We start from the raw sequence: 144179 nt of genomic DNA, 5'->3' as shown, positions 1-144179 counted from the left end.
GGTGAGAAACAAGCCTGTCTTAACGGTACAAACACAGAACTCATTCTATTTTAATTAATGTAAGAAAGTTTGCCACACTGCCAGGATAGAGGGGTATAATAAAAATTTGTAATTTCATTGGCTGATGTAGTAAATAAGTGGTGCAGAAGGTGTAGTGATTACTTTGGGCCGTTCTTGTCCTGCTGATGGAAGGAGTGATGCGTTTCTTATCTTGCTCCAGATTCTCAGTAACATAGTGATGCAGGTCTTACGACCATGGCTGCAATCCGAGATCCTGCAGATTCGCAAATGAAAAAAAAAGAAGGGGTCCTGCTTCTCAGTAAGTTCTCACAGTACCACTGATCCTGCAGGGAGTGCACACACCCTCACCCCAGCATCTCTCTCACTTCCTGTGTTTCTTTTTCTCTCACTTCCTGAAGGGGGTGTATGCCCTTATCCCCTGCATTTCTTTTTCTCTCACTTATTGTGGGGAATGCACTGCTATCATCCCCTGCGTTTCTGTTTCTCTCAGTTCCTGCAGGGAGTGTACAGGTTGATTCTGGACCAGGTCTCTGCTGAGTTCCAGGCTTCTCAGGAGGAAGAAGTAGAACTACTTAGACAGCTGGAGAAGAAAATCCGCCCAGAGCTGGATCAGATGTTGACCCTGAAGGCTCAGATTTCAGGGAAAATGCAAAGTAAGGAAAGGGGAAACCTTCTGGTTAATGGTTGTGCTATGACTTTAAGAAATGGTTTGTGCTAGGCTTGAGTTTTTCACTGGTTCAGAGGGGAAGGTGTCCCCTAACCCTGTGCTAGGACACTTGCTTCAGAGGTGAGCCATCTGTCTCCTTCCTTAAATAAACCTCCATTTCTTGGTGGTTTGCCATCCTAGTGCTCAGCCTGTAGTAAAAATGTTATGGCCAAATTCCTCTATTTTCCCTCACCTAACCTTCAAACTTTAATAATTGTTCCCGTTATCATGAAGTGATTCTGTTGACCCTCCCTTACCTAATCTTCAAACACTAAGAACTATACCTGTTATCATGAAATGAAATGATTATGTCATTACCATACTCTGTAAGCCACATTGAGCCTGCAAATAGGTGGGAAAATGTGGGATACAAATGCAATAAATAATAATAACACCTCAGTATAAATCTCATGCCGAGGAGAATATATCCAGTCATAATATGAAATACCCTAATAAAAATCTTGAACACAGTAGAATTTGGGAAATCTCTTCACACTAATGACATTGGTTTTTATGTCTCACAGCTGTGGCTCCGGGGGGGGGGGGGGGGGGGCCTTAGTCTCTCTGTGAGAACAACGTGGAGGCAGCCCTAGATTGTATGATTGAGGAGCTGTTGGGGATCATCAGCTCAGGCTTCGAGATGGTGTGCTCAGTGCGCTCTCTGTTTGTCCGGTCTGCAGTACTGTAGGAGATAAGATTTTTCTTTTTCTGTACAAAGAGGTTTGATACTTAAATGATGGGGTAGGGTAGGAGGAAGAAGGGTGGGCTTACAGTATGGATAAAGATGGAGAGAAAGATGAAGGAACTGGAAGAGGAGAGAAATTGGAGGGAAGGATGGCTACATAATTGAATAAATGGGTACACAACATAATAGGTGGTTGGACAGCCAATAAGGGATGGAAGTTTAAATAGATTGATAACTTGGTAGAATGTATAGATGGATATGTTTGGTTGATACACAATGGATATATAAATGAACAGGTGAATATATAGATGCAGGACTATGTTGATAGATGGATAGATGATTAGATGATGGATGGGTAGAAGATGAATATATGGAGAGAAGCAGGTGTTGATGCAGGAATAAATGAAAGGATGGAGAACCATATAGGCTTCCTACTTCTCTTGTTTTTGTTTACTTTCCTCACAAAAAGATCAGTCACCATATTTATAGCAGCCTTGGACCACTGTTTTTCCACATATCCTACGCCTTCCCACACCAACAGCTCCTTCTTCAGGTATTCCCCCATTTTATCCAAATCAGTACATCTGAAATCCAGTACTTTGAGTTTTCTGCGTCCACACTCCGCCTTCACCCTTATATCTAGCCACATATGGTGTGATGATCACTATTACATAAGTGGGCACCCACCCGGATATTAGAAACACTTCCTCCATTCGTGAGCACCAGATCCAGCATCAACCCTTCCCTTGTGGGTTCGATCAGCATTTGTCTGAGCAAGGCACTTTGACAGGCATTGACAATCTCCCTACTTCTTTGATGCCACAGACCAGACGTTCCAATCCACATCAGACAAATTGAAATCTCCCAACAGTAGCACCTCCCCTTTCATACCAATTTTTTAAATATCTTCTGTCAGATCCTTGTCTAACTTCTCCGTTTGTGCAGGAGGTCTGTAGATAATCCCCTTGTGGATACAGGTTCCGTCTTCTCTTTCCAGAACGATCCATAAAGCTTCTTCCTTTCCCCAGGTTCCTCTCATTTCAGCTGCTCTGATATTGTCTCTCACATACAGAGCCGCCACTCCACCTCTTCTGCCCTCTCTGTCCTTCCTAAAAAGATTATAGCCCAGTATGGTCACATCCCCGTTCATGGGAATCGTTGAACCACGTCTCCATAATTTATTTATTTTATTTATTTATTTATTTATTTGTAATGCTTATACCCCGCACTTTCCCCACTCACTAACAGGTTCAGTGCAGCTTACATAGTATATCAGGTTAACACAGTAACATAGAGTGGATGCAGCAGTAATATAGTAAGTAAAGAGGTGGTCGTTTAGATGAGGATAGGTAAGATGGGCAAGAAAGGAGGATGGTAAAGGTAGGGGAGTGGGGGGAGGGTGTATATTGGGATTAGCATGTTGTTAAGTATGGGAGAATGTATAGGGAGGGGTAGGAAGAGGGATGTGTTAGGATTAAATAGGGAGCATATTTCAGGTTCAGTCTTCATAGTCTGATCCGGGTAGCACAGATGGACTCATAGTCTAAGTCAGGTCATTTGTGTAGGCTTGCTTGAAGAGGTAAGTTTTTGGCAGCTTCCGGAAATGTAGATAATAGCAACAATATCCAAGTTTTCTTCAAATGTTAGGACTTGCAAGTCTTGAACCTTTTTTGCTTAGACTACGAGCATTTGTGCTCACAGCTTTCCATGTGCTTAGTGAGTTTAGGCGGTTTTCTATATTTATATGACCTTTCCCTCTGCCATTATGTTTATTCTGGGGGTGACTTTTCTGAAATCCCTTGTTTCCTTTTATCACCCCACCCCTCTAGTTTAAATGTCTAGAAACATACTGTCTGAATTTCTTCCCAAGGATCTGTATTCCCATCACAGAAAGATGTACCATCATTACAGTACAGCCTGTTATTTTTCCATGTATTACCCCATGCTCCTATGTGTATCTAAAACCTTCTTCTTTACACCACGACTCAAACCACTTATTGAATTCCACTGTTTTGCGTAGTCTTTCCTCTCCCCTCCCCAATGTAGGAATTACTTCAGAAAAAGCTACAGTCCAAACCAAAGATTTCAGTCCCTCCCCAAGCTTCTAGAACGCTCTCTGTGCTGTATACTAGCTATTGTTGGCCAGGTCATTTGTCCCCAGGTGAATTACATCAGTGTTTGAAGCTTTGCTCTCTTCTCAGATCACTTTCAGTATCTGGTCTGTAGATCTTGTAGCTGAAGATCCTGGAAGACATTTCACCAGGTTGGAACCCCTGAACTGTGTTCCTAAGTTAATGCCTCTCTGATAATGGAGTCTCCGAGCAGTAAGAATTTTCTGCTTTTCACCATTCTGTAATTATTTCGGGGATGTTTCTTGGGTTGTGCTGCTTTCGTTGCCTCTGGTTCCTCCACGGTACTTCTTTTTTCGCCATCATAATAATGCAATGCTGCAAAAGAATTTGACAGGGGCAAAGCTTGGGAGGGCAAGTGTTTGTGTCGCAGATCGTAGTCTACCAGAGCCTACTGTGGCCCCTCTATTCCTCTGACGTTTCATTCTCTGAGGCAGTGGTGGTGGTAAATTAGCTGGGAAATGAGTAATCCTGGATGCTGCTTTAATTACAGCTAATTCCTTCTTGAGTTTGTTGATCTCATCTTTCAAAGCTGATATTTAGGTTCCAGATAGTTTGCCTTGGATTAAAGCAGAACATGTATTGCACTGAATGAAGGTCATAATGATGTGATTCACAAGTGTGAAAAAGTGAACTATGATAGGGAATAACAAGAGTTAGGATTGACCAATTAAGAGTAATGAAGGTACTTGTCCCCTGATTGCCCTAATAAAGTAACTGAAAAAATAAGAGCAAAACAGGCTTTCTTCAAGAAATACAAAAGAATGCAATGAGAGATCACGGAAAAGATTATTGGATTAAACTCTAAGAAGCGAAGAGGGAAATACGGCTACCGAAAGCATGAGCGGAAGAAAAAATGGCTAAAGATGTAAAGAGAGGTGACAAGACCTATTTCAGATGTGTTGGAGAAAGGAGAAGAGATAGGGATGGAATTATGAGACTGAAATATAATGAGAATGGCTATGTGGAGAGTGATAACGATAAAGCGAACATGCTAAACAATTATTTCTCTTCGGTGTTCATGGAGGAAAATCCTGAAGAAGGACCACAGGCGGCTGCTGAGGGAACATCTGACAATGGAGTGGATACTGCGCCATTTACGGAAGAACGTTTATAAACAGCTGGAGAATCTGAAGGTGGACAAATCTATGGGGCCGGATGGGATACAACCCAGGATACTGAGGGGGGCGGGACCTCTTAAAGATTTATTTAATAGATCTTTAGAGATGGGAGAGGTTCCACGAGATTGGAGACAAGCGGATGTAGTCCTTCTTCACAAAAGAGGAGACAGGGAAGAAGTGGGAAACTACAGACCGGTAAGTCTCACGTCGGTGGTAGGAAAATAATGGAGTCGCTGCTGAAAGAAAGGATAGTTAACTTTCTAGAAGGCAATGGGTTACAGGACTCGAGGCAACATGGCTTTACCAAAGGAAAATCCTGCCAAATGAATCTTATTGACTTCTTTGACTTGGTGACCAAAGAACTGGATGAAGGACGTGCGCTAGATGTAATCTACTTGGATTTCAGCAAAGCCTTTGATACGGTCCCCCACAGAAGACTTGTGAATAAGCTGAAAGGGTTGAACTTGGGACCGAAAGTGGTGAACTGGATAGGAAACTGGTTGACCTACAGGTGAGAAAGGGTGGTGGTAAATGGAATCCAGTCAGAGGAAAGGAAGGTGAGCAGTGGAATTCCTCAGGGGTCGATGCTGGGGCCTATTCTGTTTAATATACTTGTGGGAGATATTGCTGAAGGGTTGGAAGGAAAGGTATGCCTTTTTCCGGATGACACAAAAATAGCCAATAGAGTGGATACCCTGGAGGGAGTAGAAGCAATGAGAAAGGATCTCTGAACGTTAGAAGAATGGTCGAGGGTCTGGTAGTTCAAATTTAATGCCAAGAAGTGTAAAGTGATGCATTTGGGGTGCAGAAACCCCAAAGAGAGATACCAAATAAGAGAGGACAGATTTGTAAGCTCCACTCAGGAGAGAGACCTTGGGGTGTTGGATCTAAAGGTGAAGAAACAATGCGACAAGGTGACGGCCGTGGCCAGAAAGATGCTAGGCTGTATAGAGAGGGGCATAACCAGCAGAATAAAGGAGGTGTTGATGCCCCTCTACAACTCGTTGGTGAGGCCCCACTTGGAGTATTGTGTTCAGGTTTGGAGGCTGTATCTTGTTAAAGATGTAAAAAGACTGGAAGCAGTGCAAAGAAAAGCTACAAAGGATGGTAAGGAATTTGCGTTGCAAATCATACAAGGAGAAACTTGCTGACCTGAACATGTATACCTTGGAGGAAAGGAGAAACAGGGGTGACATGATGCAGACCTTCAAATATTTAAAAGGTATTAATCCGCAAATTAATCTTTTTCAGAGATGGGAAGAACTAGAGGACATGAATTGAGATTGAAGAGGGGCAGACTCAGGAGTAATGTTAGGAAGTATTTTTTCACAGAGAGGGTGCTGGATATGTGGAATGCTCTCCCGCAGGAGGTGGTAGAGATGAAAACGGTAATGGAATTCAAACATGCATGGGATAAACACAAAGGAATCCCATTTTGAAGGAATAGATTTGTGGAATCTTAGCGGAGATTAGGTGGTGACGCCGATAATTGGGAAACAAAATGGGAGCTGGGAGACGTCTACACCCTGATCGTGACTGAATAGATAGGGATGGGCTGCAGTGTAAATTTTAAGGGGCTTCACTGTTAGCTTCAGAACTTTAGTACAGGAAGAGTACTGGGCAGACTTCTATGGTCTGTGCCCTGAGAATGGCAAGGACAAATTAAATTCAGGTATACATATAAAGTATCACATACCATATAAAATGAGTATTTTGTTGGGCAGACTGGATGGACTGTACAGGTCTTTAGCTGCTGTCATTTACTATGTTACTATGATACAGAATGGATATATAAATGAGCAGGTAAATATATTGATGCAGGACGATGGAAGGGTAGAAGATCAATATATGGAGAGATGAATATATTGATGGAGGAATAAATGAAAGAATGGTGGTATGATAAACAATGGATATATAAGTCAGTTGATGAATATATTGATGCAGAGCTATGTCGATTGACTGATAAATGAGACGATGGATGGGTAGAAGATGAATATGTTAATGGACCGATAAATGAGATGATGGATGGGGTAGCAGATGAATCAATATATGGAGAGGTGAATATGTTGAAGGACGGATAAATGAGACAATGGTGATATGATAAACAATGGATATATATAAATGAAGAGGTGAATATATTGATACAGGGCTATGTTGATGGACACATAAATGAGACGATGGATGGGTAGATGAATTAGTTAATGGACGGATAAATGAGATGATGGATGGGGTAGCTGATGAATAGATGGAGAGATGAGTATGTTGATGGATGGATAAATGAGACTATGGTGTTATGATAAACAGTGAATATATAAATGAACAAGTGAATATATTGATGCAGGGCTATGTTGATGGTTAAATGAGGTGATGGATGATTATACAAATGAATGGGTAGAAGATGAATCAATATGAGGAATGAATATATTGATACAGGAATCAATGAAAGGATGGTGGTATGAAACAATGGATACATAAATGAACAGGTCAATAAATTGATGTAGGGCTATTTTGATAGATGGATGAATGATTATGTTGATTGGGTAGAAGACGAATCAATATACGATGAATATATTGATGGAGAAATAAATGAAAGGATGGTATAAAATAAAATGGATAATAAATGAACAGGTGAATACATTTAATGCAGGGCTATGTAGATGGACAAATAAATGAGAAGATGGATGGGTAGCAGATGAATCAAGATATGGAGCGATGCATGTGTTGATGGAGGAATAAATGAAAGGATGGCGGTATGATAGAAAATGAATCAATATATGGAGAGAGGAATATATTGATGAAGGAATAAAATAAAGGATGGTGGTATGATACACAATGGATATATAAATGAACCATTGAATATATTGATGCAAGGCTATGTTGATGGACGGTTGAATGAGACCATGACTCAAACTATGGAAAGATGAATATTGATGGAGGAATAAAAAAAAAGGATGGTGGTATTATAGATGAAGTTGTGGAGAGAAGAATATATTGATATAGGAATAAATGAAAGGATGGTGGTACGATAGAAGATGAATCAATAATATATGGAGATTTGAATTGCTGGAGGAATAAATGAAAGGATGGTGGCATGATACACAATGGATATATAAAGGAACAGGTGAATATATTGATGCAGGGCTATGTTGATTGACAGTTAAATGAGACTATGGATGGGTAGCAGATGAATCAATATATATGAACACATTGATGGAGGAATAAAAGAAAGGATGGTGGTATGAAACAGAATGGATATATAAATGAAAGATGAATATATTGATGCAGGGCTGTGTTGATTGATGGATAAATGAGATGATGGATGATTATACTGATGAATGGGTAGAAGATGAATTAATATATGGAGGGATGAATATATTGATAGAGGAATCAATGAAAGAATGGTATGAAACAATGGATACATAAATGAACAGGTCAGTATATTGATGTACAGCGATGATGGATGGATGGATGATTATACTGATGATTGAGTAGAAGACGAATCAATATACGATGACTATATTGAAAGATGGTAAGAAATAAAATGTATATATAAATGAACAGGTGAATCAATATATGGAGTGATGCATGTGTTGATAGAGGAATAAATGAAAGAATGTGTATCATTACACCAATAGATATATAAATGAAGAGGTGAATATATTGATGCAGGGCTATGTTGATAAACAGATTAAAGAGACGATGAATGGGTAGATAATGAATTAATATATGGAGAGATGAATATATTGATGAAGGAATAAATGAAAGGGTGGTGGTATGATACACAATAGATATTTAAATGAAGAGGTGAATATATTGATGCAGGGCTATATTGATGGATGGGTAGCAGATGAATCAATGTATGGAGAGATGAATATATTGATGGAGAAATAAATGAAAGGATGGAGCCATAATTCACAATGGATATTGTAATCCCGACTCCTGCCCCTTGGGAGGGGACTACACTTCAGCCTTAGAGAAGTTCTCTTTGCTTGGAGAAAAACTCCTTAGCTATGTTTAACCTTATATCTATGACTTCTTATCAGACAGGCTGCAAGATGCAAGGCTAACCTTTCAGACATTCATTCCCTGGATAAAATAATTTGTATTACTCAGGAAGGGATACACCATTAGCCAATCATAAATTTATCATAGAGGCTTATTTATTACAAATAGGAAAATAGACATCTAAATGCTGCTTTGGAAATTACAATTCATAAGGGAAGAGGGGGGAGGAGGGGAATAGAAACGAGATTGGAGACATCACGGAGTCGTTTGCATAGATTGGAGGAGGACAGGTTAGGGGGGCCTGGATTAGGATTAATGTCTCCCGCGGATAGCAGGAGGAGGAGCAAGAGAGTGCAGAGGAGGGTGGAGGAGGTCGGGCGACGAAGGCGACGAAGACGGGGTGCACTGAGGAGGAATGGTGATGGGTTAATGGTAGGAAGGAGGTGTTGAAGGTTAAGAGCGAGGAAGGAGGAGGGGGCCAAGAGAGATGGTGAGGTGGTGAGGGATGCCGTAGTGAGCAGGATGGGAGGGAACACGGGTGGGGAGTGAGTTCCAGTGGTAGACAGCGGTAAGGGGAGGGGAAAAAGATTAGGAAGGGACAGGGCAAGGAAGAGGATGTGGACAGGGTCCATAAGTAGTGATTGCGGTGTAACAGGTGTATGTGTAGTGATAGAGGTGAGAAGCAGATAGAGCAGATAGCTGGATTGGAGGCTTGGAATTGAAGGGATTGATGGAGAGCAGGTAAGTCAATGGCTGACAAGTTAGCAGCAGGCAACTTGCAGGCGGGCTGGAGCAAGCTGGTGCAGATGGACAGGAACGAAGTCAATGGCTGGCAAGTTAGCAGGTAGGCAAGTAAGTCAGTGGCTGAACAGCTAGCAGGCGGGCTGGAGTATGCTGGTGCAGATGGACAGGAACGAGCAGGGAGAAACTGGAGAGCAGGTAAGTCAGTGGCTGACAAGTTAGCAAGTTAGCAGGCAGGCAAGTAAGTCAACGGCTGACAAGCTAGCAGGTGGGCTGGAACAAGCTGGTGCAGATGGACAGGAACGAGCAGGGAGAAGCTGGAGCAAGCAGATGCAGATGGACAGGAACGAGCAGGGAGAAGCTGGAGCAAGCAGGCTGGAGCAGATGGACTGGAGCAAGCAGTGAGAAGCTGGTTAGGCGGACTGGAACATGCTGGAGCAGATGTACTGGAGCAAGCAGGCTGGGGCAGATGGACTGGAACAAGCAGGCTGAAGCAGATGGACTGGAACACTGGAGCAAGCGGGGGAAGCTGGATCGGCGGACTGGAACAGGCCAGGATCGGGCGGACTGGAGCAGGCAGTGAGAAGCTGGTTAGGCGGACTGGAACATGCTGGAGCAGATGTACTGGAGCAGGCAGGCTGGAGCAGGTGTACTGGAGCAAGCAGGCTGAAGCAGATGGACTGGAACACTGGAGCAGGCGGGGAAGCTGGATCGGTGGACTGGAACATGCCAGGATCGGGCGGACTGGAACAAGCAGGCTGGAGCAGGTGGGCTGGAGCAAGCAGGGGGAAGCTGGTTCAGGCAGACTGGAACACGCTCGAGCAGATGTACTGGAGCAAGCAGGCTGGAGCAGATGGACTGGAACAAGCAGGGAGAAGCTGGAGCAGGCGGAATGGAGCAGGCAGGGGAAGTTGGATCGGCGGACTGGAACAAGCAGGGAGAAGCTTCAGGCGGACTGGAACACGCTGGAGCAGATGTACTGGAGCAGGCAGGCTGGAGCAGGTGTACTGGAGCAAGCAGGCTGGAGCAGATGGACTGGAGCAAGAAGGGAGAAGCTGGAACAAGCGGACTGGAACACTGGAGCATGCAGGGCAAGCTGGATTGGCAGACTGGAACAGGCTGGGATCGTGCAGACTGGAACGAGTTTGAAGCAGGCGGAACAGGTGGACTGGAACACACTAGAGCATTAATATATTGATGGAGGAATAAATAAAAAGGGTGGTGGTATGATAGAAGTTGAATCAATATATGCTGAGATGAATAAATTGATGCAGATCTATGTTGATGGAGGAATAAATGAAATGATGGTGGTATGATACAGAATGGATACATAAATGAACAGGTGACTATATTGATACAGAGCTATATTGATAGACGGATAAATGAGACGATGGATGGGTAGAAGATGATTCAATCTATGGAGAGATGAATATATTGATGCAGGGCTATGTTGATTGACAGATAAATGAGATGATGGATGGGTAGAGGATGACTATATTGATGGAAAAATAAATGAAAGGATGGTGGTACGATAGATGAATCAATATATGGATAGATGAATATTGATGGAGGAATAAATTAAAGGATTGTGGTATAATATACAATGGATATATAAATGAACAGTTGAATATATTGATGTAGTGCTATGTTGATGGATGTACAAATGTGACGATGGGTGGTTATACTGATGGATTTGAATCAATTTGAATCAATATATGGAGATTAATGTATTGATGGAAAAATAAATGAAAGGATGGTGGTATAATACAGAATGGATATATAAATGAACAGATGAATATATTGATGCAGGGCTATATTGATGGACAGATAGATGACATGATGGATGGGTAGAAGATGAATAAATATATGGAGAGATGAATGTATTGATACAGGGCTACATTCATGGATGATACATGCGACAGTTGACGGGTAGAAGATGAATCAATACATGGAGATGAATATATTGATGGAATAAATGAAAAGGATGGTTGCATGATACACAATGGATATATAAATATACAGGTGAATACATTGATGCAGGGCTATGTTGATGGAATGATAAATGAGATGATGGATGGGTAGAAGATAAATATGTTGATGGACAGATAAAAGAGATGATGGTGGTATGATAAACAATGGATATATAAATGAACAGGTGAACATATTGATGCCAGGCTATGTTAATGGACGGATAAATGAGACGATGGATGATGAATACATGGAGGGATGAATATTGATGGAGGAATAAATGAAAGGATGATAGTATGAAGCACAGTGGATATATAAATGAACTGTTGAATATATTGATGCAGGGCTATTTTGATGAACAGATAAATGTGACAATGGATGGGTAGAAGATGAATCAATGTATGGAGAGATGAATATATTGATGGAGGAATAAATGAAAGGATGGTAGTATGATACACAATGGATATATAACTAAAAAGGTGTATATATTGAGGCCAGGGCTATGTAGATGGACAGACAAATGAGACAATGGACAGGCAGAAGATGAATCAATACATGGAGAGATGAATATTTTGACTTGGAATAAATGAAGGGATGATGGTATGAAGCACAATGGATATATAAATGAATAGGTGAATATATTGATGCAGGGCTATGTTGACAGGTGGATAAATAAGACGATGGATGGGTAGCAGATGAATCAATGTTTGGAGAGATGAATATATTGATTGCAGAATACATTAAATGATAGGGTTATGAAAGAAGAATCAATATATGGCGATATGAATATATTAATGGAGGAATACATTAGAGGATGGTGTTATGATACACAATGGATATACAAATGAACAGGTGAATATTTTGATGCAGGACTATGGAAGGGTTTCTAGATGAATGTATTGTTGATGGAGGAATAAATGAAAGGATGGTTGTATGATACAGAATGGATATATAAATCAACAAGTGAATATATTGATGAAGGGCTATGTTGATGGATGGATAATTGAGACGATCGCTCAATATATGGAGAGATGGATGTATTGATGGAGGAATAAATGAAAGGATGGTAGTATGATACACAATGGTTATATAAATCAACAGGTGAATATATTGATGCACGGCTATGTTGATGGATGGATAAATGAGACGATGGATGAGTAGAAAATGATGATTCTACTATGGAGAGAGGAATATATTGATGGAGGAATAAATGAAAGGATGGTGTTATGATAGAAGATGAATAAATATGTGGAGAGAGGAATATTGATGGAGGAATAAATGAAAGGCTAAATGAGACGATGGCTCAATATATGGAGAGATGAATGTATTGATGGAACAATTAATGAAAGAATGGTGGTATGATACACAGTGGCTATATAAATGTACAGATGACTATATTGATTCAGGGCTATGTTGGTGGATGGATAAATGAGATGATGGCTCAATATATGGAGAGATGAATGTATTGGAGGAACAAATGAATGGATGGTGGTATGATACACAATGGATATATAAATGAACAAGTGAATATATTGATTCAGGGCTATGTTGATGGACGGATAAATGAGATGATGGCTCAATATATGGAGCGATGAATGTATTGATGGAGGAACAATTGGAAGGATGGTGGTATGATACACAATGGATATATAAATGAACATGAATATATTGATTCAGTGATATGTTGATGGACGGATAAATGAGACGATGGATTGGTAGAAGATGAATCATTATGTGGAGAGATGAATATATTGATGGAGAAATAAATGAAAGGATGGTGGTATGATACACAACGGATATTGTAATCCTGACCCCTACCCCTTGGGAGGGGACTACACTTCAGCCTTAGAGAAGTTCTCCTTGCTTGGAGAAAAACTCCTTGGCTGTGTTTATTCTTATATCTATGAGGCTGTGTTTAACCTTATATCTATGACTTCTTATCAGACAGGCTGCAAGATGCAAGGCTAAAAACTTTCAGACATTTATTCCCTGGATATAATAATTTGTATTAAAGTACATAGGAAGAGATACACCATTAGCCAATCATCAATTTATCATAGAAGCTTATTTATTACATATAGGAAAATAGACATCATGAGTAGTACATACAAAAAGTCTTTCCTTTCTATATTCTTGTAGATAAATTCCTAGCCTGGAGCAAAAGTGCTATGCAGTGCTAGCAAGATTCCTGTTTCTGTAGTAATAAACCATTCCTTTTATACCTTCATTTAACTATGTATATGCGACCATATTACATAACTTACTGTATCACATGACTTTGTGGTATCATGTTAACATAACTTCCACAAACCAGACTCTTATTTATAGTTTTTTCTCCATTGTCATTGGTTGGCTTCACAGCATGATCACTGCATGAACCTTGCTTTTCCACTCATCTGCTCCACATCTGCTTCTCCTCCTTGCATAAAGATGTGTACGTTTCATTTTGCATACTCAGCTCATTCCGTTCTAACCACCTAGATTGCTCTATCTCCTTACACACAATACCCTAGAGATTTCTTCAGACCGTCCCTTTGTCTTGTATTAACCGCTTATCTCTCCATCACGATTGTCTGCAGCTGACCAGACTGCTAACACCAAGGAACTTACTTGGGAGATCTATTTTTATTCAGTACTTCAGGTCCTTAGACCTGGTCATGGTTGACCATACAGGGCATAAGTTACATTACATTTCTACAGTATATGGATGTACAGGTGAATATATTGATGCAGGGCTATGTTGATGGACGGATAAATGAGACGATGGATGATTATACCAATGGATGGGTAGAAGAGGAATTAATATATGAAGGGATGAATATATTGATGGAGGAATCAATGAAAGGATGGTGGTATGATACAGAATGGAGATATAAATGAATATATTGATTCAGAGCTATGTTGATGGACCGATAAAAGACGATGGCTAGGTAGAAGATGAACATTTAGAGAGATGAATGTATTGATGCAGGAATAAATGAAAGGATGTTGGTATGATACAGAATAGGTATGTAAATGAACAGGTGAATATATTGATGTAGGGCTATGTTGATGGATGTACAAATGATAAAATGGATGGTTATACTGATGGATGCGTAGAATTTGAATATATGGAGAGATGAATATATTGATGAAGTAATAAATTAAAGGATAGTGGTATGATACACAATGAATATATTGATCAGTGGATAAATGAGACCATGGACAGGTAGAAGATGAATCAATATATGCAGGTATGGATATTTTGATGGAGGAATAAATGGATGATGGTATGATAAAAGATGAATGAATATATGGAGAGATTACTGTATTGATGCAGGGCTATGTTGATGGACAGATAAGTGAGACGATGGATGGGTAGAATTCCATATATTCATCTTCTACCGTAGATGATGAATATATGGAGAGATGGATGTATTGATGGAGGAATAAATGAAAGGATGGTGGTATGAAACAAAATGGATATATAAATGAACGAATATATTGATGCAGTGCTATGTTGATGAACAGATAAATGAGACTGATGGGTAGAAGATGAATCAAAATATTGAAATATGACTATTTTGATGGAGGAATAAATGGTTGATGGTATGTTAGAAGATGAATCAATATATGGAGAGATCACTGTATTGATGCTGGGCTGTTGATGGACAGATAAATGAGACAATGGATGGGTAGAAGATGAATCAATATATGGAGAGATGATTATGAAGATGGTGGAATGATACACAATGGATATATAAATGAAGAGGTGAATATATTGATGCAGGGCTATGTTGATTGACAGATAAATGAGATGATGGATGGGTAGAAGATGAATATATTGATGGAAAAATAAATGAAAGGATGGTGGTATGGAATAAATGAAAGGATGGTGGTATGATAGAAGTTGAATCTTATGGAGAGATGAATATATTGATGTAGGGATAAATGAATGGATGTTGGTATGATACAGAATGGTTATGTATATGAACAGGTGAATATTGATTCAGAGCTATGTTGATGGACGGATAGAAGATAAATCAATATATGGAGAGATGAATATATTGATGGTGGTATGATACAGAATGGATATATAAATGAGATGATGGATGGGTTGAATATGAATCAGTATATGGAGAGATGAATGTATTGATGGAGGAATAAATTATACACAATCCTATATAATAAAAAGCACCTCCAACGTTCTGAAGCTGAGAAAGTGAAGCCTTGAAGCATTCGTGCTCCTGCTGTATCCATCTCCTGAAATGATGTCACGTACTTCCATGTTCGTAAAGACCAATCACTGGAAGGGAACGCTGCAGAGTTGCCAGGCAACGGAACACGACGTCACACGCATGAGGGTGTCGTCGTCCCTCCCTTCCAGCTCCAGGCCCTCTACCTCCAAATTTTAAAAGTCAACTTCACTTACGAAGTCGGGTTTACGGCGGCCGACAGCAGCAGCGGTAACAGGCGTGCAGGCTCGACCCTTCTCTCTCTCTCAGCTCTGGTCCCGCCCTCGCGGAAACAGGAAATGAGGGCAGGACCAGAGCTGAGAGAGAAGGACCGAGCCTGCATGCCTGTTACCGCTGCTGCTGTCGGCCGCCGTAAACCCGACTTCGTAAGTGAAGTTGACTTTAAATTTTGGAGGTAGGGGGCTTGGAACTGGAAGGGAGGGACGATGACTCCCTCATGCGTATGACATCGCGTTCTGAAGGGGGGGACCCTGAAACTCGGAGGGAGGGAGGGGGGACCCTGAAACACGGAGGGAGGGAGGGAGGGGGGAACCTGAAACTTGGAGGGAGGGGGAACCTGAAACTCGGAGGGAGGGGAGAACCTGAAATTTGGTCCTCTGGAACTTGGAGGGAGGGAGGGGATGACCCTGGAACTTGGAGGGAGTGGGGGATGACCCTGGAACTCGGAGGGAGGGGGGGAGGACAACCCTGGAACTCGGAGGGAGGGAGGGGATGACCCTGGAATTCGGAGGGAGGGAGAGGGTACGACCCTGGAACTCAGAGGGAGGGAGGGAGGGGACGGACGAATGACCGTGGAACTCGGAGTGAGGGAGGGGATGACCCTGGAACTCAGAGGGAGGGAGAGGGTACGACCCTGGAACTCGGAGGGAGGTAGGGGATGACCCTGGAACTCGGAGGCAGGGAGGGGACGGATGACCCTGGAACTCAGAGGGAGAGGATGATCCTGGAACTCGGAGGGAGGGAGGGGGGACACTGGGAGGGAGGGGGCCCATGGCACACACTCTCTCTCACACAGACACACTCACACCCAGTCTCACTCTCTCTCTGTCACACACACACACTCGCACATTCACTCTCTCTCTCTCACACAGTCACTCTCACGCACACTCTCTCAAACATACACACTCCGAGGAAAACCTTGCTAGCGCCCATTTTATTTGTGTCAGAAACGGGCCTTTTTTACTAGTGGATATATAAATCAACAGGTGAATATATTGATGCAAGGGTATGTTGCTGGATAAAAATGAATCAATGTATGGAGATATGAATTGTTGGAGGAATAAATTAAAGGATGGTATTATGATAGAGAATGGATATATAAATGAGCAGGTGGATATATTGATGCAGGAGAATGGAAGGGTAGAAGATGAATCAGTATATGGAAAGATGAATATATTGATGGAGGAATAAATGAAAGGATGGTGGTATAATACATAATGGATATATAAATTAACAGGTGAATATATTAATGCAGGGCTATGTTGATGGACAGATAAGTAAGACTGTGGATGATTATACTGATGGATGTGTAGATTAATCAATATTTGGAAATATGAATATATTGAGAAGGAATAAATGAAAGGAATGCATGAATGAATGAATCAATAGATAGTGACTGCTGAATTTTTTTATTCATAGAGACATGAATGGATGGATGGATTAATGAGATGACAGTTGATTAGGTTGATGGATGAAGGGATAATGATTTGATATATTGAATGGATAAATGAAAGGATTGTAGTTTGAATAAAATCAATAGATAGTATTGGTATCCAAATTGTTTAGTACATAGAGATTAATGGATAGATGAATAAATGAGAAGTCATTTGATTATTTTGATGGATGGGTGGACGATGACTCAGTATGTTGACCGATGGATATGTTGATGGAAATGACAGGTGAATGAATCTAAAGAATGGTAGTACGAATGAATGAATTGATGATATTGACAGCTGTTGATACATTGATGGATGGGTGGACGATGACTCAGTATATTGACTGATGGATATGTTGATGGAAATGACAGGAGAATGAATCTAAAGAATGGTAGTACGAATGAATGAATTGATGATATTGACAGCTGTTGATACATAGAGATGATGAATTGATGGATAAATGAGATGACAGATCAGGTTGATGGATGAAGGGATGAATTGATATATTGATGGAAATGGAGGAATAAATGAAAGGATGGCAGTATGAATTGATAGATGGTATTGACAGCTGAATGCTTTGATACATAGTGATGATGAATGGATGAATAAATGAGAACAATGATTATATTGATGGATGATCACTCAGTATATTGACTGATGGATAGGTTGATGTAGAAGATAGATGAATAAATCAATAAAAGGATGGTGGTATGAATGGATCGATAGATGATGGTGATAGTTGAATGTATTTATGCATAGAGCTGTTAATGGATAGATAAATGAAGAACAGTGATACAGATAGATTAGCAGATGATGATACTGACGAATAGTTAGGTGGATCACTGTGATAGTAATTTGTTTGAGATGTTCTAAAACATATTTGTCTGATTCAGGTATTTATCTCATAAAGATACCCAGGAACTCAGTGCTGATGCAGTAGTTTTATTTGATAAGACCATGCTGTTTCTTGAGGGGCTACAAGGGCTGGGAGATTGGTTTGGTTTTCAGAGTGTGGCTGGCTTGATGCTCAAAGCCCAGGAGGTACAGTTAGGTGACAAGCATTTCCAGGACTTGAAACCAGGAGGACGCTGCTTTCTGGAAGGGTATTAGAAAATTTACTTAGGGGGTAGGGTCCAGGAGAACAACATGGCAAGATTCTGGATCGCTGTTCAATAGTTTTAACTTTGATATCTCCCCTAGTGCTGGAGTTGTACAAGTCTTAACAGAACACAGATATCACTTGGGAAGGCTGGATGGGTTACATGATTAAAGCCTTCCAAAAATATTTACTTGATGTAGTTAAATGGACTGGCAAAGAGAAAAGAGAGAGACCAATCCAGTTCTCATTCCCAGCACTGACTGGACACTTCAGAAAGAGCAGGGGATGTAAAGGATGTGCTGATTTGGTTGAGTCCATCAGCTCCTGATCAAATTTTCTCACTGTGTTTTTTTTTAGTTAATGCAGAACCTGCTCTTCACATTCCAGCATCTATCGAATCTGCACCTAAAGCAGTTAAGTGGATAAGGAACACATCTGAGGTCATCCAGACTTTGGAAAATGTCAGAGGTTATGTGTTTAAGGTGAGAGGTCCCCCTATAAATAAAAGTATTTGTCTTTAAGATCAAAGCCAGCTCTTTGTACCATGTTGAATTGCCCCCATGCATCAACATTTCAGTTTCTCTGTTGGGTTTTCATCAGGCCTTGAGCCTCTGCTTCAAACATGCCCCCACTGTTTTAGCTTCCTCTTTATCTCTGTGGTCATATTGGGGAAAGTGCGGATTAGGGGAGGGTTCTGGAAATATTACAAATATACAATTTCTTTCCCTAGACCTTAATGAGGTTGATCAAGACAAGAAAACCACTGTAGAAACTGGTAGTGAAAGTTGACTTCTGAACAATTTGCAGAGTGAGCTGTAGAAGTTTTTTTTATCAACAGTCCAGGTGAGAGTAATTAGTGGTGGGACTTGGTTTAATGTACATCTTTCAGCTGGTCCATATTTCTCCACCCCTGTGTGGTAAATGTTATATAGTGATTTTTCCACTGGCCTAGGAGAATATGCAAAAACAGTTTTACTGTGGTGCATTCTCCCCCTTCTTTTTCTCCCAGGCCTGAAAGAAGCCTCAAAACAAAACAAGCACAATCTCTACAGCGACTGCTTTGCATCCGTTTTCAGCAGTATAGAGGACTGTCGGACAGCACCTGATGGGAACCTCAGCAGCTCAGGGCAGTGCTGGAATGCTAGAGAGAGAAAGTGGAAGGGACATGGTATTCTGAAATCCTCATGCTTCTAGAGATGTCTAAAGTAGGGAAGATGGAAACACTCTTAAAGGTAGCCAACTCTTTGGCAACTGGAAGCCAGTTGCCAGACTGGTTACTGCCTTGCTGATGGAGAAGGGACAGCCTTGCCTGGCAACAGGGAGCAAAGAGGGCAGTCAGCCATAGCCATAACTATGCCTAATGGAGAACTGACCCCTTTGTGCTACGCACAGCCTTCGGAAATCAGCCTGGCTGCCCTGTGAGATCTTAAACTGCCTCAGAGAAGCAGATGGGGTGAGTTTAGCAGCTGTGGAAATGGAGATGGCTCAAAGACAGTTGTTGCTCGATGGCCTCTCTCTAGCCATGGAGATGGCTGTATTTCAGATGGACAGAGACCTGCTGGAAATGGACTAAACAGAACAGAGAGGAGGCTACAGTTGAGAGCAAGACCTCCAAGAGTCACTTTCTAAAAGGACCTTAACTAGAGTTTCAGCTGTATGTTTTGGGACCCTCCGAGCAGGTGGGTTTTCAGAATATCCACAATGAAAATGTATGAGAAACTACAACTGTTGGACACACAGAAAAAGCTGATTTATCTGAAGTACATTCATTTTGAATGTCCTAAAAATCCGACTTGATTTAGGGGTCTTGAAGTAATGCTTGAGTATTACAGTCCTAAGTGATCTACCTCTCACCAGGCAGTTTCTAGAATTTACAGTATCAGCCAGAAAAGTGTGTCAAACTATCCATTACTGTCTCAAAGATGCTTATTAACCTTCTTGTACTGTACCAGGGTAAACGGCCCCATTCCCACCCCCAACATTAAATTACTTGCTGAAGGTCTCAGTGTATTTACTTGCCGCTGAGATCTGTTTGTGTCTCTGTACGTGTCAGATGCTGACCATCTATCCCAGGGTTTAACTTTGTTTTGGTTCCTGCACCCCTTTAACTATCAATGAAAGGCTCATGTCCCCTTCCTAACCTACATTCAAAGCATAGGCTAGGATTGCAGGTACTGTACATCTTGGGGGGGGGGGGGGGGGGAGGGAGTGGGTAGAAAAAGAGTTAATATTAATACAACTGATGCTAGTTGGGGGGGAGGGGAGGACAGCCTTAATGTTGAAAGCAATGTTACCATGGAATTATTTTCCATGCTTACCTCTTTATAACGGAATTATTTTCCACACTTGCCTCTTAACTGCCTATAAGGTGTCAGTTTTACGATGCCAGTGTTTAAATCTTGAAGAAGTGGAACCTATTACCAATTTCTGTTGTGTTACTCGACTTATGCAGTACACTGGGCATGGACCCTGCTCAGAGCTTACATTTTAATTAGGATATATAAACAGGACAAATAAGGGAATTTCTAAAGGTAGGAATAATAAAACATGGCTACTGAACAAGTGAGTAAGGTTTAGGAGTTAAAAGCAGCATCAGAAAGGTGGACCTAGATTTGAAAATAGCCAGAGATGAGCTTGACATACCAACTCAGGAAGTCTTTTCCAGACATATGATGCAGTTAAGACAAAAGGAAGGGAGTCTTGCGTTAGCAGTGGAGGAGAAGGGTGCAAATAAGAAAGATTTACCCATTGAATGGAGTTCCCAGGGAGGAGTGTAGGGAGAAGTAAGAGTGGAGAGGAACTGAGGAGCTGCAGAGTGAATGCACTTGTAAGTCAATAAGAAGAGTTTGAACTGTATGCGGAAACAGATAGGGAGCCAATGAAGTGACTTGAGGAGAGGGCTAATATGAGCATAGCCACACTGGCGGAATATAAGTCGTGCGGCAGAATTTTGAACAGATTGAAGGGGAGAGAGATGGCTTAGTGGGGAGACCGGTGAGCAGCAAGTTGCAATAGTCTAGGCAAGAGGTGATACGAGTGTGGATAAAGGTTCTGGTAGTATGTTCAGAAAGGATGAATTTTGGTGCTATTATAGAGAAAGAAAGGACAGGTTTTAGCAGTCTGTTGAATATGTGCAGAGAAGGAGAGAGGCGGCGAAGATGACCAAGGTTATGAGCTGATGCAACAGGGAGGATGTGAGTGTTATCCACAGAGAGAGAACGGGGGAAAGAGGAGAGGTTGGTTTAGGGGTAAAGCTAAGAAGCTCAGTCTTGGTCATGTTTACTTTCAGATGGCTGAGAGATATCCAGGCAGCAATGTCAGACGGGAAGCTAATACTTTGGCATGGATTCCTGCTGAGATTTCAGGTGTGGAAAGGTAGATCTGGGAGTCATCAGCCTAAAGGCAATACTGAAAACCATGGGATGGTATCAGAGCACTAAGGGAAGAAGTATAGATGGCGAAAAGAAGAGGTCCCAGGACAGATTCCTGAGGAACATCAACTGATAGTGGGATAGAAGTGGTGGAGGATCCACCGGAGTACACATGGAGAGATAAGGAACCTGCACAGAATACCAGGGACAACTCTGGCCACCTTGTTGGTAAGACTGGGTAGACCCTACAGGTCTTTATCTGCCTGTTAGCTACTAAGATTACCAATGTTTAACATATCACTAAAGTTGTAGTAATAGTAACTGCCTTCCCTCAATCTAGAAAGTTTTAATAAATTGCCTCAGATTTCAAGACCCTTGTCCCATTTGACCTCTTCCCACTCCCCTGGTTAAGAGCTCCTAATCTACACCATCTCACAGTAGTCTCTGCTCAGTACAAAAGGAGGCCATGTTAATGTCTCAATTTCTACCTTTGTAATAGAAGGTCTAGAATTGAAATCATTTCTGGTCCCAGGCTCAGAGCCAAAGGGATACTGCTGGATCAGAAGCCCAGATTCAAGCAGTAGCCCAGGTCCTGATCTGTTTAGTTTACAGAAAGGTCCATTGGTTATTGTAATGCAAAGCTTCTTTGACCCTATTTATTAAATTATTTGTAAGTAGCTTTGAATGACTTAAGTTTGCAATTTGTACATTTGAAGCACAAACTCAAGCAGAAATGTTGTTTATTAAAAAGTTTGTCATATGATCTGCTGTTCTCAGTGGCTTACAGTTTAAGATTAACAGGACATAATGCACAGAAAAAATAAAACAGGACAACAGGTCAGGTAACTGAGAACTTAGCAATCCAGTATGGGTATTAGATAAAGACATATATAGTACCTGAGAAAAGTTCATTAACAGCTAAGGATTGATGAGATTAAAACATTTAGTCAGTAACCAGATTGTGGCTTTGTTTCTCATGCAAATTTTCAACATCTTTTATTATTCTTTCTTCTCTACTGTTCCAAGACTGATGCTCACCTTCACCGAGATTTGCTGTTGGTGGCTGCCATAGTCATCAGTTCTGGGGAGGGGGGACTGAGGCTGTATGGCCACCCCCAATATTTGTATAAGTTTTGAATTTTTGTAATAAGAGTACAACAAAACATATCCAACACAATTTTTTGTTCCCCACTTAGAATGTTTCAGATGTAACCTGCTTCAGGACATAGTAGAAGTTGTGAAAGAGACTGTCCTAAACCTTCTGAGATTTGAGAATATAAGGGAGTCTGTCTTGATACAGGGTACAAGAGAGACGATCCTAAACCTTCTGAGATTACGATATAAAGGAGACAGTCCTAAACCTCCTGAGATTGGAGAGTATAAGGGAGACTGTCTTGATACAGGGTACAAAAGAGACAATCCTAAACCTTCTGAGATTACGATATAAAGGAGACAGTCCTAAACCTCCTGAGATTGGAGAGTATAAGGGAGACTGTCTTGATACAGGGTACAAGAGAGACGATCCTAAACCTTCTGAGATTATGATATAAAGGAGACAGTCCTAAACCTCCTGAGATTGGAGAGTATAAGGGAGACTGTCTTGATACAGGGTACAAGAGAGACGATCCTAAACCTTCTGAGATTACGATATAAAGGAGACAGTCCTAAACCTCCTGAGATTGGAGAGTATAAGGGAGACTGTCTTGATACAGGGTACAAGAGAGACAGTCCTAAATCTTCTGTGGTTAGAGAGACTGTCTTGTTAGAGGCTTTAAGGGAAGGTGTCTCTTACCTCCTGAGCTTATATTCCACTCCCTGGTAGTGTAGAAATTCTCCAGGAAGAGAGGGGTTTAACGAAAAAGTCTCTTTAATTTCCCCCCTCCCTCCTCCAACATGAAAACCTTCCCATTTTCCTGATCTTTGCTCCATTCCTGAACCCAATCCAAGTTTTCAGAGCTGTGCTGTCCAGTCAAATTCATTAGCTGGAGTCCCAGTCCCAGGTCCTGAACAGATGAGAGATTTCAACTGCAAGGCAGATGAAGGAGCTGGATCTTTAGCCTCAAGATAGAAAAGAGAGGAAATGAATTTCCCACTTCTTAGGACAGAGCTGTCAAGGCTTGTGGGATTTATAGCTCCTGAGCCTACCCATTGAAATCATTACTGCAGCTCCCATAATGCACCTGGATAGGGTCAGAAATCCAGGACCAGTCCAAAAGTTCCCTCCTGGAACTGGGTATCTCGGAAGCTCTGTTATGAGGAGTTTGGTTCCAGGGGTGTCAAACTGGAATACTGGAGGACCGCAAACCAGTCAGGTTTTTAGGATATCCTCAGTGAATATGCATGAATATATTTGCATACAAATAGATCTCCTGCATAATCATTACTAATCCTTAAAATGAGTTCCCCTTATTTCACTCTAGTTACAAGGCTAAATATTACCTCCCTTAAAGTAACTACACTTTATTTACTATCAATTCTTTATTCATATCCAAAAATTTTTTATATCAAAAATCTTATGGATAAAATCCACTACTAAGTTTTACCACATACACCCATCCATACATACTGCAACATACCTTTCCTCTTTTATACTATTGCTTACTCACAATCACTTTTCCCTTTAAGGAGATGTAATACAAATGTTTCAAAATTACATTTCTTATCACTGCGCAAACACATAACTCTTATTATTACAAATAGATGAATTCTATATTGAATCCAAATGTTATCAACAATCCATGTCATGCTGCAGCACTTTCCTTGTTGCTTTCTTTAAGAATAGTTGACGGTGGGGATCCAAGATGGTGCTGTAGTGAGTTCCTGCACCGGACGGCCAGATTCGCGCTCTGAGTTAGAGCTGTGAAAGATTCCTGGACCCCTTGCGAGATGGGGAAATGGAGAGGAAAAGTAAGGGAGTGTCCCTCAACTCCTGCTGGTACTCACCTTTCCCAGCAATCGACCTTGGAGCGCTTCAGGGTAACAAAGGGACCCAGACAAGTTTCTTCCCCCATTACCAGTACCGAACTGTCTGAGTTGGCCGGCAGTGTAGACGGGGTTTCTTTGAGCCCCGTCGAGCGTGGGGCTCCCCCACAGCTGGGAGAAGGAGGCAAGGAAGCACTGCCTGCAGTTCGGCTTCCAGAAGAGGAGCCGAATATTCAGGGAGGGAACCTGCCCATGCCAGATGAAGTGGTGGAGAGTGATCTGTTAGGAAAACAAACTTTAAATTTTTCCTCAAAGATAACTTCTACTTTAAACCAGATCCTTAAAACACCCCCCCTCCTGTTCTTTCATTGGGGTCTGTAAGTAAACCAGCCGTAGTGACTTTCAATTTGCATTCTTCCCTCCAAGCTTTGACTTTAAAAAATACTACAGATATCAAGGTTTTGTCTGAGGCAGTCCTAATTCAAGAGCAAATAAATACCCAACAGTTTTCTGGAGTAAAACAACTTTAAGGAAATTTGTATAAGCTGGAGAAATCGAATCAAGTCTCAATTAAGGAAAAACATTTTACCTTACGTAGAATAGAATATTTGGAAAATCAATGCAAGAAACTTAATTTGAGGCTAATCAACTTCCCATGGTCTCCATTGATATCAATTAAGGAAAGAAACTTTACCTTACGTAGAATAGTATATTTGGAAAATCAATGCAAGAAACTTGATTTGAGGCTAATCAACTTCCCAAGGTCTCCATTAATATCACCAGTAGAAATGGTTAAAAAATATTTGGATGAGGTTCTGGGGATGCCGAGGGAATCACTACCTCCCATAGTCCGTGTGTAATATATTCAGAATAAAGTTGGAGACGGTATGAACTTAACATCCTTTTTGGAATCGTCATTAGAAGTTATTACCCAAAGAACTACTGCGGTGGTGTCGTTTGCTTTTTCTTCAGACACTTGGATTCTTTGTTCTTAGGATCTAAAATAAGAATTTACCCAGATTTGTCTAGAGAGACACAGAAGAGGCGCAAGGCCTTTTTGGCTGTGCGTCAGAGAACTTTGGCTCTTGGGGCCAACTTCGTTCTTAAGTTTCCTTGTATATGCCGAATATTATTCCAGTCAAAAAATTTCCAATTTTTTGATCTTAAGCAATTAGAAGAATTTTTAGTTTCTAAGGAAGTAAAATGTGAAAGTTAACCAACAGATGCACACTGAGTGATAGCTAGGGGGAATGAATGGGGTCTGCAGAAACTCCCGTGTTAATTGTTTAAAAAATGTATTATTATTAATAACATTATTTTATTTCCTTTTTCTTGGATCTATAATTCTTGAATTTCTTACTTATTAAGGTCGAAGGTGTTAAGTAAATTTCAACACAATATTATTAGAGATTTCGGTGGAAGATATTATTATAAATTGCTATATTATCTCTGAGTTGTATTATAAAATAAGCTAGTAAAAAAGGCCCGTTTCTGGCACAAATGAAACGGGCGCTAGCAAGGTTTTCCTCGGAGTGTGTATGTTTGAGAGAGGCTGTGTGTGAGAGATGGAGTGTGTGTGTCATAGAGAGAATGAGAGAGAGACAGAGACAGCGTGTGTGTGTTTGTTTGTGTGAGAGAGAGTGTGTGAGAGACAGAGTGACTGTGTGTGTGTGACAGAGAGATAGAGTGTGATAGACAGGGAGTGTGTCAGAGAGAGTGTATGTGAGAGACAGTGAGTGAGTGTGAGCCACCACCCCCCTCTCACAGGGCCCCCCTCCCCACCCCCACCTCTCTGGTCTCAGGACCCCCTCCCCACCTCCCTCTCCCCTGCCCCGCCTCCAGCAATCCATGTCCAGTGACCCTCCCCTCCCCCCTCCAGCTACCCATGTCCAGCGACCCTCCCCTCCCCCCAGCACATCAACCCCCCTCCCCCCCCCCGAAGCACATCAACCCCCCCCCCCCCCCCGGCGCATCAAACCCCATCGCCACCCGCAGATGCCAGTAGTAATGTTGTCCGGCTGCTGCTGCTTCTCCTGTTGAGCAGCAGCGGCCGCTACAAAAAGAAAAGAAGCGATAAATGTTTTTAAACCCAGCCCAAATCATTTGCAAATGCCCGAGTCTTACAACGCAGTCTCTGAAGCCGCTCCTCCTCTCGCCTGTCACGTCACTGCGCTCCGGGGTCTTACTCCAGGGGCAGTGACGTGGAGGCGAGAGGAGGAGCGGCTACAGAGACTGCGTTGTAAGACTCAGGCATTTGTGATGATTTGGGCTGGGTTTAAAAACATTTATCGCTTCTTTTCTTTTTGTAGCGGCCGCTGCTGCTCAACAGGAGAAGCAGCAGTGGCCGGACAGCTTTACTACTAATATCTGCGGGTGGCGATGGGGTTTGATGCGCTGGGGGGGGTGTTGATATGCCAAGGGGATTGGGCGATGCGCCGATGGGGGGGGTTCTGTGGTGCCGCGCTTGTAGTTTTTTGATGCGCCACTCCCTGCCACTTACTCCGAAGTGGCAGGGAGTGGCGCACTGACAACTGATTCCCAGGCAGGGGGAGGAGTAGGAAAACATGCTCCACGTGTTTCCCTACTCCTCCCCCTGCCTGGGAATCAGCTGTTAGTGACGTAATCCTGCTACGGAGCAACTCCAGGAGACACGGACACAGGCAGTCCCACATTAGAACGTTGGTGGTGAGAATTATTATATAGGATAATTAAAATAACAAGAGGTGACAATCAAAGTTATTCTGTAAGAATTCTTTTAAAGGTGTTATAACTGTTCTCCTTTTGTCCACACTGCGCTGGCAACTCAATTCACTTTACCAAACTCCTCCTTGGGTACCTCAGTGATATGCTTCCGTTATCATGTCCACCTCACAAATCTCTTGAATACAAAACTGCATTCGTCAAACCCTACGCAACCGACGCATTTCACTTTTCCGCGTCTTCAGGGGTTTAACTAAATACAAACACATAAACCATAGCAGAAGCCTATTCAGTTTCCATCCTATATCCTACAACCTCTTATACTCTTATATTACATGTTATTTTTGTACCTTATCAAAAGAATCAGGCTGCTGAATTTAAAGGAAGGTTCTACACAGGGACTGTTTGTTTGGATATGCGCACAAGAGGTCTTTCTGCATTGTATGTGCCGTTATGGCCTTTATGAACACTGTGTACTCTGGAACTGTATTCCTCTCACTCTCCAAGCCTCCAGCACTTTCACTTGAGGGATTCTCTGGTCGCTGAGGATCCACATTGGCTACTGGGGCCTGAGAAACCAAGAACAGATGCAAAACCCCTGGGAGCCCATTCTCCAACCACTGCATTTGCCGGCAGATTTGCAGAGCAAGCGGTGGGATTCTGAGATTTCTTTTCTGTGCAACCTCAGAAATCCACTGGGAAAAGCCTCTTTGGTATTCAGGAGAGATGGAGGGGGGGGGGTGAGGGGGGAAGGGAGCATTTTGGTCAAGAATTGAAATTTTGTGTTAAGTTGCTCTAATCACAGACCCTGCTGCAAACCTAGAATTTGTTCTTGCTGAGAAAAGAGGCAGCAGCAGCAGCAGCCAAGGAGAGAGCCCCTGATTATCTTTCGTCTCGCCTGCCTGAGACTGCACAGCCCTGCCAGGTTTCTCAGCTGCTAACTCCTCCACTATTGATCTGGGGTTGTCAGGGTCAGAGTGCCCCCCCTTGCTGAGGATCTGCAACTCCTACGCTGTCCTGGACCTGCATATTTCAAGGCTGCTTGGCTTTGTTTAAAACATATATATATATCTCAATTTGCTGCTCCAGGCTTCTGAAATGCCTGAGACTGGAGGCGAGTTTTCCCTTTAATTGAGATCTTTAATTACCTGAATGTCAGAGGTGACCAAGTCACGCTGGTGACTTAATAACCAATTAAACCAGGATTCCAAAGCACTGCGGTTTCATAAATCTAAACAGAAAGTTGTAGCATCACTCCAAGCACCCAAAATCTAGCTGAGAGGGTTTGGAGACGGTGGTAAAAATGACCCATTTGAAAATCACCCTCTTGTTTTAGCTGAGTTAAATCTAAGAGGCATTCCTGACGGTGTCTTTGGATAGTGGGGGAGGAAGAGTGCTCTGGATGTAGATAGGTTTTCTAAAGTTAAGCAGACTTCTTTGCCCTGTCCCCCTCTGTCCAGTGAGGGGGAGGGGGTGCTTGGACCTACTGCCAAGTCACATGGAAATTCCCCTTCCCTCCCCTTTGAAGTCACTTCATGTAAGAAACCTTGACTGGAAACTGAAGTGAGTGGTCCTTAGCTAAGAGCTGCTTCCGGACTCACTGCATTCACCAGCTCTGACCACTAGGAGTTGCTCTTGAGCAATGAGTGTGTGTACCCCTCTTCCTCAAGGGACTGTGACGGTTACCTTTATATCACCTTCAACTTCAGCTGACCAGGGCTATAGAGGACCCAGTTCTGTGCTTGAGCTAGGGAACTGCCACATAGCAATGGACAGCATTGGACTGGCCCACACAAACACAGGCAGACCAGCTAACATTCAAAGAGACAAGACCTGAGTACTTTGTAACCTTGCAGGCTACTCAGGTTTGTTCCCTTTCCTCAACTGGAGGCCACAGGAGGAAGTGCAGACAGCTGGAAGAGCATGAATACAGCACCGACTTTCAGGGGAGCATCCCAAAGAATTATTTCAGATATGAAGATCTAACCACACTGATTTACTGGATAAAAGGCAGGTGGTGCTGGTGGCAATGGGGGCTGTTTTAAAATATAATTCTCACATAAACATCCATGGGCTCCCTTCTTATTCTTGAGCCTCTGAATCACCTATCAGGACTGGTCATTAATGGAAGATTAGATAGTGGGCTGCACCGGTTCTGGAATCCCTACGTCATGCTCCGTTTCTGGACCTATTCAAAATCTACATAGTAACATAGTAAATGACGGCAGATAAAGACCTGTATGGTCCATCCAGTCTGCCCAACAAGATAAAATCATTTTACATGTTATGCGATACTTTATATGTATACCCGAGTTTGATGTGTCCTTGCCATTCACAGGGCACAGACCGTAGAAATTTGCCCAGCACTCTTCTTGTACTAAAAGTTCTGAAGCTAATGTCGAAGCCCCTTAAAATTTACACTCAAGCCCATCCCTATGTATTCAGTTATGATCAGGGCACAGTCTGCCCAGCACTGGTTTTGTTTCCCAATTACTGGCGTCGTCACCTAATCTCTGCTAAGATTCCGTGGATCAATTCCTTCTAAACAGGATTCCTTTGTGTTTATCCCACGCATGTTTGAATTCCATTACCGTTTTCATCTCCACCACCTCCCGCAGGAGGACATTCCACATATCCACCACCCTCTCTGTGAAAAAAATACTTCCTGACATTACTCCCGAGTCTGCCCCCCTTCAACCTCAATTCATGTCCTCTAGTTCTACCGCCTTCCTGTGTCTGGAAAATGTCCACTGCTTTTAACTCTTGACCACCCTATTCCAGTGGTCTCCAAACTTCTCGGGCCACAGTTCCCCTAGGCTACACACCACAAGATTAAACACAGAGAGCGACAGAGCTGGGGATTAGAACTGACCCACAGAATGATAAAGTGACTCCCAGCAATATTACACATAGACAGTGAGAGATTGGAATTAATATGGAGAACAAGGAGACAATTGGGCTCATTTTTGAAAGAGAAGGATGCCCATCTTTTGACATAAATCGGAAGATGGACGTCCTTCTCCCAGGGTCGTCCAAATCGGTATAATCGAAAGCCGATTTTGGACATCCCCAACTGCTTTCCGTCGCAGGGATGGCCAAAGTTCAAGGGGGCGTGTCGGAAGCATAGACTTGGGTATGCCTAACACTTGGACGTCCTTGACCCATAATCAAAAGAAACAAGGACGTCCCTGATGAACATTTGAATGACTTTACCTGGTCATGTTTTTCTTATGACCAAGGCACAAAAAGGTGCCCGAAATGACTAGATGACCATCAGAGAATTGGGGATAACTTCCCCTTACTCCCCCAGTGGTCACTAACCCCCTTCCACCCTCAAAAAACATTATTAAAAATATTACTTGCCAGCCTCAGATGTCATACTCAGGTCCGTGACAGCAGTGTGCAGGTCCCTGGAGCAGTTATAGTGGGTGCAGTGCACTTCAGGCAGGCAGACCCAGGCCCATATCCCCCCTACCTGTTTACAGTTGTGGAGGAAACAGCGAGCCCTCCAAAACCCACCAGAAGCCCACTGTACCCCGTAAAGGCTGTAGTAGTGCTGTACAGTTGTGGGTAGTGGGTTTTGGGTTTTTTTTTTGGGGGGGGGGGCCTCAGCACACAAGGTAAGGGAGCTATGTACCTGGGAGCAATTTACGAAGTCCACTGCAGTGCCCCCTAGGGTGCCCGGTTGGTGTCCTGGCATGCCAGGGGTACCAGTGCATTACAAATGCTGGCTCCTCCCATGACCAAATGGCTTGCTTTTGGTCGTTTCTGAGATGGACGTCCTTGCTTTCGAAAATTGCTGAAAATCAGAAACTTCCATGTCTAGGGACGACCATCTCTAAGGACGACTATCTCTAAGGACGACTAAATTTCAGGATTTTGACGTCCCTGACCGTATTATCGAAACGAAAGATGGATGTCCATCTTGTTTCAAAAATATGGGTTTCCCCACCCCTGGATCGGGACATTTTGCGAGGATGTCCAAATCGAAACGTGGATGTCCCTTTCGAAAATGCCCCTTAATGTGTCTTATGCCAAGGTCACATACAATAAGTCACAGAAATAGGGATTAGAACTGAGGCACAGGAGGACAAAGTGACTCATTCTGAGGTCATACAGTGTCAGTGACAGAGCTGGGGATTAGAACTAATGCGTGGGGGATAAAGTGACTCACGCTGAGGCTGGACACAGGTAATGTTATCACTTTATCTTCCCAAGTCTTTGAGATTCGGACTCTAACTGCATGGGTGTGAAGGATTTTAAATCTGCTAAACGCATCAAAGTCTGAAGTCCTCATTTCCGAAGGAGAAATCAAGCCTCTTCCTTTAACGCTGCTGAATTTCCATCCAGATTTTCAATTGTGAGTTTCTTGGAGGGGAGCAGCACTAGGGCATTTAACCAGATGAAGGAAGACACTTTCCCCAGTTCATCCCAGAAGATAGTGGAGACAACCAAAGCCTCCCTAAAGGAACCTGGTCACAGCCCTGGAAAAAAAGGTTTCTGTGTCTCCCCTCATATTCCTTTCTGCCTGTTGATATGCAAATGTGCAGCACACTCTGTGTGTGCTTATTTGTGCATATGTATGTGTTTGTGTGTGGAAAACAAAAATGAGAACATTATAATGCCTTTGTATCTCTCCATGGTGCGACCGCATCTCAAATATTGTGTTCAATTCTGGTCACTGCATCTCAAAAAAGATATAGTGGAATTAGAAAAGGTACAGAGAGGGCGATAAAAGCTTGGAGAAAAGATGGCTGAGGGGAGATATGATAGAGGTCTATAAAATAATGAGTGGAGTGGAACGGGTAGACGTGAATCACTTTTATACTCTTTCCAAAACTACTAGGACTGGGGGGCACACAATGAAGCTACAAAGTAGTAAATTTAAAATGAATCAGAGAAATATTTTTTTCACTCAATGTGTAATTAAACTCTGGAATTCGTTGCTGGAGAATGTGGTAAAGGCGGTTAGCTTAGCAGAGTTTTAAAAAAGGTTTGGATGGCTTCCTAAAGGAAAAGTCCTTAGACCATTATTAAATTGGACTTGGGGAAAATCCACTATTTCTGGGATAAGCAGCATAAAATGTCTTGGACTTTTTTGGGATCTTGCCAGGTATTTGTGACCTGGATTGGCCACTGTTGGAAACAGGATGCTGGGCTTGATGGACCTTCAGTCTGTTCCAGTATGGCAATACTTATGCATGTACTTGTGTGTGTATGTTTGTGTGTTCTTGTGTGTATGAGTGTTTGTATGTTTGTGTATGTGTTTGTGTGCCCTTTTCAAACTCTTTATGGAAAAGGACCTTAAAGTGGCAGTTCGATTCATCGCATCCTCTCCTGGTATTATTCTGGTGTTTCCATCCCTATTTCTCCTCATTTATGTTATTTCCATTTTTAGACGGTTGTTTTCTAAATAATAGCTGTGCACCTGTCTTATGGCCGCATCCCCCTCCCCACCCTGTATTAATGAATCCTTTACCATAGACCAACTCGTCGGTCCATTGTGATTTCTGTGTATCAATGTGACGCCAGCATCAGTGTGAGCGTGGCAGTTCTGATGATGACAGTATGTGAAACACAGGAAGCAGGAGCATGACTGGGGATCTTAATGGCTGAGACCCCTCCACCTAGAATCAGCTCATAAGGAAACATATTTATCAACAGAACAACCATCAGGGACAAAAATCTCTGGCAAAACAGATGAAAAAGTTCAGGAACGCAAGAAGGGTTTAAAAGACTGAGGTCATAAATTTGATTTAATTACAGGTGGACAGGAAACCTCCCTGGACAATGTACAGAGGGCATTAAGAAACCATTTTCGACTTGTAACTTTGACTTTCAACTGTTCACGTCTGAGTAATCGCAGATGCTCTGAGCACATGTCCCTGTCATGTCCTGGATGATGGAACGGTGAGAGGAGACCAGCATCCGGATCTCTCTAGAGACTTGTCACAAGATTCAGCTCTCACAGGGAGTTAAAATCCAAATAAATAAAAAAATAATGACCCATAAACTGCAGGAGCGGTACAGAGCCTGTCGCCTCTAGGACTGGAGGGTTCAGGGGATGGACACAGGGATACAGAGCCTGTCACCTCTGGGACTGGAGGGTTAAGGGGATGGACACAGGGATACAGAGCCTGTCACCTCTAGTACAGGAGGGTTCAGGGGATGGACACTGGGATACAGAGCTTTTGACCTCTAGGACTGGAGGGTTCAGGGGATGGGCACAGGGTTACTGAACCTGTCACTTGTAGGACTAGCGGGTTCAGGGGATGGACACAAGGATTCAGAGCCTGTCACCTCTAGGACTGGAGGGTTCAGAGAATGGATATAGGGATACAGAGATGATTTGTCAGTGAGTATACTTGTAGGGATCTTTTACCAAGCATTTACCCACTTGGTTTCTTCTTTACATGGCTACTTCTTACTAGTGGAAAAGCTCTACAGAGCCAAAGATTTGTATATAAACATAAAAGTCATCAGTCAAAGTGAAAATGAAAAGGACACAAATATGGTGGACTTTAGAAGCTGCTTGGGATTCTGTCCTTCTCGGAATTCAGCCCATGTTCCTCACCGATGAAGAGCCAGTTAGATTTATTTCCAAATCGATGGCTTCATTTTGCTGAAAAGAACAAGGAGGAGGGGAATAGAGGGGGGAAGTAATTTTTGGAGGTGGACTGTCAGTAGCCTTGGCATTACAATGCAAAATATATTGATTGCTCCTGAACCAGTGGCCAGCACACGGCTTGTCAGGAAGGATTCTGATGTCAGGACATTGATTCGACTTGTCCCCTTAATTTACCAACCAACCTGGGCCTAATTAGAGGTTGTGAGATGGAGGAACTGGAATCCTGCACCTCCCATCCCTCTCACCATCCGTAAATTACCAGTTTAAGGGCCTCGTTTACTATATGTTTACATTTCCCAATTCCCAGCTTGGTTCTGATATCCTTCTGCAGGGCTGCTGAGAGACTGGGTCGGGCCCGAGGCAAGGCCGCCCCCCCCTGCAGTCCCCAGTCTCCACCCACCCACCCACCCCCAGTCCCCCCTCCGTCCGCCACTGGGCCGGGCCCCCTGCATTCAAACTACAGCGCCTCACCAGCTCACCTCCATGTGAAAGTGCAGTGGCAGATCGCCTCCTTTCGGGCCTTCCCTCCCTGTGTCCTGCCCTCACGGAAACAGGAAGTTACATCAGACGAGGACGGGACACAGGAAGGGAAGGCCCGAAGGGAGGCGATCTGCCGCTGCGCTTTCACAAGGAGGTGAGCTGGTGAGGCACTGTGATTTGAATGCAGGGGGCCCGGCCCGGTGGTGGACGGAGGGAGGCTGTCGACGGAGCCGAGGGCGGGCGGGTGAGACTGGGGACTGCGGCGCCGGGCTCCTCTTGGAGGCCTGGGCCCGGGGAATTTTGTCCCCTCTGCCCTCCCTCTCTGCGGCCCTGTCCTTCTGTACAGGACACGGAGAGAGACATCAGATCTTTACATATCCCACTGCATGTTTCAATTGAAGGATGGCATAAGCTCAGCTGGGCAGGGACCTGCCACATCCATATCACGCTCTATCCTGCGTCTTTCTTTTGCATTAATGCTATGTCAGCCGACACTTTCTGGAAATAAACCTTTCATCTGGTATCTTTAAGCACAGCTGGGCCAAGGAAATGAAGAGACCAATATTCGAAAAACGCTTACACATCTGGCTGTGCACCGAGCATGGAAATGCTGATTTCGGAAACCAATCAGTGCTATTATATAAATAATGATATGGAGCGAGCAGTAAAGGGAGAAAGGGGTGTTCCACTGGCAGTGCCCACCATGGGGTAAATTCAGTATCGGTTTTAATGGTTAGGTGCCAGAAAAGACCAGATCTGTCCTAGGCCAGTGTTTCCCAAGTCCGGTCCTGCAGTACTCTGTTGCCAGCCAGGTTTTCAGGATGGGTGGGATAGCAAGTACTCAAACTTGAAACTTGATATCCACCATGAATGAGATTTGCATACAATGGAGGCATAAGTACATAAGTATTGCTATACCGGTACAGACCAAAGGTCCATCAAGCCCAGCATCCTCTTTCCAACAGTGGCCAATCCAGGCCACAAATACCTGGCAAGATCTCAAAATAGTACAATACATTTTATGCAACTTATCCTAGGAATAAGCAGTAGATTTTCCCCATTTTAATAATGGTCTATGGACTTTTCCTTTAGGAAGCTATCCAAACCTTTTTTTAAAACTCTGCTAAGCTAACCACCTTTACTGGTCACGAATTCCAGAGTTGAATTACACGTTGAGTGAAGAAAACTTTTTTCCTTTTCATTTTAAATTTACTACATTGTAGCTTTATCGCATGCCCCCCCCTAGTTCTTGTATTTTTGGAAAGTGTAAATAGACACCAGGTCTACCCCTTCCACTCCACTTATTATTTTATAAACCTCTATCATATCTCCCCTCAGCCGCCTTTTCTCCAAGCTGAAGAGCCCTAGCCACTTTAGCCTCACACACACATAGGGAAGTCGTCCCATCCCCTTTATCATTTTCGTCGCCCTTCTCTGCACCTTTTCTAATTCAACTATATCATTTTTGAGATGCGGCGACCAGAATTGAACACAGTATTCGAGGTGCGGTCGCACCATGGACTGATACAAAGGCATTATAACGTCCTCACTTTTGTTTTCCATTCCTTTCCTAATAATAATAATACCTAACATTCTGTTTGCTTTCTTAGTCGCTGCAGCACACTGAGCAGAAGGAAGTATATGCAAATTAATCTCATTCATATTCATTGTGGAGATCCTGAAAACCTGACTGGCAAGGGAAGTAGCGTACATCTGGGGCAGTGGGAGCAGTCCGCCCCGGATGTAGGCATGGAGCGGTCATGCGACTGTCGGCTCCGCCGGTCCCCTGCGTGCTGGCTGTCAGGTCATTCTCTCTGCAGAAGTCCTGCCAGTTTTCATAGTGTGCTGGAATAACCTGGTCTGCTGTAATTCATCATTGACTGAGAAATTTGTCCGATATATGTCTGAGGAGCTTAGGAGAGGTGAGCCAGAGATGGGATTGATTTCAGGATTTACAGCCTGCGCTCTGGAGACCTATCGTGCTCTGGCATGGTGGGCAGGTACAAGATAAATCCTTCGTTACAGCAGATAAGATAATGTCCCAGGGGCCAGTTTATAACCCAGTTCTTTTCCACCACTGAATTCTAATTTATCACCATAGACAGCATTGTTACAGTGCATGAGAAGTATCCACCTCACTCCTGCCCTGCAGCATCCCCTGCTATTCCAGTACTGAGACCCTCACACACACAGTTCTATCAATGCACCTCACTCCCGCCCTGCAACACCCCCTGCTAGTCCAGTATTGAGACCCCACACACACACAGTTCTACCAATGCACCTCACTCCCACCCTGCAGCACCCCCTGCTATTCCAGTACTGAGACTCTCTCACACACAGTTCTACCAATGCACCTCACTCCCGCCCTGCAGCACCCCCTGCTATTCCAGTACTGAGACCCCCCCACACACAGTTCTACCAATGCACCTCACTTCCGCCCTGCAGCACCCCCTGCTATTCCTGTACTGAGACTCTCTCACACACAGTTCTACCAATGCACCTCACTCCTGCCCTGCAGCACCCCCTGCTATTCCAGTACTGAGATCCTCACACACACAGTTCTACCAATGCACTTCACTCCCACCCTGCAGCACCCCCTGCTATTCCAACGCTGAGATGAGACCCCAACACACACACAAAGCTCTGCCAATGCCCCTCACTCCTGCCTTGCAGCACCCCCTGCTACTCCTAAACTGAGATCCTCTCTCTCTCTCTTTCTCTCACGCACACAGCGCTAACAATGCACCACAGCTGCCAACTCACCTAGTTCCATTAAGGATATTTCAGGCCAGTCCTGGATTTCTGACAACCCCATAGTGGGATTATATGTACTATTGGACTGACAGTGCTGACTTCAATGGGTGGAATCTGCAAATATCACACTGCACTGGGGATATTATCGCCCTGTCTCTAATCTGTCTTCCATGTCCAAAGTCCTAGAAAAGGCGGTATTGTGACAGCTTTTAGGCTTCTCTGATAAGAGTTTTGCCCTGTACCCTCACTCCTGCCTTGCAGCACCCCCTGCTACTCCTAAACTGGGCCAACAAGAGCATGGAAACAGTCTTAATGGCTCTATTAAGCGAACTACATTCTTATTTCGATCAACATAAGCCTGTTTTGGCAGTCTCCCACTTTCAAGCTTGTCAACCACTCTCTTCTGATCTCTTGGTTATCATCGCTAGGTATCTCAGGTGTAATACTTTCTTGGTTTACCTCTTTCTAACTCACCATTCTTTTCAGGTCGTTAAACCCACCTCTACCTCTCTGAGGAGAGAACTCCACTACGGTGTCCCCCAGGATTAAATTCTCTCCCCCTCTTTTGTTTAATCTATGCTTGAGTCCATTGGCAGCCCTCTTCCAATCTTTTGGGATGATACTCTTCTCATTTATCCTACTGACTCCATCTCTTTTTCTGTTTCTCCTCTCCAAACCTGCTTGGACGCTATTGCAAATCAGCCATCCGAACATCAACTTGTCCTCAGTGCTGATAAGAATGTAGCCTGCTGGTTTTCTGGTTTCTTAACCCCTCTCTCTTCCTTTGTCTCTCTCCTCGGAACATCTATTTCTCCAGTTCTGCAGTTTCGCTATCTAGGGGTAATATTCGAGTCATCACTTTCATTGTTGCCACATATCACACTTGACTAAACTCTGCTTTTTTACTTTCCATCAGTTATGGGCTATCTGCCACCATCTTGACCATGCCAATTTTCATGCTCTTATGCTCTCATTTTTTACGTCACGTCTCGACTACTGTAACACCATCTACTCAGGCTTATCTCGTTCCGCTGTCAAAAAACTACAAACTCTACAGAATACAGTTATAAGAATACTATACTATGCCCCTCATACTGATCATACAACCCCCTTATTAAGACAACATCACTGGCTACCCGTTGAGTATCGGATCAGCAACTAAATTACTCTGTTGACATTTAATGCTTTAAGGATGGGTATCCCTGATTACCTCTCTCATCTTACTATTCCCTACTCACCTGCTAGGGTGCTCCGCTCTCTGAACGACTACTGCTTAGTACTACCAAGCCCTAGACACTGTGCTTTATTCTCCCCCCTTTCCCTTTGCAGTGATCTGTCACTCAAGAATTTCAAAGCAAATTTGAAAGCCTGGCTTTTCGGGCAAGCCTTTGGAGAGTAGGGTTGACCAGCGATCTCTGCCAGAACACAGGGTAAAGTAAAATATAGAAATAATTCAGTCTCTGTGTATTTCTGCTCCTTCCTTGAGTGATTGCCTTTCTTTCCCTATCATTAAAGGGAGTTCCTTTCCTCTTTCTATTAGATTATTAGATTTGCACACCGCTCTGCCCTGGCACCAAGGGTGGTTAAGCAAGTCCAATAAACTATAATAACTATCTAAGTTGAAAACCAGGACTGGCAAAAAAAATTGCCCCTAGCGGAACTGGGTAAGTTGAAAGCTATGCAGCCCTCCTACTATTCCTGTACTGCCCCCTCCCTCCCTCCGGATAAACACAGACCTGGTATACAGGCTCTCAGAGACGCAGCATGATCATTCCGTAAAGACATGACGGCACTTTCATAGAAGATTTTGTTTTCTGGGTAGATGAAAGACGGAAACCTTGACCAGCTCAGGATTTCTCCAGTGAGCTAAGAAAGCTCCCTGACAGTTGTCCATTATAATCAGCTTTAAGAGGATTTCCTTATAGGTTACTGAACTGTGATGCTGCAGTGGGAAGGGTCAGTATAGCTAGCTCTGGTCCATCTAAGACAGACAGACAGACAGGCCTGGTGTTCCCTCGACCTCTGTAGGACTGGCAGTCTCGGCTTTTCTTCCCTAAATGTTATAACTATGTCTATAGGTGTCATAGGGTGGGAAGGGAAATCTGAAGGGGCCCAGCCTGCCTCTAACAACATGGAACCATTTGATAAATTGGACCTAAAGTTTCATTGCAATATGTATGCCACTATTCCTGGGACTCCATGCCACTCCCAGGTTACATACAAGCATAGAAACTGACACAGATAAAAGCCATATGGCCTACTCAGTCTGTCCTTCTACACTAACTACTAATCTCTACAATCCTTTCCTCTCCCTCAGGGATCCTCTGTACACAGAAACAGAGAAAATGACACACATAAAGATCATATGACCTATCCAGTCTGTCCTTCCACACCAACTACTAATCTCTACAATCCCTTTCTCTCCCTCAGAGATCCTCTGTACATAGAAACATAGAAAATGACGCAAAGACCATATGACCTATCCAGTCTGTCCACCAGTCTGTCCATCACACCAACTATTAATCTCTACAATCCCTTCCTCAGAGAAACATAGAAAATGACACAGATAAAGACCATCCAGTCTGTTCATCTACACCAATTATTAATCTTTACAATCCCTTCCTCTCCCTGAGAGATCCTCTGTGTTTGTTTCAAGCTTTCTCAAATTCAGATACAGTATTTTCATCTAAAGTACCTCCACTGGAAGGCTGTTCCACGTATCTACTACACTTTCCACGAAGAAGTATTTCCTCGGGTTACTCCTCAGTCTGTCCCCTTTCACCTTCATCCTGTGCCCGTTCATTCCAAAGCTTCCTTTCATTGAAAGAGACTCACCCTCTTGTGCATTTATGCCACAAAGGTATTTGAATGTCTCTATCATATCTCCCCTCTCTCGCCTTTCTTCCAAAGAATACATATTGAGACCTTTATGACAAAGACCACTGGCCATTTTAGTAGCCGCCCTCTGGACTGACTCCATCCTGTTTATATCTTTTTAAAGGTTTGGCCTCCAAAATTATGCACAATATTCTAAATGAGGTCTCACCAAAGTCTTATTCAGGGGCATCATCACCTCCTTTTTCCTACTGTCCATTCTTCTCCCTATGCATCCTTTTAGCTTTCACTATCACCTTTTCTACCTGTTTGGCCACCTTAAGATCATCACATATGATCACACCCAAGTCCCGCACCTCTTTTGTTCACAAAAGTTCTTCACCCCCTAAACTGTACCGTTCCCTCAGGCTTTTGCAGTCCAAATGCACGATCCTACATTTTTTAGCATTAAATCTAAGCTGCCAAATTCTGAACCAATCCTTAAACTTCGCTAGGTCCTTCCTCATGTTGTTCACACCATCAGAGGTGTCTACCATCTGCAAAGAGGCAAACCTTACCAGACAGCCCTTGAGCAATATCGCTTACAAAAATGTTAAAAAGAACTGAACCTTGCGGCACACCACTGGTAACACCCCTTTCCTCAGAATGAGCTCCATTTACCACTACCCTCTGTTGCCTTCCACTCAACCAGTTTCTAACCCAGTTAGTCACTTTAGGACCCATTCCGAGGGCATTCAGTTTATTTATTAATCATCTATGCAGAATCATATCAAAGGCTTTGCTAAAATCTAAATACAGCACATCTATTGCTCTCCCTCAATCCAGCTCTCTGGTCACCCAGTCAAAGAACTTAATCAGATTTGTCTGCCAAGACCTGCCTCTAGTGAAACCATGTTGCCTCAGGTCCTGCAATCCATTGGATTCCAGAAACCTCACTTTTCTCTGTTTTAGAAACGTTTCCATTCATTTACTCACTAAGGTCAGACTAAGCCTGAATTTCCCAGCCTCCTCCTTACTTCCACTTTTGTGGACAGGAACCACATCCCCCCATCTCCAATCCTCCAGGACCACTCCAGAGGTTCTATGATGTCACATTATTGCCAGGGATTTGCTGCCACTCTCTGGCTCTGTGATGTCATCTGTCCCCAGAATCCCCTGCCACTCCCCTGCCTGGTTCTGTGATGTCACTCTGTTCTCAGGATTCCCTGTTGCTCCCTGGATCTGTGATGCCACTCCATCCCCAGGATCTTCGACCCCTCCCTGGCTTTGTGATGCCACTCTGCTACTCCCAAGCTCTGCAATGCCACTCTGTCCCCAGGATCCCTGACGCTCCCTGGTTCAATGATGCCACTCTGTCCTTGGGATCCCCTGTTGTTCTCTGGCTCTGTGATGCCACTCTACCCCCAGGATTCCTGCCGCTCCCAGGTTTTGTGATGCCACTCTATCCCTAGAATCCTCTGCCATTCCCTAGCTCTGCAATGCCACTGTGCCCCCAGGATACTTGCCACTCTCTTGACTCTTTGATGCCACTCTATCCCCTAGATCCCTGCCACTCCCTGGCTCAGTCATGCCACTGTTTTCCTAGGATCCCTGCCACTCCCTGTTTCTATGATGCCACTCTGTCCCTAGGATCCCCTGTTGCTCCCTGACTCTGTGATGCCATTCCATCCCCAGGATTTTCAGCCACTCCCTGGGTTTGTGATGCCACTGTACCTAGGATCCTCTGCCACTCCCTAGCTCTGCAATGCCACTCTGTCCCCAGGATCCCTGCTGCTCCCTGGGTTTGTGATGCCACTTGGTCCCTAGGATCCTCTGCTGCTCCCTAGCTCTGTGATGCCACTCTGTCCCCTAAATCCCTGCCACTCCCTGGCTCTGTGATGCCTACAGAGAGTTTCTATGAAGAGAAGCACAATTGGAATTGAGACGATAAGGAGGATTAAAAGGAGGATTGGGCAGAGGCAGATAGCACCAGCATAGTGAGCAAGAGTATGGGGTATTAGCATTTTCTCAGACACCCAAGGGTGGCAGCAATTGCCAAGCGAAGTCCCTAATTGTGCAGATACCACAAATCATCAGCAGCTTGCCTCTTACTGAAATTCCTGCACGTCTGGCTCCGGCAAGTTATGCCGGGAGCTGAAAATGAAGAACGCCACGAAAAAGAAAGGAGAGTTATGTTCTAGCCGCTCAGCGGAGGAAGGGATAAAATATGGATCAGACAGCTGTCAGATCCAGGAACCATAAATTCAACCGCTTCTCCGTTCGAAATGCCCCGACCTGAAAAATTCTAAAACCTCTTTAATGAGATACTGGAAGATGGCCAACGTCGCACTAATTATTAATATATCAGGGAGATTTATAGGAAGCAAATGGAGAGGCTGGGCCTATCTTGATAATTAAATCTCATCCTCCCCCCCACCCCAAACCCACAAACCCTCTCTGAGGTCTAAAGCTTCCCTGTAAAGAATCAGCTGTGAGAGGGAGACATGGGGGTAGAAGCCAGAGCGAGAAAGGGTTAAGGATTTAGGGGAAACTGAGGCCAAGCATTGATAAAGCCCTTCAGTGCTGCTGCATAATATGAAAGGGGAGAATTATCGATGCTGTGTGCTGTTGTGTAATGGTAGAAGGATTATTATAGAGGTGATGAAGATCATCGATGCTGTGTGCTCCTCAGTGCTGCTGTATAATATGAGAGAGGAGGTGGAGGGATTATTGTGGAGGGGGGTGAGGATCATCAATGCTGTGTGCTCCTCAGTGCTGCTGTATAATATGAGAGAGGAGGTGGAGGGATTATTGTGGAGGGGGGTGAGGATCATCGATGCTGTGTACTCCCCAGTGCTGCTGTGTAATGTGCAAGAGGAGGTGGAGGGATTATTGTGTGGGGGGGGGGGGGTGAGGATCATCGATGCTGTGTACTCCCCAGTGCCGCTGTGTAATGTGCGAGATGAGGTGGAGGGACTATTGTGGAGGGGGTTGAGGATCATTGATGCTGTGTTCTCAGCACTGCTGTATAATATGAGAGAGAGAGAGGGAATTTTGTGTGTGTGTGGTGGTGGGGGGGGGGGGGGGGGGGATGAGGACCAATAATGTTTTCTGTGTGTAATGCGAGTGAAGGGAAGTGTTCAGCATACAGAAGAGCTGTGCTCTGAACAGATAGCAACTTATTAAAACGTTATGCTCCCAGCATGATCCCTGATCTATGAGACCTTCATATAAAGACATTCTTGAGTAAATTGTGCCTTCTCAGTTAATGGGATTTGAGACGGGATTAAGTTTTTCATATTTTTTTTTTTTGGGGGGGGGGGGGAGGTTGATGTTTCTCATGTCATGTTTTGATTTCTTTTGTGCTAAACACTGTCATGGTTGGGGCTGGGGGTTTTGGGTAAGGGGAGGGGGGTATTGCACCTCTCCTAGTACAGACTGTTATCTGCTGAGGTGGGAAGGATGAGTCCAGAGCTGCTGTGGACTGGTTGGGTCTGGTACTGCCTCACCGGGGGGGGGGGGGCGCTAATGGGAGGAGATGGACCAGTCTTCTGTAATGGGGAACACAGGAAGAAGGGAACCGGGGGGGGGGGGAAGTGGGGTCAACCCTTTAGATAAAAACAATCTGGGATTTCTGGCATTCATTCTGGCTGTAGAATGAACATAGAAAATGACAGCAGATAAAGGCCACATGGCCTATCCAGTCTATCCATCCATATCATCCGCTATCCCTTCCTTTCCCCTAAGAGTTCCCACATGCCTGTCTCACGCTTTCTTCAATTCAAATACAGTCCTCCACCAAGAGGACACTCCACGCACCCCACTAGCCTTTCCATATGGAAGTATTTCCTTATAATACTCCTGAGTCTGTCCCCTTTCCAGAACTTCCTTTCAATTGGAAGAGACTCGCCTCCTGTGCATTTATCCCATGGAGGTATTTAAACATCTCTATCATATCTCCCCTCTCCTGCCTTTCTTTCAAAGTATACATATTGAGATCTTTAAGTCTGTCCCCATACGCTTTATGACGAAGACCACTGACTATTTTAGTAGCTGCCCTCTGGACTGACTCCATCCTGTTTATATCTTTTTGAAGGTCTCCAGAATTGTATACGATATTCTAAATGAGGTCTCACCAGAGTATTATTCAGGGGCATCATCACCTCCTTTTTCCTACTGTCCATTCCTCTCCCTGTGAACTCAAGCATCCTTCTAGCTTTCACCATCGTCTTTTTCTACCTGTTTGGTCACCTTAAGAGCATCACATATGATCACACCCAAGTCCCGCTTTTCTTTCATGCACAAAACTTCTTCACCCCCTAAACTGTACCGTTCCATCGGATTTTTCCAGCCCAAATGCATGACCCTACATGTTTTAGCATTAAATCTAAGCTGCCAAGTTCCAGACCATTCCTCTAGCTAAGTCCTTTCTCATGTTATCTACACCATCAGAGGCATCTATCCTATTGCAGATTTGGATATCATCCGCCAAAAGGCAAACCTTCAGCAATATCACTTACGAAAATGTTAAAAAGCATCGAACCTTGAGGCACACCACTGGTAACATCCTTTTCCTCTGAATGAGCTCCATTTACCACTACCCTCTGTTGTTTTATTACATTTGTACCCCGCACTTTCCCACTCATGGCAGGCTCAATGAGGCTTACATGGGGCAATGGAGGGTTAAGTGACTTGCCCAGAGTCACAAGGAGCTGCCTGTGCCTGAAGTGGGAATTGAACTCAGTTCCTCAGTTCCCCAGGACCAAAGTCCACCACCCTAACCACTAGGCCACTCCTCCACTCCTTCCACTCAACCTGTTGCCTTCCACTCAACCAGTTTCTAACCCAGTTAGTCACTTTAGGACCCATACCGAGGGCATTCAGTTTATTTACTAATCGTCTATGCAGAACCGTGTCAAAGGCTTTGCTAAAATCTAAATACAGCACATCTATTGCTCTCCCTTGATCCAGCTCTCTGTGGTCATTCAGTCAAAGAACTTAATCAGGTTAGTCTGACAAAACCTTCCTCTAGTAAAACCATTGGATTCCAGAAACCTCACCATCCTCTGTTTTAGAAGTGTTTCCGTTCATTTACTTACCACAGAGGTCAGACTAGCCAGCCTATAGTTCCCAACCTCTTCCTTACTTCTGCTTTTGAGGTGAGGGACAACATCTGCCCTTCCCCTGTATTCTGGGACCAATCCTGACTCTAGGGAAGCATTGAAAAGGTCAGAGATTGAACCCCCCCCCTGCTCCATAATAAATGCAGGTACTGAGCTACTTGAACTGGCTGAATAATTGGCTGTATAATAAGGACAGAGGTTGAGCCCCAAGAAATCCTGCTCTATAGTAAGTGCCAGGAGTGAGGTTCTATAATAAGGACAGAGGCTGAGCCCCTGGGAAATCTTGCAATGTAATAAATGCAAGGACTATGCTACTTGAACTCTGGCTGTATAATAAGGACAGAGGCTGAAACCCCAGGAGATCCTGTTCTTTACTAAGTGCAGAGACTGAGGCTCTGTAATAAGGGCAGAGACTGAAACCCCAGGAGATCCTGCAGGGATTGAGTCCCAGGGTTTCCTGCTGTCTCTGGGATCTGTGACAGTAAGGTCGGTATCTGATGATATTGAAGGCCACTTGGCACAAAAGCAGGAATGGTTTTTTTTTTTCATTGCTGTGGTTTACAGACCTTCTAGTCTCAGGTGACTGAGGGCATGACTTTCTCCTCTGAGCTGTCAGGTGCTCAGGAATAGATTAAGCACAGCAGTGGGCAGATCTGCTGCTGCAAGAATGAGAGGCTGGAAAAAAAGGTCAGATGTGTTTAATCAAAGTCCAGATATAACACCTTTCCTGTTTGCCACACACTATTACAGTACTGAGACCTTGTTCTCTCACACAGCTCTGCCAGGGCACCTGATTCCTGCACTGCAGCACCCCTGGTATTCCAGCACTCAGATCCTTACACACGCACAGCTCTGCCAAACCACCTCATTCCAGCCCTACAGGAACTCCTAGTATCCCAGTAATGAGACGCTGCCAATGCACCTCACTCCTGCCATGCAGCAACTTTCAGTATGGGACTCCTACGCCCCCCCCCCCCCCACTCAAGCACACAGTTCTGCCAATGCACCTCATTACTGCCCTACACCATCCCCTGCTATTCCAGTACTGAGCCTCACATACAGCTTTACCAATGCAACTCATTCCTGCCCTGCAGCACCCCCTGCTGTTCTAGTATTGAGATCCTCACACACAAGAATACACAGCTCTCTGCCAGTGCACCTCACTCCTGTCCTGCAACACCTCCTGCTATTTCCCATACAGCTTTACTGATGCACCTCATTCCTGCCTTGCAGCACCCCCTGCTATTCTAGTACTGAGATCCTCACACACAAAAATACACAGCTCTGCCAATGCACCTCACTCAAGTCTTGCAACACCTCCAGCTATTCCAGTGCTGACAGTCTCACATACAGCTTTACCAGTGCACCTCACTCCTGCCCTGTAGCACCCCTCTCAGTTTGTTTTGGGGGCCACAGTAGACTCCGGCCCCTGTTCACAGCCAGCTTTGGTTTCTGTAGTGGCAGCCGCAGCTTAGAGTCCCTGTAAAATCTCAGATCTGCTTACCATGTTAACGATAATGATGACTGAGACTTTGAAGGTCGTCTTGGGGACACTTCTTTCTTATGGATGCTTCAGCACTGGATAGCTCCTTTCTCTTCCTGGAGGAGAGAAATGGTTTCATAAAGATGCTGTAAACTAGAGGTTCTTATAATGACAGGTATTTACTGGGCAGTTCGGCCTCAGAGTCAGGACAGGAGCAGAGGTGATGGAGGAGAGAGAGAGAGAGAGAACATTGCCCATGCCATACCTGTCCTGTGATGGGCAGTGAGTGTCTGTGTGTGTTAGTGTGTGTACATTTACAAGCATGAATGTGTGTTTACATGTGTGTGTGCACATGAATGTGTTTGTGTGCACACATGTACATAAGTGTCTGTGTGCACGTGAATGTGAGTGCGTGTGTTTGTGCATTTGTATCTCTACCTGGCCACCGCCTGCGCGTACCTGTGGATATCAAGACGTCAGTTTCCGACCTTGCTGCCGCCGCCTGCTGTTCCTGCTGCATCCTGATGTGCAGATGTTCTGGTGCGTCCTTGCCTCCTCTTTGCAGCGAACTCATTAAAACCTCATTCATGTCCGCCACCCTTCCTTGCATATACAAAACTTACAAACACGCTGCGTAATTCACAGCGAGTGACAGGCTGTGGCTGGTGAGCAGCGGAACAGGTCTGTGGTGGGATTTCACATGCTGTAAATCTTTCTTCTTAACAGATGTTGAGAATATGAAGGCAGGGAATGGAGAGTGTATTTCTGCATTTTATCTTTAAATTCGGGTTTTTATTTTCAACACCCCCCCCCCCCCATTTAGTTTTGCTTTGGATTAACCCTTTCCTATTGTGTCAGAGCATCTGATCCATTCCTTTGCCTGACTGAACTAAGACCCCCTTTTACTAATGTTAGAGACACCGATGTATTCCTAGGGGCGTCTCTAATGTTTAGTGCACGTCCAGTTTTAGCGCACGCTAAAAATGTGAGCATGCCTTAGTAAAAGACACCCTAAATTCTGTAACACATGAAAAGAGAGCCTAGGAAGTGAGTTCTAAGCCTCAGTTTTGCCGCTGACTCTGTGTGTGACTTTGGGGTGAGTCATTTTACCACCCTGCTCTTCGGTTCTAATCCCCGGCTCTGTCACTGACTCTCTGTGCCAGCTTGGAGTGAACCAGATTACCTCCCTGTGCCTCAGTTCTAATCCTCGGCTCTGTCACTAGCCTCCATGTTTGATTTCGGGCACAGTCACTTTATCTCCGTGTCTCAGGCCATACTTTTGAGGTGATAATATCTATAATCAGCCCCTTGTCCTCTGCACGCCCCACACCCTAGAGGTGGCTACATGTGTTTTTTCTGCTGAGTTTTTGCTACGGTGTACTTTTAATTTCTCTAGCTACCTTTGGGGGTTATGCATCTGTTGCAACATCTCTTCTTGGCACTGTCCGGCACCTTCCTGCTCTTTCCTATCGTGACAGCCCAGTCCCAGAAGGGAAAGGGAAATGGGACTTGATATACCGCCTTTCTGAGGTTTTTGCAACTACATTCAAAGCGGTTTACATATATTAAGGTACTTATTTTGTACCAGGGGCAATGGAGGGTTAAGTGACTTGCTCAGAGTCACAAGGAGCTGCAGTGGGAATCAAACTCAGTTCCTCAGGATCAAAGTCCACTGCACTAACCACTAGCCTGAACAACTTCCTCTTTTTATTATTCTTTTTTATTTACTATGATTGAGATGTATTTATTTTATATTTTCTTATGTTTGAGATATTTGTAAACCACCGTGATGGCTTTGCCTTTGGGGATATATCAACTGAAATGAAACTTGAAGCTTCATATCCACAGCGGGTTTCTGAGACCTCCCTTTATTCCACTAACTAGGATTGCTACCCCTGTGCTTTCCCTGATGAAGTGGGGGAGGAAGAGAGATAGAAGCAAAAGCCAGATGGGAGATGGATAGAGAGAAAGAAAAACAGAGCAGAGGAAGGAAATCACATAGAGAGGAGGAGAGCGAGGGATGTTGAGAGATTGAGGGGAAGAGGGAGGCAGAAAGGGAAGTGGTGGGAGAGAAGGTGAGAGGGAGGGAGGTAGCGAATGGTGGTAGAAGAGAGGAGGGGAGGAGGGAGGGAGACTGGGAAAGGAGTCAGAAAGGGCATGGAGGGAGAGAAAGGGGTAGGTAACCCAGTAAGGTGGAGAGAGCTACATGCCACTCCATACAGTTTATCACCCCCCCCCCTTTGGTTTCTGGGTTGTACCTGCTGCTTCATACAGGTTACCCCCTCCCCCTTTACCTATTTTTAAAGTCTGACGATCATTTATGTTTTACTGTGAGGGGAAATGTTTTATATTCTTACCCATCCTCTTTCTGTTTAGGGGTCTTCTATGTTCATCCCACGCCTTTTTGAATTCCATCATTTTTGTCTCCACTACCTCCCCCGGAAGGACATTCTAGGCATCCACCACCTTCTCCGTGAAAAAGTATTTCCTGAGTTACTCCTGCATCTAACTCATAACCTCTAGTTTTACTATTTCCCCATGTCTGGAAAAGATTTGTTTGTATATAAGACCTTTCAAGTATATAAATGTCTGTATTCTGTCTCCCCTATCCCTCCTTTCCTCTGGGATATATAGATTCAGGTCCTCAAGTCTCTTTTTCGCTTTCCTCTGAACCACTTCAAGTCTCTTTACATCCTTAGCCAGATACGGCCTCCAGAACTGAACACAATACTCTGGGTTGGGCCTCTCCAATGACCTGCACAGGGGCATCAACACATGCTTTCTTCTGCTGGTTATGCCTCTCTCTATGCAGTTTTCACATTGTTTCACTGCCTTGAGATCCTCAGACTCTATCACTCCAAAGTCCCTTGTCTGGCCTATGCACATCAGCCTTTCACTCCCTATCATATACAGCTCAGGGGCATAGTTACAGGTGTGGGTTCAGGAGTGCCTGGTCAAATCCACTTTCAGCTCAGGCCAACCCAGCAGCAGCTCACTCAGTTGGTGTAGCTGGCAGTGATCCCCAAACCCTGCCAGATGAAGGCATATCAGCCCTCCCACAACCTTGGCAGAGAGCAGCAGTGTGCCAGAACTGCCAGCACCAGCACCCTCAGTTTTCATGCATGCCCAGTTTATGCATGAAGGGTAAGCATGCCCGGGGTATTGGCAACAGTGGCTGGGCATGCTGTTACTCACTGCCGCGGTTGTCTGAGGAGAATTATGGTGGGCTGCAAATATTTTCAGCTGGTAGGGCTTGGGGATCCCACCAGCTAAGGTATCTAATTTTTAAGTTTGGTGGGAGGGAGGAGTAGGGGTGGGGGACAGGGAGGGGGCAGGGGCAGAGAGGAAATGCATTATGCTGAATCATCCTACCCATTGGCTCACCCAACATTTGCCATCCAGCTATGCCTCTGATACATCTCCTTTGGGTTTCTGTACCCCAAATTTATCACTCTACATTTTTTCCACACTAAGGCTCAATTGCCAATCATTATCCCATGAATCACTTCTCATGTTGCCCTCTACGTTGTCCCACCATGTTGAAAATCTTAATTTTATCTGCAAAAAAGGCAAAACCTTGTCCTTCTAACCATTCAGTGACATCGCTCACAAAGATAATGAACAGAATTGACCCCAGGACCAATCCCTGAGGTTTAGAGGAGAGGAGGAGGCAGAAAGGGGATAGAGAGTGAAAAGGTGAGGGAGAAAGAGATGGAGAGGAGTGGTGGATGGATAGAGGAGAGAAGGAAGGGAGGCTGGGATTGAAGGTGGCAGGCACAGAGTGGGTAGAGGGATAGTTTATTTATTTATTGGGATTTATTAACCACCTTTATGAAGAGATTCACCCAAGGTGGTGTACAGTAGGTACAGTTTAACATAAAACTTATAATTTTGTTTACAGCATAACAATAGTAAAATAACCAAGAATAAACATAAATACCTGAAAATAGTAAATTGAAACCTAATAATATACACATTTAACAGCACTGGAATTAAAATACCAGAGATATAATACAACGTTAGCATAATACTAATGATACACCTAATAAGCGTGCATTAGAGTGTGGGGAGAGAGGTGGATAGGGGTTGTAGTAGAAGGGAGGAGGGAATGATGGAGGAGGAGGCAGAGAGGGGATGGAGGGAGAGGTTGAGGTTGATAGGGTTTGTAGACGAGAAGGTAGAGGGGAGGAGGGAGGGGAGAGGGCAAAGAGGGGATGGAGAGAGGGCTGAGGGGAAGAGGGAGGGAAGCTAGCAGAGGAGGAAGCAGATATGGAGGGAGTTAGGGGCAAGAAATTATTCTTTTAGTTGGAGGGAGCCAAATAACCAATCTCCAGCTCCACCCAAGCTCTCTAGTTATTGATGCTGTGTTAGTGAAACTGATGGTGGGGCCTTGGGCCCCTGTGGTCCATCTCATTCCGCTGCCTATAGATGCAAGCAAAGGAGGAGGGAGATAGATGGGGTGGAAGGACTGAGGACTAGAAGGGTGAAGGGAGGAAGGGAGAGAAGCAGAGACAGAGCTTCCTGAATTGCAGTAAATCTCAGGCTTTGAAGCTTCTTGCAGCTCTTTGTCATGGCAACCCAGCTCCTCCATTAGTATTCACCAGGAGCTCTCCTCCTCCAGAGCCAGGGCCGGGGGTGAGGGGAACTGCTTCAGCATCCGAGGAAAGAGGGGAAAGCAGAGAGGGCCCTTCTGCAACCCCTGCCCTGCACTATCTGCCAGAGTCTCCTCAGCTTTTTCCTCCCCTTCCCTCTCTGATTTTGACACAGTCTCTTCTGGTATTTTCAGCCCCTGCAACTCTATCGTTGTGTATGAAGAATTTAGTTTATTAAGAGAGGGGAGGGGGCTGCTTAGTGAAAGGGAATTTTCTCTGTTTTAGCTGTGAGGGAAGGGGCTACAGTATTTACCACTTTGCTCAGACATCTGGCTTATCGTTTGCTGCCTTCCCCACTAACTTGTCTCTCACGGTGCAGCCATTCAGCACATCTTGCTTAATGGGATGACAGAGATGAGGAGATGAAACACCGGCTTGGAAAAAAAAAAAAGCCATTTGGAAGCTGAGAGAGGAGCAGGAAGAGTTATGGTGTCATTAAATCCATCCCTCCTGCTCATGCCCTCAGCAGCCCTGCACACAGAGGTGTGCCTAGTCATGAGAAATCCTTACAGCAGATGCCAGTGGAATGCAGAAAGGGTCCCAGCCCTGCTTTGAGCTGGTATATACCAGGGGGCATCGGTAGAAGGACTTTGCAGGGGCTGGCCAAGGGTCAGATCCAAGAAAGGGTGTGAAACCTGCAAGCCTTATGCACTCACCCAAGTTTTGATCCTAGGTGTGTGAGAGGAAGAGGGACATCTTTCAGACCACGCTTTCACACACACTCATACATATATAGTAAATGATGGCAGATAAAGACCTTACGGTCCATCCAGTCTGCCCAACAAGATAAACTCATTTTACGTGCTTTGTGATACTTTATACCCGAGTTTGATTTGTCCTTGCCATTCTCAGGGCACAGACCGTAGAAGTCTGCCCAGCACTCTTCTTGTACTAAAAGTTCTGAAGATTCTGGAATCCTATAGAGTTACAAGATTCTGGAACCCCAATTAGTAGCAACATTCCATGTAGAACCCCAAAGAGTAACACAGTAACATAGTAAATGATGGCAGATAAAGACCCAAACGGTCCATCCAGTCTGCCCAACAAGATAAACTCATTTACATGGTATGTGATACTTTATATGTATGCCCGAGTTTGATTTGTCCCTGCCTCTCTCAGGGCACAGACCTGAGAAGAGAGAAAGGATTTCCTTAGGAGAGACAGCAGTGAAAGAAATATTCCCTGGGTGGTCATCAGAGTCTTATACTGTTACTGAAGAGGAGATCCTCCTTACCAAAGCCCAGTATTTGGGGACCATCTTTCCTTTGACCACTATTAATCCAGCATCCCAGCATGGTTTTAGGCATACACTATGGCGCTGAGGGTTCTGTATCTCCGATGAGAGGCTGAGCCTCAGTCCTGCCTCTTCATCAAAGATATATTTTGCATGAATGTGTTGTTGATTCTTGTTCTGCAGCCAAGGTGCAGCCTTATTCCGAAGATGCAATGAGAAGGTTTAATTACACAGCTGTGTTCAGTATGTCACCGGGCTTACATCCAAGGACCATCAATTTTGATGCAACTGTCCCCTCCCCCCCCCCCCCCCCCCCCCCAGCACTGTGGTCCTGGGTTTTGGCACCTTTTAGCACAGCAAACTCGATGTACTGAATAACCAAGAGATAATGGAAGACTCATGACTGCTCCCACCACCCACCTCATTTCCACTGTTCCTCACTTGGGGGATGGGAAGCAAGGCTGTAAATTCCACCTGAGTAGCCCCTGCAGTGTGGTGGTGGGGGAGCAGGGAAGGAGGGCTCTTCCTTGCAGCTGCTCTCATATTTTCTGAGGTGGATGCTCACCGCTCTACGGGCACTTTCTAAATTTTGCTTAGGCCATGCTTTGAACCTCCTCCTCTTGTTCCAGCTCTGAGTTAGGGAATTGGAAAACAGCTCTCAGTTTTGATCTCCCCAACTCCTCGACTTCCCTCTGGGGAAGCAGACAATCCAAGAATCTCTTACTCTTTACTTCAATCTGTTCCAGTATGGCAACTCTTATGTTCTCACGCTCTACTACATGGGCTTGATTGGGGCTTTTGGGTACAACTATCCTCTGTTTCGGAGGCAGCCTTCTCAGTTCACCCCTCTCCCATCACCACACTCACCCCCAAAAGCTCAGATGGAGATACAGCTGAACCCCCCTCCTTCCCCCATGTCTCATCATACCACAATCCTCCTACCCCATTCCAAGTATGTAAAAATCGATGAGATGCCCCACATGGCCCAGAGCAGGAAACAGGTCCAACCCCTGGTGATGGGGGTGAATTTCAAAGATAAAAGGTTTTATTGTGTCACCAAAAATAACCAACCTTTCCACACACACAAAACTTCCATGCATGACCCCATCACGGAACATGACTGTTCAATTTTTTAATGTTTTTTTTCAAGTTTTTTTTTCTTCACCACTTGTCTATGACCCATAGAAAATGAGACTGGCCTCAAACTATCAAAACCTTTTCCTCCTCCCCCCACCCACTTCTGCTCACTACCACCAAAAGCCCAAGCCAAGTCAACAGGGAAGGCCAAGTCAATTTGAGTCAATGAAGAAGGCCAAGTCAAGTTGACAGAGACGGCCAAATCAAGTCAACAGAGAAGGCCAAGGCACCCTTCCTCTTATAATTCCCCTGAAGTCTTTATGACATGAAAGAGGGTGACGTTGTATAAGACCTGGTGGCCGTTGTTCCATGTATACAACACCCGTTCCCGGGGGTTGTAGTCCAGCATTGAGATGTGGGAATACTGGTTATGGAAAGGGATGTCTGTGTACTCGTAGGTGGAAGTGTTCGTGTAGTAGGCAAAGTAGATCTTGGCACCAGCCAGATGGGAGTTGGTAACGTAGAGAGTGCCACAGATCATGAAGGACTCCCCAGCACTGCGTTTGGGGTAGCCTGTGTCCCAAGTCTGGAGCACCTCCAGGTTGTTGGGTCCAGCTTGCTCACCACGATGTTGCCAGCATTCTGGATGGTGGTGTAGACAGCCCAAAGGCCCCCCTCATCTGCCATGAAATCGATGTCAGAAAAGCCACCCCAGGAGTAAGGGAAGGTGTTGTTGTAGCCAGCGCCGCTCAGGCTGCGCTGGACCACCACGCTTCGTGAGCGGAAGTGGTACTTCACCACCACATTGCTCTGGTATTTGTTGTAGTAGAGGGAGCCGTTGAAGACCACGTGGCCTGTACCAGCCCAGGGGTGTGGCAGCAGGTGCTGGACGAAATTTTGGCCTTTGATGAAGTCATTGAGAGTGCGGTACTCCAAGACCCGTCGACCTTTATAGTAGCCGTCCATGTACCATACCTGGAAGGGGGGTGAAAGAGAAAAAGGGATGAGGGACACATGGATTTATAGTCATTAGGTTCAAACCTGCAATAATGCATCAACATTGAGTTGACTTCAAAGGGGGAAGATAAAGGGAGGGGTAGGTACTTTAGGGGGTGGGCACAGCAGGTTGATATGGTGTGCTTAGTATAAAAAGACATAACAGTGATGTCTGACTGCGGATGGGGGAGGGCAAGGTGGAACATAATCTGGCTCAGAATGGATGCCATGCAACCAGCATGCAAATGATGCCCCTCCCCCCATATTGTTCCTTTCACCATCCCTCCAGTCATGATATTGTGCCTTCACCCCTCCCCAGCCCAAGACTCTGGCACAGCTGTTGCTGGCCCATTTCAGTTCTGAGTCCTGTGTGGACTGTAGGGATTGTTATCTTTTCACATTTTGGGCAAATATGTTCCACCAAAGGAATCTTACTGCTAGTGAGATGATTCAGGTTCAGAAGAACAGAAATCTCATTTTCTCCTGCCGTTTAGTGAAATGCAGACATACATCAAATCTATTGCACGGCAGGCATCATAACACCTCCCTTCCCCCTCCACAGCCAGTCACTGTAATGCTGCAACATGGGGGTCATTCCCTTGCTCCTTCCCTTCCCCTCATGGGTCCACCTCTAATTCTCCAGTGCTGATGCAATTGACTTTTTCATTATCTTTAATGTTACGCCGGCAGCCAGTTGTTCAGACAATTAATTTCTAATACCCACATTGATTTTCATTTAAATGTCATTGTCCCCACCCTCACACATGGGGCGCTGGCACCATGCCATGGTTGTTTCCAGTGTGTGGTGGCAGGAGTGGGTCTGTGGTCTTCAGTTTCTTTGGGGGAAGGGTGTTTGCTTTTTAATGCACAGATGCCCACAGGTAGGATGGCTGCACCAATTTGACATTCTTTGTTTCAGAATTGCTTTTATCCCCTTTGCTCCCCCCTCCCCCCAGCAGATTGGTGAATCTGTTAGTCCTGGAAAAGCCATGAGGGCAAATCCCTGTATCTCGGGGGACCTGGAGTCAGTTTGCCATCTTACGAACCTCTAGCTAGAAATTGTATTTCTGGGGGTGGGAGTACCTAGTAGCCTCCTGTTGACCCTTTGGAACCCCCACCGCTGTATGGGACATTGACACTATATAATTTTATTTGCAACATCCCAGGGAGTTTTTCCCCACCCCCTTCCACCATCAGCCCAGTTTAACCTAACCTGATCACCACAGCCATAGCTAACATGCCTAGACCCCAGACAGTAGGTGTCTCACTATTGTGCGATGGCCGAGACTCCCTGCCCTTATTCCCTGGAGGTGAAGGGAAATGCTAAATCCATCATCAGCACCCTGGAACCCACCATCCTCCAAAACCCCAAACTGGTATTCAGTCGTCTCTATGCTGTAGCCACAGCTACGTCAACAGCCTTCATGGGTAGGGCTCTCCAAATATTTTCTCATTGCCTTTGTCTCATGATGGGGTAAATCTCATCCCCTTTAGTTGGACTGTAAATGCCTAACCCCGGCATCTGTGTTCTTGTTATGTTTCTTGCAGAGTCTGCTGGCAGACAGATTAGGGAACACCAGCTAAGGAGAGAACTGCCCCCCCTGTGATGGACCCTATACATGCCTTCAACAATTCCCCTTCATGCTCTGTCTCCACCGCCTGCATGAGCTATTAATAGGGATGGACAGACGTTTCAAAGAAATCTTGTTTGCTGGTAACAGCACTCATTATTAGCATACAGGACTAGATTCTATGCATGGCGCCTGAAAAATCAGCAACGAAAAAACTTCCATCTAGGCGTATTCTATAAACCACACCTAGATTTAGGTCACCAGAGCTGATAACGAACGTGTCTCTTCCTGGGTTCATTTCAAACCATATGGACCCTGGAAAAGAAACATTTGTTTTCAGCTCTGGTGAAGCTGTAGGTTTTACACTAGCTGGTTTTTGCCCCTGACACAGCCTGTACATCTGGTGAAACACGGCCGTGTCGGGCATTGGTTTGTGAATCCTGGAAGCTTTGAGCAACCAATAAATGAACTATTTTTCTACATAAGGTCTGCTTCTTTCTTCTTTTCTAGAATAGAAGTGGGCCAGAACCAGAGTTAGGGCAGAGCAGGAACTCAGCCATCCTAACTTTATGCAGTGAGTTATCTGAATACCTGCTGGTGTCTGGTTAACTTCTCGGTCTTTAGTGCAGGCCCTGGCATTGAGCATCTGGGGTCAGGTCAGCCCAGGGTTGGAAGTGGCTTGGAAGTTCCTCACCATCCTGAGCTGAATAATTAACTCCTTAGTGCCATTTGTGTATTAAGGTTATAAAATACTTGCACTGAAGCATGTGAATATATTATTCCTCTCCCCCCCTTCCCCCGGATTCTGTATATGGTGTCCAGATTTGGACGCACTTCTGAGATACTCACACAACCTCATTGGCTAATGAGTCATTCATGAGCAATAATTAGATACTACCAACCAATTATTGTTAATTGGCACCAATTAGGATTTGCGCACATATCTGACTGTGCACTATTCTGAATGCTAGGTACCTAAATCCCATAGGCCTCGATGCTCAAAAGTAAACATAAGCACTAGAGGCCATTAAGCAGCATAATAGCACCTACATTTACCTACACAGAATGTTCAGAGGGGTCTAGCACAGGAAACAATGAGCTTGCCAGGTACTAGCGCAGATATCTTGCAAATGTACATAAGAACATAAGAGCAGCCATACTGGGTCAGACCAATGGTCCATCTAGCCCACTATCCTGTTTTCCAAACAGTGGCCAAGCCAGGTCACAAGTACCTGGCAGAAACCCAAATTGTGGCAACATTCCATGTAGAACCCCAAAGAGTAGCAAGATTCTGGAATCCTAAAGAGTGACAAGATTCCATTCAGAATCTCAAAGAGTAGCAATATTCCATGTAGAACCCCAAAGAACAGCAACATTCTGGAATCCTAAAGAGTGACAAGATTCCATGCAGAATGTCAAAGCGTATCAATATTCCATGTAGAACCCCAAAGAATAGCAAGATTCTGGAACCCTAGAGAGTAACAAGATTCCATGTAGAACCCCAAAGAATAACAAGATTCTGGAATCCTAAAGAGTGACAAGATTCCATGCAAATTTCAAAGAGTAGCAACATTCCATGTAGAACCCCAATAGCAAAATTCTGGAATCCTAAAGTGTAATAAGATTCCATGTAAAACCCCAAAGAGTAGAAAGATTCCAGTCACAATCTCAAAGAGTATCAATTTTCCATACTACAAATCCTGGGACAAGCAGTTGCTTCCCACGTCTGTCTCAATAGCAGACTATGAACATTTCCTCCAGGAATTTGGCCAAACCTTTTTAAAACCCAGATACGCTAACCACTGTTACCACATCCTCCAGCAAAGAGTTCCAGAGCTTAACTATTCATTGACCCTCTCAACCCCCCTCCTGCTGCCAACCCCCCCCCCCCCCCCCCGCCACCACCGTTGCCTACCTTTGCTGGCAGGGGACCCCAACCCCCGCCAGCCGAGGTCCTCTTCTTCCTTCGTTCTGGACCTCGGCTGGCGGGGGTTGGGGTCCCCCGCCAGCAAAGGTAGGCGACGGTGGGTTGGCGGCGGGAGGGGGGGGTCGAGAGGGTCATTGGCAGGGGGGTCCAGGGCCAAATCTACAGGGGCCCAGGCCCCCGTGGCCCCATGTAGCTATGCCCCTGAGCAGTAGTGACCCAGGAAAGGACAAGTTGACAAGAGTTCAGCCAAACAAGATTTTATTGGAAACAAGACCCAACCTGGCCAAGTGTCAGACTAACCTTCATCATTTGTCACACAGGTTTCCAAACAAAGTTCAGATGCTTCAATCCCTGTGTAAATGCTGAAAAACAGCTGAACTGAAGATCTGTTTACGCAGGATTTGAAGCATCTGTATTAAGTACCTGTGTGGCCCTTGTGAAGGTTTGTCCGACACTTGGCCAGGTTGGGTCTTGTTTTCAATAAAATCTTGTTTCGATGAACCCTTGTCCACATCTGGATCACTGATTCTGCTGTGTTATCTGTTTCGCTTCTGCAGTGGATTGTCTCCTGTTTGTTTTTCCTACCATCAGGCTCCTTAAATTAGCGCATTTGCTTTTCCGATAGTGCTTGAATGCAGTGACGATCATAGGTCGGCTGCCACCCGGGGCGGATCACCGGTACACCCCCCCCCCCCCGGGTGCAGCATGACACCCCCCCTGATGCAATGACCCCCTCCCCCCGGCGCATCAACCCCCCCCCCCCAGGTGCATTCTTAGCTGCTGGGATCAGCCGCGTGGCTCGTGGCTCCACTGGCTCCCTGCTCCCTCTGCCCCAGAACAGGAAACCTGCTCCGGGGCAGAGAGAGCAGGGAACCAGCAGAGCCGACAGGCACGCGGCTGCTCTCTCTACCCCTCCAGCAGCATGCACCTGGGGCAGACCGCCTCCACCACTGCTTGAATGCATAATAGTTTGCACACCTGAACCCTGTTAGGAAAAAGTGCAAACTAGGTGAAACAGTGTGCACTCTTAACCAGTAGTGTACCAAGGGCGGGGTGGTGGGGGGGGGGGGGGGGGCGGTTCACCCTGGGTGCAAGCAGCACTTGGGGCTGTTTGCTCCGCCAGTTCCCTGCCCCTTCTGACATTACTTCCTGTTCCAGGGCAGGGGACTGGCAGAGCAAACCGTCGCACGACTGCTCCGTGCACCCCCAGGTGGTGAGGATGATGCACTTCGGGGGGGGGGGGGGGGGGGAGAGGTGAGTGATGCACTGAGGAGGTGGGTGATGCACCGGCGGGAGGGCATAATAGCGACCCGTTCTGGGTGGCAGCCAACCTCAGTATGCCACTGCTCTTAACAACATTCATATTGAGCCGACAAAAAAAAAAAAGAGAAAGAAAATGAAAACGAAGATTTTCTGGGTGTCTGTTCCTACAAGCTAATATGCCACATTACTTCTGAATGCAATTCATAGAGGCCTGAGACAGGAAGATGCTTCTCAGAAGGCCTGCGTGAGTGATAATGAAATCTGGAAACCCTTTGCCCCTTCAGGATGTGTTGCCTGTCTGCTTCGCTCTGAATTAGTCTGAACACAGACATTGCTTTTGTTCATGCTCCTGAATGAATGTGGGGCTGAACCTCCCAAAAGAAAGTTTGCTTGGTTAAAACAAGAGAAAGTTCTTGGCTTTGAAAACAGAAGGATAAGGGGATCTGATTACAGTTGTTCAGTATTCTTGGTAATTTAGTGAGGAGTATAATAATTCAGATTCCCCATTTTTAACTGCTGGGCCTTTAAAATTGTTGTTGTGAGCAAATGTGTTTAAATGTGTGCTTTCAGTTGATATACGTAAAGCATGACTACAGCACGGATAGCTGAAGAGCAGACTTCATCAGAGCCCTCTACAGGTATCACACTGATACATGTAAAGCATGGACAACTGAAGCATGGACTTTCATTAGAGCCTGGTAGAGGTATCACAGTGATACATATAAACCATGAATACAGCACAGACAGCTGAAGAGCTGATCATCAGCAGTTGCTTAAGCCTAAATCCAGCCTGAAAGCTGGAGGCTCCAGTTGATCTCTAGCTTCCCCTTTGCCTCTTCTGTGGATATCCTGAAAAGCAGCCCTATCTGGGGTTTTGAAGGACCAGATCATTGTACTACCTTGCCAGCTCTGTCTCTCCTTTCAAAGTTACAATCTACCTGGCACATGGGGTGGGGGGGGGGGGGGGGGATGGGAGTTGATATTAAATGACAGACATTTGGCCTCTGCCCATTGGAGAAGCAGCATCAGGGTTTTTGACTTATTCCTTTTTGAATATAATATTTCAGCTTTTGCATTTGCCGTCTTCAGCTTCACAGGTTCAAAAATAAAAATGGAAGCCAAAGGGCCAAGGGCAAAAAAATGGCAAGCACTGATGCAGTGAAGTCGAATATATTGCAAAATCGCTTTCTCCCTGTGGGCCATCCTGAACTCTTTAAAAATCCTCATAGTACTTGGCGATGCTTGGCAATGCCTCTAAGCAGAATCAAGCAGCTGAACGATTCTTTTGGCAAATCCAGACACAGTATAAGGAAAAGGATGGGTTCTCTGAGGCTCAAATTGTTTTTGGAACACCGGAAGGGGCCTGTTCAATCGTAGCATACCCGACAGCATTGACACTGTTACGCTGGTTAGCCCTGATAGGGCAGCCCGTAACTACATTAGGTCCGAGAGCAGAGGAGGAAAATGTCACCCTTCTCGGGAAATTTTAACCTGCTGATCTATTTTCACACTTCTGGTCTGTCCTTCCTCTCCCCTGAGGGTGGGCAGTGAAGATTAAGTACCCAAACCTATTTAATAACTTAAAAGGACTTTGCCTTCAAATCTATTAGCTACTCAATTGATTTTTGTGCTGTGAGGAAACAGACCAGGCAGTTTATCCATTGACCTGGTCTCTAATGGTTTTTTAGAAGGTGCTTGGGCTATAAATAGCCACCGAGGGGCTGGTTATTGTGGTGGCATTTTCAATTACAGCATTTGACAAGGATTTAGGAGGCCTCATAGGATGTGAGCTCATATCCCATCTGTTGACAATTCCATGTCATTTTAGGATGGGTCACTCAAATGCCTCAGTTTTAATCCCCAGCTCTGTTCCTGTCTCCATGTGTGACCTTGGCATGAGCCACTTTACCGCCTTGTGAATCAGTTCTAAGCCCCGGCTCTGTCCCTAACTCGGTGTGTAACCTCAGGGTATGTGACTTTGTCCCCCTGTGCCTCATTTCTAATCCCTGGCTCTGTCACTGACTTTGTGTGTGTCAACATGAGGAAAGTGAATTTGTCCCCCTGTTAATCAGTTCTAATCCTCAGCTCTGTCACGGACTCTCAGTGAGTGACTTCAGAGTAATTGACTTTCCAGCTTATTTTCGAAAGAGATCGCCGGCCATCTTTCGACACAAATCGGGAGATGGCCAGCGATCTCCTGAATCCGGCCAAATCGGTATAATCGAAAGCTGATTTTGGCCGGCTCCAACTGCTTTCCGTCACGGGGATGGCGAACGTTCAAGGGGGCGTGTCAGCATGGTAGCGAAGGCAGGACGGGGGCGGGATGGGGGCATGCGTTGAGATGGCCCAATAATGGAAAAAAGAAAGCCGGCCATAACGAGAATTTGGTCCACTTTATTTGGTCCCTTTTTTTTCAGGTCCAAGTCCCAAAAAAGTGCCTGAACTGACCAGATGACCACCGGAGGAAATTGGGGATCACCTCCCCTGATTGCCCCAGTGGTCACTAACCCCCTCCCACCCTCAAAAATACAACTTTAAAAACTTTTTTGCCAGCCTCAAATGTCATACTCAGGTCCATCACAGCAGTATACAGGTTCCTGGAGCAGTTGTGGTGGGTGCAGTGGACTTCAGGCAGGTGGACCCACGTCCATCCCCCCCTACCTGTTACACTTGTGGTGGAAAATGTGAGCCCTTCAAAACCCACCCGAAACCCACTGTACCCACATGTAGGTGCCCCCTTCACCCCTTAAGGCTATGGTAGTGGTGTATAGTTGTGGGGAGTGGGTTTTGGGGGTTGGGGTTGGGGGGCTCAGCACCCAAGGTAAGGGAGCTATGCACCTGGGACCAATTTGCGAAGTCCACTGTAGTGCCCCCTAGGGTGCACGGTTGGTGTCCTGGCATGTGAGGGGGACCAGTGCACTATGAATCCTGGCCCCTCGCACAACCAAATGCCTTGGATTTCGCCGGATTTGAGATCGCCGGCTTCGGTTTCCATTATGGGCAAAAAACGATGCTGGCCATCTCACACCCGGTCATCTCTGACATTTGGGCGGCCCCAATCGTATTATCTAAACAAAAGATGGCCGGCCATCTTTTTCAAAAATACGGTTGGCTCCGCCCACTTGCGGAGCCGGCCCCGGAGATGGCCGGCACCGTTCAATTATGCCCCTCCACGTATACCTGTACCTCAGTTGTAATCCTCGGTGCTTTCACTGACTCTCTTGTGTGTGACCTCGGGATATGTGACTATCTCCACGTGCCTTAGTTTTAATCCTTGGCTCTGTCACTGAATCTTGGTGATTGACCTCGGTATGTGACCTTGTGTCCCTGTGACTCAGTTCTAATCCTGGACTCTGCCACTGACTCTCTGTGTGTGATCCTGGGGTAAGTAATTTTGTCTCCTATGCATCAGTTCTAATCCTCGGCTCTGTCACTAACTCTCTGTTGGTGACCTTGGGATAAATGGCTTTTGCCTCCCTGTGGCTCAGTTCTAATCCTTGGCTTTGTCACCAGCTCTCTGTGAGTCATCACTGGGTAACTGACTTTGTGTCCCATTGCCTTAGTTCTAATCTAACCCTTTAAGGTTTCATTTTCAATTAATTTCAGAGCAGAAGTAAGCTCCAGTGTGCAGCAGGCCTTGGGCAACTTCACACTACTGCCATCCAGAGTTCTTGCAAATAACAGTTCCCTAGTGAGATGCTGACAAAGTCCTGTGATTGGACTATTAATATTTCAACTAAGCAAACTGAAAACTATCAAACACTCAAAAGTGCTGCCTAGCTTCCATCCCAGGGTTGGCTGCATGCCTGCTGTGATGATACTTACAAAGACTTGTGCGTTAACCTTTTTGCTCCTTCACCTGGAGTAGATTTTGATCATTTGGGATCTCCAGTGTTAAGGTAAGTAATAAGCCATGTGGCAACAGATTGATGGGAACATTGGATACTAAAGGGCTAAGCACTCACCCTGTTGTCAGAGCTTGGAGCCATTGAATCCGTCATCCAGGAGCCAAATCTGGAACCAGAGGCTCGCACGGTGATAGGGTTGCTGACCCCGGTGAGCTTGCCACAGCCTGTAATGGAAAGGATTAGAAAGCTGGTTAGATCAAGTTGCTTTATCAGAAGAGCGTGGTCTTCAGGAGGGTGGGGGAGGGGTTTATAAGCAGTAATTCCCAACCTCACCACTATGGAGCAGAAAGAACTGTCCTGGCTGTGTGCTCTCATCAACTCAACAAGAGATCCTTTGAGTTATATAAAGAAGACCGGACCTCAGTTCCATTTGTGAGCTTGAGTGCTGGGGAAAGGAGACCTGCCCTGTCCTTGGCCTGTGACCCTGTGCACTGTATAAAGGAAACCTGCCATCTTCATAGCTGTGACCCTGTGCACTATGTAAAGGAGACCTGCTCTCTGCCTGGACTGTGATCCTCTGTGCTCATGGCAAACCTTTTCTGCACCTTTGCTGTTCACCATGTTGGTATCCTGCAATGACTCATATGAAGACCTGACTTTTTGATAGATTGTTGGGTAAGGGGATTGGGGGAAGGGCACATGTGTTATCTTACATAAAACTAATGTGTGAGGATTCTCTAAAGACTAATGTGCTTTTCAGCAGTCGTCTCATCAGATATCACCACACAATGGATATCTGTTATACAACCGTACTCAATACATTTATGAAATTCACTGGCATCTCCCTTCCTCCCCCACCCAACACACTTCATTCTATAAAAAAAAAACCCCAGTCTGCTTTCTTCAGAAGATGAAAGAATCCTTGAAAAGCTGCCTTCGTCAGTTCCATTAATGACTCTGTCCCCTCTCCCACCCCCTGGATTTATTTCGCTTTGGCTTTAAATAGCTCTGATTCCCCAGAACTTGTAAAATGAATATCATGAACAGCAGCTTTACAGGAGCCTTTCAGAGAAACAGGTGCATTAAGGGGTAACCAGAGAGTGCAGGAGCTGGAAATACCAGAAGAGACTCCAGGAAAATGCACAGAGTGCAGGGGCTGGAATGGAAATCCCAGAGGGAGATTCGGGCAAAATGCAGAGAGCGCAGGGGCTGAGAATCCCAGAGGTAGATTTGGGCAAAATGCAGAGAGAGCAGGGGCTGAAAGTCCCAGAGGGAGATTCAGGCAAAATGCAGAGAGTGCAGGGGCTGAGAATCCCAGAGGTAGATTTGGGCAAAATGCACAGAGAGCAGGGGCTGAAAGTCCCAGAGGTAGATTTGGGCAAAATGCAGAGAGTGCAGGGGCTGAAAATCCCAGAAGGAGATTTGGACAAAATGTAGATAGTGTAGGGGCTGAAAATCCCAGAAGGAGATTCGGGCAAAATGCAGAGAGTGCAGGGGCTGAAAATCCCAGAAGGAGATTCGGGCAAAATGCAGAGAGCACAGGGGCTGAAAATAGCAGAGAACACTCAAGCAAAATGCAGAGTTTGCAGGGGCTGAAAATACCACAGGAACCTTCAGCAAAAGCAGAGAGGGAAGGGGCCAGAAACTCAGTGTCAGTCCTTGCAGTTCCTAACCTGAGATCCCCTCCCCTGTCTCCACCGCCCTTTATCGTCAATAAACTGTACACAGTTCAGTTTCTCCTCACCTAGTTTCTGCATGCAGGCGTGCAACCTGGCCTCCAGAACCAGGACCCGATGCTGCAGCTCCTCATAGTCATAGGCTCCCATTTCCTCCTGGATGACTAGCAGGATGCTGGAGAGGTTCCTCACCTCCTCCTTCAGCTGGACGATCATCCTGGTGTCAGTTTTGTACTGGTCCAGCACTGGGATCAGTGGCAGCAGCTCATTCATTTTGTCCTTCAGTTCCTGAGAAACACCAGTGAAAAGTTAGGGAGGTCCATATCTAACAAGCAACACAGTGATAGACTTAGTTGCATAAAGACCAAAACCCAACATGGGTGCCTCAGATCGTAAAAACAGTAAAATAACAACATTTGCATTTCAAAGGAAATGGGGTAAACTGCATGAAGCCAATCAGTTATAGCCCTAAATGAAGTTGTTAGGAGCAGCAGTTACACCCCTAACCTCCTCTGGGCTGATGGGCTATTTCAGTGTTCATATGCCATCATCTACTGTGCTACTATGTTGTTATATTTCTTTACTGCTAGTTCCTGCAGAGGGAAAATGACTTCTGAAGTTTAGGCTGTATAAATCTGATGATACTTTAGCACTGTGATGTTAAAGTGAATAAAAATTGATCAAAGACAATAAACGGGTCAATTTCAAAATGAAACATTCAGAATCCTGATTATAAGCTACGGTTGGTGTGTGTGAGTACTGGAATAGCAGAAGGTGCTCTAACAGGTGTGAGGTACATTGGCAGAGGGGTGTGTGTGTGTGTGTGTGTGTGTGTGTGCGTGTGTGTGTGTGCGTGTGTGTGTGTGCGTGTGCGCGGCGGTGCTGTAAGGCAGGAGTGAGGTGCATTGACAGAGGTCTGTGTGTGTATGTGAAGGTGTTGTGAGGCAGGAGTGAGGTGTGTGTGTGTGTGAAGGTGCTGTAAGGCAGGAGTGAGGTGCATTGGCAGAGGTGTGTGTGTGTGTGTGCATGAGTGCTTGTGTGTCTTTGTATGAAGGTCTCAGAAATGCAGAAGGTGCTGCAGGGTGGGGGAGGGGGGAAGGAGCAGGAGTTTGTGCTTAGCTCTGGTTTTAATTCCTTTCTTTCCTGAGCTTTGAAAACTGAACTAATTGTGTGAAAAGTGCTGATGTGAGCTGGTGGCTGTGACCAGCAGGCAGCCTGAGTAATGACTCAGGATCTCTGTCTGGCCTGGACCCTTCTGGTGTCTCAGCCTCAAATGTCTTTAATTAAATTGGTCTGAGACTTTCTGAGCAGACAGATTGTTCCAGAGAAAAATGGAGCGAGCTGGACCGCTACAAAATTTTCTTAATGGGGGACTTTGACACTGAAAATATTAGGTTATCTTCTCGACCTGTTGGATAAGTTAGATATAAGTAAGTGCCCAGTGTAATAAGATATATGGAAAATGAATCATATCATTTATGTCTGTAAAAATATACTATATATCACAGAAAAGCTGCCTCCAGATCATGGACTGACTGGGACCATGAGACATTAACCAAAGATCAAGGAGCTTCTGTACCTCAATGTCCACTCCCTAATGGAAGCAACAAAACCAGCAAAAGGTGGAAAAGAACAATGGTATCCCACGAAAAGTCTCAGGAGCAGGTACAGGAGTGGGAACAGAACTGGGCTCTTCAAAAAGCAGACCGAAGGCGTCCAGTGTTTAAACTATAATTTATTGAAAGAAGACTGTACAAGGTACCCTGTTTCGGCACTAAAAGTGCCTTCCTCTGGAGTCTGGATGCTTGGTCTGGAACGGTGAGTGGACAAAGCGCTCAGGATGAAGTCTCTTTTTTTACAACAGACTAATGACGTGCAGCAGCCCAATCTTCTAATATACACAAAAGGTCTTTTTCAAGACCAAAACGTTTACTCACAAGAGACTTCAACCTGTGCGCTTTGTCCACTCCCTAATAACATACCTGAAAATGAGGGCTCAGCAGCTCCAACATTCCTCCCCCCCCAACACACAGAGAATAACTTTCCCCAATTCACACAGAATAATGCCAATGGATGTTTAGTGACCCCTCCCCCCCCCCAAGTCTCCTGTTAAACACACACAGGACTCACCTACAACTCTGACTTCATGCCCCAATGTACCCCATTCCCCAGGCTTTATTGTCATCCCTCTCATCCTTTTTCAGTGAGGGTTAATGAGGATTGCAGCAGGAGAAAGCAACCCCCCTCCGCCTGCGACAACTCAAAACACGTTGAAGTCACCTCCAACCTCAGTACATAGATGATGTGTTCAAACAAGACAGCTTATCACCTGGGTATTCAATGAACAAAGTGCACCTTTGCAATGAGCTGGCCCAGGGGATGCTGTCTTCCTGTAAGATGATAAAGAGATAGATACACTTCCTTCACTTTTCATTTTAGGTAAGAGATTATGCCCTGTCTGAGAAGAATGTCTGTCCTTCATGGCTGAATCTGCTTAAGTGCAGTGGACTTTGATCCTGGGGAACTGAGTTTGATTCCCACTGCAGCTCCTTGTGATTCTAGGCAAGTCAGTTAACCCTCCATTGCCCCTGATACAAAATAAGTGCCTGAATATATGTAAACCGCTTTGAATGTAGTTGCAAAAGCCTCAGAAAGGCTGGTCAGTCCACCAGGGATGATGGCCAACTCTGAAGCCAGAAGGCACACTGCTTTTTCAGCTCCCCATCTTTGGACACACTAGGCACCATTGCGAAAACTCTTTCAAAATCCTCTGAGGTCGTTCTGGTTCTTTAATTGTGAATTTGTTAAAAAAATAATCTGGGTCCCCCCCTCCCACATCCCAGAGTTTTCTTCCCTTCTGTATCCAGATGGACTGCAGTGGACCTAAAGTCTCTTCTCTCAAGCAAAGCTAGATTCCTATGCTCATGCTCTGAGACCACATAAAATTTCACAACTGTCTAGCACTCACAGCTGAAAATGTGATTAGGAAGTAGGGGGAGAGGAAGAAGGAAACCACTTTTGGAATTCATCCTAAATATGTGGCAGAACCCTGACTACCTGACAGCTTAATCTTCTCTCCTGCTGCTGCCTGGCTGTCAGACCCATAAAAACCATCTCTTCCCCCCTTATTTTACTGATATGCCCTAATTTGTTCCCCAGCTCCAGCAGACGATGGCAGCACCTAGGATTCCATTAGCCCAGTGTGGTTGATATTTATTTGGTGTCATGTTGAATTTATTTTCTGTTAGAGTGCAGCCGAGGCTCTGCATTTCTTTTTACCAAGGAAACTGGTTAATGCAAGTGGCGTTTTCGGCATGCTGTCATGCAGAGAATAGGATGGTCTCAGGGGAATAGCACAGACACACAGTGGCAGCACAATACTTCAGCATTTCTGCATTGCTTGAGTCTGAATTTCTAAAGTTTGTGACAGCAGGTGAATTTCAAGGAGCAGTTCACAGTTTCACAAGGTCACAGCTGTTTCATGGTGGGTCTTGTTATAAGACCACTCATCCCTGGCTATTTTTGTGGTTGATGTAGTTACAGGTCAATTACGTCTTATTCAACACTCCCCTGATTTTTTATGGTACATTGGGGATTGCACAACCCTTGCTATTTTATGCCCCCTTTAAAATAGATTGCATTCTGTATGCCATTCAGCCCTAGAGATGACAGACTCTGTGTCCCTGTGTCCCATGAGTACCCCAGTCCTTGAGATGAAAGTCTCTATATCCCTGTGTCCATCCCCTGAACCCTTCAGTCCTTGAGGTGACATGCTCTATATCCCTGTGTCCATCCCCTGAATCTTCCAGTCCTGAGACGACAGGCTCTGTGTCCCTGTGTCTATCCCCTGAGCCCCTCAGTCCTTGAGGTGACAGGCTCTGTATCCCTGTGTCCATCCTCAAAATCCTCCAATCCTAGAGGTGACAGGCTCTATAGCCCTGTGTCCATCCCCAGAATACTCCAGTCCCAGAAGTGCCAAACTCTGCATCCTTGTGTCTATCCCCTGAATCCTCCAGTCATAGAGGGGACAGGCTCTGTGTCCCTGTGTCCATCCCCTGAGCCCTCCAGTCCTAGAGGTGACAAGCTCGCTATCCTGAATCATCCTCTCTAGGCTTCAAGTACAGTTCTAAAATGTTCTCAGCTTCCTTCCATATCTGAATCAGTTCTTTGAGCCTTTCAGACATCCACAGATCAAAACTACAAATAGCCATTTATTTATGTCACTGACAGAACATATTTCACTCAAACCCCATTTATAACCCAATAAACACAATAACTCCATGACTTAAGATCCCTCAGAGTATTGGGGAATTGGTGTTTTTATCAAGGTTAAACAAGCTGGGCTAGCTAAAGTAAAAAAATTTAGCCTAGTGTGTTCTGCCTTGTGCAAGTAATGCCTACAAGCTCTACATCTTAGTCAATCAGAGCTATTCTTTTCCAAACGTTCTACACTCTATAAAAAAAGCCTTTACATTTGGCTCAGAGGGATTTGCTGCCCTTTATATAGAGCAATCTTAAATACTCCTTTCTTTGGCTTGTAAATGCAATCTTATTAAACTATAAGACTTGTTAAACTGTTGATGTGAAATTAAAGGAAAGAGGAATCTGAAAGAGAAACTGACCTTGTCCCTGTATTCAGCACCATGGACAGTGAAGCTGAAACTATAATCCCTAAATTCAGCACTATAGACAGTACCTCACTGTAAAATGCTAGTACTAAGGGCTTCCATGACCTGTGTAGTGATTGTACAGTCAGGCTTGCAGCAAGGGCACAGTGGATATATACGCGATAAACTGGCATATCTCTGAGACCCACTTGAGTGGGAGGGCAAACTTCAAAAGGTCATTTTGCTTGGATCATTGCTCAAGGAAAAGTACCTGGCAGGGCCGGTCTTAGGGCGAGGCGACCGCATAGGGCCTCGCACTCAAGGGGGCCCCGCGCCTGAAGACACCCCGCTCTGACCGCCCAAGCTCCAGTCCCCCCTCCCTCTAAATTTTAAAAGTTACCTCGATATCGGGTTAAAGCGGCCGGCAGGTAGCAGCACTACTACTACTATTATTTAACATTTCTAAAGTGTTGCTAGGGTTACGCAGCGCTGTACAATTTAACAAAGAAGGACAGTCCCTGCTCAAAGGAGCTTACAATCTAAAGGACAAAAATGCAGTCAATCAAATTGGGGCAGTCTGGATTTCCTGGATAGAGGTCAATGGTTAGGTGCCGAAAGCGACATTGAAGAGGTGGGCTTTAAGCAAGGATTTGAAGATGGGCAGGGAGGGGGCTTGGCATATGGGCTCAGGGAGTTTATTCCAAGCATATGGTGAGGCAAGGCAGAAAGGGCGGAGCCTGGAGTTGGCGGTGGTGGAGAAGGGTACTGAGAGGAGGGATTTCTCCTGTGAGCAGAGGTTACAGGTAGGGGCATAGGGGGAGATGAGGGTAGAGAGGTAATGGGGGGCTGCAGATTGAGTGCATTTGTAGGTTAGTAGGAGAAGCTTGAATTGTACGCGGTACCTGATCGGAAACCAGTGAAGTGACTTGAGGAGAGGGGTGATATGAGCAAATTGGTCTAGGCAGAAGATAAGATGGGCAGCAGAGTTCTGAACGGATTGAAGGGGGGATAGATGGTTAAGAGGGAGGCCAGTGAGGAGTAGGTTGCAGTAGTCAAGGTGAGAGGTGATGAGAGAGTGGATGACAGTTCGGGTGGTGTGCTCGGAGAGGAAGGGGCGAATTTTGTTGATGTTATAGAGAAAAAAGCAACAGGTTTTGGCTGTCTGCTGGATATGGGCAGAGAAGGAGAGGGAGGAGTTGAAGATGACTCTGAGGTTGCGGGCAGATGAGACGGGGAGGATGAGGGTGTTGTCAACTGAAATAGAGAGTGGAGGGAGAGGAGAAGTGGGTTTAGGTGGAAAGACAATGAGCTCGGTTTTGGCCATTTTCAGTTTCAGGTGGCGGTTGGACATCCAGGCGGTGATGTCGGATAAGCAGGCCGATACTTTGGCCTGGGTTTCTGCAGTGATATCTGGTGTGGAGAGATAAAGCTGGGTGTCGTCGGCATAAAGATGATATTGGAAACCATGAGATGAGATCAGCGAGCCCAGGGAAGAGGTGTAGATTGAAAAAAGAAGGGGTCCAAGGACAGATCTCTGAGGAACTCCAACAGAGAGCGGGATGGGGGTGGAGGAAGATCCATGAGAATGTACTCTGAAAGTACAGTGGGAGAGATAAGAGGAGAACCAGGAGAGGACAGAGCCCTGGAACCCAAATGAGGATAGTGTAGCAAGAAGTAAATTATGATTGACAGTGTCAAAAGTGGCAGATAGATTGAGGAGGATGAGGATGGAGTAGTGACCTTTGGATTTGGCAAGGAACAGGTCATTGCAGACTTTAGTGAGCGCCGTTTCTGTCGAGTGAAGAGGGTGAAAACCGGATTGAAGCGGATCAAGGATGGCATGAGAGGAGAGAAAATCAAGGCAGCGGCTGTGAATGGCGCATTCAAGTATCTTGGAGAGGAAGGGTAGGAGGGAGATGGGGCAGTAGTTGGAAGGACAGGTAGGGTCTAGTGATGTTTTTTTGAGAAGTGGTATGACTACGGCATTTTTGAAGGTGTCGGGGACAGTTGCAGTGGAGAGAGAGAGGTTGAGGATATGACAGATTGGGGGGGGGTGACAGTAGGAGAGATGGTGTTTAGTAAGTTGGTGGGGATGGGGTCAGAGGAACAGGTGGTGCATTTCGAGGAGGAAAGAAGGTGGGTGGTTTCCTCCTCAGTGATATCAGGAAAAGAGGAGAAGGAGGCCTGGGTTGGTTGGTTGGTTGAGGGAGTGGGTTAAAGGGTGAAGAGGAGGAGGTGGCTTGGTAGTGAATTCGAGGTTGATCTTTTGTACCTTGTCGCGGATGTAGTCAGCCAGTGATTGAGGAGAGAGTGAGGTGGGGTGGGAGCGGAGGGCACTTTGAGGAGGAAGTTAAGGGTGGCAAAGAGACGACAAGGGTTGGAGCCGAGAGAATTAGTCAATTGGGTGTAGTAGTCCTGTTTGGCAAGGAATAGAGAGGACTGGAAGGAGGATAGCATGAATTTGTAATGAATGAAGTCGGTATGGGTGTGAGATTTCCTCCAGAGGCGTGGGGGCGGGACCAGAGCTGAACAAGGGAAAGGAAGACTCCCGAAGCTCCGCCGAGTAGCTCGCACGTTTTTCACTGCTGCTGCTACTAGTTCTGGCTGCTTTAACCCGACGTCGATGTAATTTTTTTTTATTTGCCGCTGTAGCAATACTGAACTTGAGAGTGAGTAGACACTGAGAGACTTTAACACAGTAAGTTTTATTTTACAATCTGCTTTTATTTTGTAATCTGTTTTTTTTCTGGCTTTCTTTGAGCAGCATTCTGTTGTACTGTCTTTGCGATGTATAAAATGTATGGTTTTTGAGCATTCTTTCCCTTGGAGCTGGGTGGGAGGGAGGGGGGCCTTGGAGCTGGGTGGGAGGCCTTGGAGCTGGGTGGGTGGGTGGGAGGAAGGGAGAGAGAGAGAGACCGGCCTTGGAGCTGGGTGAGAGGCCTTGCAGCTGGGTGGGAGGGGGGCCTTGGAGCTGGGTGGGAGCTGGGAGGGAGGGAGGCCTTGGAGCTGGGTGGGAGGCCTTGGAGCTGGTGGGTGGGAGGGAGAGAGAGAGAGAGAGAGAGAGAGAGAGAGAGAGAGAGAGAGACCGGCCGGCCTTGGAGCTGGGAGGGAGGGGGGCCTTGGAGCTGGGAGGGAGGGAGCTGGGGAGCCCAGCCCTGGAGCTGGGGAGCCCTGGGGATGGCCCGGGAGCTCAGAGGGAGGGGTGGCCAGCCCTGGAGCTAGGGTGGGGGTGGGGCTAGGATGGGGCCCCATCAAATTGGTCTGCATAGGGCCCCGCACTTGCTATGACCGGCCCTGGTACCTGGATCTGCTTTTTGAAAGGCAAATTATGTGCATAGTTTGGATTATTCAAAACTAAGAAAGTATTTGTATCCCCCAGTCAAACCTCACCCCATAAATACCTCCTATAAAAATATTGATAAACATGCATACCTGCCTAGAGGGTGGACAATAACCAGAGACCAATTTTGTAGGTAAAACACATTTTTCCTGCAGAAAGGGTTTTCATTATTGGCCTCTGCATATATAAATTTGCTGAAGGTCACAAAGTGGTAGCTCACAGATCTGGGATCTATCCACTGCAGCATTACAGTCAATTGGGATTAAAATGAAGGTTCACTTGAGTTACATAGTCAGCCTCAAGGTGTGTTTATAGATTTGGTTTATATTTAAGACTATCTTATGTGTTTTCCATTTTACCTAGCAGACCTCTGCTGCCATGAGATTAAGTTTCAAGAAAATGTACCTGAAAACTCCTGGTGCTGATGGCTTTCTGGCTGTCAGTAGCTACCTTCAGTCTTGAGTCCAGTACCTTCATCAGCGACTCCGTGTTCCTCACGTACTGCAGGTCCCGAAAAGTTCTCAGATCCAGCACCTCCATGGACTGTGAAATGTTCTGCACCTGAATAAACACATTTCCAGGGGCTTAAACCACTGTCACACCATTCTCAGTTCTTATCCTATTCTGGTCAATTGTATTCTGCATAATATAAAGACCCATTGTAAGCTGTGTCCATGCAACTACAAGACTTTCTTCATTCTTAATAATAACATCAAGTTTCTTTTTTTTTTCAAATGCCCTTAGCAAAACCATTTATGTTCATTTGATGGGGAGAGCATTCCAAAGCTGTATTATTCAGGCTGTAAAAGCACTCCCCTGCATCTCGGAGTACGTTTCACCATCAATCAAACTGGGTCTAGAGGCATTCTGTGCCTACCACCAACTTCATGGATCTTGAGAAGTCCCTCATGTAAATCTTTGTGAGACCTGCAGTATCATGTCTACCCTGCAACAAGGCATTAAAAGACCAAGGAAAATAGTGGGGAATTATTTTCTACAGAACGATAGAGGGATATACAGCTGTGATCAAAGAAAACACCTACTGTGTACATAATAGACAGAAACTAGAGACTGAGACGGAAAGAAATATTTTAGCTATTCGGTACAGTAGATTTATCTAACTGCCTGGAAGATCTAGGAGACCCACACTGTAGATAAATATCATGAGAAGTACTTCTGGGTAAGGTCTAGCATTTGTTTAAAAATGATCTTAACGGAGGACCCATCCATACCTGTAATTACCATGGCACAAAATCCCAGAAACTCCTTGTTTTCTTGAATCTCTCTCCTCTAGATTGCTGAAATTTGCACCAATTCCACTTCGGGGTTCCTAGATTACTCCTTGTCCATTATAGCAATGTGATCCAGTCTTGCTTTTATCCACTCCTACCCCCCATTACATCCATGGAGATACAATTCCTGCTGGATTGTTTGAAGGGTAATGATAACTTTATTGTCAATAGGATTGACTTAGTCTGTGGTTGTTGATGTGAAGTAATCTGATACCAATGACCCATTCCGGACACTTTCATCCCAGAGACACATTTCTCTATTTCTAACCATTGGTGGGTGATACTAGACATATTTTGGTGCAAAGCAGTTTATGGGAAGAAAGCAAATAAAGATTTCCTTATAGTTTTCCCAAAATGGCACCTCTTTGACTCAGAATAGAAATCATTGCAAGGCTGACAGTCTATGCTCATTTAAATGAACTCTCCATGAAATTATCAGGAGCTATTTATAATTAAACAGTTCTACCCATCAATATTTGACAATTACATTAATTAGGGATGCGACTGACTGTTTTTAATTCATTTCTCTCCTATAAATCTAGCCATTATTTTGCTTGTAATAGGAGGTGTGATTTAGTAAGGAGATTGGTCGACTATGATTCAGCAGAAATCCTATACCCTGATACTGTCTCTGGCATTGGCAGGGGAGAGGAAGGAATCAGTTCCTCTTTAATCCCTGCCACTGACTGTCTGTTTGCAATCCCAGACAAAATCATTACATTGGGTGTTTAACCTGGGCTTTAATGTGCATTAGGTATGTAGAAGGATTCTGTACCTGGAGGCTTTCAGTTAGGTGCCCAAGCCATGTGGGTAGTGAACCTGTTCTAAATGGATGCTTTTGAACATAAATATCCTTATCAAATTTTATTTAATTTATTTAAGCATTTTTAACCTGCCTATTACCTAGGTGGGGTACAGTAGTACATAGATAATATAACACAGTAACACATAACACAACACTTAAAAAAAGAGAAAAAATGTTTACAAACTCCTCTTTTAATTAATGCACACCCTGCATATTTTGGCCACAAAATTAATGATCTAACCTGGAAAGGCCTGACAAAAATATGTATATGCCTTAGGTTGTCTCTTAACCCATTAGTGCCCAATGTTTCCATGATTTGTTCCCATATGGCTTATTATGGGAACATTGGGCACTAATGGGTTAAAGCAAGAGAGCTCTGACTTTTGATCCATCTGTACTGGCAACTGGTTCCACAAATAAGGTCCTTAACATTGACATTCGCACCTCATCTAGTCCTCATCTTACAATCTATTAATTTATAAGTAATAATACCACAACTCATCATTGGAATAAAATTTTGGCCGCAGCTTTATTAACCATATATAAATATATAACGCAATTCTATAACTTAACCTTTACCCAATGCATTAAATTCTTCCATACCAATGTTAGCATTCCCAGAGCGGTTTAACAGTTCAGAGCCATTCAGTAATGAAACTGGCTCTCTGCTTGTCCAAAATTACCCCCTTTATTCTATGTGACTCATGGTGCCATCAAGCCACATCTCACTCATGGCAGTTCTGCCCACAAGTTACTTTTTCCATCAAAATATCTTTTAACCAATGTCCACTTAACCGCATCTGGTGCCTCTTTATCCCCACATATCCAGCTGACTCAAAAGCTGCTACCGACCTCCCATTCCCCACCCAAACTCACATACCCACCATAACCATCCCACCAAAATCATTATACAATAAACCCACAACATGTCACCAACTATCCATTGTAATTAAGGAAAACCACACAACACAGGGTGGGTTGGGAAGGGCACAAAATCCTAACCCCTCATCCACCCTCACCCGTTCCTGCCCACCCAAATAATAATTTTAAACCACCAAAAACCCTTCTGTTTACCCACAACCCTTCCTATGACAACCACCAATCCTCACCTCCCCTTATCATCCAATCACCCTTCCTCTCCTGTTACTACCCTACCCACACATCAACATTAACCCTCTCAACTCCTTCTTTCAAACCATTCTATCTTTTCACTACCCTCACCTCTATTAACTATTTATCTCTCTTCCTTCTGGCTCAGTCAATGTTATTGCGCTGACAGTCTAAACTGTAGGGTCTCCATAGTAGAGAACACAGTGCAAAGTGATGCATGTGGGAAAGAGGAACCCAAACTATAACTACGTCATGCAAGGTTCAGCGTTGGGAGTCACGGACCAAGAAAGGGATCTAGGTGTCATCGTTGATGACACGTTGAAAACTTCTGCTCAATGTGCTGCTGTAGCTAGGAAAGTTACTACTACTACTACTACTATTTAGCATTTCTATAGCGCTACAAAGCATACGCAGTGCTGCACAAACATAGAAGAAAGACAGTCCCTGCTCAAAGAGCTTACAATCTAGTAGACAAAAAATAAAGCAAACAAATCAATTAATGTGTAGAGGAAAGAGGAGAGGAGGGTAGGTGGAGGCGAGTGGATACAAGTGGTTACGAGTCAAAAGCAATGTTAAAGAGGTGGGCTTTCAATCTAGATTTAAAGATGGTCAAGGATGGGGCAAGACGTAGGGGCTTAGGAAGTCTATTCCAGGCATAGGGCACAGCAAGACAGAAGGAGCAAAGTCTGGAGTTGGGAGTAGCGGAGAAGGGAACAGATAAGAAGGATTTATCCAGGGAACGGAGTGCACGGGAAGGGGTGAAGGGAAGGACGAGTGTGTAGAGATACTGGGGAGCAGCAGAGTGAGTACATTTATAGGTTAGTAGAAGAAGTTTGAACAGGATGCGAAAACTGATAGGGAGCCAGTGAAGTGACTTGAGGAGAGGGGTAGTATGAGTAAAGTGATCCTGGCGGAAGACGAGATGGGCAGCAGAGTTTTGAACCGACTGGAGAGGGGAGCGGTGACTAAGTGGGAGGCCAGCAAGAAGCAGATTGTAGTAGTCCAAACGAGAGGAGACAAGGGTGTGGATGAGGGTTTTGGTAGAGTGCTCAGAAAGAAAGGGGCAGATTTTACAGATGTTGTAAAGAAAGAAATGACAGGTCTTGGCGGTCTGCTGGATATGAGCAGAGAAGGAGAGAGAAGAGTCAAAGATAACCCCAAGGTTTCGAGCTGAGGAGACAGGGAGAATGAGAGAGCCATCAACAGAAATAGAAAACGGGGGGAGCGGGGAGGGTGGGTTTGGGAGGAAAATGAGAAGCTCGGTTTTGGTCATATTTAATTTCAGGTGGCATTGAGACATCCAGACAGCAATGTCAGACAAGCACGCTGAAACTTTGGTTTGGATGCAAGGTGAGTTATCAGGGGTAGAAAGGTAGATTTGGGAGTAATCAGCAGAGAGATAGTAGGAAAAGCCATGGGATAAGATTAATGAACCAAGGGAAGAAGTGTAGATAGAAAAGAGGAGGGGACCAAGAACAGAACCCTGAGGTACGCCGACAGGCAGAGGGATAGAAGTAGAAGAGGATCCACCAGATTGAACACTAAAGGTGCGGAGGGAGAGGTAGGAAGAGAACCAGGAAAGGACAGAGCCCTGGAATCCAAGTGAGGATAGGGTATCAAGAAGTATGCTGTGATCGACAGTGTCAAAAGCAGCGGAAAGATCAAGAAGAATGTGGATGGAATATTGACCTCTGGATTTAGCCAGTAATAGGTCATTGGAGACTTTAGTAAGCGCAGTTTCGGTTGAGTGGATAGGGCGAAAACCAGATTGTAGTGGGTCAAGAATAGCATGTGAGGAGAGAAAATCAAGGCAGCGGTGGTGAACAGCACGCTCAAGTAATTTGGAGAGAAAGGGAAGGAGGGAGATGGGTCGGTAATTAGAGGGACAAGTAGGGTCGTGAAGGCTTCTTAAGGAGAGGTGTGACCACAGCATGTTTAAAGGCAGCAGGGACAGTCGCAGTGGAAAGTGAGAGGTTGAGAATGTGACAGATAAAAGGAATAAGAGCAGGAGAGATGGCATTAAGAAGGTGGGTGGGAATGGGATCAGAGGAACAGGTGGTACATTTTGAGGAAGAAAGGAGAAGTGTAGCAAATAGAATGTTGGGTATCATTAGGAAAGGGATTGAAAACAAAAATAAGGATATTATTCTGCCATTGTATCGCTCCATGGTGCGACCGCACCTCGAGTATTGTGTTCAATTCTGGTTGCCGCACCTCAAAAAGACATAGTGGAATTGGAAAAGGTGCAGAGAAGGGCGATAAAGATGATACAGGGGTTGGGACAACTTCCCTATCAGGATAGGCTGAAGAGGCTGGGGTTCTTCAGCTTGGAGAAAAGGTGGCTGAGGGGAGATATGATAGAGGTCTATAAGATAATGAGTGGAATGGAACAGGTCAATGTGGAGGACTGTTTATGCTTTCCAAAAATACTAGGACAAGAGGGCATGCGATGAAGCTGCAGAGTGATAAATTTAAAACGAATCGGAGGAAAATTTTCTTCACTCAACATGTAGTGAAACTCTGGAATTCGCTGCCAGAAAAGGTGGTTAAGGTGGTTAACTTAGCAGACTTCAAAAAAGGGTTGGACATCTTCCTGGAGGAAAAAGCCATCGAATGCTATTGAATGGACGAGGGAATAATACAGTATTTCTAGGATGGGCGGGACAAATTGCTTGTTCTGTTGGCCGCTGTCAGTGACAGGTGCTGGGCTCGATGGACCCTTGGTCTGTCCCAGCATGGCAATGCTTATGTACTTATGTACAGGGGTCCTTTTCCTAAGGTGCGCTGAAAAGTGGCCTGCTGTAGTGTAAATGTGTGTTTTGGGTGCACGCAGAATTAATTTTTAGCGCACCTACATAAAAAATGCCTTTTTTGTCAAAAATGGACGTGCGGCAAAATGAAAATTGCCACGTGTCCATTTTGGGTCCGAAACCTTACCACAAGCCATTGACCTAGCGGTAAGGTCTCATGCAGTAACCAGGCGGTAACTGCCGCACATCAGAAAATAAAAAATATTTTTCAGACACACGTAATGGACACCCCCCAAAATTGAAATTACCGCAAGGGCCACGTGGTAACTGCTTAGTAAAAGGGCCCCACAACCCCTCCAGTAGTAGCATAAAGTGCCCATGAATAAGGTAGTGCTAACAAGAAACCATGGTGCTCAGACCGTAGGAACCTCAAAGCGTAAGTCAGCACTGGCATGCCTAGATGTAGGCATGAACATTTATATCACCAATGAAAGGGAAGAGAGTACCAAATCCAGTCATATAAATATAACTCTCAAGGTAATTGCTTCTTTCATGTTTTTGAATCCCTCATATACTCTGTGGAGATAGCATTTATGTATATATCAAAGGGTTTTTTTTGCCTATGACGAAAAATATACCCAACATTTACATACATAAAAACTCCATCCTTGTTATTTATTTATTTGTTGCATTTGTATCCCACATTTTCCCACCTATTTGCAGGCTCAATGTAGCTATTAACCTATAACTATTGGGTTGGAGGTTGGGCTTGAATCAGAGGCTTTTTCCCTTACCCTTCCAAACAATACGAATGCACCTCACAGAGTTATAGTTGTTGTGTTCCCTTGAGAGTTTTCTTTTGCCAATTATCTTGAGAGTTATATTTATAAGGTACGAACATTTATGCCAGGTCTATGGCTCTGCTATAACTGGCCGTGTCTAAATTACAGTGTTCCGTAAGTGGCATATGTAAATGTTGGCCCCCCACCTATGCCCCACATTTTAGTGTGGAATTACAGAATAGCACTTAATTGGGTACGTGTGCACTAACGAGCATCTTCTAAATGTAAGTATGTAATTGGTGCATACTTTTATGTGCCCTGTTAAAGCGTGAAGGGTTCATGCACTGTTTAAACTGCTGTCGTGTATTAAGTTCAGTGTCGAACACCTAATATGGAATTTTCTGCTAATGAGATGGTGGGCAGGGGGTGAGAAAGGGGTTGGAATTGCTCAATACAGTTAATTTGGGTAACCACAATGCACATTAATTGCAAAACTGGCATCTTTGCCAATGTGCTTAATTACATCTGATTTAGTTACTGTGGTGTTAACATGCATTAACATTGTGGTTGACCTCCTCCAAATACTGATTATGCCTCTAAACCTTACTATAGATATTTTGCATTTAATGCACCTGCTTTTGTGCCTTGGTTCTAGTCCTGGCTCTGCATCAACGCTCTTGGATACAAAAGCCAAAAAGTTCACCTCCCTGTGTCTTAGGTCATCCAATTATAATTTGCATATTAAGTGTAATTGATACAGCAGTAAAGTGTTTTGGGCTCCAGTCTGGATCAAAGGTACCACCTGAATCCAACTTCTTAAACATCACAATGCCTCTAAGCATGAAAAATTCAATTCCCTCTAGAGTTTTTATCATAGGACTTGAGCAGAATCAAAGTCTTGGGAACAGCTCTAATAGACAGAGTGGAGGATTTAACCCTCGGAAATATTTGCTATGCACTAGGAGATTGGAACAGCAGCCCCAGAACTCAATCCATTGAAGACCACAGAATAGGAGCAGACTTCTGGAAATATGTTACCCTTTATTTGAGCTCCTAAAGAAGAGCTTTTTGCAGACCAGTCATTGGTCACTAGACATGTATTTTGGACTCCTGGTTGTTTATTCCATTCCAAGGGCATGCTTATTTCCTTACAGACATTTTGAGCTTCATAGCAAAGGTGTTTTGAAGAGATTTGTAAAGGTAGAGCTGAGCAGCAAAGAGGTGGGAGAGTGGTGGATGGTAGGATCTCCATATTCCCAGTTTAACCATTCCAGCCTGCTACCTGTCTGCACGTCCAGCTGTGAATAGGGCTAAGATGGATCCCCTCTGGAATGTCTGGGGAGGGGGCGTTTGGCTGTCTATGCTGTGTGTTCACAGCTACAGCACTTGTACACAGAATCCATGAGGTTGTGAAGAGCAAAGAAAGGGTGGGTTCCAATCTCAGCATCAAAGGCCAGGCAATAGTAAATTATTTGTGTTTAAAATACAGCTCTTCCAGCTCTCTCTGCCAGCCTTTTTTAGCTATGCTGCTGAATTTTAATCAGGTCATGCTGACAATGGCTGAGGGGGAAATAGCCTGAAGCTAGTGATAAAGGAGAGAAAGTTAATGTAACCATAGGGCCTATTCTGTTTATTTCATCTGCACTTTATTCTGTAAGTAAACAGGGAAGACAGCTGTCGGAGAGGGAACACAGGGGCAATAACCAGAGATTCAGGAACTACTGAGGGGAGAGAGAGAGGGGCAAAAGGGAGAAAACAGAGGCAATAAACAAAAGAAACAGGAATGGCTGAAGAGACAGGGGCAAGAGAGGAAAACAGGGGCAATAAACAGAGATAGAAGAATTGATGAGGGGAGAGAGATAGAGGAATTGATGAAGGGAGAGAGATAGAGGGGTAGGAGAGGGAAGCAGGAGTATTAACCAAAGAGATAGAAACTGTTGAGGAGAGAGATGGGGGCAAGGAGGGAAATAGCAAGGCAATATCCAGATATACAGGAGAGAGAGGGGGGAGGGGCAAGAGGAGAAACAAATGGGCAATAATTGGAGATATAGGAAGTGCAGAGGAAGGAGAGGGGCAGGGAGGGGAAAAGCAGGGGCATTACCTAAAGATATAGGAACTGCTGAGGGGAGAGAGGGGCAGGGAGAGGAAAAGCAGGGGTACAGGATCAGTTGATAGGGAGCGAGAGGGCAAGGAGGGGTAAAGCAGGGACAATAACCAGAGATACAGTGAGTGTAGAGGGGTGGGGGGAAAGGACAGGAGGGATAAAGCAGCAGCATTAAGAATTGTTGCTTTACCTGATAGGCTAAAGGAATAAGAAAGAGAAAACAGGAAGACCTACAAAAATATGACTCCATCTCCTCACCTCATCTATCAGTTTTAACATGTTTTACCAACCATAAATTTTAGGGGAGCCAGGAATCAGCTGGGGGAAGATGAGATCTGCAAAGAGGGGAGTGAGGTATCCGTTGGGGAAGGTGAGACCTGTGTTCATCCATACAATATATTTCCAATGCTCTCTGCCATCTACCTTACCTATGACTGCATTCAGAGCACTGACACCACTGCTGGGAACGTTCATTCTCCATTTTCTTGACTGTGACTTGGTGCCCTAAATACAAAGATCTCTATTTACCTTTTGGGGGAGGGCAGTATGGAAGCGATAATAGATTCATCACCCAAAATTCCCTCTTTGGCTTCTTCTAAGCATGGGGCAAAGATGTACGCTAGAACCGTCTGGGGTGGTTTTGTATTCAGATTGAAGAAAGTTGCCCCTTTTCAAAGAGTGTATTCCCATTATATTCAGCTTTTGTTGGAAGTCTCTCAAACCATCAATCTGTGTCTTATGTAGCTTTCATTGGTAGGGAATAACCCCATTTGTGACTGCGTGTTAAATAATCAGAGATGCTTTTATGAGGAAGCAGCATTTTCTGGATTCTGAGTTGCTGCTGCCTTCCACTTCATGGACAATGCAGCCAAATTTAGCCTTCCTAAATCACACAGAATGAGCAGTCAACAAGATGGCTTTTAATTTTAAACTGCAACTTGAAAGAGCTACCCTCTCAAACAATCTACCACTCAGCTCTACAGTTTAGCTTCTGTCTGCAAGTGAGAAACATCACTGTTTGATGCTGAAGTGCCTCTTGCTACTAAAATTACATCCTGACAACCCTTTAGAAGTTATTACTGAGCAGCTGGGCACTGCCCAGTAATAACAATCTTGGCTAAAAATGAATTGGTAACTTAAAGAGTTCATGAGTCTAGGATAGCTCTCAGTTATGTTTGCTACTGGTCCGTCCTCCTCCTCAAATGGTATCCATTTTGCTACTTGACCTGTTATTGATCAGAGAGCACTTTTGGAACCACAGCTCATGCTGCTCTTTCATGGGACGTACTGAATAGATCAAAAATATTTAATGTGAAATAACAGGAAATAGATAAGTACATAAGTGTTGCCATACTGGGATAGACTGAAGGTCCATCAAACCCAGTATCCTGTTTCCAACAGTGGACAATCCAGGTCACAAGTACCTGGCAAGATCCCAAAACAGTACAATACATTTTATGCTGCTTATCCTACAAATAAGCAGTGGATTTTCCTCAAGTCCATTTTAATAATGGCTTATGGACTTTCCTTTTAGGAAGATATCCAAACATTTTTAAACCCTGCTAAGCTAACTGCTTTTACTGCATTCTCTGGCAATGAGTTCCAGAGTTTAATTACATGTTGAGTGAAGAAATATTTTCTCCAATTCATTTTAAATTTACTACTTTGTAGTTTCATTGCATGCTTCCTAGTATTTTTGGGAAAAGTAAACAAGTGATTCACATCTACCCACTCCACTCAGTATTTTATAGACCTCAATCATATCTCCCCTCATCCGTCCTTTCTCAAAGCTGAAGAGTCCAAGCCGTTTCAGCCTTTCTTCATAGGGAAGTTGTCCCATCCCCTCTATCATTTCCATTGCTCTTATCTGTACCTTTTCTAATTCCACTATATCCTTTTTGAGATGCAGCGACCAGAATTGCACATAGTATTCAAGGTGCAGTTGCACCATGGAGCAATACAAAGGTATTATAACATCCTTGTTTTCATTTTCCATTCCATTCCTAACAATACCGAACATTCTATTTGCTTTCTTTGCTGCCACAGCACACTGAGCAGAGGGTTTCAAAGTATTGTCAATGATGACTCCTAGATCCTTTTCCTGGTCGGTGACTCCTAACATGGAACCTTGCATCACATAGCTATAGTTCGGGTTCCTCCTTCCCACATGCATCACTTTGCACTTGCTCACATTAAACATCATCTGCCATTTGGGTGCCCAGTCTCCCAGTTTCAACACCATGGATAGACTTGCTTGGGATCTGCCTATAGTGACCAGGTCCATTTTCATGATTAGTCCTTATACCCCACGTTATCCAAACAAGAGTCAATGTGGCTTACAGTGTAACAGGGATATGAATACAGCATGAAATAAGGGATACCAGTGTTTCAGAACCATGGATAGCTGTGCTTGCTATCTGCTGCAAAAATCAGGTCCAGCTTCTAACAGGAAGGTAGTGTTTCAGTACCACTGGATAGCTCTGCTTAGGATCTGCCTGTAGTAACCAGGTTCACTTTAAAATAGGAGTTCCGTGTTTCAGCACCATGGATAGCTCTCCTTAGGATCTGTCTGTCCTAACCAGGTCCACTTTCCATGCAAAATAAAAGAGATATTCCCATCCCCACCAGTGCTGGCCTTTCGACAGCCACCCAATTTAAAACACAAGCTAATTAGAAGTAAGCTCCCAACACAGACTCAAAAAGAAGAGAATGGCACACATCCTTGCGATATAACCAGCTGCAAACTATGCCAAAATATTTCACAGGACCCCATGGTCATTCACATAGTAACATAGTAGATGATGGCAGAGAAAGACCTGCACGGTCCATCCAGTCTGCTTAACAAGATAAACTCATATGTACTACTTTTTGTGTATACCTGACCTTGATTTGTATCTGCCATTTTCAGGTCACAGACCGTAGAAGTCTGCCAAGCACTAGCCCAGCCTCCCATCACTGGCTCTGCCACCCAATCTCCGCTAAGCTTCTGAGGATGCATTCCTTCTGAACAGGATTCCTTTATGTTTATCCCATGCATTTTTTAATTCCGTTACCATTTTAATCTCCACCACCTCCCGCGGGAGGGCATTCCAAGTATCCACCACTCTCTCCGTGAAAAAATACTTCCTGACATTTTTCTTGAGTTTGCCCCTCTTCAATCTCATTTCATGTCCTCTAGTTCTACCACCTTCCCATCTACGGAAAAGGTTCATTGCGGATTAATACCTTTCAAATATTTGAACGTCTTTATCATATCACCCCTGTTTCTCCTTTTCTCCAGGGTATACATGTTCAGGTCAGCAAGTCTCTCCTCATATGTCTTGTAACGCAAATCCCATACCATTCTTGTAGCTTTTCTTTGTACCGCTTCAATTCTTTTTACATCCTTAGCAAGACACGGCCTCCAAAACTGAACACAATATGCCAGGTGGGCCTCACCAGTGACTTATACAGGGGCATTAAAACCTATTTTCTTCTGCTGGTCACACCTCTCTCTATACAGCCTAGCAACCTTCTAGCTACAGCCACCGCCTTGTCACACTGTTTTGTCGCCTTCAGATCCTCAGATACTATCACCCCAAGATCCCTCTCCCCGTCCATACATATCAGACTCTCACCACCTAACATATACGTCTCCCGTGGATTTCTACTCCCTAAGTGCATCACTTTGCATTTCTTCGCATTGAATTTTAATTGCCACAGGAAAAATATTCAACATTAAGGAATCTTTGACGTGCTTATCTTCCAATGTGGTATATATCATTCAGTAAAAAAAATGCAACAAAGGCTGCTACATTGGAGAAACAAATAACATAGTAACATAGTAGATGACAGCAGAAAAAGACCTGCATGGTCCATCTAGTCTGCCCAACAAGATAAACTCATGTGTGCTACTTCTTGTGTATACCTTACCTTGATTTGTATCTGCCATTTTCAGGACACAGACCGTAGAAGTCTTGCCCAGAACTAGCCCCATTTTCAGGACACGAAGTCTTGCCCAGAACTAGCCCCACCACCCAAACACCAGCCCCGCCTCCCAATCTCGGCTAAGCTTCTGAGGATCCATTCCTTCTGCACAGGATTCCTTTATGTTTATCCCACGCATGCTTGAATTCCACTACAGTTTTGCGGAATGCGGGAGGGCATTCCAAGTATCTACCACTCAGATGCTAAAGAAGATATTTAATTTACATAGACACCATATGAAAAATGCTAGTACCAATCAGGATGTCACCTCTGTGGGGCAGCACTTTACAAAACCAGAACACTGTACCAGTGATTTCATGGTAAGAATCCTGAAAGGGAACTTTAAAACAATACAGGAACATAAGACCTTTGAAGTCAGAATGATTAAATATTTTGGCATCCGGGGGCGGAGTTAAGATGGTGGCCTAGCTAGAGCGTGTGTGAAGAGCTACTGATGACCGGAGCCTCTGAACTGCAATTTTTACTCTTTTTTTCTTCATATTAAACACTAATGCCTCATACTAAGAGGAAAGGAGTGGTAAAGGCCATGCTGCCGCCAACAAGAACCTCTTCTCCGGTTCAACAAACGCTCTATCACTATGCTACTAGCACCCTGATGAATATAGGGTTGGTGAGTCCCACTGCGACTGCTGTCGGGGGAGCGGTGGTGTCACCTGGGAATGAAACATCATTGTCACCGCCGAGCTCCGATTTACCTCCCTGTCCTGCGTCCCTTCGAGATGAGGTGCAATGACCATCCGAGCCGGTAGTCGGTAGCGGTATGGTATTGAGCGGCAGCTCCGCACCTCAAGGAGCAGAAGTTGTCACCATGGAAGCTGAGACTCCCAGGGAGGTAACACTACAATCTATTTGGTTGACTTTACAAAATCTTACATTAACTATTACAAAAGTTGCACAAGAAACAACTATGTTGGTGAAAAAGGTAGACACCCTGACCCTGGCCCTTGAAGAAGTTAAACAGGATACGATGACTCGGGTAACACAAATACAGCTTGACTATCAAATGTTGAAAGCTTCTACGGAGTTGTTGATTAAAGAAAAGACAATGGTTTCACATAAAATAGAAATGATTGAAAATTACAACAAGCGTATGAATCTTAGGATTTTAAATTTTCCTTTGGCTATCCCCCTTTGGGGGATATCAGCACTTGATTTATTTAAAAAGTACCTGACTGAGATTCTTCTTTATCCGCAAGCTGCAATCCCGCCGGTCAATAAAATATATTACCTTCCTTTATCAAAGAAAACGGATAATAGAACATCTCAAAATTTGAATCAAACTCCTGAGACAGATGTACTAAATATCTCAGATTTACTTGAAGATTCTCTATCAGAAGTCAAAGAACACCGTACCCTGCTTGTTTCCTTTGTCTTTGAACAGGATATAAATGCTTTGATGAAATTGTTCTTTAAAAATTCTCTAAAAACGTTTTGTGGACAAAAGATCTGGATTTTTCCAGATGTTACAAAAACAACTCAGGAAAGACGTAAAGAGTTTCTGGTTTATAGAGAAGAGGTCAGGGCAATGGGAGCCTCATTTTTACTGGCATACCCTTGCAAGTGCTGTTTGAAATATCAGGGTAATAAATACATGTTTTTTGATCCACTGCAGTTACGGACTTTTATAGAAGCTAAAAATATATCAAATAGGTGGTGTATTAATAAAACTGATGGAGATAGTATGTGGTATAATCAGGTGTAGGCCAGGCCGTTTGCTTTAATTACAATCTTGTATTTCTTCATTGTATAATCTCCTCTACGAACTCACCCCCCTTTGAAATGTTCAGGTAGTGGTCTAAGAAGGCTTGGAAATTTTTCCTATCTTTGCTGAGATGTTTCTTTACTTTTCTTTTTATGTAAGTTAAAGTAAAATATTACCTGCCATTTTTCTGTTATAAGTGAATCTTATAATGTATATGTTTAAAATTTATAAATAAATAAATAAATAATAATAATAATAAAAAAGAATGATTAAATATTTTGACACCCACCAGACAGGACTTAACAAAGATCTGGGTTTTCTAGCCCATTATAAACCATAAAATTGTACTGCTTTGTCACCCTCCTATCTCCATGCATGTCTCCCTGCCCCTCATCCACCCGACTCTTCCTGTCTCTCACCTATCCACCCCCATTTTGTTAGACTGACACTGAAATGCTTTGATGTTTCACTTATATATACTGTCATCTACCAACATTTGCTTATTTCCAATCTGACGAAGAAGGGCAACCTTTGAAAGCTAATCAAGAAATGTATTAAGTTATGTCCAATAAAAAGGTATCATCTTATTTTCTTCTCCATGTTTTATTTTGTTTTATTTCTATTGATATTTCTATTGATTACCTTTAAAAGTGGACTAACACGGCTACCACACCTCTCTACTCATGTGAAATAAGAAGCCAGATTTTCAGCACTATGGACAGCTCTGCTCAGGATCTGCCTATAATAGTAGCACCATGGATAGCACAACTCAGGATCATGGATAGCACAACTCAGGATATGTGTGTAGGTAACCAGGTACACTTTCTATGTGAAATAATAGGAAGACAGTTTTTCAGTACTATGGATAGCTATGCTTGGAAAGAGGATGGGATTTGATATACCATCTTTCTGTGGTTACAATCAAAGTGGTTTATATATTATTTACAGGTACTTATTTTGTACCTGGGGCAATGGAGGGTTAAGTAAATTGCCCAGAGTCACAAGGAGATACAGTAGGAATCTGCTTGGGATCTACCTGCAGTAGTCCATGTTATAACAGGAAGCCAGTGTATCAGCATCATGGGTAGCTCTGCTCAGGATGTGCCTGTAGCAACCAGGTCCACTTTATAATAGGATTTCAGCATTTCAGCACTATGGATAGCTCTGCTTGGGATCTGCCTGCAGTAACCAGGACCACTTTCAATGTGAAATAATAGGAAGCCAGTGTTTCAACACCATGGATAGATCCTGTTTGGGATCTGCCTTCAATAACCAGGTCCAGGTCACTCCCCTCCCAACACCCTACCCACACCCTAGAGCAGCATGGTTCTCAACTCCATCCTGGAGGAACCCTTAAGTGATCTGGTCTTCAGAATATAATGAATATGAATGAGATAGCTTTGCATATATTGTATTTTAGGAAGATCTCTCCATATTCAGTGCTCCCCACTGCCTCTCCACCATCCCCATTTCTCGGAGTCCTGCAGGTGGATTTTGTATTGAAACAAACATTTAACAGCTTTGCATCTCTGAAATGAAATGTAAATTGTCTTTAAATGGCAAAGAGAATATTTTCAATTTTGGCTGTGATTTGAAGATCACCATTGAATTAAGGACATTTGTACTTCTATTCTCTAATTTTTGCAATTAAAAGATAGACTGGCAGAGTCAACCTCATGCAAACAACATCAGGTTTCATTTCTGTGTGTCAGAATAAAGGTCCTCTGAGTATCTTGCCTCATTGCCTCATCTGCAAATGTGTTGTCCTTTGAGACTGTTTGTAAATCAGTTTGTTCCTGCTTTTAAAGAGGAGGGAGATAACATGAGGATGGATCTAATGAAGCATGAGGAATGATCCGAAGTTAGGAAGCTAAAATATAATGATAAAAAATGCAGATTCATAAATTTGGGCTGCAGAACCCCAAGAGAGCTGTGCAGTACAGAAGATGAAGTACTTCTGTGCACAAAAGAACTGGATTGGGGTGATCATAGCTAATCACTGTAAGGTGGCAAAACAGGTAGAAAAGCCTATGATAAAAGTCAAAAGGATGCTTGAGTACATTGTACATTGTGCTATCTCTGTGATATACTGTGCCCATACACTGTAAGCCGCACTGAACCTGCTATCGAGCGGGAAAGAGTGGGGTATAAATGCTACAAACAAACAAATAAATAAATAAATAAATAAATAAATATGGAGAAGAATGACTAGCAGAGAAAAGGAGGTGATAATGCATTTCTTTAAGTCTCTGATATGTCCTTGTTTGGAGAGTTGTGTGCAATTCTGGAGACCACATTCTCAGAAATATATAGACAGGATGAAACTAGTCCAGAAGAGGGCTACTGAAATAGTTAGTGACCTTCACCATAAAGCATATGGGGACAGACTTAAGATCCAAATATGCATACCATGAAGGAAAGATGGGAGAATGAATATATGATAGGGACATCTCAATACTTCCAAGAAATAATACCCAGGTGTGGGCGGGGTAAATATGGCCAATACAATATTGTAGTGTCTTGGATAAACTGAGTGCATTGTGCTACTAAATAATATTTTATTTATTTATTTGTTACATTTGTATCCCACATTTTCCCACCTATTTGCAGGCTCAATGTGGCTTACATGGAGGGGCATAATCGAACGGCGCTGGCCATCTAGATGGTTGCCCATCTAGATGGCCGGTGCCGCAAAAAACGGTCCCAAACTGTATTATTGAAAAAGATGGCCGGCCATCTTTTGTTTCGATAATACAGTTGGGGCCGGCCAATTGTCAAAGATGGCCGGGTTTGAGATGGCCGGCATCAGTTTTCGCCCATAATGGAAACTAATGCCGGCCATCTCAAACCCAGCCAAATCCAAGGCATTTGGTCATGGGAGGAGCCAACATTTTTAGTGCACTGGTCCTCCTCACATGCCAGAACACCAACCAAGCACCCTAGGGGGCACTTCTAAAAATAAAAAAAAAATTAAAATAGCTCCCAGGTGCATAGCTCCTTTACCTTGGGTGCTGAGCCCCCCCAAATCCCCCCCAAAAGCCACTCCCTACAACTCTACACCATTACCACAGGCCTTTTGGGTGATGGGGGGCACCTACATGTGGGTACAGTGGGTTGTGGGGGGGGGGGGGTTGGAGGGCTCACATTTACCACCACAAGTGTAACAGGTAGGGGGGGCATGGGCCTGGGTCCACCTGCCTGAAGTACACTGCACCCACTAAAAACTGCTCCAGGGACTTGCATACTGCTGTCAGGGAGCTGGGTATGATATTTGAGGCTGGCATAGAGGCTGGCAAAAAGTTTTTTTTTGTATTGGGTGGGAGGGGGTTGGCCACCACTGGGGGAGAAAGGGGAGGTGATCCCTGATTCCCTCCGGTGGTCATCTGGTCAATTGGGGCACTGTTTTTAGACTTGGTCCTGAAAATAAATGGACCAAGTGAAGCCGGCGAAATGCTCATCAGAGCCGGCCATCTTTTTTCCATTATCAGCTGAAGCCGGCCATCTCGTAACCACGCCCTGTCCTGCCCCCATCTCGCCTTCGCTACCCTGCCGAAATGCCCCCTTGAAGTTTGGCCGGGTCTGTGACGGAAAGCAGTTGGAGCCGGCCAAAATCGGCTTTCCATTTTACTGATTTGGCTGACTTCAGGAGATGGCCGGCCATCTCCCGATTTGTGTCAGAAGATGGCCGGTGATGTCTTTCGAAAATAAGCTGGATAGTGCCGGAGATGCGTTCGCAGACTCCGGTGTGAACAAATACAAAGTGGTGTTGTGGTAATAAAAGTTTGTGTGGAGCAGTCAATGGAAGAGTTGTGTTATGTCCATTATGTACTTTACTTTTGTTGTGTTGCAGAGATCTGGCTATTAGGTTGGGTCGGTAGGGTATGCCTTTTCAAACAGGTTGGTCTTTAGTGACCTCCGGAAATTTAGGTGGTCGTATGTTGTTTTCAAGGCTTTCGGTAATGCGTTCCACAGTTGTGTACTTATGTAGGAAAAGCTGGATGCATAAGTTGATTTGTATTTGTACCTACCATCTTTCCATCTAAATCCCCATTTACCTTCAGCCTATTATCGATTGTACTTAAGATCCCTCAGCCTACCATCGATTGTATTTAAGATCTTGTAATGACTACATCATAACAACACTCTGTAAGCCACATTGAGCCTGCAAAAAGGTGGGATAATGTGGGGTACAAATGCAATAAATAAATAAATTTGAGGCCTTTGCAGCTAGGGTAGTGCAGATTTAGATAAGTTCGTGATGACTTAGATGTATTTCTGGTTGGTAAGTCGATGAGGTCTGTCAAGTATGATTAATTCTGGTCATGTACATGTACCAGAAGGATGTCACCAATGAAACTCTGGAATCTGTGGCTGAAAGATGTGGTGAAAGCTATTAACATAGGTGGTCATGGATATAATCTGGGTTATACTACTACTATTACTATAGCACTACTAGATTCATGCAGCACTGTACACATTATAAGCAGGTACTTTCTCTGTCTCTAGAGGGCTCACAATCTGTTTTTGTACCTGGGGCAATAAAGGGTTAAGTGACTAGCCCAGAGTCACAAGGAGCTGCAGTGGGAATTGAGCCCAGTTCCCCAGAATCAGAGTCCACTGCACTAACCACTAGGCTACTCCTCCACTAGTAACATTCCATGTAGAAGCCTGCCCTTGCAGATCAGCAACGCGGCCATGCAGGACGTCAGACTCACAGAAACAGAAGCCTGCACAGCCGCATTGCTGGTCTGCAAGGGCAGGCTTCTACATGGAATGTTGCTCGTGGAATAGCAACATTCCATGTAGAATCTCCAATAGTAGCAACATTCCATGTAGAATCTCAAATAGGGAAGGGGAAATAGACCTTTCTGATGTTTTTGCAACTACATTCAAAGCGGTTTACATATATTCAGGTACTTATTTTGTACCAGGGGCAATGGAGGGTTAAGTGACTTGCCCAAAGTCACAAGGAGCTGCAGTGGGAATTGAACCCGGTTCCCCAGAATCAGAGTCTGCTGCACTGACCACTAGGTTACTCCTCCACTAGCAACATTCCATGTAGAAGCCTGCCCTTGCAGGTCAGCAACGCGGCCACGCAGGCTTCTCTTTCTGTGAGTCTGACGTCCTGCACATATGTGCAGGACGTCAGACTCACAGAAACAGAAGCCTGCGCGGCCGCATTGCTGATCTGCAAGGGCAGGCTTCTACATGGAATGTTGCTAGTGGAATAGCAACATTCCATGTAGAATCTCAAATAGTAGCAACATTCTATGTAGAATCTCAAATAGGAAAGGGGAAATAGACCTTTCTGAGGTTTTTGCAACTACATTCAAAGCGGTTTACATATATTCAGGTACTTATTTTGTACCAGGGGCAATGGAGGGTTAAGTGACTAGCCCAGAGTCACAAGGAGCTGCAGTGGGAACTGAAACCAGTCCCCCAGGATCAAAGTCTGCTGCACTAACCACTAGGCTACTCATCCACTTACTATAACATCTTTGAACGGGATGTGTCAGCATTATTGCACTGGCAGCCACTAGCACGGCTTTGTAAAAAAAAGGGGGGGGGAGGGGGTAAAAGTATACATAAAAGAAAAGAACTCCAAAGTCCATGATAGAAAAGTAAAAAACAATCATACAACAGGCAAAAATACTCAAGGCAGCACTGTCCAACCCCAATGTACTGCAAATCAGGTTCCATCAAAAGCTTGCTGGAAGAGCCAAGTATTCAATTTAATCTTAAAGGATTTCAAAGATAACTCACTTCAAATAGAGAGAGGAAGAAAGTTCCATGCAGCAGAAGCCTGAAAGAAAAATGCATTCTGATATGTATATTCCAGTCTAGCAATGTGAAGGCCTAGCAGAACCAAACAGTGATCATTCTGAGATTGAGAAACATGCCCAGGAGAATAAACACATAAGAACATAAGAATAGCCACATTGTGTCAGATCAATGGTCCATCTAGCCCAGTATCCTGTTTCCAACAGTGGCCAATCCAGGTCACAACCCAAATGCTACCAATCTCAGAGCAAGCAGTGGCTTCCCCATGTCTGTCTCAATAGCAGACTATAGAGTTTTCCTCCAGAAACTTGTCCAAACCTTTTTTAAACCCAGATACACTAACCAATGTTAACACATTCTCCGACAAAGAGATCCAGAGCTTAACTATTTGTTGAGAGAAAAAAATATTTCTTCCTATTTGTTTTAAAAGTATTTTCATGCAACTTCATTGAGTGTCCCCTAGTCTTTGTACTTTTTGAAAGAGTAAAAAGTCAATTCACTTCTACTCATTCTACACCACTCAGGATTTTGCAGACCTCAATCATATCTCCCCTCAGCCGTCTCTTTTCCAAGCTGAAGAGCCCTAACCTCTTTAGCCTTTCCTCACACACATTTTGGTTGCTCTTCTTTGAACCTTTTCTAAATCACTATCCAGCTTATAATCGAAAGAGAAAAACGCCTATATTGCGACCCAAATCGGGAGATGGGCGTCTTTCTCCTGTGGGCTCCCAAATCGGTATAATCGAAAGCTGATTTTGGGCGTTTCCAACTGCAATCCGTCGCGGAAACGGGTAAAGTTGACGGGGGCGTGTTGGAGGTGTGGTGAAGGCGGAACTGGGGCGTGGTTATCGGCCGAGGAGAGATGGGCGTCTTTAGCTGATAATCGAAAAAAAAGCGTTTTTACCGCGATTTTGGGTCACTTTTTTTGGACCCTTTTTTTTCACAACAGGTCCCAAAAAAGTGCCCCAACTGACCAGATGACCACTGGAGGGAATCGGGGATGACCTCCCCGGACTCCCCCAGTGGTCACTAACCCCCTCCCACCAAAAAAATTCCACTTTACAAACTTTTTTTTCAGCCTCTATGCCAGCCTCAAATGCCGTACCCACCTCTATGACAGCAGAATGTGTTCTATCCTCTGACAGCCTTTCCCTGGTTCTGATGTGGCTCTCGGGTGAGTGTGACACCTTTTCTGTTATGCGCACTGCAGAATCACATCAGCAATGCATTGTGGTGGGTGTAGGGTATTGGGCTCCGTGATTCCACTAGCTTGTGGCAAATGCTCACGATGTTGGTAGTTGGTAGGCTGTACTCCCATGGTGCTTTTCCCCCTGCTTACTGGGTCAGAGTGTGCCCTGTTTTGTTTCTGGTAGTCCATGAGGTAGTGGCCATTTTTGTAAGCCAGTTTTAGATCCCTTTCACATGTTAGCCACGTTAGAGAACTTAGTTCTTCCCTTGACTGTGGCTGAAAGAGGGCATTGTACAGCATTCTGCCAGCTCTGACCTACTGCTCATCTCAGTACCAAGGAGACTCGTTGCCAGTGGGGCACAACCTCTGATCTGCAGTTAACTGTGAGTAAGCGTGCTTATTCCAATAAAGGACGTTTTCGAAAAGATTAGTCTTCAGGTGTCAACTGGTGTGCCAATGTTATATAGCAGCAACAAGTCCTAGAGGCCTGCGTGCATGCAGGTCCCTGGAGCAATTTTAGTGGGTACCGCAGTGCACTTCAGCCAGGCGGACCCAGGCCCATCCCCCCCTACCTGTAACACTTGTGCTGGTAAATGGGAAGTCTGCAAAACCCACTGTACCCACATGTAGGTGTCCCCTTCACCCCTTAGAGCTATGGTAGTGTTGTACATTTGTGAGTAGTGGGTTTTAGGGGAGGGGGGTTGGGGGCTCAGCACCAATGGTAAGGGAGCTATGCATGTGGGAGCGTTGTCTGAAGTCCACCGCACTGACCTCTAGGGTGCCCAGTTGGTGTCCTGGCATGTCAGGGGGGCGAGTGTACTATGAATTGTGGCCCCTCCCATGACCAAATGGCTTGGATTAGGACGTTTTTGAGCTGGGCGTTTTTAGTTTCCATTATCGCTAAAAAAAACAAACGCCCAGCTGAAAAACGTCCATTTTTTCAAAAATACGGTCTGTCCCGCCTCTTCACGTACCCGTTTTTGGACATAGACGCCCATGGAGATAGGCATTTGCGTTCGATTATGCCCCTCCACATCTTTTTTGTAATACAGTGACCAGAACTGAAAAAACTACTCAAGGTGAGGTTGCACCATGGAGTGATACATAGGCATTTTAGTATTCACATTCTTATTTACCATCCCTTTCCTAATAAGTCTTACAATTCTGTTTTCTTTTTTGGCTGCCACCACACACTGAACAGAAGATTTCAGCATATTGTCTACAATGACACCTAGACCTTTTTCTTCGGTGCTGACCCCCAAGGTGGACCCTAGCATTAGATAACTGCGATTCAGATTATTCTTCCCACTGTGCATCACTTTGCGTTTGTCCACATTAAATTTTATCTGCCATTTGGATGCCCAGTCTTCCAGTTTCCTAAGGTTTTCTTGCAATTTCTTCACAGCCCACATGTGTTTTAACAACCTTGAATAGTTTTGTGTCATCTGCAAATTTAATCACCTCACTTGTTCCTATTTCCAGATCATTTATAAATATGTTAACTAGCATTGGTCCTAGTACAGATCCGTGTGGCACTCCACTATTCACCCTCCTCCATTGACAAAAATGGACATTTAACCCTACCCTCTGTTTTCTGTCCAATAACCAAATCCTAATCTGTAAGTAAGGAACAATAAGTAGTGCAAAATAATTAGGATTATCAATTCGAAAAACCTTAAAAGTTAAAAGAAGAAGTTTGAAAATAATATGAGATTTAACGGGCAACCAATGAAGCAGTTTGAATGATTGACTAATGTGATCTGATTTCTTCAAATTACACAAAAGACAAATCACAGAATTTTGCAGCATCTGCAGTTTCTTGAGAGTACATTGGGGTAACCCAAATAAACAATATTACAATAATCCAGCCTAGATGTAAAAAGGGATATGATGAATGAATAAAAGGCACTATGATAAAAAAAAAAAGCTCTAATTAAACACCACTGCCATAAAACAAAAGAAACCCTGACTTATGTGTTGTTTTCTCCTGCTGAGAGAAAATGGATTGCAGAGGTCAGGATGTCTTCTGAAACTAGTTAACAGGGTTTAAAAAAAAATATTTAAGGCACCAGCAAAGCCTCAGTTGGCCCCTGATTCTATTTCACCCAGCTTCAGTTTCTAAGGATTATCTTACTACTGTTCCCCCCATGCCGAAAACCTCCACCCAGATCCTTGCTGGAAAATATGAAGGGGGCTGAATTGTGAAAAGGATAATCCTGCAAAACTCCCCCTCTGTCCTTCACTAGGGAACAGATAAATGGAATATTATTATTTTTGTAAGTTGCATCACCACTCAAATTTTTGCTTTCAGGAAAAATGCACTGCCCAGCTGTAGCTTATAGAAAACAGCAGAAAAAAAAAAGCTATCCACCCTGTAACTGGGAGCTTGGCCTGTTTGTTTAAAACCAAATTGCTCCACAGGAAGCCGCCCAAATGGGCTATTAATGTATGCTGGACTGGGCACAGACGAAATTAATAGGATATTTTTCTATCTGTTCCCCGGAGTGATGAATGGCTGCTCTAGTGCTCCCCCAATCCATCACCCTCTGCAGAAATGACGTGCTCATTCACTCCCCTCCACCCCCCGCCTCAGGGAGCACACCACAGGCTAAGAGAGAGAGAGAAAGAAAGAGACAGACAGAGACAGAGATGAAAAATCCTTCTCTACTTTGTGTTCTAGGTGATGTATTTTTCAGTGCTTGTATTGGGGCTGGAGGGTAATCTCTGTTATAAGGACAATTCCCCCATGAAAGAAAATCTTTGCATAGACTCCCAGCATAGTCATCTCTATGGAAATAATCCCTGTTATAAGAACCCCCCCCCCCTTATAAGAACATCTTTACACAGCCTCCAATGTGTCCCTCCCTATGGCTGTAATCCCAGTTATAAGGACCCCTCCCCCATAAGAACATCTTCACACAGCCCCCAGCATACCCCACTCTGTAACAGGAGCATGACCAGCCACAGAGGACATGGTGGGGTGTGGAACCCAGAGCTCCTACCTGACTGGGCTTCATACCCTTTCTGTCTCTCTGAGAGAGTACAGCTGTGTTCTGGCAAACTCAGGTTCTGTCCCTTTTCAATGATTTTCCCTCTGTCTCTCTCTCTCTCTCCCCATTCCCCTATCTCTGAGTCTTTCTTTCTCTCCCTGCCCACCTGTCTCTGAGTCTCTCTCTCTCTCTCTCTCTCTCTCTCTCTCTCCTCCTCCTCCTCTGTTTCTATGTTCATTTCTCTTCCTGTTCCTCTCTCTTTCTCTCTCTACCCCAGCTGTGTCAGTAAACCTCTTACTCCCTCCAGCTTTCTCAGTAAACCTCTTCCCTTCTCCATCTTTCCTCTTCACTACCAGCTCTTCCTAGGCTTTGTTCCCTGTTGGGTGCAGTTAAGATGATTGGCATTAAATAACGGTGACATATATCACCCCATCACCCCGCTTTGTCCATCTCTTCCAGTATCCTGCATGGCCCCACATCAGACCTCTCACCTTTTCCAGAAGCTGCCGGAGCTGCCGGCTCCGAGGGTCTCGGGAACACGTGCTTTGTGCAGGGGCCACCACCGTACAGATGCATTTGCCATCAGGGGCCTGTGCTGAGGTATAGATCTGCCAGCCATCCTCAGGTCCAGGGAACAGGGTCTGTGAGGAGAACAATAAAAGGGAGGGGGGTCAGTGAAGTCTCAGCAGGATCAGACTCACTGCTCATCAACCACACAGGGAAGCCCACCCTCAGCCCAACTCAAGGTCCTTGTAAACGTCTCGATAGGCAAAGCTCCCTTCTGGCATTCCTCAAGGAAGTGCTATGCCTTGCATCTTTTGCATCAAGCTCTCCTCAGGGACCCATCACTTTGCATCTTCTCTTCTACATTGCATCTTCTCTTCTTTCTTCCCCCAAGTGACCAACAGATGGGCGGAAAGGCCTGTGGCTCACTGGGGTGAATAAGTCATCACCCACTTTCTGGCAATGGTATTTCATGCCAACCACCCCTCAAAATTGCTCCCTTTCCCCACTATACGAACACGGGCATTTGTGTAATATCTCTCAGTGATTTGTAATCTGCTTCTGTAGCCTGGATTAAAAATTTAACAAGGAGAGGGTTATTTGGGGGAAAGAAGCAGCTGCAACCCCCTCAGAGCTTTTCTCCCTCCTACTGTACCACTGCATAAGGGGATCATCCCCCCCTCACTCTCCACCCCTATACTGAATCACTGACTTTTGCTTAAGGACTGTAATTTGACTGATAAGACCATGGTTGCAGTCTGCAGATTGCTGGTATATTTGGAAATTGGGAACTTGCAGAAGGAACCAAGGAGAGCTTCAGTGTCAAAATGCTAAACCCAGTAAAGGACCCTAAGGGGTGATCAGGAACCTGCTGCACTCATAGAGCTGGTACCTATGTGTCAGTGTGGGACACGGTCCCAGCCTCACCTAATTCTGGCTTTTGGACAGGATAAATGAAAGTGACTCCCCTAGCCAGGGTCACTGTCCTTTTCCATCTTACCAAAAGGGTTAGTATTGTAGCTTGGGGAATTGGGTGCAGGGCAGTTAGAGAGAAAGGTGATGAGGTTGTGATTCATCTGGCAGTCTGGTCCAGACCCTGGCCACCTCTACTAAGGAAAACAGAAAATCCAGCCCTTCAGGTATTGCACAGAGTCACCAGTCTGACTTTCTGAGGTACAACCAAAGTGGTTTACATATATTATAAGAATCCTTAATACTTAATGCTACAAGTAATTTGCAGACTTAAGTTACTGGTCTAAATAAAGCAAAACAATATCAAACAGCAGAAGACCAGATGGTCACCAAGCAAGAAGCTTAACATAAAATTATTGCACCAAAAAACTTAATGAAATTATTGCATATGGATAACGAGGTAAAGGTCTCATAAATCACCCAGTCTATTCTCCATTCTTTTGACTTAAGGAGCCATCTTTCAAGACTTTTGGTGATAGAATCTAATCGTTGACCAAAAACCTCCACCGTCAACAGAATGGAGTATAGACTGGATGATTTATGAGACCTTCGCCTTGTTATCCATATACAATAATTTTATTACATTTTTTGGTGCAACAATTAATGTTAAGCTTCTTGCTTGGTGACCATCTGGTCTTCCACTTTTACATATATTATACAAAGGTACTTTCTCTGTCCATGGAGAGGGCTCACAATCTAAGCTTTTTGTACTAGGACAATGAAAAGTTAAGTAAATTGCTCAGGACCACAAGGAGCCACAGTGGGAATTAAACCCAGTTTCCCCAGTTCTCAGCCCACTGCACTAACCAAAGGCTACTCTTCCACTTCTTGGCAGCGGCATAGCCAGAAAACAGATTTTGGGTGGGCCTAGGCAAAACGTGGATGGGCACCAAGTGTTCTCCCCCTTCCCCACCACCAAGAAACATCTCATCTGGTGGGAAAACGCTTCTCTCCACCTTGGCAGTCTGCAGCAGGCATGTGCTGAAAACGTAGCATGTGCAGGTGCCGGTATCACGGAGAATAGCGTTTTTGTTACCATCAGAGGAAGTCTTCAGCTGGCGGAGCTTGGGCTCCCCACCAGCTACTGCTAAATGTGTGCTATTTTTGGGTGGTCCTGAGCCCTAAGTGGGTGGGACGTGGCCCACCCAGGCCTACCTGTGGCTATGCCACTGCTTCTTGGGGGTTGGGAATGAACAGAAGAAACTGGTCACAAATACTCAGAGAGGCTTAAATGCACTCACCCAAGGAAAGAAAAGGTGGATGTGATAGAAACATTCAAATACCTAGTACTGTCAATTAAACACCCAAAAGAACCATTTTCCATACAAAGACAAATGCAAGACCGAGGGGAGGAGGGCGTGTAATGCACAGTGATAGAGGAAAATCAAACTGTGTCAGGGTTCAAGCCTGCCTGAGACAGATACAGAGGGCAGAGGATAAGGTCAAAGGGAAGAGAGGATCAGAGATTGAGGGGTGAAGATACATGGATGAATCGGAGAAAGTTTTTCTTCACTCCATGTGTAAACTCTGGAATTCGTTGCCAGAGAATGTGGTGAAGGTGGGTAGCTTAGCAGGGTTTTAAAAAGGTTTGGACGGCTTCCTAAAAGAAAAGTCCATAGACCATTATTAAAATGGACTTGGGGAAAATCCACTGCTTATTTCTGGGATAAGCAGCATAAAATGTTTTGAGCTTTTCTGGGATCTTGCCAGGTATTTGTGACCTGGATTGGCAACTGTTAGAAACAGGATGCTGGGCTTGATGGATCTTTGGTCTGTCCCAGTGTGGCTATTCTTATGTACTTAGGTGGACCACACGATTCTTGCCTGCAGACCACTGGTGTATTAGAGACCAGAGAGCTTCTGAGGAGCTCAGAGGCTGAGGGCACTCAAAAGCCCAGGCCGGGGATTAGACCTGAGGCACTGAGTGATGAAGTGACTCACCCTGAAGTGACAAACAGAGTTAGTGAGAGAGCCTAGGATCAGAGATGAGACACAGGGAAATAAAGAGATTCACCTGAGGTCTAATGTCCATCCTACCCTGAAGCCACAGATTTTGACTGTTTCTCCCTCCAGAAGTCCGGCTTCTTCAACAAGGTCAACAAAAATTTCATTAAGGAGATTAATCATGTTCGGCCACTTTCTCCCCGGAAACCATTTGTCAAATGCCACTTTTCCTGCTGATCTGTCCACACATGTTCCCTGCAGAGAAAGCACAGGGAAAACCTGTGCCATGAACTGAACACTGCCAGATGGCTTCTAGCAAGCTCACACTCATTTTCAGATGCACTATCAGGGTCACCTGCACCCTGGAGGTGGCTGCACAGAAGTCATACAAAGCAGTCATGCAAGGATCTGATAGGTGGATGCATAAAGCCTGCTGATTGGAAGTTGTATTCAGTAAATAGCACCGCTGGGATCAGTGATCAAATACAGTGCATAGGAGGTAGCATCATATTTATTTAGATTTTGCTCACACCTCTTTCAGTAGTAGCTCAAGGTGAGTTACATTCAGGTACTCTGGATATTTCTCTGTCCCAGGAGAGCTCACAATCTAAGTTTGTACCTGAGACAATGGAGGGTTAAGTGACTTGCCCAAGATCACAAGGAGCAGCAGTGGGGTTTGAAAAAGCCACCTCTGGATTGCAAGACCAGTGCTCTAACCACTAGGCCACTCCTCCACTAGTAGCAACATTCCATGTAGAATCTCAAATAGTAGCAACATTTAATGTTCCACTGCACTAACCACTAGGCTACTCCTCCACTAGCAACGTTCCATGTAGAAGCCTGCCCTTGCAGATCAGGAATGTTGCTAGTGGAATAGCAATATTCCAGGTAAAATCTCAGATAGTAGCAACAGAATCTCAAATAATTTATGTGGATTTTGTTCACACCTTTTTCAGTAGTAGCTCAAGGTGAGGCAATGGAGGGTTAAGTGACTTGCCCAAGATCACAAGAAGCAGCAGTGGGATTTGAACTGGCCACCTCTGGATTGCAAGACCAGTGCTCTAACCACTAGGCCACTCCTCCACTAGTAGCAACATTCCATGTAGAATCTCAAATAGTAGCAACATTTAATGTTCCACTGCACTAACCACTAGGCTACTCCTCCACTAGCAACGTTCCATGTAGAAGCCTGCCCTTGCAGATCAGGAATGTTGCTAGTGGAATAGCAATATTCCAGGTAAAATCTCAGATAGTAGCAACAGAATCTCAAATAATTTATGTGGATTTTGTTCACACCTTTTTCAGTAGTAGCTCAAGGTGAGGCAATGGAGGGTTAAGTGACTTGCCCAAGATCACAAGAAGCAGCAGTGGGATTTGAACTGGCCACCTCTGGCTTGCAAGACCAATGTGCTAACCACTAGGCTACTCCTAAGCATAATATTGGGTTTTATAACCTCCTAACTAAAGGCAGTGTCCAATTCAAGTACAGTTGCCTATAGGGTAGACACACATGATGTGGTGGGTAACATGAGGAGGGATCTAGAGAAGTTTAAAGAATGATCCAGAATTTGGCAGCTTAGATTTAATGCTTAAAAAAAATGCAGGGTCCTCCAGCAACATTGATTGTCTCTTTTGTGTTAGAACCCCACCGTGATTGGGTCCTTAAACAATTTTTCCGTCATAGAGATGAACTCTTTATGAATAATAAAATTAGAGTATTTCAAGATATTGCTAGAGCAACACAGAAGAGACGCCAAGCGTTTTTGAAGCTCCGTCCAAGGGTCCTACAGTTGGGAGGACTATTCTGGTTAAATTTTCCATGTAAATGCGTGATAAAAGTTAGCTCAGTTAAATATATTTTCTATGATGCAATTCAATTAAGTAATTTTCTTGATTCTAAGTTTGCAGCTAATCCTAGTCAGCAAATGCAGGCTCTGTCTACATCTACTCCGTAAATAGGATAGTAACAGGCATAATATGTTCTCTTCTTTTTCTTTTTTTTTTTTTCTTATGTATTAATGAGAATAAGTTTTCCTGGAATTTTACCTTGTTTCTCCTCTCCAATGGTGGACTTGAAATGGACGAGATAAAGTAATTTCTTTACAATTTGAATTTCCTATGAAAATGATGTATAATTTCTTCCATTTTTTCCATTACAAGTGTTCTTGTAATAATTTGTTAAAACTTATAAATTAAAAAAAAAAATGCAGGGTCATGCATTTGGGCTGCAAAAACCCAAGGGAATGGTACAGTTAAGGGGCTGAAGAAATTTTGTGCATGAATGAGGAGTGGGGTTTGGGTATATGTGAAGATCATATGCGAAGATCTTAAGATGGCCAAACAGGTAGAAAAGGCGATGGCAAAAGCTAGAAGGACGTTTGGGTGCATAGGGAGAGGAATGTCCAGTAGGAAAAAGGAGGTGATGATGCCCCTGTGTAAGACCTCATTTAGAATATTTTATCTATTTTGTTACATTTGTACCCTACACTTTTCCACTCATGGCAGGCTCAATGAGGGGCATAATCGAACGAAAACGTCTCTCTCCATGGGCATTTATCTCCGAGAACGGGTCCGTGAAGGGGCGGACCGAACCGTATTTTTGAAAAAAAATAGACGTCCATGTTTTATTCGACAATTTGTGAGCTGGGCGTTTTTGTTTTTCAGTGATAATGGAAAATGAAAGCGCCCAGCTCAAAAACGAATAAATCCAAGGCATTTGTTCATGGGAGGGGCCAGGATTCGTAGTGCACTGGTCCCCCTCACATGCCAGGACACCAACCGGGCACCCTAGGGGGCACTTTTACAAAAACAAAAAAAAAGGTAAAAGAGCTCCCAGGTGCATAGCACCCTTCCCTTGTGTGTTGAGCCCCCCAAATCCCCCTCAAAACCCACTGCCCACAAGTCTACACCATTACTATAGCCCTAACGGGTGAAGGGGGGCACCTACATGTGGGTACAGTGGGTTTGGGGGAGCGGTTTGGAGGGCTCCCATTTACCAGCACAAGTGTAACAGGTGGGGGGGGATGGGCCTGGGTCCACCTGCCTGAAGTCCACTGCACCCCCTAGCAACTGCTCCAGGGACCTGCATACTGCTGCCAGGGAGGTGGGTATGACATTTGAGGGTGAAAATAAAAAGTTGTGATACGGCATATTTTGTGGTGGGAGGGGGTTTGTGACCACTGGGGGAGTCAGGGGAGGTCATCCCCGATTCCCTCGGGTGGTAATCTGGTCATTTAGGGCACTTTTTGGGGCCTTATTCGTGAAAAAACAGGGTCCAGGAAAAGTGCCCTAAATTCTAGCTACAAACGCATACTTTTTTTCCATTATCGGCGAAAGGCGCCCATCTCTCCTCGGCCGATAACCACGCCCCAGTTCCACCTTTGCCACGCCTCCGACATGCCCCCGTCAACTTTGTACGCTTCCACGATGGAGTGCAGTTGAAAACGTCCAAAATCGGCTTTCCATTATACCGATTTATTCGTTTTTGTGAGATAAACGTCTATCTCCCGATTTGGGTCGAAATCTAGGCGTTTTTCTCTTTCGATTATAAGGTGGAATGTGGCTTACATGGGGTAATGAAGGGTTAAGTGATTTGCCCACAGTCACAAGGAGCTGCCTGTGCCTGAAGTGGAAATTGAACTCAGCTCCTCAGGAGCAAAGTCCACCACCCTAACCACTAGGCCACTCCTCCACTCTGGAGAGTCACAATTGTGGAGATTGAACCTTCAAAAAGATATTAACAGGATGGAATTGGTTCAGATGGCGGCTACTAAACTGTCAGTGGTCTTTGTCATAAATCATATGGGGACAGACTTAAAGACCCCAACATGTAAACTCTGGAAGAAAAGCAGGAGAGAGGAGATATGATAGAGACGTTAAAATATCTCCATGGGATAAATGCACAGGAGGCGAGTCTCAATTGAAAAGAAGCTCTGGAACCAGGGGGCATAGGATGAAGATGAAAGGGGACAGACTCAGGAGTAACCTGAAGAAACACTTCTTCATGGAAAGGGTGATGAATTCGTGGAACGGCCTCCCAGTGAAAGTGGTGGAGATGAAAACAGTATCTGAATGCAAGGTTCCAAATTAGCTGACCAGGAAAAGGATCTAGGAGTCATCGTTGGCGGTACTTTGAAACCCTCAGTATGTGGCGGCCTCTAAGAAAGCAAATAGAATGTTAGGTATTATTAGGAAAGGAATGGAAAACAAAAATGAGGATGTTATAATGCCTTTGTATCATTTCATAGTGTGACCACACCTTGAATACTGTGTGCAATTATGGTCGCTGCATCTCAAAAAGGATATAGTGGAATTAGAAAAGGTACCGATAAGGGCAATGAAAATGATAAAGGGGATGGGATGACTTCCCTATGAAGAAGGCTGAAACAGCTTGGGCTCTTCAGCTTGGAGAAAAGATGCCTGAGGAGAGATATGATAGAGGTGTATAAATTACTGAGTGGAGTGGAACAGTAGATGTGAATCGCTTGTTTACTCTTTCCAAAATTACTAGGACTAGGGGGCACGCAATGAAGCTGCAAAGTAATAAATTAAAAACAAATCAGAGAAAATATTTCTTTATTCAACGTGTAATTAAACTCTGGAATTCATTGCCAGAGAATGTAGTAAAAGCAGATAGCTTAGTGGGGTTTAAAAAAAGGTTTGGATAGCATCCTAAAAGCAAAGTCCATAAGCCATTATTAAAATGGACTTGGAGAAAATCCACTGCTTATTTCTAGGATGAGCAGCATAAAAGGTATTGTATTGTTTTGGGATCTTGCCAGGTACTTGTGACCTGGATTGGCCACTGTTGGAAACAGGATGCTGGGCTTGATGGACCTTTGGTTTGTCCCAGTATAGCAACGCTTATGTACTTATGTTCTTCTGCAATCAATTTTCAGTGTGGAAAAAGTGCCAAATGAGGCAGAAATGGCAGATCCATGTGAAAACACACATGCCTATTTGTGCCCAAAGGGGGTATGGTCATGGGGGGGGGGGGGGGGGGGCAGGGGTGTTCCCTTAAAATGTGTGCACTGTTATAGAATTCGAGTGATTCATGCCTTTATGCGCTGGGATTTACACCTCTTTTCAGTTGATGTAACTCGTACTCAAAGTTGTGTGGATCCCAGCACTACGCGTTATTCTATTAACGGACACAGATCCCGGAATCTAAATTCATCTAATCCATATCTTATATAACACTATCCCAGCAGGAGTTTCCAGGCAATTTACATAAAAGAAGCTCAGTCATAATTAATAGCATAGGCTAAAAAATTTTAACCATCAAATTTATCAAATAAAAAGGATTTCAACCTCTTACGCACATAAATTTTGATCTACTCGAAGTACACTTGCCAGCTTATTTTCGAAGGAGATTGCCAGCCATCTTCCGACACAAATCGGTATAATCGAAAGCCGAGTTTGGCCGGCACCAACTGCTTTCCATCGCGGAGCCAGCCAAACTTCAAGGGGGCATGTCGGTAGGGTACCAAAGGCGGGACAGGGGCATGCTTTGAGATAGCCGGTTTCGCCCAATAATGGAAAAAAGAAAGCCAGCCTTGACGAACATTTCGCCAGCTTCACTTGGTCCCTTTTTTTTCATGACCAAGCTTCAAAAAGGTGCCCCAACTGACCAAATGACCACCGGAGGGAATCGGGGATCACCTCCCCTGACTCTTCAAACATGCTGTAGTCACACCACGCCTTAAAAAACCTTCATTGGACCCTACCTGTCCTTCCAACTACCGTCCCATCTCCCTCCTCCCTTTCCTATCCAAGATACTTGAACGTGCTGTTCACCGCCGTTGCCTTGACTTTCTTTCATCTCAAGCTATTCTTGATCCACTTCAATCTGGCTTTTACCCCCTTCATTCAACTGAAACAGCGCTTGCTAAAGTCTCCAATGATCTGTTCCTGGCCAGATCCAAAGGTCTCTATTCTATCCTCATCCTTCTCGATCTATCTGCTGCTTTTGACACTGTTGATCACAGCCTACTCCTTGATACGCTGTCCTCACTTGGATTTCAGGGCTCTGTTTTTTCCTGGTTTTCTTCTTATCTCTCCCAGCGTACCTTTAGTGTATACTCTGGTGGATCCTCCTCTACTTCTATCCCACTGTCAGTTAGTGTACCACAGGGATCTGTCCTGGGACCTCTTCTTTTCTCCATCTATACTTCTTCCCTTGGTACTCTGATCTCATCCCATGGTTTTCAATATCATCTTTACGCTGATGACTCCCAGATCTACCTCTCCACACCAGAAATCTCAGCCAAAATCCAGGCCAAAGTATCAGCGTGCCTGTCTGACATTGCTGCCTGGATGTCTCAGCGCCATCTGAAACTAAACATGACCAAGACTGAGCTTCTCATCTTTCCCCCTAAACCAACTTCTCCTCCTCCCCCATTCTCTATTTCTGTGGATAACACTCTCATCCTTCCTGTCTCATCAGCTTGTAACCTTGGGGTCATCTTTGACTCCTCCCTCTCCTTCTCTGCACATATTCAGCAGACTGCTAAAACCTGTCATTTCTTTCTCTATAATATCGGCAAAATTTGCCCTTTCCTTTCTGAGCACACAACCAGAACCCTCATCCACACTCTCATCGCTTAGACTATTGCAACTTGCTTCTCACAGGTCTCCCACTTAGCCATCTCTCTCCTCTTCAATCTGTTCAAAATTCTGCTGCACGACTAATATTCCGCCAGTGTTGTTATGCTCATATTAGCCCTCTCCTCAAGTCACTTCACTGGCTTCCTATCCGTTTCCGCATACAGTTCAAACTCCTCTTATTGACCTATAAGTGCATTCACTCTGCAGCTCCTCAGTATCTCTCCACTCTCATCTCTCTCTACATTCCTCCCCGGGAACTCCGTTCACTGGGTAAATCTCTCTTATCTGCATCCTTCTCCTCCACTGCTAACTCCAGACTCCGTTCCTTTTATCTTGCTGCACCTTATGCCTGGAATAGACTTCCTGAGCTGGTACGTCAAGCTCCATCTCTGGCAGTCTTCAAATCTAAACTAAAAGCCCACCTTTTTGATGCAGCTTTTAACTCTTAACCCTTATTCACTTGTTCAGGACCCTTATTTTATCATCCTCACTTTAATATTCCCTTATCTCTTGTTTGTCCTGTTTGTCTGTCCTAATTAGATTGTAAGCTCTGTTGAGCAGGGACTGCATACGTCTAGTAGCACTTTAGAAATGATAAGTAGTAGTAGTAGTAAATAACTGGAGACTCCATCAAAGCCCTCTGCAGCCCATTCTAAACTGGATTGCTATATTTGGGACATAGACCAATGTGCCCATGCCCCTCCCACAAGACGTTCCCTTACATTTACATGCTAGAACCCTCGGATGCAAAGTTACAGAATAGAACCTAATTCCACTTATGCACGTAACCTGCCATTTCACCCTTGTTTTGGTATGTAACTGCTACTGTAGTGCAAATGTTATGTTCCGAGTTGATGCTTAACTTCTGGCATAGAATGAGGGGAGTCTATGTCCAGTATTGAAGGAGTGTGTTTGGCATGTTCCCAGGGTGGTGACTGCGATACCTGTAAACTGTGGCCCAATATTCAACGCTAGTAAACAGGGTAACAGCTGGTGTTTCCCTGAATCAGTCGCACTGACTGGAGTCAACCCTAGATTATCCCCCTGATTTTATAAACTTGTGTGCACAATTCTATGCTTAGCGGACAAGTGTTATGGAATAGTGTCAGTTACGCGCATAACTTAATATAAGAACCAATTGGTAATTGGCATTAACTATTGGCTATAATTGGTGCTAATAACAGCATCTTGGCATCAAGATTCCATTGTGGAATACTAGTCTGAGTTGGTATTGGTGCATCTAAAAGCTAGACGCCAACAGTTGTGCTAAGTCAATGGCAGTTGAAACTGCTGGCACCTAATTATGCCTTGAAGACGGCTAAGGGGAGATATGATAGAGGTCTATAAAATAATGAGTGGAGTAGAACGGGTAGACGTGAAGCATCTGTTTACGCTTTCCAGAAACACTATGACTAGGGGGCATGCGATGAAGCTACAAAGTAGTAAATTTAAAACGAATCAGAGAAAAGTTTTCTTCACTCAACATGTAATTAAAGTCTGGAATTTGTTTGCGGAGAATGTGGTAAAGGCGGTTAGCTTAGCGGGGTTTAAAAAAGGTTTGGACGGCTTCCTAAAGGAAAAGTCCATAGACCATTATTTATTTTTATTTATTTTTGTTACATTTGTATCCCGCGCTTTCCCACTCATGGCAGGCTCAATGCAGCTTACATGGGGCAATGGAGGGTTAAGTGACTTGCCCAGAGTCACAAGGAGCTGCCTGTGCCTGAAGCAGGGGCGTATCTGGACTCCGGCGGTAGGGGGGGCCAGAGCCAGAGGGAGGGGGCACATTTTAGCGCCCCCCCCCGCCGCCGAGCCCCCACCGCCACCAATGACTTAGTCTCTCCACCCCCCTCCCGCCGCCAACCCTCCCCCGCTGCCGTTCTTACTTTTGCTGGCGGGGGACCCCAACCCCCGCCAGCCGAGGTCTGCTTCCACCTGCCGCTGCCTTCAAACCTTCTTCTTCAGCCGGCGGGGGACCCCAAACCCCCGCCAGCCGCCCCGCGCTGTTTAAAATTCATCTTCGGCCTCCGTGGCCGTGCTGCTGGGATAGGCGGCGCTGTTGAAATCCACTTCGGAGTCTGACGTCGCAGCACGTACAACGTACAACGACGTCAGACTCCGAAGTGGATTTCAACAGCGCCGCCTATCCCAGCAGCACGGCCACGGAGGCCGAAGATGAATTTTAAACAGCGCGGGGCGGCTGGCGGGGGTTTGGGGTCCCCCGCCGGCTGAAGAAGAAGTTTTGAAGGCAGCGGCAGGTGGAAGCAGACCTCGGCTGGCGGGGGTTGGGGTCCCCCGCCAGCAAAAGTAAGAACGGGCACGGGGGAGGGTTGATGGCGGTAGGGGGGGCCAGGGCAAAATCTGCGGGGGCCCAGGCCCCTGAGGCCCCACGCAGATACGCCCCTGGCCTGAAGTAGGAATCAAACTCAGTTCCTCAGTTCCCCAGGACCAAAGTCTATCACCCTAACCACTTGGGGAAAATCCACTATTTCTGGGATAAGCAGCATAAAATGTTTTGTACTTTTTTTTTGGATCTAGCCAGGTATTTGTGCCCTGGATTGGCCACTGTTGGAAACAGGATGCTGAGCTTGATGGACCTTTGGTCTGTCCCAGTATGGCAATACATACAGTATTCTGTAAGTTACGCGCACATCTCAGAAACCTGCTCATGATCCACCCATACTCTCCAAATTTGCGCCTGCTCATATGTATGCACTAAGCGATTTTGGCACCCAGCACTTTTGTGAATATTGCAAATTAGTGGCTCAAATTGCATGTGTAAGTGCAATTAGTTTACAACTTATCTACATAATTGTTTCCGACCTTTAATCGCTAAGTTGAAGAATTGCTGCTTATAACAGATTCAGATAAATCACATATAAAATGTTACATCTTATAGATACAATTTATATGTAGAGTGTATCATACGTATGTCTGTATAACAAGCAGTGCTCACTATCCTCCAGTTTCTATACAGGGCACTCAAACTTGAATGCCTAAGTTTGGGTGTGATCCTTAGATGCACACATAAGTAAATTCAGTAATGAGTCAATTAACGCCAATAATTGGGCGCCAACAATTATTGATGTTGCTTGGCAGCAATTTGGATTTGTGCATGCATCTTGCTACGTGTTATGCTACAAAAGTGTGCAACCCAAAAGAGTGTGGCCACAGGAGGGGCATAGTCAGGTCAGAGGCATTGCAGATATTTGCACAGGGTGTTACAGCGTACCACGGATGCATGCCAGGTATTGACCTGGTTTCAGCAGATTTAAGTCCTGCCACCCAAACTTGGGCACAGGAATCAGCACTGAGGCTGTTCTATAACGAGGACCGATGTTTTCCAGCGCTCAAATCTTGGCACCATTTACTGAATCTGGTTTTATATGTCTAGCATTGCTGATATATGAATAATTTGAGTTGCCTACAGCAGATGTTTCAAATAATTTCCTAGGTATTTTGCTGAAAATTGACCTTGCTCTGTATAAGCTAAGACAGTAGGGAGGGGGTTAGAGAGCTGTGAAAATCCCCCTCCCATCTAATAATGCAGTGTGTGACCTTCAGCAAAGGCACTTAACCTCCCTGTGCTAAGAGTCAAAATTTAAATATCAGCTCTGTCACTCTATGAATCATCTACAAGATGAACCCAGAGACTGAAAAACCAAAGAAGAATAACAAAATGCAGACAACGCAGGAGTTGAAAATGCCAAAGGAGACCCCAGGAAAATGCAGAAAGCATTGGGAGGGAGGGGGAAGTGCTCAGGAATTTGGGACAGTGAACACTTTGCAGCCTCTGCTTCTATTCTGGCTCTACTAGTGTATGCCTGACGTGTTTTCATGTGTATCAATTTACATCTGATGACTAATTCATAAACCTTCATTAAGAAAGTTAAAAGGGAAAACAGGTATAATTAAGATATGGTGTCAGAGCACAGAGTGGCAGGCTAAATTAATGAGTTCTGCAACCTGATGCCCATCCTGCAGAAGGAATGGTGGCTGTTTTACCCAGCATGGTACCAGCTTTTTAGGAGAGCTGGTAATCTGTAGTTTATGGATAACAATGGCAGATCTCTTGCAAATCCCAAAGATGCACCAAATTGTTGAAGTTTTAAAGAGTGGGCTCTGAAGAGAAATCCTACAAAACAGGGCTGGAGGAATATTTAGAGGATGGATAGGGTCTTAGAAAAAAATAGGGGCTTAAGAGACCTCTGGAGGTCATCTGAAATAGGGCATGAAAAGATCTCAGGGGCAAATCTAGAGCTATAGAATGATAAGGATACAAGGGACCTCATGAGGTTGCCTGGAGTCATGAAAGACAGAGCTAGAAGAGACTGCAAGAAGCTGCCTACAGTCACCAGAAACATAGCAAGAAGGAACCTCAAGAGATTGCCTAGAGCCATCAGAGATAGAGCTAGAATGGACAGCAAGAAGCTGCCTAGAGTCATCTAGAAGAGACCACGAGGCTGCCTAGAGTCATCAGAGATAGAGCTAGAAGGGACCTCAAGAGGCTGCCTAGAGTTACCAGAGATAGAGCTAGAAGGAACCTCAAGAGGTTTCCTAGAGTTACCATAGAGAGAGAGAGTTAGAAGGGACCTCAAGATGCACTCAAGTAGGACAGAATGATATGGTAGGATGGCACCTCAGGAACTCATTGAGACTCATAGAAGGATGTAAGTGTCTACTGAAAGAGTCATCAGAGATAGAGCTAGAAGGGACAGCAAGAAGCTGCCCATAGTCATCTAGAAGAGACCTCAAGAGGCTGCCTAGAGTTACCAGAGAGAGAGAGAGAGAGAGTTAGAAGGGACCTCAAGATGCACCCAAGAAGGACAAAATGATATGGTAGGATGGCACTTCAAGAACTCATTAAGACTCATAGAAGGATGTAAGAGTCTACTGAAAGAGTCAACAGAGATAGAGCTAGAAGGGACATCAAGAAGCTGTATAGAGTCATCTAGAAGAGACCTCAAGAGGCTGCCTAGAGTTACCAGAGAGAGAGAGAAGGGACCTCAAGTTGCACCCAAGAAGGACAGAATGATATGGTAAAATGGCACCTCAGGAACTCATCAAGATTCATAGAAGGATTTAAGGGTCTACTGAAAGAGTCATCAGAGATAGAGCTAGAAGGGACAGCAAGAAGCTGCCCAGAGTCATCTAGAAGAGACCTCAAGAGGCTGCCTAGAGTTACCAGAGAGAGAGAGAGAGAGAGAGAGAGAGAGTTAGAAGGGACCTCAAGATGCACCCAAGAAGAACAGAATGATATGGTAGGATGGCACTTCAAGAACTCATCGAGACTCATAGAAGGATGTAAGAGTATACTGAAAGAGTCATCAGAGATAGAGCTAGAAGGGACAGCAAGAAGCTGCCTAGAGTCATCTAGAAGAGACTTCAAGAGGCTGTCTAGAGTTACCAGAGAGAGAGAGAGAGAGTTAGAAGGGACCTCAAGTTGCACCCAAGAAGGACAGAATGATATGGTAGGATGGCACCTCAGGAACTCATCGAGACTCATAGAAGGATGTAAGAGTCTACTGAAAAATTCGCTGAAGCACATTTGCTTCATTCAGGTACCTTAAAAATGTGTACACAAAATCAACATAATACTTGTAAACCTACAAATTAATGCACACAAAGTTGATTTCAGATCCTTAAAAACTGTATTAACAAAAACATTGGAAACAACCTCCTCCCCGAAAAATATCCAAAAACCAGAGGAAGATACAAAAAATGAGATGAAAACTATTCCATGCACATCCCTAGAAAGATGGGACAGGAAGGGACCTCGGGACACCACTGTGTCTATCCACTGCTTTCAGGCAGTGTCCACCACACATAAAACAATACTAGACAGATGTATATCTCACCTGCCCTTAAAATCGTCTATCCCTCTACCCCCCAATCAGACAAGAATATAAGAATAGCCATATTGGGTCAGACTAATGGTCCATCTAGCTCAGTATCCTGCTGCCAACAGTGGTCAATCCAGTTCACAAGTTGAGAAGCTTTTCCCCGTCTGATCTGTATCTCCCCTGCTGCAATTTAAGCCCATTATGTCTCTTGTCCAGTCCCTACTGGACAGGGAGAACAACCCGTCAATTCTCCTTTATCACCTCCCTCTAGTTACGAATTTGATGACTGCCTGTTACCCCATAAATCTTCACATAGCACAAAATATGGAATAAAAACCTTATCTGATGCATTACCAAATGCTAAAGCCTCTCTTGCCTCTCATCTAATAAACCTTCTCCCCTCCCTATGAGTTCCTCTTCTTATGCTGTAAAATTTAAAACCTTATCTGATTCTGCAAAAGGCTGAGGCTCATTTTTATGAGCTCGTTAAAGTGTAGAAAGCCAGGGAGGCCATAAACTTTGCCATCAAGCAGCTTGGGAGCCAGAGAAGGAGGGGCACGCCTTCTCAATCCTATATGTCTTCGACTAGACCTCTTTTGTGATGGGGGCCTTGGTTGTCATGGATATACATGACCTGACTACATTTCCTTTCTAAAATTGATTAGCATGGGGTTTTTTTTTTACCAACTGTATTTTGTTTGCTATATTATCACTTTATTGTGCTATGAATAAATGTGTATTGTTTTTATGTTTTTAACACATACATACAGATTTAATAATTTTTGTCATTTTTATAGTTTTTTTAATCATTTAGTGTGATGATATAACTATTTCAGGATGTCATAATTTAATGTTAATGTCCTAATCATGGAATATAAATTTGACTATATATAAATGCACCTTAGGATAACAGTGCATAAAACAGTCCCTGAGAACCTTCCCCTGCAACACAACGAAACTTGTACCAGAAAAGGACACTTAATTCTTCCCCTTCAACTACCTAAGACACTCTGTTACTCTTGAACTTTAACGCAATTACCACTATGTATTTCTGACACCGGAACTGGCATTCGCCATCGTGGTACTATGTAAGTCACATTGAGCCTGCAAATAGGTGGGAAAATGTGGGATACAAATGCAACAAAGAAATAAATCATCATGACTGACCCACCTCCCACCTGTGGTCCACAAAGTCTGCTAGGCAGATCCTCCAGGGTTTGCACAGAATTATGAACTCGGAAGCTGCCTTTTCCGTTCCATTCTTCTCTCCATCCACTTTGGATTTGCTTTCTTACTCACGTCAACCCAAACCGGGCAGATCCATTCCTAGCTCTGCCTGCATGTGGTTTTCTTCGGGGTAGGAACGTTGGAACTGCAGATCCAGGGCTGCCAAGTTGCCCAGTTATGTGATGGGGGCCTTGGTTGTCATGGATATACATGACCTGACTACATTTCCTTTCTAAAATTGGCCAGTCCTGGTTTTGAACTCAAATCCCCAAAACAGTGTGGGATTTGTGGTCCCTGATTCTACCCATTGAAAACAGTGTGGCAGGTCCCATAATGCATCAGGATGAGATGGTCAGAAATCCAGGGCTGGCCTAAAATTGCCCTCCTGGAACTGGGTAGCTTGGAAGCTCTACAGATTGTTGCATGCAATGGAGTAAAAAAGGACTGGATCAACCTCTTTGGATTGACCCCACCCTATAAGGAGGTGGCAGCTTTACTTTCACCATAACCCTCTCTCCTTCCCATTGTATGACCTTCAGATAACCATGTAAACACTTTGTGCTTAATTTCAACTAGAAGCTCTACAGATAAGGGACACGCTAACTCTTTCAATTATCCTGTATGATGTCTCATACATAGACAAGTCTCACTTTGATAACACATTGCATGAACAGGAACAGCAAACCTCCCCACCCTTGCCCAGGCCTCCTGCAATCCTGCAAAGGTGATGAATGTCTTCATCTTTGCAAAGTTCACACATCCTTCCAAATCTAATCTGACACTGACGGATTTTTAAAGGGATCCATAATCTAATTTTCAGATGCACTTGTCGACTTAGAGTTTTGCACACTTCCATCATTCTCGTCCAACAGCTCTGTCCTCCCGGCTAAGGCTACTAGGGGGCTTTCTTTATTGCATGGTGATGGATGGCACAGGACAGGCAAGGTTGACTGATGGGCAGCAAAGAGCCTCTGATAGCAGGTATTGAAATACTGCCAAAAGGGCCCGAGATTTATCGCATATCCAGCCAGTGATCGTGTTGCTCTCACATTCAGGGGGTCACCAGTTCTGGTTTTAGACCTCTCCCCCTGAAGAGTGTTAAAAGTTGCCTGCCAACGCACCTAGTTCAACCAGCCTCACTCTACGGGACGACCACGGTGCGGTGACATTCTGACTTAAGGTCATTAGACAAGACCTGGGCTAAACTACTTCTTTCCACTGGCTCCTTACTTGGAGGTAGCTTTCTCAACACCTGCGTCGATGAAAAATACAGGCAAATGTTTACCTGGAAAATTATCCCAGGAAAAATACATGCATGGACTGATGTATGCTAACTTGAACAAGTAGGTTTTTCGGCTATTTTCACATACTTTGAAAAGTCAAACATGAGCGCAGGTCTGAATCATGGCCTCCAGAGATTCTCCCCCTACTGTGGGTAACAATGCATATGAATTCTCACTACACATGGATTTTTACCAGTATATAGGGTGGGCGATCACATAAAAGCCTCTTTCAGCAAGTCAAACACGGTTTTACCCAGAGAAATGACATACAATTATCCTCTCTGTGTTTACCAGGGTGATACCATTGAGGTCTATGGGGGTGAATGTTGTAGGGAACAGATATTTAAGAGGTTGAAACCATTGAAGTCTATGGGGGTGAATGATGCAGGCAAGAGATATTCAACATGGTAAAATCATTGAAGTCTATGGGGGTGAATGTTGTGGGGAACAGATATTTAAGAGGTTGATGCCATTGAAGTTTGAAGTTTATAGGGATGAATGATGGGGGGGGAAGAGAGATTCAAGAAGGTGATGCCATTGAAATCCATGAAAAGGATAGTCATAATGAATATTTATGAGCATCACTTCAATTGCATGTAAATTGATCTTACACATATTCATTAAGGAATCCTGAAGGCCTGACCTGATTTGGCTACAGAGGACTGCATTTGGGCAACCATGGGGAACACTAAAGAGTAACCTACTGGTTATTGCAGTGGGCTTTGATCCTGGGGAGCTGGGTTCAAATCCCACTGCAGCTCCTTGTGACTCTGGGCAAGTCACTTAACCCTCCATTGCCCCTGGTACAAAATAAGTACCTGAATATAATATGTAAACTGCTTTGAATGTAACCTCAGAAAGCCAGTATATCAAGTCCCATTTCCCCTTCCCTATTTGAGATTCTACATGGAATGTTGCTACAATTGGAGATTCTAGATGGAATGTTGCTACTATTGGAGATTCTACATGGAATGTTGTTATTCCACTAGTAACATTCCATGTAGAAGCCTGCCCTTGCAGATCAGCAACGCGGCCGCGCAGGCTTCTGTTTCTGTGAGTCTGATGTCCTGCACGTACGTGCAGGACATCAGACTCACAGAAACAGAAGCCTGCGCGGCCGCGTTGCTGATCTGCAAGGGCAGGCTTCTACATGGAATGTTGCTAGTGGAGGAGTAACCTAGTGGTCAGTGCAGCAGACTCTGATTCTGGGGAACCAGGTTCAATTCCCACTGCAGCTCCTAGTGACACTTAACCCTCCATTGCCCCTGGTATAAAATAAGTACCTGTATATAATATGTAAACTGCTTTGAATGTAACCACAGAAAGGCGGAATATCAAGTCCCATTCCCTTTCCCACTAAAAAAAGGGAGTCCTGCTCCCATTCTGCTTGTGCCAGCATTGCATGCTGGGATCTGTAGTTCTTTTTTTCCAGGAGAGGCTTAAAGTATAGGCAGATTATACAATAAGGAGATTATGCCTCTGAAAATGAGACCTTTAAATCCAATCCACAGCGGCACGTCTGGGTAAACGGCTTTTGCTTATCATCATTAAGAAAATAGCTGCATTCAAATGCTCTCTACCAAAACTACTGTACCTAGTTAATTCTATTAATGTGATCCAGGCAAGTAATTAAAGATGAACCCTGCTGTGTCTGACTGCTTGTCCATCCATTGTCTGGAATCAGCTGTCACAACCTGCTCTCAGAGACTGTTAGGTTTCTGGTGTGATTGCCGGGGGGGGGGGGGGGGGGGTGAAGGGGCACAGAGATAGAGGAAACCTGGAGGGCCCTTAAATGGAGCAGGGTGAAGAGAGAAAAGGCATAGAAGGAAAAAGCAGGGGCAATAACTAGGAGATACAGGAACTGCTGGGGGGGGGGGGGCAGGAGGGGACAAAGCAGGGGCAATAGCCAGAGATACAGGAACTACTGAGGGAGAGAGAGGGGGCAAGGAGGGAAAAGCAAGGGCAATAACCAGAGATAAAGGAACTGCTGAGGGGAGAGAGAGGGGCAGGAGGGGGAAAGCAGAGGCAATAAAACAAAGTTACTTACCTGTAACAGGAGTTCTCCGTGGACAGCAGGATAAGTCAGTCACATATGGGTGATGTCATCTGACAGCCCATTGGACGGAAATGCTCTCCAATAGCTCAGAGAGATTTTTTTTTAATCCCTCTGAACATGTGCAGTAGGTGCCCCTACCGGGCGAGTTCCCTCACTCCCACTTCCTGCCTCAGTCAGTCCCTAGCAAGGGGCGGATCCTTCTAAGAAGAGATGGGTGGGTTGTATGGTTGACTTATCCTGCTGTTCACGGAGAACTCCTATTACAGGTAAGTAACTTCGTTTTCTCCTAGGACAAGCAGGATGCGTCAGCCACATATAGGTGACTCCCAAGCCAAGGGGCATAAGGAGGGTTAGGTGCTCCAGTAGGTTTTCGGTCCTTACGGCCCTTGATGTGCTGTGGTAGGAGGGTCTAGCCCCAGCTGCAGGAGCAGGGAGTGAAAAAGGTCATACCAAGTTTGTTGGCAGTAAATGGTCATGAAGGTTTGCAGTAAACAAACAGCCTGACTGTAGGCACATAGTCCATATGATGGTGACCGCCAATGGTAGTGTAGGCATGAAGTCCATATCACGGCGACCGGCAGTGATAGTGTAACATGTAGACGTGATACAGGAAGAACGCGGCATTGTGGGACAGGAATACCACGGGTCATTCTTCTTCGTCTTAATTTTATTTATTTATTTGAATGAATGCTGGTGATCTGCAATGATGAGTACCAGAACCGTTAGACCGGAACACCCACGACACCTCAGTGTGAGGACCACCAGGATGGGTGGTGGTAATGAATTGTGGAGGAGAAGGTCAGGGAACTGCAGAGCTCTGGACAGCGTGGTATGCAGTTGATTTGGTCATAAAGGGTTGAAAGTTGATTTTGTGGAGGGTTGTTTTTTTTCAGAGGTAGTCCTGAACTCTCATTAGTCAATATGAGAGCAGATGGAGCATGTGCGAGGTGCCTAGGAGATGGCACAAAAAGCCTTGGGGCATATGGAACCCAGCACGATGATTGTGTCCACATCCAAAGATGTGGGGGCTGTGTTGTTTCGTGATCGCGGTGCTGACTTGGTTGTTGTCTTTATCCCTATGTACCATGAATATGGATTGTCTATGTATGTAAGTAGCTGGTCTGAGTGTCTCAGCGAATCAACTGCTATTTGAGGGCCAAGAAATAGCCAGAGTAGTGTGGGATAGGATCGTTCCAAACATAAAGGGTCGTGTTGGTACTGATAAGCGTTAGGTCAGTGATTTTGTGAGAATGTGGTTTCAAGAGCAAAGACCACTTTGGGCATTGCTTTCTGTTATGTTGTTGAGTTTGAACTATTCCAGTTGGTGTTCCAATATATTTGCTGGTATATATGTGTTTGTCTGTATAATCTATCTGTACTGGAACTAATTATATAGGGGTCAACCTTGACCCTGCATGGTAAGAGGTCTGTGTACTTGCAGGTGGATCCTAATTATATTTGTTTTCCGGTTGGGGGGGGGGGAGGCTCGTAGCCTGCAGCCCCTGTTGTGATGAACCTAAGAGGATCTATGTTTCTGTGGCCCTAAAGGAACGGGCTTAAGGATTAGCAAGGAGTTGACACAGTGGGTCGGGCCCTTTCAGGAGCCTGTTGGCTGGTTACAGTCATTAGGTGAAGTGGTCCCCGGCCTCAGAGTTAAGAGAAAAACTGAGTTTTACAAGGAATACAGTGTGGGGCACATTTTAGAACATCTTACAAGCAGGGGATATGGGTTAGGCCCCCTTCCTTTTGCTGGGAAATTCATTGCCCAGTCTGCCTGTGGAGCGGGGCTCCAGGCCCGTTCTGTATACCCTGAGGATGTGGGAGTTTAGCTTACCCGAGGGAGACCTCAATGGATTTCAGGTCCATCCCATTACCCCCCCCCCCCCCCCCTGCACAGTAATGGGTGAACGGGGGTGACCTTGGTGGGCTCTGATGGAAAGAACCTCGTTGGCACAAGCAGTGGACAGGCATTGGGCTGTAGCACGACCAGTGGTCGAGAGCCTGGAGCAGGACTAGGTTTCCTCGGGTGTTCACAGTTGTCATTGGCCCCGGGGAAGTTAGTCATTTATTTGTTCACTCTGGTGTAGGTCCCCTCCTGCTGCAGATTGGGCCTAGTATGTGTAGAGCCAAGTGGATCACTGCAGCAGATGGATGGAAGCAGAGCCGCATAGTCTATGCCATTTGGAGGGAGCAAATCACATCAGGGGATTGTGTGTCAGGATTTAGATGTGCTCAATAGACCATGTCCTGGGCTAAAAGAAAAAAGGGGCCATAGGAATTACCTGGGGCGTGAATGGTATAAGCCCAAGGGCTTGCACTCAGGTTTGTCCTATGCTGGGTCTGCCATTAGATATGGTAGGCTGCAACTGAAGGTTGACTGGGGAACTAGGTATTTGGGTCCCCTGAAGGTTTTTCTTTTAAAGGTTGTGTATGTAGCAGCTGAGATAGCATTCCCTTAATGGAAGGGTAGTTGCACCGTTATAGTAATAGCGAGTAGCTGAGTTCTTGTATATGTGTAGAGTTTTATTTGTCTGTTAGGTAGTCTGTTTTGAATGTCGGACCAGGGATGCTTTGGCCTTAGGTTGGTATGTGCTGAAGGCTTCCCAGCCTGTGAAGTGTGAGAGACTGAGTTAGGTCCCCAAGAATAGCCTGAATAGCCTCACTTCAGGGGGAGGGATGCTGGTATAGGTCGGCGAGAAACCCCATCTGAATTAAGGTTGTGCCTGAGGTCACAGAGAATTAAGTTGATCCATGCAGGGTCCGCAAGGGTAGCAATGGGATTTTCACCCTGTTGAGTTTCTGCTCAACTCATTGCCAGTCACCCTTAGCGTCTTCCTTCCCTGGTGTTTGGATACACAACAGCCTTGCCGTAGTGGAACCGACTGAAGGGCTGTCGTCTCGGGTCCCATTTCTGTAGTGTTCCACCAAAAGCACAAGTACTGGCAGGGTAGAAGGTGGCTTGAGCTCGAGTTTGGTCATGCCTGTTGATGCACGGCTTCTTCAGAGCCGCAGTCCTATGTACGGTGCTTGGGTGATGTTTAGGTTGAGATGAGACAGGGCCCGAAGAGGGCTGTAAGCTGTGCCTTGGGGTTGCTAGGGATTGTACCCTAATTGCCAGAGCAGCCTGCTTCAGAGTTCATGCAAGGTGGTGCTGTCGCCAGCATGATTGATAATAATAGTAATAATAATAATAAACAACTTTATTTCTACCCCACGGTAGATTTTTTTTTTTTTGTAATTCTTGTATGCGCCTCTGTTGTACTTGTTGGTGTGGCTGGTGCTTAGATCAAACGTAGCTTAAGAATATTTATCTTGCTGGTGTTTGACCCAGTCAATTTAACTCATGTTGATGTTTGAACCGGGACCTCAGAGGTGTGGTTCTGTGTGGTGCAACACTCTGTGAAAATGACCTCTCCCTGGACCTTGTAAGAGGTTTGTGTTCAATATCAGGGGTTGTTCTGGTACCTTCAGGGTTGACCGCTATGGTTGATTAGTAGTAGTGGAGCTGGGATAGCATATTTGTGGGGGGGGGGGGGGGGTTTGAGGGGGACACTTAGTTCCCTGTCAGCAAGTGGTGCAGTGGTGCAGTCAGAAAATGCACGCCGCCTTGGTTTAATTTCTTCATAAGGGCGGTTAATAGATCCCAGTGAGTAAATAAATGAGTACTGCTGTACTAATCCGGAACAGATAATAGTATAGCACCGTCTGAGAGGAGCCGCTGCCTGATTGTGGCCCATGGTGGAGATCATAAGTACATAAGTGTTGCCATACTGGGAAAGACCAAAGCTCCATCAAGCCCAGCATCCTGTTTCCAACAGTGGCCAATCCAGGTCACAAATACCTGGCAAGATCCCAAAAAAGTACAAAACATTCTATGCTGCTTATCCCAGAAATAGTGGATTTTCCCCAAGTCCATTTAATAATGGTCTATGGACTTTTCCTTTAGGAAGACATCCAAACCTTTTTTTAAAACTCCGCTAAGCTAACCACATTTACCACATTCTCAGAAGCAAGGCCCATCATTGTGAGTAGCAGGCGGGCCTTAGATGAGTGCTCCAGATGAGAAAGCCAGGTGAGGTAGGTCGTATTGCCGTGTCGCATCTCCCCTCTGATGTCCATGGGGGGGGGGGAGTGCCCATCAGCGCAATCCCGCAATGTTTGTAATTTAGGGTATCTGGGATCTGTAGAATGCCTAAGGGTCAGGTCCAGTTGCCTCCTGCGCTTGTATGGGCGGGGCCCATAGGAGCAGCAGTGCTGATGAGAAACGGTGGGTGGGGCCTGGAAGCCCAGGGTTGCTGCTGAAGGGAGCAGTGTTGAGGCCTAAAATGGCGTGGGGGCTGGGCAGGAGTTAGGACATGTGTTGTTAATGGCACCAATGTGGACAGGTCCCCCGATGTGTGTTGCTCCTCAGCCCTGGGTCCTTTCAGGTTTCCCCAGTGGTGGAGCCTTATTTGTGTTGCTCCTTAGACCGGGACCGTTTCAGGGTTCCCGCTGGTCGCGCCTTTGAACAGGCGCCAGGACCCCCATGTGCACTGTCCTTGAACCGGGGCCATTTCAGGGTTCAGTGTGGCCCCAGGCAGCCAATAGGTGCTACAATCAGCCCAGGACCATTGCTGAGTAATTGGCGAAAAGCCATGAGGGGCAAAGGCGGGGGGCTTACCTTGATGTCCATTTTGTCCGAGCGCCCGTTGGTGTCTGAGGCATGAGCTGGCTACGGAGCAGAGAAAAGTTGCTGCTGGTGCAGGGTTTTGTATCACTTCCTGCAGTGACAGTGTTGTGGAGAAAGAGTCTCGCCCGTGCATGTGGGCGCGGTATGTGCGGCCATAAAGCAGACAGGCAGCCCGTGCAAGTAGGCGCTAAGCCATGCGTCCACATAGAGCAAACAGGCAAGGTGAAATATAGACCAGACTTTCTCCTTGTGGCTTTAGCACCTTCATATCGGTGTCTCTATCCCAGACGCTGTATCTTGATGTTCTAGCGACGTTGTCAGTTTGTTGGTGGAGAGCTGAAAAATCCGACCGTTGGGTATGGCGGAAAACTCAGACTGAGGCAGGAAGTGGGAGTGAGGGGACTCACCCGGTAGGGGCACCTACTGCACATGCTCAGAGGGATTTAAAAAAAAAAATCTCTCTGAGCTATTGGAGAGCATTTCCGTCCAACGAGCTGTCGGATGACATCACCCATATGTGGCTGACGCATCCTGCTTGTCCTAGGAGAACCAGAGATGCAAAGAGTGTTCAAGGGGTGGGGGTGGGGAGGAAAGGTCACTAGGAAGCAATATGGAGTGAAAGGTCACATGAGCATGGAGTTCTTATTTAGTGAAAGAAATTCTAGTGCTTTCATTCTCCGCATTCCTGAAGAGTTAGACTTGGATAAATATTCCCGGACATTTGTGTAGCACTAGGTGATAGTGCAATATAGAAACAGAGAAATAAAAAGGCAGATAAAGACCATATGGCCTATCCAGTCGGCCCATCCATGCCATTTACTCTCCCTATCACTCCCTTACAGATCCTATGGACATGTCCCAAGCTCTCTTGAATTCAAATACAGTCTTCGTCTCAACCACTTCCACCTGGAGGCCCGTTCCATGAATTCACCACCCTTTCCAAGAAGCATTTCTTTAGGTGACTTCTGAGCCTGTCCCCTTTCACCTTCATTCTATGCCCCCTCATTCCAGTCAATTGAAAGAGACTCACCTCCTGTGCATTTATGCTACGTAGGTATTTAAACCAGAGGCGTATCTGGACTTCGGGAGGGGGGCCCAGAGCCAGAGTGAGGGGACACATTTTAGCCCCCCCCCCCAGCGCCGACGACCCCTCCTCAACCGACTGACCCTCTCCACCCCCTCCCGCCGCCAACCCTCCCCCGACACCGTCGCCTCCCTTTGCTGGTGGGGGACCCCCAACCCCCGCCAGCCGAGGTCCTCTCTTCCGTTGCAGCAAAGCTTCCTTCAGTTTCTAATTCTGAGTCTGACATCCTGCACGTACAGGACGTCAGACTCAGAACAGGAAGCTTTGCTGCAACGAAAGAGAGGACCTCGGCTGGCGGGGGTTGGGGTCCCCCGCCAGCAAAGATAGGCGACTGCGGGTTGGCGGCGGGGGTGGGGTGGAGAGGGTCATCAGCAGGGGGGTCCAGGGCCAAATCTACGGGGGCCCAGGCCCCTGTGGCCCCACGCAGATATGCCCCTGATTTAAACATCTCTATCATATCTCCCCTCTCCAGCTTTTCTTCCAAAGAATACACATGGACATTTTTAAGTCTGTCCCCATACACTTTATGACAAAGACCACTGACCATTTTAGTAGCCGCCCTCTGGACTGACTCCATTCTGTTTATATCTTTTTGAAGGTTTGATCTCTGGAATTGTACACATTTGGTCTCACCAGAGTCTTACACAGGGACATCATCACCTCCTTTCCCCTACTGGCCATTCCTCTCCCTATGCACCCAAGCATCCTTCTATCTTTTGCCATCAATCTTTTCTACCTGTTTGGCCACACATACACATACAATCACACATACACATACACACATACAATCACATTGAAGTCTCACTCCTCTTTCATGCTCAGAAGTACAACTGCAAGTGACGACTTTCTGCTTACATGGTAACATAGTAGATGACGGCAGAAAAAGACCTTCACGGTCCATCTAGTCTGCCCAACAAGATAAACTCATATGTGCTACTTCTTGTGTATACCTTACCTTGATTAGTATCTGCCATTTTCAGGACACAGACCGTAGAAGTCTTGCCCAGAACTAGCCGCACCACCCAAACACCAGCCCCGCCTCCCAATCTCGGCTAAGCTTCTTCTGAATTGTTGCATTACGTCTTTTTATTAGCTGAACTCTACCCATGAGGATTAACATGGTTAACTGAGAGAGGAAGAATGTATTTATCACACTAGTGAGATTTGATCCTGGGTATGTAGCTTCCTCTGTGTAGTCCCGGCTGTGCTGGCAAAGCAAACCTCATTAATCACCAGCTGTTGGGGGTTAAAGGCGGAAGGACAACATCCACCAAGAGCACCATGATGGAAAATGAAACCCAGTTGTGGATTGCTTCACTCACCCTTTCACTATTTTCAGCTCATCTTTCTCATAGGAGTACTGGGCGTTGTTCACTGATGGACAGACTGCACTGGGATCATGAGATCTGGGGACAGGGAACTGCACAGCTAAAAGGGATCTCTCAGCACCTGGGAAGAATCCAATCTTAGACGGCAAAAAAAGTTGAACCTTCTGGACACATTTTCATGAACACAGACCCTTAAACCTCTAGGAGGATTGAACACAGGGATACAGAACCTGTCCCCTCTAGGACTGGAGGGCTCAGGGAGTGGACAAGGGATACAGAGCCCCGTCACCTCTAGGACTGGAGGATTCAGGGGATGGACACAGGGATACAGAGCCTGACACCTCGGTGTATGTCTGTGTGTCCTTTGCTGATCAGTGTCTGTGACAGAATAATCCACTATTCTATTCTAAAGCACAAACCCCATGGAAACAAGGTGCATGTCATAGAAAAATTCACTATTCTGTTCTACTGACACTGTAAGAAACAAAGTGATCAGTGTCTGTGATACGATAACCCACTATTCTATCCTGCAGCAAAAACACCTTGCGAAATACACTGATCAGCACTTGTGATAGAATAATCCATGAGACCCACACCGATCAGTTAATCCATTAATGTATCTGCAACCAGGTAGGTTCACCAGTTCTCTCCTGATTGTGGAACAGTAAAAGTTTGTGATTGGGTTGTTCCATTGTACATTTACTGATACTCTTTGTTCACTCCCACTTCGGGGTGCCAGAGGGATTTTCTTTTTCTCTTTTGCCCCCTGGCTCTATTCCTCTTTCCTTGGTGCAGTCTGAGGCACCGGCTGACAGAGATTTCATGCTGCTGATGGCAGGAATCTGTTAAGCTTCAGAATAACAAGAGGTGGTGACAGAAACAAGTAGCGTCTCTCAGATAATCTCTTTCTTTCCTGTCACAATATTGACATTTCTTCTGTCTTTGACAGTCATCGGCTCTCCCTCCTTTTTCTTTATCTCTCATTTTCTCTCTTTCCTTGCTCTGTTTCTCCCCCATCGCCTTCTCTCAGGGCTGTAATCTGAGGAAATCTGATTTTGGGTATTGCGGTAGGACCCAGATACAGATACACACATGCACATGGTCAAGCACACACTATGCATGCCTGCGCATGGACAGACACACACACATGCATGCACACTTTCCATGCATGCATATGGACATAGATATGGGCACACGCACTGACAAATACATATACACATGCATGCACATGGACATATACACAGACACACACATAGGCTCAAGCTCACAGACACACACAACATGCATGCACATGGACACAGATACAGACTCACACACATGCATGTAATACTTACATATGCATACTCTCACAGACACATGCACGCACAGCATACACTATGTTTGCTTGCACATGGACAGAGACATACACATGCATGCAGACAGTCAAAGACACACATGCACATACATGCAACTGGACACAGATACAGGCACAACAGGTACATGCATGCACATGGATGGAGACACACATGCAGACAGTCAAAGACACACATGCACATGTATGCAACTGGACACAGATACAGACACACACAGATACAGGCATGCATATGGATGGAGACACACAGACACACACATGCAGACAGTCAAAGACATACATGCAATTGGACACAGATACAGACACAGACAGATACATGCATGCACATGGATGGAGACACACACACACATGCTTGAGAATACAGAGACAGTCTCTCACACATACATGTATGCATTCACTTACACACGGACACAGTCACACATAAATTTGTATGTAGACACCTTCCTCAGTGGATTTCTGTGCTATGGGGCTAATTGGGGGCTGCCCATTTCATAGTTAAGGCAACCTGTTTTGCTATATAAAAGAGCTTTAAATAAATCCAGTCAATATTCAAAACTATTTAAGTGGTTGGAAATGACTGCCTACTGGTTAAATCACTTGTTTGCAGCCATCCAGTCATTTTCAATGGTACTTAACCAGTTTTCTCTACTGAAAATGACCGGATAGCACCGAATTCAAAAGCAGCTAACTCGTGGCCATTTCAGAGGGGCGAAGTTGGGTTAAGTGCCGATATTCATCCCCTCACCGAATAAGTAAACCGCTTAAAATCTGGCCACATAAATTGCAGTCCTATCTTTAAGCGGTTTGGCTTATGTGGGCAAGGACTGAATATTGACTCAGCCAGCTCAAAAAAAACCCCAGATCATCAATGCTAAAGTCTGGACAGGGCCTGGCATTGAATATCCAGGAATAATGCTGGCAATAGGCAATAGAATGTTCCACTGGCAATGTGTTTTTGATGTTCCACGTTGGTCTTCTGTTATAAAACCAAGCCTATTACATGTTTTCAGACTGATTTTCCTGCTAGCCTGGCACTGTTTTCTGAAAGCAGAAGACCCCTTTCCAAGAAAAGCCATTCACCTGACACGGGAGCGGCTGCCGTGTTCACCAGGACCCTCAAGGCTGCCAGAGGGCAAAGGCCAGACTCCATGTTTTCCATGTTTGGAAAAACGCAATTTGAAAGCACAAAACCCCTCCACGAAAAACTACACTGGCTCCCCATCAAAGAACGCATTGCTTTCAAAATCTGCACTCTGGTTCACAAAATCATCTATGGTGAAGCTCCGGGATACATGGCAGACCTACCAACTAGAAACACATCCGAATCAACACGAACGTACCTAAATCTGCACTACCCAAGCTGCAAAGGACTCAATTACAAATCAACTTACGCGTCCAGCTTTAACTACATAAGCACACAACTGTGGAACGCATTACCAAAAGCCTTGAAAACTACGCATGACCACCTAAACTTCCAGAAAAAAACTAACCTGATTAAAAAGGCACCCTACCGATCCAACATAAATGCCTGATCTCTGCAACACAACAAAACTAAAGAACGTAATGGACATAACACAACTCTTCCGTTGTACGATTCCCTAGTGTGGCTGTACCACATGAACTTTATCTTACCACAGCATCAGTTTGTATTTGTTTACACTGGAGTCTGCAAACTCCTCTCCGGTACTATGTAAGCCACATCGAGCCTACAAATAGGTGGGAAAATGTGGGATATAAATGTAACAAATAAATAAATAAATAAATATCAGGGGGCCACACCACTTGCCCACCACCTTCTCCCATTGCCCATTCCCCATTTCTCTTGTGTTCCTTTAGTTTTTTTCTTTGCTGAGTGTTTTCATTTTATTAGGGTGATGGTGCAAGAGCAGAATTGGGGGGGAGGGGGTCTTTCACCCGGAGCTGAACACCACCGCTCCCCTTTGGAGAATGAGATGGAAGCAAGATTTTTTACAGAAGAAAACCTCATTTCTTAGGTTGGGCAGACCCAGCATCACTATCGGCTGGGCTTACTACCTGGCGTCCTTATTCCCATCGCTTATACAGGGCAGGAGGAAGTATCAGTCTCGAAAACAACACGCGCGAACTTTTGGCTTCAAGAATGCACCGGAGGCCTCGAGCCTATTAATATCGCTCTGCTAAATGAGGTGTAAAAAAAAAGAGAACCTCCGAGGTCCTAAAACCGAAGTGACACCAGCGTGAGGCTGCGCTACTCAAAATGGCACTGCAAAAGTCAGCAAAGCACAAAATCAGGGTGAGAAAAGGGCAGCCATGCTTCAAGCCAGAAGAGCAATGATGGATTGATGCAGGGAAAAGGGACGGATTGGGCAGTAACATATAGTAACATTGCAAATGACGGCAGATAAAGACCTGTACGGTCCATCCAGTCTGCCCAACTGGCAGTGCAAGTCACATTGTCACACACACTGCCCCAACACAGGACATGTACAGCACAAAGAAAACACACACATGCATGCACACACACACACACGCTTGTTCACTCTCTCTCTCTCTCTCTCTCTCACACACACACACACACTGATGCATCACAACACAGGCAGCCTACATAGAAAAATACACACTATCCCACCACAGGACAGGCACAACACAAGCGGCTGTAGCAGGGTCTAATCTCCTGAGCAGGTAACACTGTTGTTTCACCGATATCCATCTCCACTCTGCAGGGAGATGGGCGGAGCCTTTACCCAGCCTGACTCAGCACCTGAGCTCTGGATGTGATCAACAGGAGAAGAGAGGTGGGGAATATTTTAGAGATATACAAAGAATGCGCAAGACCAGTGGTTTCCCAAACCTGGTCCTGGAGGCAACCAAGCCTGTCAGGTTTTCAGGATGTCCACCATGAATATTCATGAGAGAGATTTGCATGCACGGCCTCCACTTCCTGCAAATCTCTCTCATGAATATTCATTGTGGATATCCTGAAAACCTGACTGGCTTTGGGTGCCTCCAGGGCCAGGTTTGGGACCCACTGCACAAGACACACCCCTTGTCCTTCAAAAAGGAAGATTTACAGGATAAGGCTCCAGAGCCACACTGGATATATTTCCTCACGAAAAGGGTGGTGATTGAATGGCCTGACCTCCCAGGGGGAGGTGGTGGAGACAGGGAGCAGCTATAATGCCAGGCAGAGAAGGGCTGGGGGCTCAGCTTCTGCCTGGAAGAAAAGTCCAGACACTGCCTGGCTCATTCTTTCCACAGCTCAGCCTGCTTTGTCAGGAACCCCATCCATTTTTAATGCCTGAGCAGGAACAGGCATTTCTCTCATCTGCTGTCTGACAGGAGTGGGGAGACAGAGCCCTCCCGTCCATCTCCTCATGTTGTTGGGGTCTCTCTGCCTCATTGCAGCAGTGTGTTGGATCAGACACTGACAGCCCCTGCAGTCTATCCCGGCTCTCCAGTTCCTCCCACAGTCTGTTACTGGTTTCCTGGGATGCACTTTACCATCTCCCTGAATAATGAAAGTATATATACCGTGCCTTCCTCCTGTGCACCTCTCAGCGGGTCTATGGCTGATCTCTTCCCCCAACTCCAGAAAAAACCCCGCTTTTCTTCCCTTTGCTCCAACCTCCCAAGAGCTGCACTGATTCCCTATAGAGGATTCCAGGCTCAGGGTGGGACGTTCAGCCTTGGGGCAATTTAGCTGAGCCCTTGCGTCACGAGGCTGCTCCGGGCAATGATACTCTTACCGTAACTGAGTCGTTTCTCGTGGCTCCTGTCTCTCCCTCCCCCCCCCCCCCCTCATGTCATATAAAGCCGACTAGAAGATGGTGTCTCACAGTGGAAGCAGGTCGTCTTGGGTGGGTGGCGGCCGAAGGGGTGAACCGAAGGAGGGATCGCTTCGTTGAGAGCACTGGGGGTGGGGGAGGGTCAGGAGATGACAGGTGCGTGAGGATTAAGGATATTGAATTTTTGTGTAATTGCTCTGCGCTTTTGAAAGGGATCGTATCGATTTGATGGTTTAATGAAAGAGGTTTGACGATTTTAGTTCAAAATGTATTTACATTTGATTTGTAAGATGTATTTATCCTACTTATGTGATCAACCTGACAATAACTGAAAACACCCCCCCCCCCCAAGCCCTTGTTCCCAGCCTCCATTTTGACCTGAAATTTTCCATCTTTGTACAAAACATTTTTCTCTCTTTACCTGAATAATTCAGGCAAGTATAACTCATTTCTATGGCTATATGCAGGTGCTTTTCTCTGTCCCTAGTGAGATCACAATGTAAGTTATTTGTACCTAGGGCAATGGAGGGTCACAGGGAGCCGCAGTGGGCATAGAACCCAAGCCACCAGGATCAAAGCCCACTGCACTAACTGTTAGGCTATTCCTCTACTCTACTCTACTTCCTCTGGCAGAAAAATTCGGTCCCTGTTACAGAGAAGGGCAATGAAAATCATAAAGGGGAACAGATGACTTCCGTATGACAAAAGGCCGAAGCGTCTAGGGCTCTTCAGCTTAGAAAAAAGACAGCTGAGGGGAGATACCATTCAGGTCTATAAAATAATGGTGTTGAACGGGTAGATGTGACTCGTTTGTTTACTCTTTCCAAAAATACTAGGACTAGGGGGCATGCGATGTAGCTACAATGTAGTAAATTTAAAACAAATGGGAGAAAAGTTTTCTTCATTCAACTGTAATTACTCTGGAATTGGTTGCCAGAGAATGTGGTAAAGGCAGTTAGCTTAGCGGGGTTTAAAAAAGGTCTGGATGGCTTCCTAAAGGAAAAGTCCATAGACCATTATTAAATTGACTTGGGAAAATCCACTGCTTTTTTCTGGGATAAGCAGTATAAAATGTATTGAACGTTTTCGGGTTGGGCTTGTTGGACCCTTGGTCTGTCTCAGTGTGGCAATACTTATGTACTTAAGTTTAATATTATCAGCAAAGCAAAAAAAAAAAATTCTTTAAACTGAACATCCAGTGGTGGTATAAAACCATCTCACTCTTGTCACAAGATTTTCCGGGTGATGCGTGGCACTGAATTCCCACTGTGTGCACATACCTGACTTTTAATACGCACATGTTTAAATGCCTCAGTCTTTGAGATTTTTTCCCCAGCCAGTGTATTTTAGCTAAGGTGGAGTGTGTGCCTGTGGGAAATTCTCTTAAGAAGATAGGAAGAGCTATCCTGGGTTGGGTCCAGAATCTATCCTGGCATCCTGTCTCCAACAACCTGCGTCACTTAGAAAAAGTCTAATGGATGTGTCCCTTCCCAAAATGACCAGTTGGTGATTTCTACATCTCTCTGCAAAACAGCTGCCCTCTAGGAACTTGTCCAAACCTTTTGTAAACCCAACTCTACTGCTGTTCTTGAACACACAACCCCAATGGCAACAAATTCCACAGCACTCAGGTCTTTATCTGCCATCACTTACTATGTTATGTTACATTGAGCTTGTGTGTGGCGTGAAAAGATCATAATGTAACAAATGATGAAAGAAAAGACTGACTACTCTATCCACTCTGCTAAAAGAGCATATCCTAGCTGCCAGCCATAGAGCAAATGCTCGTTGAATATCAAACGGTCCAAGGTAGTTTGTTTTCCTTGAGTGCAGTGTCTCTAGATGGGTTCGTTTTGCACATACCATGACATGAACCTCACTCCTAAGCCAGGGTATGTGGCATATGATCTCAACTTAAATGCCTGAACCCTGCAACAGAACGAAACCAAAGCTCGTACTGGACATAACTTAACTCTTCCTCCCTACGATTCCCTTATTTGTCTGTTTATACATGATCTTTATTCTACCACAACATCACTTTGTATTTGGTCATACCGGAATTGGCGATCGCCATTACGGTACTATGTAAGCCACATTGAGCCTGCAAATAGGTGGGAAAATGTGGGATACAAATGTAACAAATAAATAAATAATGTATTGGCAACCAATCCAGGTGCACTTGAAAGTTCTTTGTGATCAAGCCTGTGACACCCTACTGATGGGAAATATTTTTGTATCTTTCTGCCATTTCTTGGTCTCGGACTGCATTTTTTGGTACTTGAGGATCTTCTCTCTCTCCACGCGATTCACAGAGCACTCAGGAATGACACCTCTATGATTAATGCCATTCTGGTGTTTTTCTCATTTTCCTCTATATCCGGTTTCCTAGCATCCCGCATTTTATTGGAAGGGATGGGGAGGTCCCAGGGTATCATAACCTCTTCCTCCACTGTGGAGAATTTTATGTGGTACTTTCCTAATAGTGCTTTGGTAACTAACAAGTCAATACATTGGATCCATAAATATCACGAATCCTGTACTCCTGTCTCCTGGGCAAATGCATGCAAGATTCCCTCTAAAATTCACCTCCAGCCCCTTCCCCTGCCTTATCTAACCACAGGCTTTCACCATGATCCAATGACCACAACAACCATCCAGCTAATTTAACCCAAACATCTGGCCTCCCAGACACTACCAAGCCCACAACCATCTCACCACAATGATCTGGTGAACACACCAAGTGGCAGACCCAGAGGTCTTTTCACTTCCTCTGTGCTTCTGTTGGGTCTTCTTCAAGTCTCTCCTCAGTCGGTCTCTACCACATGATCCATGCTTCATGCATCCATGAAAACACGTTTCCCAGTGTTTCTCCAGAGTCTACCCTCTTGGAGCTGCACATCACGAGCTCTTTGTCCTAAAATTTTCTTTCTGCTGAAAAAGGGTTGTTTCGGGTGGCTGATTTATACTTTTGAGGATTTACATGTTTTTATCATATGCTCCCATCTCATCTCTCCTCTGCAGTTTCCACATTTGGATCCTAAAGTCTTATTTCGAGGGGCTTTTGGAGCAGACCTGGCACCACGTCTCTTCATCACCTCCAGCCTTATATCCTCAGGGCCTCTAGAAATGGACACGAAACTTCAGGTGACCTGTCACCGGTGACCTATTTAGAAGTCTTATCACCTCTTTCTCCCTAGGCACTCCAGAAGACCCATCCACCTCTTGATGTGATTGGATATCGTGACCCTGCCATGCTGTTTGTCATTGTAACTCTAAGCACAGGATAAATACAGCACAGACAACTGAAAAGAGACCTCAGGAGAGGAGAAGACAGCAGCACCCTGAAACACCCAAGGTAGGAATACAGCATGGACAGCTGCAGAGAGTTCTCTGCCTGGACATTAATACCTTGTCCCCACCACCACCATGCATCAGTCCTTTGGATTTCTGCATCTAGCACGCATAATTGTGTATTTTAATTCTGAACCCCTCTACCAAGCAAACTCTCCTATCAATCTATCCCTCAGGGGTGGGCACACCGAGGGGGAGCTCTGTAACTGGGTGCCACTATTAGAACAATAAGATGCAGTGCTCCGAGTGCTAATTTTAGAAGTGTTTGGGTGCCAAGATTTCATTATAAAATATTGGTGTAGACTCGCATCAACATGCCAATCTCTAGGCGTGCCCACTTATGCCATGTAAGCACATACATGACACCGAGTTATAGAATGAAGGGGGTGGCTGTTAACTGCTAATAAGACAAATGTTTCCCCTAACGTCTCTGCAATATCACGCTTTTATTTTGGAATTTAGCTCAAGGTGAGTTACATTCAGGTACAGTCAGTATTGCCTTGTCCCGAAAAGACTGACAATCTAAGAGTTAGATTTAATAAAATCTACATAAGTATATAAGCATTGCCATACCGGGACAGACCAAAGATCCATCAAGCCCAGCATCCTGTTTCCAACAGTGGCCAATCCAGGTCCCAGAAAAGTACAAAACATTTTATACTGCTTATCCCAGAAATAGTGGATTTTCCCCAAGTCCAATTTAATAATGGTCTATGGACTTTTCCTTTAGGAAGCCGTCCAAACCTTTTTAAAACTCTACTAAGTTAACTGCCTTTACCACATTCTCCACTAACGAATTCCAGAGTTTAATTACATGTTGAGTGAAGAAAACTTTTCTCTGATTCGTTTTAAATTTACTACTTTGTAGCTTCATCACATGCCCTCTAGTCCTAGTATTTTTGAAAAGCGTAAACAGACGCTTCACATCTACCCTTTTAACTCCACTCAATATTTTATAGACCTCTATCATATCTCCCCCACTAGCGGGTTAGTGTGTGGTCATGAGATTAACATGCTTTATTAGCAAATCGGTCTTATTGCACGGAATGGGACCTGTGGTACGTAACACGCATTCAAGTAGATTAGCATGTAATGAAGTAGTGGCTTTCTGTAAATCTAGCCCTGACTTTGTACCTAAGGCAGTGGAGAGTGAAGTGCCTTGCCCAGGGTCCCGAGGAGCATGAGCGGGATTTGAACTCTGCCTTCCCTGGTTCTCATAAAAAGCCTTTCTTAAGTTTCTTCCAGATCTGCTACCTGTTAGTTTCATGGAGGGTCCCACAGTCTCAGAAAAAGTGAGCAACCACTTGCCCCAAGACTTGTAGCATGGAATGTTGCTATTCTTTGGGGTTCCATATGGAATCTGGTCACTTTTTAGGATTCCAGAATCTTGATATTCTTTGGGGCTCTACATGGGATATTGCTACTCTTTGGGGTTCTACATGGAATCTTATCAGTCTTTAGGATTGCAGAATCTTGCTATTCTTTGGGGTTCTACATGGAATGTTGCTACTCTTTGAGATTCTGCATGGGATCTTATCACTCTTTAGGATTCCAGAATCTTGCTAGTCTTTAGGGTTCTACATGGAATGTTGCTACTCTTTGAGATTCTGTATGGAATCTTATCACTCTTTAGAATTCCAGAATCTTGCTATTCTTTGGGGTTCTACATGGAATGCTGCCATGATTTGGGTTTCTGCCAGGTACTTGTGACCTGGCTTGGCCATTGTTTGGAAAACAGGATAGTGGGCTAGATAGACCATTGGTCTGACCCAGTATGGCTACTCTTATGTTGTTATGTTCTATTTACCCGTTCTAATTCTCTCAAGATTTTGTAGACCTCAATCGTATCTCCCCTCAGCCATCTCTTCTCCAAGCTGAAGAGCCCTAACCTCTTAAACCTTTCCTCATATGAGAGGAGTTCCATCCCCTTGTTCATTCTGGTTGCTCTTCTCTTTACCTTTTCTCAAGGGGTTCTTTTTACTAAGGTGCACTAACAGATTTATCCCTATGGGCTTCTTAGCATGTTGAGTACACTAAATCCATCAGCTCACCTTAGTTAAAGGACCCCAAGGTTTGCAGAATGGTCTCTGCGGAGCACAGGGGAGTGGCTTGTTCAAGCTGAGGATGCGGTGATGTCTGCTCTGTGCTGCTTCAGTGCAAAATCAGCATGGGCTTCAAATATTTCATGCAGAAATCTCCCTGCTCCCTGAGAGATTACACCTAGGTTTAACAGCTGGCTAATTTATGACACATATTATGGTTCTACTTAGCAGCTTCCCTGCTTCTGCCCCCCCCCCCCCTCCCTCCAAGCATAGACAAAAATAAACCAGAACACTGCTGTGCTGTTTGTCATTGTAACCCAAAGCAGAAGATAAGTACAGCACAGACAACTGAAATGACACCTCGGGAGAGAGGGACAGCAGCACACAAAAGCAAGAATACAGCACAAACAGGTGAAAAGACCTCAGGAGAGAAGACAGCAACACCCAAAATCAATAATACAGCACAAACAGGTGAAGAGGCTTCAGGAGAGAAGACAGCAGCACCCCAAAAGCATGAATACAGCACAAACAGGTGAAAAAACCTCAGGAGAGAAGACAGCAACACCCAAAAGCAATAATACAGCACAAACAGGTGAAGAGGCTTCAGGAAAGAAGACAGCAGCACTCAAAAGCAATAATACAGCACAAACAGGTGAAGAGGCTTCAGGAGAGAAGACAGCAGCACCCCAAAAGCATGAATACAGCACAAACAGGTGAAGAGGCTTCAGGAGAGAAGACAGCAGCACCCCAAAAGCATGAATACAGCACAAACAGGTGAAAAGAGACATCAGGAGAGAAGGCAGCAGCACCCCAAAAGAATGAATACAGCACAAACAGGTGAAGAGACATCAGGAGAGAAAGCAGCAGCACCCCAAAAGAATGAATACAGCACAAACAGGTGAAAAGACTTTGGAAGAGAAGATAGCAGCACCCTGAAACACCCAGGATATGAATACAGCATGGACAGCTGCAGAGAGACCTCAAAGGAGGGAACCGCAGCATCCTATGGCACTCAAAGTATGAACACAGCACAAACAGCTGTAGAGATATTGGGGTGAGGGATGATGAGTAGGGGGAAGTTTAAATATGATAAAGCACACCTTTGATTTCCTCATCATTATAAAAATATAGGGGCCATTTTACTAAGCCGCGTAATCGTCTACACTCGCCCAACCCATGCCAAAATGGAGTTACCACCCGGCTACTGCGTGGCCCTTGCAGTAATTTATTTTTGACGTGTGTCTGATACGCACATCCAAAAAATCATTTTTATTTTCAGATGTGCATATCGGAACGCGGGCCAAGTGGCATTTGATGCACAAAGGTCATTACTGCCTGGTTGCCGCATGAGTCTTTACCGCTAGGTCAATGGCTGGCGGTAAGGTCGCAGACCCAAAATGGACGCACAGCAATTTTGATTTTGCTGCATGTCCATTTTTGGCAAAATTTAAAAAGGGCTTTTTTACAGGTGCGCTGAAAAATGGATCGGCGCTCGCCCAAAACCTGCGCCTACACTGCCGCAAGCCATTTTCAGTGCACCTTAGTAAAAGGACTCCATAGAGATGTAATGTCATTGAATACATTTTAAAAAGCATCACCAGGAGGAGGGAGAGAGCTCAGGAATCAGGCAGCCTGGTCTCCAGAGGAACTTGGATAAGAAAGCTGAAGCCTGTTTGATTTGCTTCTCAACTCCACAGCAGAGTAATTTCCCCTTGTATCCAAAGATAGCTTCATGGCACTTCCCATAACCAGCTGCTCAAACTCAAATCCTCAGCTCTCTGGGGTAGGGACCCTATAAAATTGTTCCTAATTTTTTTTCTTAAGGGAGGATAAGATGGGGGAAACATATTTCAAACCCCATTTTGCTACTAATTAGAATTCTGCCAGGTACTTGTGACCAGGATTGGCCAGTGTTGGAAGCAGGATACTGGGCTTGATGGATCATCAGTCTGACCCAATATGGCTATTCTTATATTCTGGTGAGGGAGTCACAATGATTGATTCTGTGCCACCCTACAAATCCCCAAAAGTAAGGTGTCCAGTGCCTCTTGTGCCATCTCCTAGACACACAGGAAAAAAAAAATACCAGAGGGAATCTGGTTGTAAAAAGTCCAATCAGACTCACAGATCACCCCTCCAGGCACCAAAGAGTTAACCTGGATGCGACACAATGCAAAGGGAATCCCTGGACTAGCTGCCCTAGGCAGTGCTGCTGAATTTTCCACAGACCATGGTGGCAGTGGGTACTTAACCTCCCCACCCCCCCCCCCCCCTTCACACACCCATGCCCTTCCTTTCCAAAGTCAGAGACTAGGCATGGCCTTGCATGGGTTGTGATTTCACTGCAGAAACATCCCATGCAATAACATTTAAAGACAGACTTAATGAGGTTAAAATAAAGACATCAATTGGGAAGGGGAAGATAGCAAATGCATATTCAGTAAAATTCATATAAGGAGCCTGCAAATTTCTTTTGAGTTCTATAGACAAACTCCTTAAGGTTTGAGCAAAGGTCTGAGAGGGTCAGCAGAAGTCTTTAAGGGGCATCAAAGGTCTGTGAGAGTTGGTAAAGGTCTTTAAGGGTCAATGAAAATCTTAAATGGTCAACTCTGCAGGATAAAGTCATTTTTGCATGTTTCAGCCTGCAATCAGGAGCTTCAGCAGAAAATCAAAGCTTTCCCTGTTGCCATTCGCAGCCAAAACTCCTCTGAAAGTAAGAGGGAAAGGGAGGATGATGAAACACACCACCGTTTGTAATTTGTACCTTTTGAAAACTGAGACACCCAGGCAAATAGTCTTGGCTTTGAAAAGGCTGGATAGGAGGCAGATAGAAAGAATTTATTTTATCACCTTCTGGGAGTTCCCCCTTCCCTCTTTTCAGGGGTGGGGAAAGGGAGGGAGAGAGAACACCACATTTAAAATGAAGACTGGAAATTGAATTCCAGATGTGTCTTTTTATATAAAACCAATAGCACCTCCCATCCTGCCTCTATCTCCCCAGTTCCTTCCCAATCTGTCAGTTGCCCCTCCAACCCCCTCCCCCCTTCCCAATGCAGGAACGCAGTGCCACCCCAACCAACCACTGAGACCTCCCCACTGATGAAAGTTTGTCCTGAGTGGCTCTTGTTTTCTAATGAAATGGGAAGTTAAAGGGCTGGGGGGATTGCGAGCAGCTGACGAGGTCCGAACAGATACTCCAAAGGTTTGCTTTTCACCGCTAACTCATGGCATGGCTGGCAGCAAGAGTGGTCTCAGATTTTATGACTTTTGGTATGGCATGCATGGATAATGCCCCAGAGACAGCATTGGTGGGGAGGGGAGGGGAGGGGAGGGGAAGGGAATAAAAACTCACAATTTTTTCCGAGGTGCCCGGCTTGGTCCCATTGAGACCCACTAGGGATGGCAGCGTCTGGGACATCCAGTTCGTCACCATGGCCATGGTACTCAGCACGGCCCCGATCTTCAGCAGCGGCACAGTCATGTCGCTCTGTGCTTCATCCCCTTCCTCATGGGGTTGGTACCACACCCCCTCCCCTCTCTCTCTGCTCTCAGTCTCTGAAACTCTGACCCCTCTGGGAGGGAGAAGAGGTGGTCCCCGGTCTTCAAAGCACACGTGCAGATGTGGGAGAGGACAGGCGAAAGAGAACAGGCGTCCCAGTCCTTGGCTTCCTAGTCACTCTTTGCCCTGCATCTTCCCCCCTTCATTTGCGGCTGGGAAATTGTACAGGCTGAGGAAAAGAGATGCCTCCCAGCTGTATCTCTCCTGTCTTGGTCAACCGTCTGCATTGGACTGAAGAAGGGAAACTGATACCAGCCCCTTTCACCCTCTTCCCCTCCCCCCTTTCTGTCTCTCCCTCCCCTCCTGCCTGTCTCTCTCCCTCTTCTATCCCTCTCTGGCTTTCTCTGTGTTTCTTTCCTCTTCCTGTTTTCTCTCTCACCTTTGTTCCCCTTCTCCCTCGCTTTTCTCACTTTCCTCTTCTCTCCTTCTCTAGTATAAAAATTCCACTCCTATGCTTACAACAGAATACATCTCTGCCTCTCAGCTCAATCACTTACAGCCCTAGCTGACGTCACTGCCACTGCTGAACAGCTGCCAGGGTGAACTCAGTGGGAGGAGGGGTGAGCAGAGTCCTAGCAGGAAGCTCCTCCAGGTCCTCCGGTAGGGGTGAGGACCAGGAGGCAAGCAGGCTAAGGACCAGTCTCACTTAAGCTTGATGGAGCATCATCTCAAAGCAGCCCACATCTGATAACACAAGGAAGTGGTTAACTGAGTGTCTGAAGGGGTCTAAAGACCACTCCCCTTGTCCCATCCTTGTACCCCACCTATCAGAGAAATTAATGGGATAAGAGGGGAGAGGAGCTTTCCAGGATCCAATGGTCTGTAAGAAGACCTGGGGGCATCTGTAAGAGGGGTGGGAGGAGGGAAAAACTCTCTGCCACTCAGGGTGGGAGATTTATAGTGTTAAACGCCGCACCTTCACAACTCCTGGTACAAAAACGGAAAAAGTGCTGTTCAGCTTGGGAAGAAATCCTGACATATCCACTTCTATTAATATTCCTCTCCTGTATGTGTGGGATGCAAGACACCAGCAGGTACCAAAGCCAGGGACCGTTTTGCACCAACTTCCTGGCAAAGCATCCTGTCGATTTAGTCTTGATTCTCTGTAATTTGCAGGATATTAGTTAAGCTTTTAGTGGTGTTTTTTAAAATTTATAAATCCTTAAGTGCTGCTCTGAGATCAGGAAATAATGGAGTGGCAGGCTGCCTCTAGGCTGAATAAATATGACCCCCCCCCCCCCAACCAATCTCCTGATAGGTCACACAGATGGTTGGATTTCACAATTCACAGTCCGAGTTCCCAGTAGCATTTGCAAAGATGTTTTAACCATTCACAGCCCAGCATGAAACGGGCCTTCACTGGGAATTCATTCAGTGACAATCAGGCCAGAAGGAGATCCACAGGAGGGTGTGCTTGGACAATGTAGTATCTGACTTAAATGTAAGATAACAGGTTTTATCCCATCATCATTTCCTTACAAAAAATAGTGGATTATTCTAACTCAGACACTCAATGAAGGAGGGTGAACAGTGGAGTGCCGCAGGGATCTGTACTGGGACCGGTGCTATTTAGCATATTTATAAATGATATGGAAATCAGACTGATGAGAGAGGTGATCAAATTTGCAGATGATACAAAACTATTCAAGGTTGTTAAACACGTGCGGACTGTGAAATATTGCAGGAAAACCTTAGGAAATTGGAAGACTGGGCATCCAAATGGCAGATGAAATTTAATGTGGACAAATGCAAGGTGATGCACATTGGAAAGAATAATCCGAATCATAATTACCTGGTTCTAGGGTCCACCTTGGGGGTCAGCACTCAAGAAAAAGATCTGGGTGTTGTTGTAGATAATACACTGAAATCTTCTGCTCAGTGTGCAGTGGCAGCCAAAAAAGCAAGCAGGATGCTAGGAATTATTAGGAAAGGGATGGTGAATAAGACCGAAAATACTATAATGCCTTTGTATCGCTCCATGATGCATCTGCACTTTCAGTATTATGTTTAGTTCTGTTCGCCATATCTCAGAAAAGATAGCGGAATTAGAAAAGACTCAAAGAAGAGTGACCAAAATGATAAAGGGGATGGAACTCCTCTCGTATGAGGAAAGGCTAAAGAGGTTAGGGCTCTTGGAAAAGAGACAGATGAAGGGAGATATGATTGAGGTCTACAAAATCCTGAGTGGTGTAGAATGAGTAGAAGTAAATCAAGTTTTTTACTCATTCCAATGGTACAAAGACTAGATGACACTCGAGGAAGTTGCAAGGAAATACCTTTAAAACAAATAGGAGGAAATATTTTTTCACTCAACAAATAGTTAAGCTCTGGAACTCTTTGCCGGAGGATGTGGTAACAGCGGTTAGCGTATCTGGGTTTAAAACAGGTTTGGACAAATTCCTGGAGGAAACGTCCATAGTCTGCTATTGAGACAGACACGGGGAAGCAACTGCTTGCCCAGGGATTGGTAGCGTGGAATGTTGCTACTCTTTGGGGTTCTGGAATGTTGCTACTCTTTGGGGTTCTACATGGAATCTTGTTACTCTTTTTGGGGTTCTGGAATGTTGCTGCTAATTGGGTTTCTGCCAGGTACTTGTGACCTGGCTTGGCCACTGTTTGGAAAACAGAATACTGAGCTAGATGGACAATTGGTCTGACCCAGTATGGCTACTCTTATGATCAATATGTTTCTCCCGGTGTTTGTGATGTGGAATAGAATAGTAGATTATTCTATCACAGACACTGATCAGTGTGTCTCTCACAGTGTCCATAGAACAAAATAGTGGATTATTCTATAACAAGCACTGATCAGTGTGTTTCTCACTGTGTCTGTGGATTGAAATAGCAGAGTTTGTATGTTCAATCCCCCTTTCCTTGCGCATATCTCGTGTATGTTTTTCTCTTTTAAACGTTCTTTGCATGGTTCTGCATTTTGATACCACCTCCATGTGTGACATTTCTCTGTTTCAGCAGTGAGAGTCAATGGCTTTCAAGAGCTGCGGCATTTCTGGCTTCCCAGCTCTTGGGGAGTGAAAGAGTAATATTGGTAGGGGCATTGGGAGAATACATAAGGCCTTGCCTGAGTGAAGACTTTCAGGTATTCAGCCTCCCACAGATATGTAAAGGCTTTCTGAGGGATGGGATGAGAATGACTCAGGGTGGAGGGGAGGAAGTGTATGTGTCACTGTGGTGTTTGTTTAAGCGCAACAGCAGGAAACGAGAGAAGAATCCGAATTTCCCCCTCTGTCTGCAAATAGCTACAGTTCTCTGTAGTAAATTTCAGGTGCAAATCCCTTTGGGGATTTGCAGCCATGTTGCAGGAGAAAAGCCATGTCTCACTTTTTCTACTGGTACTGGGTGACTTCCCCCTGCTTTGGTGCCTTTCAGCTGTCACTGTGGCCCTCCCCCTCCCCTTAATTAATGGCTACTACATCCGTGCCTAATGTCCATGTATCCTCCAGTTCTGTTAACGTTTTGGGGCAAAGGTTCTCCCCTGTGGAGGGCACTGCAAAGCTTGGGGTCCCCCTGTGTTGCAGGAGAGATGGGGGAGGGTGAATGAGATCTGTGGGCATTGGATCCCAGATGAGAGCTGGATGGGAGTTACAGGGAAGAAGGCTTCCTGGGGAGTGATACTTCTCAGATTTCTGCAGCCTTTTTTAAAAATCTAAGTGCTTAAAAATGGTATCATTTAATATCTTTATGATGGTGCTCCTCAATTAAATTTCCCCTCAGATGGCAGCTCTCCACTTAGGATCAATTAATTACATGGCACTTTTAATTAAGCTGAAGAACTCCCAGCTTCCTCTTCGAGTGGGGATTAAACTCCCATGCTGGCACTGTCCTGACAGGCTGTTGGCTCATGGACACATTAAAAAGAAAAACATGCCCCTTCTATATAAACACAAGATCAGAGAGATCCTACAGCAGGTAAGGGCTTCACTGGGCATGAGATGATAATTCAGCAGCAGTGCAGGAGAGGGGGCATTATTTTCCTATCTTTATACTTCCTTGCCTCAGCTATTTTCACAGCTTGTGTGCCTGCTTGAGAGAGAATATTTTAACAGGGAAGAATGGTAATGGGCACCTGAATGTTTTATAATGAAGCTGGTGTTTTCATTTTAATGGGGATGGGGGTGGGGAAGAGTAATAAAATTACACTTCTGGGCTTTATTTCCTCACCCTGACCTTTTTCCAGGAGGCTTTGCTGCCTGGGGTAATTCTGCTGGACTATCATAGTTTATTGATGGGTGATAGCAGGAAGTGATATCAAAGAAGTCCAGTGGCATTGATAGGGAAGTGACATTGAGGCTCTAAAGGGATCCACACCTGAAGTCAGCATCACTCAGTGAGGCACAGCAGGAAGTGACATCAAAGACTCTCAAAAGAGCCACACCTGAAGTCAGCATCACTCGTTAACCATTAAGTGGAATTGATAGGCTACAGCAGGAAGTGACATCAGAGGCTCTCAAGGTAACCACTCAGCATCACTCAGTGAACCATTTAGTGAGGTACAGCAGGAAGTGACTTCACAAAAGCCCATTGGTATTGATAATATACAGCAGGAAGCGACATCAGAGATTCTCAAGGGAATCATACCTGAAGTTAGCATCACTCATGAACTATTAAATGAGGGGTAGCAGGAAGTGACATTAGAGACTTTCAAGGGAACCACACCTGATGTCAGCATTGCTCAGTGAACCATTAAATGAGAAACAACAGAAAGTGACATCATAGAGACCCTGAGAGGAAGACATAAAATTCCTAATACCAGGAAGTGATGTCACAGAGACCCAAGGGTTCCCTGCAACCAAACCCAGACCTACTACCTAATTCTCTGCTCCTAGCCAGGTCTGGTTTAACCCTTAAGCAAACTTCATAGTTGCCTCAGGCAGCAGCTTCTAGGGGGCAGCACAGAGCAGCTGAAGACAAAGAAATACAATAGAGCATGAAAGCCCCACAAACTAAATGTTTTTTAAAGAAATGTTTCTCATTATTTAGATATGTATACAAAACAAAATATCATATTTACAAGTATGATGTCTAACTATTAATTTTTACTAGATCATTCTGGGAGCAGTGGTGTTGGCATGACCGTGATTTTTGTGTTGAACTATCAAACTCTCAAGCGGGCAGGAGGACCAGGGTTCGAAGGTACCTGAAGATAGATGCAAGACTCAGGGCTTTTCTAGAGTAATTGGTTTATACTGCCCTATGATGCGAGCATCCAGCATGGCTGCTTATGCAGGATAGATTCTGTGCATAATTTATGGAAT

General features: G+C 44.9%; 1 protein-coding gene across 1 annotated transcript; it reads right to left on the bottom strand.

Annotated features, from left to right (window-relative positions):
- Positions 1-53901: 53901 nt before the first annotated feature.
- OLFM2 (olfactomedin 2) lies at positions 53902-138828 on the bottom strand. Its single transcript, XM_030195297.1, is given in 7 exon segments — positions 53902-54209; positions 54212-54578; positions 63326-63432; positions 64953-65172; positions 73237-73392; positions 97815-97964; positions 138700-138828. Coding segments are annotated over 7 exon segments (1437 nt in total).
- Positions 138829-144179: the final 5351 nt, after the last annotated feature.

The sequence above is a fragment of the Microcaecilia unicolor genome, chromosome 3, assembly GCF_901765095.1.
Source record: "Microcaecilia unicolor chromosome 3, aMicUni1.1, whole genome shotgun sequence".
Lineage (NCBI taxonomy): Eukaryota > Metazoa > Chordata > Amphibia > Gymnophiona > Siphonopidae > Microcaecilia > Microcaecilia unicolor.
This window is presented reverse-complemented; position numbering and strand designations above follow the sequence as displayed.